Source organism: Podarcis melisellensis, assembly GCF_964234715.1.
Source record: "Podarcis melisellensis genome assembly, chromosome: 5".
Lineage (NCBI taxonomy): Eukaryota > Metazoa > Chordata > Lepidosauria > Squamata > Lacertidae > Podarcis > Podarcis melisellensis.
Genome location: NC_138537.1, coordinates 1,895,701 through 2,039,635, shown reverse-complemented (window position 1 = coordinate 2,039,635; position 143,935 = coordinate 1,895,701). Strand labels below are relative to the sequence as shown.

General features: G+C 47.6%; 1 protein-coding gene across 2 annotated transcripts; it reads right to left on the bottom strand.

Moving 5' to 3' along the window:
- Positions 1-25,051: 25,051 nt before the first annotated feature.
- On the bottom strand, positions 25,052-137,224 carry P3H2 (prolyl 3-hydroxylase 2). Of its 2 annotated transcripts, none has more exons than XM_081910878.1 (15): positions 136,058-137,224; positions 64,701-64,847; positions 62,427-62,616; positions 52,185-52,316; positions 51,244-51,386; positions 49,894-49,983; positions 46,902-46,942; positions 45,135-45,229; positions 40,274-40,401; positions 39,556-39,651; positions 36,508-36,658; positions 34,823-34,940; positions 33,608-33,683; positions 31,464-31,604; positions 25,052-28,081 (listed from the first exon to the last, which is right to left on the bottom strand). In XM_081910878.1, the coding sequence occupies exons 1-15, from the start codon at positions 137,210-137,212 to the stop codon at positions 27,989-27,991; spliced, it is 2,796 nt and encodes a 931-aa protein (XP_081767004.1). In that variant the 5' UTR covers positions 137,213-137,224; the 3' UTR covers positions 25,052-27,988. The 2 variants fall into 2 exon arrangements, with proteins under 2 accessions (XP_081767004.1, XP_081767005.1); XM_081910879.1 differs by lacking the exon at positions 136,058-137,224 and adding an exon at positions 98,467-98,887.
- Positions 137,225-143,935: the final 6,711 nt, after the last annotated feature.

Sequence of the window (143,935 nt, the reverse complement as noted above, 5' to 3'; positions counted from 1 at the left end):
GTAAGCAGTTTCTAGGTCAAGCTGACCTGGGCTTTCTGCCAAGAGTAAATTGACACTGCCTTGAGTTAATTGTTTGAAGCCAGAATCTGCAAGTTTCCCATGAGAATCAATTAACAGAAACTGAACACCCCCTCACAGATTCTGCTGGACAATTAACATCAAATACACCTATGTAGAAGATCATTTTTCCAGCAAACCTAAACCCTTGCACATTCGCTTGTTCTTTACCTTTGCCAATGGTTTAGTTAACACATCTGCTACATTTTCTTCACTTGATACATAAGTACAGGTGATTATATTGTCTTGTACACAGCAACGCACATTTTGGTATTTTACAGAGATATGTTTAGAACGTGATTTGAAACCCTCTGTTTTACTTAAAGTTATACAAGCTTGATTATCAATGTAAACTTGTACTGGTTCTCCACAATATACATTTAAATCTGCTAACAAATGCTTGAAATAAATCACCTCGTTGCACAATTCACTCAATGCGGCGTACTCTGATTCCGTTGATGACACACTTACAACGTCTTGCTTGCGTGACCGCCAGCTGATTAAAGCTCCACCGACCATTATGACCAGTCCTGTGACAGATTTTCTATCCGGCAAATTTCCCCAGTCACTATCACAGAAGCAACTCAACATTTCATCCTCTGAAGAATTTAATTGTAACATATAGCCAATTGTCTGTTTGAGATACCTCAGAACTTGTTTTACCCCTTTCCAGGCATTTAGTGTGGGTTTTGAGACCAATCTACTTAATATGCCTACTGCATAACTAATATCAGGTCTGGACCACTGTGCTAGATACAATAAACTTCCAATTACAGAGTGATATACATCAGGATGTTCAAATTCAGGACTCTCATCTGTATGAAGTGTTTTTATGAAACCTGGATCCATAGGCACCACTGCCCCTTTGCAATCCTGCATTCTGTATGTAGTCAGTAGTTGTTTAATTTTGTTCTGCTGACTAATTAGGCAGCTGCCATCTTGGGCCCAGCACACTTCCAACCCTAGATATGTCCTAACCGGGCCTAAGTCTTTCACTTTGAACTTACTGGACAATTGTTTGGCAAACCTCTTAGTTTGTTTATCTGTTTTGCAGGCATACAATACATCATCTACATAGATCAGACAAAACTCTTGATCACTGCCTGTACCACGTACATAAACACAATTGTCAGCTGTACTCTGCTTGAAACCAAATGACACTAAGGCCTCATGGAAACATTTGTTCCAAGATCTTGCAGCCTGTTTGAGACCATATAGAGCTTTGTTTAATTTTAACACTCTATTGGAACCTGTCTCATAACCAGGCGGTTCGGCTAGATACAGGTCTTCTGATATTGATGCATGTAAATATGCAGTCTGGATATCAAAATGGTTTAACAGGAGTTTTCTCTTTGCTCCAAGCGTTAGAATCAGCCTTACACTGTCCCCCTTAGCAGTAGGGGAAAAAGTCTCGTCATAATCTTTTCCAGGCCTCTGAGAGTATCCTTGTGCCACTAAACGAGCTTTGTATTTGTACTCTCCTGTCACCAGAGGTTTAAGTTTGTACACCCACCTGCAGCCTACAATCTTTGCCCCCTCAGGCGCTGCTACTGGTGTAAAAACCTTGTGCTCATTCAGAGAGGACATCTCTTCCTCCATTGCCTGTTTCCAGCGCTCTGCCTCCTCTTTTGGTAACTTTAACACCTCCTGAAAACTCTTGGGCTCTGCAATTACACTAAACACATTTGCAGTATCTGGAGAAAAATGCACCGGAGGCACTCCTTTGTTTTGTCTTTTAGATCTTCTGGGAGAAAATTTTTCTTCTGACCCACTTTCCTCTTCAGAACTACGACCTCTCTTCTGTTGCTTAGCAACTGGTCTCTGGCTAATTCCACTTTCTTGAGAGCTCTTATCTGAACTTTCCTCCCCCTCAGACTCTGATTCTCTATGTTTACCTTCAGAGTCATGAAGCTCCTGGGAAGGTTCAAACCAAACCTCAGTATTGGCATGTAGTCTCTCCCAGCCACTATGTTCACAAAAACTGGCATTCCTGGAGATCACAATGCCATTTGTCCCTTCAGCAAAGCGGAAACCTTTTCCCAGCTCCTGGTAACCCACAAACACTAACTGTTTGGTCTTAGGATCTCCCTTCTTTCTCATTTGTTTTGGAATTAATACCCAGGCTTTTGATCCAAACACATGCAAATGGTCAATTTTGGGTTTTTTCTGAAACAATTTAAAGTACGGGGTTGTACCTATTGTTTGATGAAAGAGCCTGTTTTGGAGATAACACGCGGTGAGCATGCTCTCCCCCCAATAAGACATGGGCAAATCAGCATCATCAAGCATGGCAAACATCATATCTTGCAAAGATCTGTTTTTTTGCTCTGCAACGCCATTCTCCTCTGGGGAAAAAGCGTTTGTTTTTCTATGCCCAATGCCACGCTTCTGTAACCAATCTCTAAAGGCATTTGACATAAATTCGCCACCTCTGTCCGTCTGAATCCTTTTAAGTTTAGTGGACAGAAATCTTTCCACAGATGCCACCCAGCCTTTAAACTTAGTGAACACGTCACCCTTGTTCTTCATGGGAAAAACCCAAGAATAATGTGTGGCGTCATCCACAATTGTTAGTGAAAAACGCGATCCACCCCTGCTTACAGCAAATGGACCAATTACGTCCATGTGAACCAGCTGTAGCGGTGACTCACTAACTCTGTCACTTCTGGGGTAAGAGACTCTGTGGGTTTTAACCTTTTTACACACATTACAATCAAGGTACTTGTTACAACTCTTTAAATTACCCCCATCAGCCAATTCAGACATTTTTAGTACACTTTTCCAGCAAGCATGCCCCATTTTCCTATGCAATAAGTGCACACAGTTGTCATGTATAGCTTTGTTATTTACTGCAGGCTGAGATTTACTGACTACTGCTACAACTTGAGATCCTGCTTTAAGCCAAAACAAGCCTCCCTCTGACTTAGCAGTGCCTAAAATCTCACCAGCCTTCTTAATAATGCAACTGTCTCCTTCAAAATACACTTTAAACCCAGCTTTTAGCAAACAATCTACAGACATCAGATTGCTCCTTAATGAAGGCACACAAAGTACATTTTGCAGGCATTCACGAAGACAAGGAACAAAAACTGCACCCCCCGAAATCACTTCGGAAGTACTTCCGTCTGCCAGGGCCACCTGGCTACGCTGTGCTGAGTTCTTGGAAACAAACAATTCATCTGAATTTACGATGTGCCGAGAAGCTCCCGAATCGACCACCCAGACAGCTTGTTTCTCATCAGCAATCTTGACCTCGCCGGTCACCAGCTGAGCCGACTGTTTTCGTTTGAAGAATTTCTTTTTCCGCTGCTGCTGCTGCTGATCACGTCTCTGCTCCTGCACCGGCCACTGAGACTTGACCAACTCCGGACATTGTCGTTTTAGATGCGCTGAAGACCCACATCGGAAACAACGCCTAACAGCAAACGCTGACTCCTCACCGGTACGCTGCTTTTGCTTCACCTCTGGCACGGCATGAGAACTCCTTCCAAACCGCCCGCCTGTAGAAGCCTCTGCAGTCAACGACCTTTCTTGCCTCTTCTGCCATTCTTCAATCAAACGCCCAGTAACGTAACTGACGGATAAATCACGCTCCTGCATGCCTTCTAGAGACAAAACTAAATTTTCCCAGCTTTCCGGGAGAGAACTCAAAATAATAGCCACCTTCTCCTGCTGGTCTAATGCACAGTCTCTTTCCTGTAGCGCTGCAAACTTTAACTGTAAACAGTGTAGGTGTTCCTGCATTGTAACCCCAGGCTGTAACATTGCCTTGTACAATGCCTTGCGAATGAACAGCTTAGAGACCGCTGTCTCACGCACATGGAGTTCTTTAAGTGCTTGCCACACACCTCTAGCTGTCTTGATTCCCCTCACATACGGCAACTGGGAATCTTCCAGCCCCAAGACAATTGTGGCCCTTGCTCTTTGGTCTTTATCAAGGTCTTCATCATCAGGCTTCGCAGGAAACTTACTCACCACTTGCCAGAGACGATCCCTCTGCAGCACTGCCTGCATGCGTTCCGACCACAGCAAGTAATTGGAGTCATTCAGACGCTCAAAAGCCATCTGAACTGGTTGTGAGGCCATCTTGAGAGCGATGTCCCTGGAACCCGAAACCAGCTACTCACGACCACCGAGAGAGAGAACAGGAACCACAGCACCCAGCACTCACACGCTGCAGCTGTTGTCCTTCTGTCCGCTGCGTCACCAGCTCACCACGGTCAGGAACCAGCCAGGAACAACTACTTCTGGAACTACTGGAACCAACGCCGTTGATGCTGACACCACCACAACTCAGGCTGGCAGAACAATGCCCATAACCTCTTGGAACTTTGAAGTGTCAGGCATAGCCCTATTGGCTTTAGCCCAAACGTAGCAGAGTTTTCCTGCACAGCGAAGAAGCTAGTTGCGGCAGTAATGACTAGTCAGCTAGACTCAGAATAACTATTTACAGGATTGATTAAAAAGGAGAAAATAAAACCAGCAGAGTTTCTGCATACAAATAAAAGCAAAGTAAATCCTCTCTTTCTCTCTCTCTCAAAACCATACACAGCACTTCTACTCCTAACACACCTCACTCAAACTGAGCTAGCAATCCCTAGTTAAGAGTTGAATGCTGGTCGTTAACCAATCAGAGTAAGCAGTTTCTAGGTCAAGCTGACCTGGGCTTTCTGCCAAGAGTAAATTGACACTGCCTTGAGTTAATTGTTTGAAGCCAGAATCTGCAAGTTTCCCATGAGAATCAATTAACAGAAACTGAACAGCAACTTGACTAGACAGGACTCTAGCACTCTCCCGCCCTGGCCCTGCTCCCACGGTGGAGTCTACTTCTTCCCAAATCTGAGCGATTTTATCTGCAAAAAACTTTGCATAATCATAGCAGGAGATCATGTGGCCCGTACTGGGTGGTTCCACTAAATTGTGAACCACCTGAAAAAGTCTCCTGCTGCTGTTTTCTGCAGATGCAATAGTGGTGAAGAAAGTCTTCTTCGCCGTCGCTATCGCCACTTGGTAGGCTCGACATTGAGCTCTAACCTGTGTCCGGTCAGATTCGGAATGAGTTATCTGCCACCGGCGCTCTAGCCGTCTCAACGATTGTTTCATTGCCCTCAGATCCGTGGAAAACAACGGGGCTGCCCGGGCTCCATGCAATCAGAGAGGGCGCTTCGGAGCCAAACAGTCAATAGCCCTGGTTAACTCCACATTCCAGCGGGCCACCAAGGAATCAGCTGAAAGGCCATCAACATGGGATAAAGCATCCCCTACCACTCTCTGGAAACCATTTGGATCCATTAAGTGGCGGGGGCGGACCATCCTAATCGGTCCCACCTCCCTGCAGAGGGGATGGGTCACAGAGAAGTCCAGTTGCACCAGGAAGTGATCTGACCATGGCACTTCTTTCGTTTCGCTTTTACTTAGTGTCAGATCACCAACATCCATAGAGGTAAACACCAGGCCAAGGCATGTCCGCGGCTATGGGTTGGGCCAGACTTATTCTGGGACAGCCCCATGGAGGCCATGCTTTCCACGAAGTCCCGAGCGCCCCCTTGTAAGATCGTGTCAGCATGGATGTTAAAATCCCCTAGGACAACCAAGCTAGGTGTCTCCAGGAGAACATCCGCCACAACCTGAAGCAGCTCGGGCAGGGAATCCTTGGTGCAGCGGGGAGGTCAGTACACCAAAAGGAATCCTGTACTGCCCCTATTGCCCAACTTCCAGAACATGCACTCGGAAAATTGGGTCTTCCCAATAGGACGCCTGGTGCAAACTAATGACTTCCTAAAAATCACTGCGACCCCCCTCCCTGCCCACATGACCTGGGTTGCTGTGCATAAGAGAAACCTGGTGGACAAGCAGCGGCAAGGACAGGCCCATCTGCTTCATCCAACCAGGTCTCTGTTACACATGCCAGGTCAAGTCCTCCATCCATGATCAAGTCATGGATGGCAGTGGTCTTATGAATCATTGACCTGGAATTGCACAGCAACACTTTCAGGTCATGTGGGTATCCCTTGCTGATTCTAGTATCCATCCGGTCAGGACCAGACCCGGAGGCAGGGATAGTCCTCAGACAACGACTAAACCTGCCTCCTCTGTAATGACATGGTCTGGTCTTAGCGTAACTCCTCCTCCTACCCGTGATCACTGAGATCGGTTGTCCCAGTGCATCCCCCCTGTGGAACATGCCCCAACCATTTTGTTGGCTGGGACCCACTCCCCGGCAGCCTTAAGAACAAAATAACACCTTAAAAAATAAAACAATACAAACAAAAAACAGTAAAAATTACAAAAACATAAAATCAAACAAATTCCCAGGCCCAATAAACATCCATCCCACCCCCACCCCCCCACTTACAAAAAATTCAAAAGATTTTTTTAAAAAAAACATTTTAAAAGCACTCTGCACCCCTCCAGCAGTAACAGCAACTGTCCTAGTGAGGCCCGTCAGGCCCTGCCCTGGGCCAGGTGGTAAGTGGCAGGAAGGAGCAGGGCCCTCAGACACTCACACAGGAGAGTGTCACAAACATGTGGCTTATAACAACTTCACATGCCTATTCTTAAGGTGGAATGGAACATCAATATCCTAACAGGATCTCCCGACATTCTGCTTCAATGGATAGCCCCAAATTCTAGTGTTAGGAAAGAGAAAGACAAACTTTTCTCTATCCGCTATCCACTGAGATGGACTTCAATGCATGACTTTAGCTACCATGTCTCCCCTTGCTCTGCTTTTTTCTAAACTAAAAAAAAACAAAACTCAAATGTTGTAACCATTCCTCGTAGGGGAATTGCTCCACCACCTGATTCATTTTAGTTGCCTTTTTCTGAATCTTTCCCAACTCTGCAATATCCTTTTTGGGATGAGGCAACCAGAACTGCACACAAAACTCCAAGTTCAGTTGCATCATAGATTTGCATAACGGCATTATGATATCAGCTCTTTTATTTTCAATTCCTTTCCTGCTGATCCCTACCACGAAATCCACCTTTTTCACAGCTGCCACTCAATGAGTCAAGAAGAAGAAGAAGAAGAAGAAGAGTTTGGATTTGATATCCCGCCTTTCACTCCCTTTAAGAAGTCTCAAAGCGGCTAACATTCTCTTTTCCCTTCCTCCCCCACAACAAACACTCTGTGAGGTGAGTGGGGCTGAGAGACTTCAGAGAAGTGTGACTGGCCCAAGGTCACCCAGCAGCTGCAGGTGGAGGAGCGGGGAAGCGAACCCTGTTACCCAGATTACGAGACTACCGCTCTTAACCACTACACCACACTGGCTCTCTCTCTTTCCATATGGGCTCTTGGATACCCCATAAGGGGAAAAGGGCAGATTTTGGTTTACAACACTGGTAGTGGGGAAAGAGAAGAAGAAGAGTTTGGATTTGATATCCCGCTTTATCACTACCCGAAAGAGTCTCAAAGCGGCTCACATTCTCCTTTCCCTTCCTCCCCCAGAACAAACACTCTTTGAGGTGAGTGGGGCTGAGAGACTTCAGAGAAGTGTGACTGGCCCAAGGTCACCCAGCAGCTGCAGGTGGAGGAGAGGAGACACGAACCCTTTTGCCGTTTTATGGTTGGGAAACTCAGATTCAGTTTCAGATGCTTTTGGAGCTCTTCACAATCCCGTTTTTGCTTTGATGACCCTGAAGGATTTAGTATCACCCAATAAACTTGACCCCCCCCCACTGCTTTTTCTTCACTTTAGATCATTTATGCACAAGTTTAAAAGCTCAGGTCCCAGTACTGATCCTTGTAGGGCTACGGTTTCTCATCGGTGTCCCAGGAACAATCCATTTATTCCAACTCTGCTCCCTGCAACTTCGCCAGTTCCTGATCTACCAGAGGACCTCTCCTCTAGCGTGCCAAGGTCCCTTGCCCTGCGGTTCCCTATTGACCAATAAATGCACAGACACAAGTATATAGCTTAATGGACTAAAACAGGCCATAACTTTACTGGTTACAGATGTGAGCGGTTTGGCTTAGGCATTGGGTGAAGCCAGACTATATCTTGACTCCCGTCCATCTGCAGGGAGTCAAACTAAGGGGGAAACCACCAAAAGGGGGAGTCCTTTGACTTACATCAAGCAGGGGTATCCCAAGGGGTGCCCGTTGGGTCATGGCATGGCCCTAGCCCACGTCCAGGCTTCGGACAGGATCCACACCCCTGGACTCCTTTAACAGGATGCCCTTATTGAGAACGGGCAGGCAGAGGCTACAGCCTCCCCTCCATTAAATAAAAGATTACCCAATGCCTTGTCCCATGACTGCTAATCTGATTCAGGAGGATTACTTATATTGCTGTTAATCCAAAAATGTGTGTGTGTGTCCAACTCTCAAAAGCTTGAGGAACACCATGGGTGCTCCTGCAGAACAGTTCCTAATCTTCTGAAGACTTGCTTTGTTGAAATACCTTTCCCGCTCGCCTCTCCTTATCAGCAGGCAACATCTTCTGTTGGACCGTCTTTCGTTTCCCATCATGCTTTGCCCTTCCATGACCAACCTGCCAAGCTGGCACTCCTTTCTCCCACAAGCAGTGCCCATGCTGGCTTCCCTGAGAGGAAGAACAGGTACATCAGAACTTTCTTGTCCCAGAGCCAAATCCCACACCAAGTTCCTGCTTAAGTTCCTCGGGCCTGAACTTCTTGGGAACCAACCAACACTTCCATGAAGTAAGAGATGCTCTTGAGAAACGGGGGTAAGTGGTGGAAATGCAGCAAAGCTTTAGGGAGTCGTTCATGCCCCGGGTGTGATGTTCTTGTAGCCAACGCTCCAGGAAAGGCTATGTTGGGAGAGCAACTCCCTGGGTGTGGCTGCCAAACTTACCTCCATCACCAGCTTCAGCTTTCAGCACATCTTCCAGAAGAGCTGAAAGGATCCAACTGCCCAAAGTTTGTAACTCACCAACCCTTAGCATATTTTTATGTATGGTAAATATTTGATTCTTCAACATCAACTTTGTCTCCCTGGTCATGTTGCGCGGATGCCTAATGATCGTCTTCCAAAGCAACTCCTCTATTCCAAACTTAAAAATGGAAAGCGTAATGCTGGTGGTCAACAAAAGAGGTTTCATGACTGTCTCAAGGCAAATCTTAAAAAAATGTAGTATAAACACCAACAATTGGGAGTTCAAAATGAATCCCAGTCTGCACACCAGCTCCTTCTGGTGCATAGTTACTCCTTCCAGGACCAGGGAGTTCCCTGCACCTGCCTGCCCTTTGTCTCACCAAAACAGTACTTCTGTCTTGTCAGGATTCAACCTTAATCCGTTAGCCTCCATCCATCCTCCAACCGCCTCCAGACACTCACACAGGACCTTCACCGCCGTCACTGGTTCTGATTTAAAAGAGAGGTAGAGCTGGGTATCATCCACATACTGATGAACACCCAGCCCAAACCCCCTGATGATCTCTCCCAGTGGCTTCATATAGATAATAAAAAGCATGGGGGAGAGGATGGAGCCCTGAGGTAGATCACCCTTGTGGACCCTTCCCAATTTGTGATTCTATGAATCTATGATTCTTATGTCTATGCAATCAAACTGTCTGGGTTGTGGTGTCTGTGGGTCACTGACTCTGACTGTGGAAGCACAGCGTAGCCTCTTCCATCCTGGCTAGTGACCACTGGCAAATGTCTCTTCACAAAGCTGGAGTCCAGCAATATCTGGCAGGTCAGAAGTCCCTTGTTCCTGATCTTTGGTTTACTTTTGGGAGAAACTTATGGACAGGAGTATGGTCAAATCAACAGCTCTGCAACAATATTATCTATCCCTCAGTAAAAACGTAAAGGGACCCCAGACCATTAGGTCCAGTTGCGGACAACTATGGGGTTCATAGCTGTCAACTTTTCCCTTTTCTTGTGAGGAATCCTATTTGGAATAAGGGAATTTCCCTTTAAAAAAGGGAAATGTTGACAGCTATGCTGGGGTTGCGGCACTCATCTCGCTTTATTGGCCGAGGGAGCCAGAGTACAGCTTCCCGCTGGAGTGGTACCTATTTATCTACTTGCACTTTAATGTGCTTTCGAACTGCTAGTTTGGCAGGAGCAGGGTAAAAGGTAAAGGTAAAGGGACCCCTGACCATTAGGTCCAGTCATGGCCGACTCTGGGGTTGCAGCGCTCATCTTGCTTTACTGGCCAAGGGAGCCGACCTACAGCTTCCGGGTCATGTGGCCAGCATGACTAAGCTGCTTCTGGAGAACCAGAGCAGCGCACGGAAACACCGTTTACCTTCCCGCCGGAGCAGTACCTATTTATCTACTTGCACTTTGACATACTTTCAAACTGCTAGGTTGGCAGGAGCTGGGACAGAGCAATGGGAGCTCACCCTGTCGCGGGATTTGAACCGCCAACCTTCTGACTGGCAAGTCCTAGGCTCTGTGGTTTAACCCACAGCACCACCCGCGTCCCACAAGGAGTAGGGTAGCGAAAAGCAAAAACAGGACACCATCAAAATACATATTTTATTTGGAAATGACTAAATGCATGAGCAAAAACAGTGCCTTTCCAGTGCTCTTCGAAAATTGGGGTAGACTTTCCCTCAGGGAGGGAGAAAAATAAGTTAATTAAAATAGGCACTCAAAGAGTGAAGGATGTAAAGCACACACACACACGTGTGTGAGCATGCCTGGGAGTGCATCTAATGGATCTATTTTTATAAATACATTGGAGATATTTGCCAGCTCTCCTGCACTTACCTGGGCACAAGTGCCTTGGGATGGAAGTGCTGGGGGCACCAGGTTGGCAACGTTTGCTGAGTAGGATGGCGCATTGTGTTTGGTCTCAAGTGACCTCAGCATTCATTCATAATTTTATCTGCAAGCCGCTTTTCAACGCACACAAAATGCTCCAAATGACTAGCAACAAAGTAAACAGGAAACAAAATAAAACTTTTGCAAGACAACAAGGCGATAGCAAACATAACAACGCACAAAAAAGAAACAATTCAGTTCCATGAATATAACAAGATTGCATTCATAATATCCAACACCCAACAGCAAAAATAACAAGGGAACTTGACGGTTTCTGCTTGGTCCTAGAAACCCCCACTTCCACGATGTTGATCAGAGTCCCTCTCCTGCTGCAACTTCCAAGCCTTCCAAAGGCAAAGGGTGGAGGGAAGATAGAAACACCTCTCTCATATTGTGCAGCTTAGCCTTGGGAGGTGGGTGCTTAGGTAGACCAGTGGTCATGATCCCTGGGTGATTTGTCAGTGCCTGGCTCCTATTTCTTTTAAAGGGGCTTTTGTTGCAAAACATCCCATTGCACTGGTACTGGGCCATCATCTTTGGCATCCGAGAAGTATCCAAATAGCCCCAAAGCAAATTTGTGGTTCTTCTGGCCATGTCTTCCCAACCCAATCAATGAGTGGTCTTTTCTAGAACCAAAACTGTAGAGTTGAAAAGGATCCCCCAAGGGTAATCTACTCCAACACCCTACAATGAAGGAATTTTGGCCAAAGTGTGTCTGACAGATGACCATCCAGCCTCTGTTGGAAAAGCTCTGATGAAGGAGCGTTCACCACCTTCTGAAGGCGTCCGTTCCACTGTTGATCAGCTCTTACTGTCAGAAACTTCTTCCTGATGTTTAGTCAGACTCTCTTTTCTCATAACTTGAAGCCATTGGTTCAAGTCCTACCCTCTGGAGCAGGAGAAAACAAGCTGGTTCCCTCTTCCATGTGACAGCCCTTGGGATATTTGAAGATGGCCTCTTTTCCAGGCTAAACATGCCCAGCTCCTTCAAGTGCTCCTCGTAAGGCTTAATTTCCAGACCCTTGACCATCTTGGTTGCCCTTTGCACAAGTTCCAACACTCTTCTTAAATGGGGCACCCAGAACTGGACACAGGACTTCAGGTGTGGTCTCACCAGGGCAGAATAGAGCGGGACTGTTACTTCCCTTGATCTGGACCCTAGACTTCCATTGATGCAGCCTAGAAGACCATGAGTTGTCGTGTTGTTGTTGTTTTTGCTGATGTGTCACCCCATTCAGCTGCTTTGACTCTGAATCTCCTGCATCACACTATTGGCTCATGCTAAGGTTGTACTAAGACTCTTGGCCCCTTTCAACACATACCTCTGTCAAGCCAGGTGTCTCTCACCCTATATCTGTGCATCTGGTTATTCTATCCACCATCTGAAGAAACTCTGTGTTCCTGTGTTCCTGACACTATGCCTGCACAGAAGTCAAAATGGCAGCCAGCAATGGTGCCAAGAACTACCATTCCCTTTGGCAACTGTGACTCATAACCAAAAGATTGTGCTGAACTACAGAGCGTTGGGGAGGGGGGCAGAAAAGACACCCTTCCCCCAAAGGGGGTAATATTGCTTCATAAGGTCTTGCACCACAAACCGATTTGACCCCACCACGCTCAGCTGCTGGAGGATGCTGATTAAGCCGAAACAGTTTTGCCAGAGGGGAAAGCTGGCTAATTAAAAACTAAACTAAACACATTGACATCCCCTTTGATTCTTTGGCATCTGCCAGTAAAGCAATTTGGATCTTGCGGACTCAAATAACCTTTCCCGCAAGAACCTTTCTCCAAGAACAGGGAGTCGCCGTGACGCACGAGGTCCCAGGGGCGTGAAGTCAAAGGTTGTGGGTGACTTGAAAATAATAAAAACCCTTCTCAGACAAAGGAGCTTGAACTCAACGCTCCCTAAATTTCCAGGTGGACCTAAGCATTTCTCTCCTCGTAGTGATTTTGCAAGCTTCCAGGTCTCACAGAGCGTCTTCCCTACTCTGAGAAGATCTGCCATGTTTGGCTGTTGGCTTGCTCTCCAAAGCTGGAGGTGGTTTGGGAAAGTTCTCACCTTGCTTAGTTATACCCATGGATAAAAATGCCATTATATAGATTATGCCACCTAGTCTTGTCCCGGATACGCTGAATTAATTTTGCTGGGTGTAAGATCTTAGGTGGGAGAAGCTGCAACCAGACACCAGGGTAAAAAGAAGGACTTGGCTTTCCTAACCACCCCTTTGCAGTCCTGGGGAGTTAGTTCACCAACCAAAGGACCTCATGAGCTGTGATGCCTGGTTCCCTTACTTCCTGAGGGAGAGGAGCCCCACACAGCACCAATGACCGGGATCAATGTGCTTCTGAATAATGCCCTTTGCTGGAAACCACGGGAGGGGAGAGTGTTCTTGCACCAGGTCCTGCTTGCAGACTTCCCACTGGGACAACCAGTTGACCGTGGTGCATCTGCAGCAGCAGAACCGGACGCCTTCAGCTGTCCCAGTTGCAACAAAACATGTCTCTCCTGTATCGGTCTCTATAGTCACAGCAGGTGCTGTTTAACTTCACCCCCAGTGGCGCATTCCTCCATTGTCTCCTGAGAAAGACAGATGCCAACTAATCATCCAGGATGCTGAAATTTTATTTCAAGATGTTGTTGTTGTTATACTGCCCTATACCCGGAGGTCTATACCCAGGCATACTGCTGACAACATACTCTGAACCTCCAGATAACCCCATCTAGCGGTTTCATGTGGATGTTAAACAACATGGGGGATAGGATTGAGCCCTGTGGAACCCCACATTGATGGTTCCACAGGGCTCAAAGGCATTCCCTAATCCACACCCTCTGGGAACGACCATCCAAGTAGGACTGGAACCACCACAAAGTGGTGTCTCCCAGCCCTAGTTCAGAGAGTCGATCCAGAAGGAAACCCTGGCCAATGGTATTGAAAGCCGCTGAGAGGTTGAGAAGAATTAACAGGGACACATTTCCCTCCCCCTCTCTTGACAGAGGTCGTCATGCAGGGTGACCAAAGCAGTTTCTGCGCCAAAACCAGGCCTAAACCCCAATTGAAATGGATCCAGGAAATCAGTTTCTTCCAAAAGCACCTGGATCTGGTCTGAGACACTCGCTCCAGGACCTTGCCCAGGGAAGGGAGATTAGCAACTGGCTGGTAGTTTGCTAGGTTTTCTGAATCCAGATATGTGGATCTCCATATTTTTGACACTGCTTTAGGTAAGGAGTTTGGGTGACTTATTTTATTTGGGGCAGTGGCTTCACCTGTGTTATGTACTGAGTTGAATAGGATCTAAAAGGCAGCAGTCTGATTGGTCCTAGAACAATAGGATCCAGAATGCAGCAGTCTGATTGGTCCTAGAACAATAGGTTCCAGAATGCAGCAGTCTGACTGGTCCACAGGAGCCACCCAATCCAGCTCCAGGTGGAAGTGAATCCGCGACCTGATTGGCCTACAGGAGAATCCCGGAATTAGCCAATCATGTGGGGCCCATTGTGTAAATAGTGTATATAAAGCAGACATTCTGGGGGAACTTCCATTCCTCCTCGCCACTATGAGCTGAATAAAGAGCATAAAATCCACTCTTGACTCCAAGTATATTTCAACCTGGAAGGAGAATTCAAACCAGCACAGGAGGGAAGGCCTATAGGTTAGAGGTAGAGCACATTCTTTGTAGGCAGACAGTTCCATCTTCAGTTCCTGACAGCATCTCCAGGCAGCACTTGGGGAAAAACACACACACACACAAAAACAACCCTCCATGAAGCCCTGGCGAAGGTTGGCAATGCCAAGCAGGCTGGACCAACGACGATCCAACTCGGTGCAAGGCAGCTTCTTGCTCTCCTTCCCACCAAACCAGTCCCAGCCATCTTGTTCCATCCCTCTTCTGCCTTCGGCATGGGGCAAGAGGGATGGGAGTGGAGACCTGGCAAACGTCTGCCTAGCGCATGCCAACTCCTGGGTTTGTTTGGCTTGATTCATAGCTTGAACTGGGTGGAGGCTGATCTTTCCCATTCTGTTCTCGGTGTCCTGGCCTTTGTTTATGTTCTTAGGGGAAAAGAAAAAGAAAGGAAGAAAACCTGGGCGTGAAGAAGGGACGGGACCTGCCAGTTGCTTCATCCAGGTCTCCTGTGACAGCTCATGCATCTAGAAGGGGTGCCAATCATCATCGAAGACTCGTAGGTGGAGCATTTGGGAACCCCACTCACAAAAGCCTTTTAAACACATAAGCACACGTATACACACACACATACAAACACAGGCAGCCAACAATGATAGCTACGAAAACATGCTCCCTCTGCCTGCAAATGCTCACTGCTTTTCAGAACATAAGAACAGCCTACAGGATCAGGCCAAAGTCCCATCTTGTCCAGCATCCTCTTCTCACAGGGACTGACCAGACGCCCCCAGGGGAAAGCTCACAAGCAGGATCCAAGCAGGGGTCCCCAAACTAAGAACCGTGGGCCAGATAAGGCCCAAGGGACTCGTTTATCCAGCCCGTGGTGACCCCCGCCGCCTGCTGCCACCACCCGCTCTTACCGGCGCTGCGCTGCGCAGCACAGCTGCACACTTCCAAGTCAGAGGAGCACCAGAAATAGCTTGTGCGCATGCACAAGCATTATTTGCGCATGTGCAAGAGTTATTTCCGGTGCACATCCAGGTCGGAGGAGGCCCGTGCACATGTGAACAAGCTATTTCCGGTGCTCCTCCGACCCAGAAGTGCATCGGAAATAGCGTGTGAGCACGTGTATGGCCATGCACTCCCCCACCCTCCGGTCCGCCACACGATTGGCACTGGAGACACCGGCCCGAGGCGCAGTAGGTTTGCTGACCCCTGCACAAAAGCAACACTCTCGCTTCCTGTGGCTTCTAGCCATTGGCACTCAGAAGCCTAAAGCCCCTTAACGATGGAATACCAGTGAAAATCCACATAAACCCTAATTTTCCCCTCAACGAACTTCTAATTCCTTGGGATGAAAACAGCAACAACTTTTTTCCGGCGGATTCCAGCTTGGGTAGTTTCCCATGGTGGCTGTTTCCCAAGGGTGAAATGTAGATTCTGATCCTCTGAGATGCTCCAGTACAGAAAACACTGGGATATTCAATAGGGCATGGAATTAGAACTGAGTTCACCTCTTTTGCACCCCATTTTGCACTGCTTTGAAACAATGGCGTTAAGTAAAATATTGATTGTTGAAATAAGAAGCATAAATAGGATAGTAGATTGAGACCATCCAATGTGAAGCTGGGATGGGTTTCATAATTCTGAGACTGTCCCTGGAAAACTGGGACAATTGGGGAAGTTGGGACACTTGGAGGGTACTGTATAGAATCTTGCACTCTTGCCCATTTGAAGATTCAACCCCCCCCACACACACACCTGCTGCCTGCAGCCCTTCAGGTAAAACTGGAGTCCTCAGGTCAGTCCTGGAGACCTGACAACCCTCCTTCACAGCCTCACCAATGGAAGTGACCTACTGCTGAGCAAAAGCAGAGCTGCAGGTGTCCCCACATTGCAGGGCGTTTGACTGGATGTCCCTTTGGAAACCCCCCCCCAAAAAAACTCTACAATTCTATGAGTCCCTAAGCCTTATACCATCTCACCTAGGTGGGCACACACACAGGATTTGGGTAAGCAGGCAGTTGGCTGCAACCTTCCGTGTCGGGAATGCCATCACCTTTCCCACAGCTGTGCCAGGCCTAAACAGCAGCTGATCTCCTCCTCTGAGGAGGTAAAAAGACCTCTTCAAAGACAGGCAAAGGTTTTCTGTCAGCTGTGGGAGGTGAGAAAGACCACCGGGGATAGGTGCTTAGAAAAAAATGTAGTTGTTTGCCTCCAAATTAGCACATATATTTTTGGCACAGCCAGAGAACTTACTGAAAACTTACTGAACCTGTTTGCAGAGTGTGAAAGACCTCTTGGCATCCTTTGGTTCCTGGGGCTGAGTTCTCAGTTGCTCAATTCCTCCACCCATTTTCACCATGCAAGAAGAGCCTTTGGATAAGGCCAAAGAAGGGCTCTTCTGGACCATCATCCTGTTCCTGCAGCAGCCAATCGGATTCCTGTTACATAAGGAGCCCACAAGTAGGACCAGGGAACAACAACAACAGCCCCACAGCTTTTCTTCTTTGCCTTTGCTCTCATTTGTCCTCAAGCTTCCATGGGACAGCCCTTCAGATATTTGAAGATGGCTCTCAGTCTCCTCTTTTCCAGCGTAAACATACCTAACTCCCTCAGCCATTCATTATAAGGCTTAGGTTCCAGACCCTTGATCATCTTGGTTGCCCTCCTTTGCACACATTCCAGCTTGTCAACACCCTTCTTAAATGGGGCACCCAGAACTGGACACAGGACTTCAGGTGTGGTCTGACCAAGGCAGAATAGAGCGGGACTGTTACTTCCCTTGATTGGAATGCTAGACTTCCATTGATGAAGCCTAGAAGACCATGAGTTGTTGTGTTTGTTTGTTTGTTTTTGCTGATGTGTCACACCATTCAGCTGCTTTGACTCTGAATCTCCTGCAACACACTATTGGCTCATGCTCAGGTTGTGTTCTACCAAGACCCTTGGCCCCTTTCAGCACATACTTCTGTCAAGCCAGGTGTCTTCCATCCTATATTTGTGCATCTGTTAATTCTATCCACCATCTGAAGAAACTCTGTGTTCCTGTGTTCCTGACACCACTAACTATGCCTGCACAGGAGTCAAAATGGCAGCCAGCAATGGTGCCAAGAACTACCTTAAATTGTGGTGCCCAGAACTGGACCAAGCCAGAATGGAATCCTACTATTTCTTCCCTTGATCTGGACACAAGACTTCTGTTGATGCAGCCTAGAACAGCATTACTGGTTTTTGCTGCTGCATCACACTGTTGACTGGGGTTAAACTTATGGTGTTGTGTCTTATGTGTCTTGTTCGTTATTAGGCAATTTTTGCTAACTTGAAAAATCTCAAAAAAGAAATAAAAAAGAAAGACTATGCGTTGTATGAAGGACTTTCTTTTTTCTGCCCTGAACCTTCCAGTGTTGAGCTTCATAGGAAGCCCATGAATTGTAGTGCTATGAGAAAGGGGGAAAGCTTTCTCTATCAACTTTCTCCAGGCCATGCATGTAGTTCCTCACTTCCTGAGAAGCGCGTGTGGCTTGAGGGACCCAGGCTAAAAATTAATGGTGTCCACTGAGAAACTGAATGGGTGCGGTGGGAGAAAATCTCACCCATCCTTGGAGAGAAAGGGAGAGTCTGAGGGTGATTGGCTTCAGCAGACTTGGAGTGGGCATTCAGAAGGCAATTTTGGAAGCTGCATCCTGATGGTTGGTCGCTGATAAGATGGCCAAGAGCACCTCAGATGGGACACTTTAGGTAAATCCTCAGGCATTGATCCATCTGCCTCTTTCCCTGCCCTGCTCCTCACCCCTAAACTATGAAGTGAGCGAGTGAGAGAGCAATCTGTTTCTCAACCACCCACATCCATCTCATCAGCAGATTTTTCCCTCTGTTCCTTCTCTGGTGTGCTAATCTGAAAAAGATGGGATTTCTGCAATGCGTCACCCATTGTTAGGCTCCTTTGCTTTGCCCCTGGGGACCTTACAGGTTACCAAATCTTGTGCTTCTTGGCAAAACCCTCCAGGGATATCGTACGTCTCTGTCAAAGCAGCGGAACATCTTTATGCTAAATGTGGGTGTTGCAAGAGGAGACAGAGATGGAGAGAGATGCTGGAGGGGTAAATGGCTACCAGGAAGATTTGGGGCGTCACGTGGCAGAGCAGAGTCTCAAACGAAGTTGTGCTCTCCCACTCCTGTTTCAGCGATGTCGACACTGGTTTGGTCACGTCCACAGAATGGAAGAGGGCAGGATCCCCAAGGATGTGCTTTACGGGAAACAGGTTTCTGGCACCAGGCCTGTTGGCAGACCAAATCTGTGTAACAAAGATGTCTGCAAACCTGACATAAAGGAATACCTGCCAATTGTCCCAGAAGAAAGGGTGCCATGATCTCTTGAACTGTGCTCTTGCCCCCCCGAAAAAAAGGCGTGTTTTCCCCCAGGGTGAGATCATGGCACAGGTCACATGACTCACCCAGGAGCACATCCCAGAAGATGCATGTCCCAGTTTTCTATCTGAAAAAGTTGGACGGTATGGGAATGCCGGCAACATCCATCCTGCTGCCGTATGAGAATTCCCTTGCAGTGCCAGTCAGGTTGTGCATCCATGGCAGTGCCCAGAGAAGGGATGACCGCTGGGAGGAACAAGCATGGTTCATCTGCTGCAGCCCAACCAGACGCCTGCCTCTGCCCCAGCTGCAACAAAGCATGTCTCTCCTGTATCAATCTCTACAGCCAGAGCAATCACTGTAACTTCTCCAACGGTTTGACTTAACCCCCAAAGGTGCGCTGCTCCATTGTCTCCTGAGACTGATGGATGCCAACATTTAAATGGGTACCAGACTTTGGAAAGAGCCACTTCCGCCCATTGGAGGAGGTGGAGTTGCGGGCTTCAAAGCCCCAGCCCCCGCACAATTGGGGGGATTCCTGGCCACGTCACCCCCTGGCCAGCCAATCAGCTGGCTCAGGGGGTATGGCCTGCCCTATTTAAAGCAGGACGCGGCCGGGGATCTCCCTCTTTTCCGCCTGCCAGCTGTTCCTGTTTTTCCCACCCTCCCACCCTATAAGGTTTCCGTTCCTTGACCTTGCTATGGACCTTGGTTGGTCGCCGTTGAGGGGTCTGGTAGGAATTGTTCCACTTGGCAAATTGGCACCAGCCACTTGGTTTTCTCCTACCTTGTAGCAAATCATCACAACTTTCTGGGTATTGGCAGTTAGGCATTGGTATTGCTCTGTAGATAGAAGAGGGGAGGTAACGCCATCACCTGCCCCATATATTGAAGGGTAGTCCAATAAAGGATTCCGGGGGGCGTGGCCCTGTCTGAAGCCAAGGGGGTGAGGGCCTAAGGTAGGCCCCTGAGCGGTGACCCCAGGGAAGTTCCTAGTTGATGTGCATCAGCAGGACTTTCCCTACTGGTGGTTAACCCTTCCCAGACTTCAAGCGGACTGACTGAAGTTGGATATAGTCGGTTAGGACCAATGCCTAAGCCAATACCGCTCATCACATGTAACCAATAAAGTTGTGGCCTTATTTAGCCCATTAACCTTAATATTTGTGTCATGTGTCTTTATTTCCACTGGGACTTGCCACACAACTAGCATCGCTGGTTCAAGCTAATCACCTTTCTTGACTTAAATAGTTTTAACTGGCTTTTGAATAAACGTGCGATTAACTGATCTGAAGTTTATTGCATTATCACTTAGTGGGTCGTGCAGACCACTCTTCCGACGCTTTTTAGGACATGGGGAACAGGAGATGAGTTTATGGAACCAAGGGCTGGTGGTGGTCCAAAAGATTTGAGAACCACTGACCTATACTGATCCAGTATAGGTGGGAGTTGGAGCCCAATAACGCACCATTTTGACTCTTCCTAAGATCACACACTTTGAAGCTTCATCATGCTTTAGCAGATTACTCCCTGAATCTCTTCCAGCTCCTTTATCTGGCAGGAGCATGAGAGCTTTGCTCAGTCCTGTAACTAAGGGCAGCTGCTGGTTCTCAGCTCTTTGATGCTGGCACCACATAAGTCCCGAGTCGTCAGGTGTTCAGCTGGTTTTTCCCTGATTCCAAGGCTTCCTGCTTCCCCCTCTCCTCCCCTGTTCCTTCCTCCACTTTTACTCAGGAGCGCAGGAGTGGAGAATGTCAGAGGGCCTGCAGAGTTGGGCGGACATAAGAATGCCAGCGAGGCAGAACTCCTCAGTCACGACAGGATCTCACATCATGGATCTCCCAGTTGGCCACTACCCCTCTGAAGAGACAGCAGCCAGGGGGCTGCCTGCACCACACCGCCAGTGTGGTGTAGTGGTTAGGCATGGTAGACTTGTAATCTGGAGAACCGGGTTCGCTTCCCCGCTCCTCCACCTGCAGCTGCTAGGTGACCTTGGGCTAGTCACACTTCTTTGAAGTCTCTCAGCCCCACTCACCTCACAGAGTGTTTGTTGTGTGGGAGGAAGGGAAAGGAGATTGTTAGCCGCTTTGAGACTCCTTCGGGCAATAGTAATAATAATAATAATAATAATAATAATAATAATAATAATAATAAAAAATTATATCCCGTCCTCCCCAGCCGAAGCCGGGCTCAGAGCGGCTAACAACAGTAAAATGATACAACATTCTAAAATCAGTTCATTATAAAATCAGTTCAAATCAGATTGATGGCAACCATTGGGCTAGAGTTCTGTGAAGATTTGCCAAAGGGGGGGGGGGGGTCAGGCTGTGTCCTGGCCAAAGGCCTGGTGGAACAGCTCCGTCTTGCAGGTCCTGCAGAAAGATGTCAAGTCCCGCAGGGCCCTAGTCTCTTGTGACAGAGAGCTCCACCAGATCGGGGCCACGGCTGAAAAAGCCCTGGCTCTGGTTGAGGCCAGCCTAACCTCCCTGTGGCCCGGGATCTCCAAGATGTTTTTGTTTGAAGATTGTAAGGTCCTTCATAGGACATACCAGGAGAGGTGGTCCCGTAGGTACGACGGTAGTGATAAAGCGAGATATCAAATCCAAACTACTACTACTACTACTACTCTTCTTCTTCTTCTTCTTCTTCTTCTTCTTCTTCTTCTTCTTCTTCTTCTTCTTCTTCTTCTTCTTCTTCTTCTTCTTCTTCAATGTAGACCCCTTGCTATGAGGCATCGCTGCATTGCCCTTTTCAGCAGATACAATCCCCAATCATTTGTAAGGAGCTCCCTTGCCTCTGCAAAGTGCAATGGAAGGTGGGAGGGTCTTAGGTCACATGCCCTGCATTGTCTTTCTTTTAATTTATTATTTAGTTATTGCACTTAAATCCTGTTGTTTTTCTCCAAGGAGCTCAAGGGAGGTGTACATGGTTCTCCCCCTTCTCAGTTAACCCCCACAGCAACCCTGTGAGGTGGGCTAGGCTGAGAGGCTGTGACCGGTCCAGGGTCACACCCAGTGAGCTTCATGGCTGAGCAGGGACTTGAACACTGTTCTTCCGGGTCCTGGTCCAACACTCTGACCACTACACAAACCTCTGGGTCTCTTCCTCTTCTTTTAACCTGGGTACCGCCATGCACACGCCCCTCCCGCAGGATCCTGATTTGCAAAGCCCATTCTGCAGAGTGAAGAACAGCGATGAGGAAAACCACAGTGCAAGAAAAGCAATGAGGGAGACGGCATTTGTCCACAGACAGTTTTCTGGGTCATGTGGCCAGCAGGATAAACCGCTTCTGGAGCAACGGGACACTGTGACGGAAGCCAGAGCACACAGAAACACAGTTTACCTTCCCGCCGGAGTGGTACCTATTTATCTACTTGTGCTGGTGTGCTTTCGAACTGCTAGGTTGGCAGGAGCTGGGGCAGAGCAAGGGGAGCTCACCCCATGGTAGGGATTTGAACCACCAACCTTCTGATCAGCAAGCCCAAAGGGCTCAGTGGTTTAGACCACAGCACCACCATTCCCTATAGAACAGCAATAAGAGCTAGTGGTCACAGTGCAAGAAAAGCAAACTTAGTAAAAGAAGAAGTCATCATGAAAGTAGCCTGAAAATCACAAGATAAAGGGGCAGAAGCAGAGGTATTACTACATCATGCAAAGTAGCAATACTGGGGGGGGGGGGGACAAGGTTTGAGCATCTGCCCTGCATGCAGAAGGTCCCAATTTCATTTCCCAGAGGCACCTCCAGGTCTGGTGACCCATTGCTGCCAGTCAGTGTAAGCATCTCTGAGCTTGCTGAACCAATGGTTGATTCCGTATGACACATTTTATACTTAAGGCGGTGTACTCTTCTTCAATGGAGGCTTTTAAGCAGAGGTCGGGTAGCCAACTGTCAGGGATGCTTGAGTTGAGATTCCTGCACTGCGGGGGGCTGGACTAGATGACCCTTGGGGTCCCTCCCTGTTATGTACTGAGTTGAATCAGGTCCAAAAGGCAGCAGTCTGATTGGTCCTAGAATAATAGGATCCAGAATGCAGCAGTCTGATTGGTCCTAGAACAATAGGATTCAGAATGCAGCAGTCTGATTGGTCCTAGAACAATAGGATTCAGAATACAGCAGTCTGATTGGTCCTAGAACAATAGGGTCCAGAATGCAGCAGTCTGATTGGTCCACAGGAGCCACCCAGTCCAGCTCCAGGTGGAAGTTAATCTGCAACCTGATTGGCCTACAGGAGAATCCCAGAATTAGCCAATCACGTGGGGCCCATTGCGTAAATAATGTATATAAAGCAGATATTTTGGGGGAACTTTCATTCCTCACTACTATGAAGCTGAATAAAGAGCATGAAATCCACTCTTGACTCCGAGTATATTTCACTGCCCATTCTACAAATCTATTATTCTGTGATTCTTCAATTGTCCCCTGTCCTTAGAACTGAGATACACCCCCCCTTGTTTGCCCCCATGTCACCCAGCCACAGAATCCCTTGGAGCAGGGCAGAGGAGCAATGGATCGCTCTGCGCTTCAAGATGGCAGGACCGGTGGAATCCAGCCTGGTGCCACCACCGAGGAGGCTCCATTTCCCACCCAAGGGATTGGACAGGAGAGGCCAAGGAGCGGCCGGGTTTCAGATGTGAGCTTTGGAATAGCTTGGTGGTTCTGGCATTTCACATTGCGTGAGGATTTGGCCCACCTCTCGAGGCTACCGGGGGCGAGCAAGCTGGAGATGGTGGAGGGAGATTTCACAGGAGAAATAGTTCCTGGTTAGGCTGGAAATGCAAGCAGGCAGATGCTCATCTCTTGAGGAAGTGAGCAAACTCGTTTCCCTTGGCTGTGTCTCCTGCTCATCTCCTCCCACCTCCATATATATATAGGGTCACCTCATCATTCATGGTCCCACCACAGAAACAGCTTCTGTTTGGGTTAAGCAAGACATCATGAATTTTCAAGCAAAGGCCTAGGTCTGCTAACATTTTTTGGAAGAGCCCAGAACGTGTCCTTTGAGATGCGAAGCTGCAACAGGCAGCTGGTTGCAAACCAAGATGTGAGCCGTTTGGTAGCTCAGGTTTGGCAAAGCCAATCGTAATTTGTAGCAAAGCTACAGTTTTGTGTTCTCGGGTCCTGCCAGATTTAGCTTAATTGGCTGGCGGAAGAGCAAAGCTATCTTGCAAAACGTTTCACTGGTCATAAGAAAATTATTATGATCAGTGTTTTGCTAATGTAGGTTTTAGAAGGTGCAACTGAAGGAAAACCAGGAGATAAGTTGGCAAAGCAGGAGGGAGGGCAAAGATCTTGAAAAAGCATTAGACAAGCCCTGCTGGATCAGGCCCAAGGCCTATGTAGTCCAGTCTCCTATTCTCACAGTGGCCGACAAATAGAAAACCACAAGTTGAACTGGAGCTCAAGAGCCCTCTCCCTTCTTGTGGCTTCCAGAATCTGGTATTAGGAAGCTCTGAAAGCAACATCCTGGTCAAAATGGGGCAGGGAATGGGGCCCCCAGCCTCACAAAATGGCAGAATCTTCTGTCTTGGTTGCATCAGTGATTTCCCCAGATCCGAATTCAATAGCCAAGCGGCAACGTGTTGCCCTCTCACCTGTAAACTCAGCCATTTTGTTCCCAGACTCCTAAAAATATTGTGGTGTGTTTTCCCCCCTCCATCATCCACACAGTAGCTGTGCAACGAAGTTACCAAACCAGTCCGGGTCCCTCCCTGCCCCGCTCAGCCCAGGGTGGAGCTGCATTTGGGATCAGCTAGATTCCTGCAGCGCTCCGTGGCTTACCTCCCAGGGACAGATTTAATAATCCGTTGACTTCAGACTCAATGCGCTGTGTTGTAAATAAATCTTTCATCCTCTCGAGGTGTGGCAGACGGTTCGGCAGAGTTCCCAACCTCACAGCGAAGGCTCCTTTCCTCACCCCGGAGCTCTGTGGGCCGAGAGGGCGTTTTCCATCCTTGGGGCTCGATTAAGCAGAGCGCGTACCTGCACAACTGCTCATGGTCCTCCGAGGCACACACACACACCCCGCCGCCACAACACAATCCTTCTATCTGCAGTATTCCTTACAGGTGCACTGTGTGCAGTAATAGCGCCACCTGCTGACTGTGGACGGAATAGCGACACAACGCCCTTCAATACAGTTCACCGTTACTCACTTCACTCAAGGCTAGGAAAGGTGGTCGTGCCCCCACGACGGGCTCACCTGCCTCTCTCTCTCTGCCAAGAACTAAGAAGAGACAATAAAAACAGAAGGGACACGTAGGTCTGTTTTCTGAATTTTGTTTATTCCTCCTGGGCTTAGACACAGCTCTGGGGATGGACATCAAACGCTCCTCAGCATCTCTGCAGGACTCTGGCTACCTCTGCGGCATGGAGGAGCCGGAGGGCTGGGTGGGTGCAAATGGGTTGCCAGGTTGTGTGTCTGTTTTAAGGCAAGGGGAATGGGGAAGGGCCTGTGGGCTGTTTATACCAAGACCCTCCAGCTGAGAAAATGACAAGGAACTGAAGGTTTGAAAGATGATTGCAGCCACATGATGAGGAAGCTACCTGAGCTGTTGGATGCAAATATGGCCAGCAGAGGGGGACACAAAGAGACAGCTTGAGAAGCACAATTCTACTCCATCCTGCCCTCTTGTAGAAGCTTCCCATCGGAAGCTGCCTTCTACTGAGTCAGGTCGTTCATCCAGCTAGCTCAGTACTGGCTACCCGGACTGGGAAAGACTCTTCTGTGTTTCAGGAAGGACTCGTTCCTAGCCCAGCCTGGACATCACCAGGAACGGACCTTCTGCATGCAAGGCAGAGGCTCTCACAACTGAACTGTGGGCTTTCTGGAGAACAGTAGAAGCAACCTGCTGGATCAGGCCCATGGCCCACCTACTGTGGCATCCTGTTCTCACAGTGGCAGACCAGATGCCCAATGGGAAACCCTAAAACAGGACTCAGCCTCCTCCTCCCTGAATTTGTCCAATCCTCTTCTAAAGCCATCCACGTTGATGGCCATCTCTGCCTCTTCATGGAGGTGAGGGCCATCAGTAGCTACTAACATCTGAATCCCAGTTGCAGGAAACCACAGGAGGGCTGTTCTTTTTCTGGAGTCATGTTTGCAGATTTCTGGTCAGCCGCAGTGAGAACAGGAAGCTGGACTAGAAGGGCCCCTGGCAGGCAGTTCTTAGTGAGTTCCATAGTTTAACTCTGGGCTGCAGGGAGAAGCGCTTTCTTCTGTCTGCCCCGAATCTTCCGACGGTTCAGCTTTATGGGGTGTGCAAGAGCTCTCATTCATTTCATTCAGCTCACCTTAAAAAAGAACTTGTTGGAGCTGGGAAACGTTCAGTCAGAAAAGTGTCAGCGAAACGATCAAGGGCGTGGAGTGACTAATTCATTTGGGACTAATTCGTTTAGAGAAAAGGTGGGTAAGGGGTGAAATGATAGAGGTTTATGAAATGAGGGAGAAAGTGGATTAAGAAAAGTATCTCTCCTTCTCTATTACGTTCAGTGGAGCTTGTGCAGAAGTGGAGCTTATGCAGAAGAATTTGGGTGTGTGTTTGTGACTCCAGATCGAAGGACCGTGTGTGTGCTAACACAAATCCACAGGTAGGAGGTTTCACGTTGAAAAGTCTTGTGAACAGCAATGCCATCTAATGGCTTTCCTTCACAGGCTCAGTGCATTTTACGTAAGGATTCCAGTGTTATGTTTCCTCCCACCTGCGTAAGGAAAAGCTTCAGCCACGTGACAGCATCTGATGCTCCCCAACTGTTGGTTGGGATTAATTCCTCATCCACTAAGAGAGGTAAGGCAGAGGTGGTCCCCGCCTCAAACTCTTCCCTTTTACAAACTGGAGAGAGTTCATATTAATTTGCAGATTATCCATCCCATGAGATTCTGGCATAACGATCAGAAGAAACGCAAGAGGGAGAGTCTTCATTCAGCTCACGGTTAACATATGGAACTCACTGCTGCAGGATGCCATGGGCTTTACCAAAGGATCGGATGATTCCAAGGGCTCTGTAGATCTCACAGTACATGACTGTGTACAAAGAGGCAGTCTGTCAAAGTGCCAGAATTGGAAGAACAAAAACAAAAGGGAAGATTCTCTCTAAATTCGTTGGCAGTTGCCTTAAACCAAGTCAGACTATTGAGCCCCCTTTCAAAGTGCCAGCTGGTCCCATAAGGACTTAAGAAAAGCCTGCTGGATCCGATCACTGGCCCATCTAGTCCAGCATCCTGTTCTCACAGCGGCCAACCAGATGCCTCAATGCATTGCCCCTGCAGCTATTAGCCCTTGCCAAGCCCTCTCTTCCTCCATGAATTTGTCCAGTCCTCTAGTACAGGCACGTCCAACTTCCAATAGACTGTGATCTACTCACACTATTAAAAAAATTGGCAGAGATCTACCTATTGGATTGACCAAAGTTCTTGAGCTTTTTTTGAAGAGCCTTCACCAAAGCTCTTAAGCTTTCTTTAGGGGAGGGTTGACCACAGCTGTTGAACTTCTTTCCCTTTTTCTTTTGGGTCAGTCGATCTGGATCATGCAATCAACCAGGATCAACCATGGGTGTCCCAGGATTGACTGGTAGATCGCAATTGACCTGTTGGACATGCCTGCTCTTGTATAGCCACACGGGCTGCCTCCTGGTTTAACTCTGCGCTGTGTGAAGAAGTCCTTTCTGGCCTCTGGCCTGAATCTCCCAAGCTCCATCTTCATGGGACGTCCAGTGGGCCAGAGCAGAGAGTGCATTTGGGCTTTTGGGAAAGGAGCTGTTCCTTGCCAGTGGAGACACTCATAACTGAGCCCTGCCGAAATCTGGGATTAGGAGGAAGGCGTCCAAGAGAAAGGAGGCAGCTTGGAGGTCTAGAGCCTCTTTCTTCCTGATGCCACTCAAAGGCGAGAGCCGGTGCTGGTCTGGGATGCCGACGGTGGTCCACGGCTGAGAGTGTGGGGTGCCGAAAATTGCAGGGGGTCCCAAGCAGAGACTTCCAGGGATCGCCAGGAGAAGCGTGTCTCCGGGAGCTGAGGGCTGAGCCCAGCACAGGAGGACAAGGAGGGGGAGAGGGCCTGGGAACCCCTCCAATATTCCCTGTGAAACCTGTCCGTTAATTTATTCCGAGGATTTGTACAAAAATAAAGGGTTTTGCTGATAAGATTTAGAACAAATATTAAATAAATATTCTTTCTTTTTTAATGGCATGTCCGTGGCCTAGTTCATAGCTCGTCTCTGGGGTTGATGCCGGATTCACTGGGTCCGAGGAGCTCCTGGTTCAAGGCCGCAATGACTTCGTCGGCTTTGATTCGCTCCTGGAGGGAAGGAGGGAGAGAAGAGGGAGTCAGGAGGTCCAGGGAGCATGGAGGCTGGGTTATGAAGGAGGGTCTACCACGTCCCAAGGGATTCTGTGGCTGGGGGATGTGGTGGCGAACAAGGGGGTCTCTCGGCCCTAAGGACGGGGGGCAATCATAGAATCACAGAGTCACTCCAAAATTGAGGATTGGGCCTGTTACATCTACCTCCCTGAAGCTCAGCACTGGCACCCCACGGGGATGCGTGCTGAGTCCCTACCTGTACTCATTGTACACATATGACTGTATGTCATCTGATCCATCCACTATAATTATTAAGTTTGCAGATGATACTACCATAATGAGTCTAATTACATGTGGAGATGAATCAGCGTACAGGGGGGAGGTTCAAAAAGTATCTGCATGGTGCCTAGAGAATAACTTGCACCTAAATATTAGCAAGACAAAGGAGATGGTGTTGGACTTTCGGAGGAAGAGAGGGGAACTAGCCCCGTTGTATATTGGGGTGTGTGTGTGTGGAGAGAGAGTCTCTTCCTTTAAATTCATGGGAGTTTACCTTAGTGAAGACCTCACTTGGAAAAACAATATACCGTATTTTTCGCTATATAGGACGCACCCAACCATAGGAGGGGGAGAACAGGGAAATTTTTTTTTCTTGTTCTCTCCCTCAAAAACAAGGTGCGTTCAACAGCAGGTTGGGGAACAGCGCAAAGGCTGCTTTCTCCCACTGCCAACCTCAAAGATCCCTGAAGCCTTTGGAGCGCAGCTTCGGGGACAGCCTTTCAAGCCTCCGCAGAGGCTTTGTGCAGCCATCCCGAAGGTAGAACAGTGAGACGGAGAGCTGCACAGCGCCCCTTCTCGCTGTTTTGGCTTCGGGGACAGCGTTTCAAGCCTCCACAGGGCAGTGGGGTGCCTTCACCCCGCTGCCCTGCAGAGGCTTTGTGTAGCCATCCCGAAGCTAGAACAGCTTCGGGCTGCAAGCTGCTATCCGCAAGCCTTCGGAGCCCAGTGGAAGTTCCCGCCGGGCTCCCAAGGCTTGCAGATAGTTGCTGAAGCCTGGAGAGTGAGAGGGGTCAGTGCGCACCGACCCCTCTTGCTCTCCAGGCTTCAGCGAAAGCCTGCATTTGCTCCATAGGACACACACACTTTCCCCCTTCATTTTTGGAGGGGGAAAAGTGCTTCCTATAGAGCGAAAAATACGGTAACTCAGGTGGTCACAAAGGCCCAAGAGAGACTCCATTTCCTCATTTGCGAAAGAATAATGTTAAATAACAATTGTTGACTTCCTTCTACTAGTCCACACCAGAAAGTGTCCTCTCATATTGTATCACAGTGTGGTATGTTGGCTTGACAGCCACGGACAGAAAGTCTTTGCAGAGGGAGGTGAACACAGAACATGCTATCATGGGCTGTCCCCTGAGCCCACTAGATGACATCACAAGGGATCGTTGCTTTGGAGAGTGAGAAAAATTATCAGGGACGATTCACACCCTGGCCAGCACCTCTTAAATTTCCTACCCTTGGGCAGGAGACATAGAAGTATAATCAGTGGTAACAACAGGCTAAAAAACAGTTTCTATCCATGGGCTGTTAGGCTGCTGAACAGAAAATAATATAGTGCAACTGACTTTTAGGGTTGGTGTGTTGTGCAACAAACACAGAGTGCAATTAGACTGAGTGTATGGGGAGGGAGACTCAGTTAATTTCATTGTACACAGGTTGTACATTGGCAATAAAGGTATCATCATCATCATCATCATCATCATCATCATCATCATCATAGAATTGCAGTGTAGGAAGAGACCCTGAGGCTCATCTAGTCCAACCTTCTGCAGTGCAGGAATTGCATGATAATAACAATAATGCTACAGTAGGGATAGTGAATAGTTTGGGGAGGTCTCCTTAAATTAAAAGTGCTTAAATTTGGCTGCATTGTAGCTTTTGCAATAAGGCTGCTGTTCACGTAGTGTTGCCATTTTCAGCCACAGACTAAGCTCAGAACTCTTCTTCTCTGCTTGCTGAAGAGCTCTGTGTGACTCAAATGTGCTCTCATCAAGTTGTGTGTTGGTCCACAATTCCCTATTGCACTCTCTTTCAAAAGAAAGCTATATAGTGATGTACATTTCGGGAGATGTGTCCCTGGTTAATTCTACAAACAGACCACCAGGTGTCAGCAGTACCCTAATCTAAGTGAACTTCGTTGGACTGGTCATGTTGTGCAGATGCCTGATGGTCGTCTTCCAAAGCAACTACTCTATTCCAAACTTAAAAATGGAAAGTGTAGTGCTGGTGGTCAACAAAAGAGGTTCAAAGACGGTCTCAAGGCAAATCTAAAAAAATGTAGTATGAACACCAACAACTGGGAAACACTGGCCTGTAAGCCCTCCAATTGGAGAACAGCCTTGACCAAAGGTGTCATGGGCTTTGAAGACACTCGATGCAAAGGAGAAATATGCTAAGAGGAAGGCACGCTTGGCAAATCTACACCGTGATCAACTCCCACCTGGAAACCAATGTCCGCACTGTGGAAGGACGTGTGGATCCAGAATTGGCCTCCACAGTCACTTATGGACTCATTGTTTAAGGAAGTTATGAATGGGTGACATTTTAATGTATTTTTAATCTTTGTTGGAAGCCGCCCAGATGGATGGGGTACAAATAAATAAATTATTATTATTATTATTATTATTATTATTATTATTATTATTATTAAAACAGTGTTTATGGAAGACAATCTTACTCAGCTATGAGGGATCACCAAAGAAGAAGAATCTAAGTGATGCCCTATCAAATACTAGCTGGAATTGACAGTACTGTACAGTGGACACTCGGGTTGCGAACGTGATCTGTGCGGGAGGCACGTGTGCAACCCACAGCATTCGCAACCCACAGCGCCACATCTGCGCATGCAGCCTGAAGCGCCTTAACCCAAGGTATAACTGTAGTAATAAACTTGGCTTCCATTATGTCATGGATCAGTTTTGAAAAGAAGGTTTGCAGATCAAAACCAGCAGCTGAATATTGTTTGTGCAACATTTATTCATTTATTTCATAAAATGGACACGCATCTTGATTGTAAGGAAAAAAGGGAAAAAATTGGCTTGGGATGTGAACGAGTCGAAGATCTTTCTGCTAATTCCCTTTGGCTATAATAGGAGAGACATTGTACCTAAGCGAGGGCAGTATCTTTGCAACAGATTTGTGCCTATTTAAAAAAAGAGGAGAATGAAGATAGTGAAATAAATTGCTGGCATACTAGCATCAGCGTGGGTCTGACAGCTCTCTCCTTTCAATCCGGATTCATTGGACGGCCTTTCTCATCGAGTGAGAGTGCTCCTGCAGTCTCTCTTCTCCCATGTAAACGAGATAATGAAAAACTCACCAGTTCCCGGTAGAGAGGGTTGAGGGTGAACCACAAGGCAACCGCACACCGCTGGCCTTTGGTCACAGCCTTCACGCCATGAGGATTCTCCCCACCAGATGAAAAGCTGATCATGCGCCCACATTTGGGTTTGATGGAGGCCTGGGAAGCAGAGAAAGGGCAGGAAATGTTAGCGGACATTCCTCTTTCTCTTCCCAAGGGTTTGGAATCAGGAGCCTCTGATCCTGGAGTCAGCATAAGACTGTCCTGACTAGTAGTCACTGAGACCACAGAACACCGGTCTTGAAAGACCTACACTGGCTCCCAGTACGTTTCCAAGCACAATTCAAAGTGCTGGTGCTGAGCTTTAAAGCCCTAAATGACCTCGGTCCAGTAGACCTGAAGGAGCGTCTCCACCCCCATCGCTCTGCCCGGACACTGAAGTCCAGTGCCAAAGGCCTTCTGGCGGTTCCCTCACTGTGAGAAGCCAGGCAGAGGGCCTTCTCGGTAGTGGCGCCCGTCCTGTGGAACGCCCTCCCACCAGATGTCAAAGCGATAAACAACTATGTGACTTTTAGAAGATACCTGAAGGCAGCCCTGTTTAGGGAAGCTTTTAATGTTTAATAGGTTATTGTATTTTAGTGTTTTGTTGGAAGCTGCCCAGAGTGGCTGGGGAAACCCAGCCAGATGGGCGGGGTATAAATAATAAATTATTATTATAGTCACCATGGGCCTTAAAGTCATGCAAATAGTGAAAGAAGAATGGCAGACAAAACTAATGGACTACACAGATTTAGATGAAATGGCAGGAAGGATTTGAAATCTGCAGGACCAGAGATTTACAGAAGATTGGAAGAAATATACAAACTATTTGAAGAGCAACTGTAATCAACAAATTACACAAGTAGGACTACAAGAAGTTTTGTAAGGAGAAATACATGAAACATTGCAAAGTAGAGAAAGAATAGAGATATTAGTTATGAGACTTAAATGTAATAGTGAAGTAAGAAATGTATATTAAGTGAATAGACTGGAAAATTTTCAGATGTGATTGATGGAAGTCAAAAAATTGTATAAGATGTAAAAGTATGTCTAATTACTGTTGGAAATAATATGTTAAAAAAACTAATAAAAATTATATATATATATATATAGTCATTCAAATAGGTGGAAGACCGCCTCTCTCTGTAATCCCTCTACACCAGAGCTTGCCAAACTGTGTGTCGAGACACATCAGTGTGTCAGCTGCGGGTTTGTCATGTGAACGTTCCCTGCGCTCCTCCCTGGAAAGGGGTTAGTTCAGCCTCGGGTTTGCTAGCAAAACAGAATTACTGTGTCGTGAAATGATGCATGTCTAAAAAGCGTGTTTGGAAAGCTCTTATCTGCTCCATGCATAATCTTATGTGCCTCTGTCCCCTTGCACCGTATTCCCTAAAACCCCAAAGACCCAAATGTTGTTGCCTTTCATGGTAGGGGAGTAACCTATGGTTAGCATCTGGCACAGAGTGTTAAGTTGTGGGTGAACATATCAGACGACACAGCGATTCTTCAAACAGCTCTTGTTTATTCACAGGCCAGAACAGAACTGAACTGAAGGGTTCAGCCAACCTGCTTATATAGAGCTCCACTAGGACGCAACAGTAACCATTTTCTGTAACTATCCAATCACTGAACGTCACTTTCAATCCCTTATTTGCATATGTGGACCTGAGGGAAAACTATCTACAGTATCCCCCTGCTGGCCCAGGGTGAGAACTTCAGTACATAACACAGAGCTCTTCCACAATGCTCCCTTGGCAATCTCCCCCTGAGCTCGTTCGGAGGCCTCTGCCTTGCTGGCCCTTTCCCATCTGGCCTGGGAGAGTGGAATGCGGACTGACTCCAGCTACAAAAACTGAGGCTGTTGGACAGATTCTCAGGCTGGAGGGTTGAGGGAGCTGTTGCTGTTATTGATATTATCGTTGTTTCTTTAGTTTTAGATCTTATGATTTACATGGAAGTTGTTTCCATTTGGTTGTGTACTTTTTGATGTGTTTTTTATTGTTTATGACTTCTGTTATGTTTGTAATTATGTAAATCTTGCCATGTTGCAAGCCACCTTGAGCATAGTTTCAAACTATGGCAAGGCGGCATGCAAATAAAGTATTGATCGTGGTGATGCTCACCGTCACAGTCTTGGCATCCATCTCGGTGAAGATAAATTCACCCCCTTCGAAATCACTGTTCATGTACAGGAGGGCACTAGCAGGAGAGAAAGCGGGAAGGTTAGCGGAGGGAGACTGGTCCCGACCTGCTCTGAAGAAAGTCCCTCTCATAGCGCCGGAAGTGGAATTTCTGTTTGTCTCATTATCAGGGTCGCCTCTGTTGTGTCTGGAAAAGTGCCGTCTAACCACAAAACTGGTAAGAAACAGTTTAGGAGGAACACTGACTGATAAAGTAAAAAAACATCTCCAGAGAAGGCACAAGGAGGGTTCTGCATGTACAGTAAAAATTTGCTGACTAAAGCAACATTTCAATGTTCTAGCGTTTGTCCGCTCTTTCAGGTTCCTATTGGAAGACCGGACAAACGCTAGAACATTAGCAGTGGCAAAGTTTTTATCGGTGGTTGCAAGAACCAATGATCCCTATATTCTGAACAAAATGCTTGTTTAACCTGGAGGTAGGCTGCATGAATTGTGTATTGCTTTGTAAAGATTTGGTGGGTCTCTCGACCGTAATAAAGATTGGTGACGATGATGATCAGGAGTGCTCTGATGGCGTTTCCTGCTTGGCAGGGGGTTGGACTCAATGGCCCTTGTGGTCTCTTCCAACTCTATGATTCTATGATGACATTTCAAGGACTTGGTTGGATTAAGATATAGGTGTTGGTGCTGACCTTGAAAGCCCTAAATGGCCTCAAAGGCCCAGTATACCTGAAGGAGTGTCTCCACCCCCATCGTTCATCCCGGACACTGAGGTCCAGCTCCGAGGGCCTTCTGGCGGTTCCCTCCCTGCGAGAAGTGAGGTTACAGGGAATCAGGCAGAGGGCCTTCTCGGTGGTGGCGCCTGCCCTGTGGAACGCCTTCCCAACAGATGTCAAGGAAATAAACAACTATCTGAAGTTTAGAAGACATCTGAAGGCAACCCTGTTTAGGGAAGTTTTTAATGTTTGATGTTTTAATGTATTTTTAATCTTTTGTTGGAAGCCACCCAGAGTGGCTGGGGAAACCCAGCCAGATGGGCGGGGTATAAATAATAAATTATTATTATTATTATTATTATTATTATTAGGCAATGGGGTGGCAGAAAGTGGCTGGGAAGCGCATGAACGGCTTAGACGGTGTATATATTTTTTCCTATGCAGAGAATTTCCAATGGAAATTACGGGTTGCCAACCCTACCTGTAATCTCGGAAGGTGTAGGCGGGGGGCTCTTTCCAACACTCATTGGTTTCCGGGTCCAGGAGGCAATTGTCAGCATGGATAGGGTGGCTGAGGTCATTCCTCCGCTCCTGGTGGCCTGCAGAGGGCAAAGATAAGGGAGGTTCAGCCTTGCTTACAACCTCTCATTTCATCCCGGGTCTCACTAAATAAACAGCAACAGATTACTGTATTTTTTGCTCAAAAATGAAGGGGAAATGTGTGTGCATCATATGGAGCAAATGCAGGGGGGAGGCAGGCAGGAAAAGCCCCCCAAAGTCTCACACAAGCGCCACACGGCTCTTGCGGGCTTTTCCTCAGGAGGGAGAAGGGACTGACTTGGCCAGTCAGTCCCTTCTCCCTCCTCGTAGAAAAGCCCACAGGAGCCACGCACTCCTTAAAGGGTGAGCGGCACCTCTCGGTTTTTGCGAGAGGTGGGGGTATTGCCATAGCCGCGTGCAGCCTCTCCCGGCTGGAGAGGTTGCGCGCAGCTATGGCAGAAGCCAAGACAGTGAGGGATGCATCCCGCTCGCTGTCTCGGCTTCTTTGCTCTTTGGGGCTGGGGGTGGGGGACCCAGGCTTCCCCGGCAGCCCTGAGAAGCTCGCAGAGTAGCGGGAAGGCTGCACGCCTTTCTGCTGCTCCCCGACCTGCTCTTTGGGGCTGGTGGTGGGCTTCCCCCCGCCAGCCCCAAAGAGCAGGTTGAAAGGAACCCTTCACTGAAGCCTGGAGAGCGAGAGGGGTTAGTGCGCACTGACGGCTCTTGCTCTCCAGCAGTGGCGTAGCGTGGGGGTGCAGGGGGGGCCGGCCGCACCGGGCGCAAAATCTGGGGGTTAGGGGGTGCAAATGCACGGGTTAGGGGGTGCAAATGCACGGCTTAGGGGGTGCAAATCCATGGGTTAGGGGGCACAAATTACTTGCCTTGCCCCTGGTGCTGACAACCCACGCTACGCCACTGCTCTCCAGGCTTCCAAGGTAGCCGCCTAAAGGTGACTGAAGGCACCTTGAATGGCACCTTGTTTTAGAGGGGGAGAACAAGAAAAAAAATTCTCCCCCTCTCTGCGCAGCGCCTCCTGCCGCTTCACTGAAGAGGCACTGGGCAGAGAGGGGGAGATTATTTTTTTCTTGTTCTCCCCCTCTAAAACAAGGTGCGTCCTGTGGTTGGGTGGGTGAGTCCTATAGAGCGAAAAATATGGTATTTCTTTGTTGCTGTGCAAACTACTGAGTCATGACTGGCCATATTTTCAGTAATGTATGCATTGTTATGCAAGCTTTCCCTTAATACACACAATTCTGTTCGCCTTATTTACCGAGAGAATTGCATCACATTCTTCTGGATGTGTGTTTTGCTTTACATGTTGTTTCACAAAGCACAGATTTCCTCCAAGTTCATTTATTTCATTTGCTTGGTGAATGCTCACAGCGCTTCATATCTCCACAGAAATCTCCAAATGGCTTACAAATCCAGCAAACAAGAACCAACAAATTATTGGGGGGAAGCCACATAAACGTGTAGTGAGGAGGCGACCGCATTCGAGTCTGAACAATGCCTCTACCATGGATAATTCTGCAATTCTGCATTCTAAGTAACGTAATTCAATCGACATCTCTGAATAGCATGCAGGAGTGAGGTTCGGCAGACTGGAAAGTTTTTTGAGGCAGGCCTTACCTGACAGAGCTGTCCGACACACCAGGTGTGTGTAGGAGAAATAGAGGGTGGAATTGAGCCTGAAGTATGACTCCACGATCCTGCGGGCTTTCTCGCTGACATCGTAGAAGAGGCGGGCACTCCCCAGGGGAACTCTCCCCTCATAGCCAAACTGCGGGAAAACCAGAGTGCAATTGTTCTCTCAGTTCCATATCCAGCCCACCTTCAACCAAGAATGTGGAGAGCTTCTCCTCAGGGCTGTTTTAAGCATATTTGGCGCCGTGATGCAAAGCTCCCTTCGGCGCATGCACACACACACCGGATTTCCAGAGTTGTCGACCTTTTTCCTTTTTTTAGGGAGGATGGCGCTGCCAGCGGGGCTGGAGGAGGCGGGCAGCAGCTGGAGGGCGGCTCCTCTGGCGGAGAAGAGGCGGAGGCTGGATGCGGTGCCTCCCGGCTCAGCTGGATGCTTTGTGCCGCGGTGGCCACAGCAGACGGCGGCTCCGGGTGAGGCGCTGCTTCGGTGCGGCATGGCAGAGGCGGGCAAGGGCGGTGAGCTGATGCCAGGAGGCGCCGCGTCCAGCCTCCAGCTCTTCTCTGGTGCCCCCCAGAACCTGGCACCCTGGCACCCCGCGCCACTAGCCTCTATGGGTAAGATGGCCCTGAGAGAGAGACACAACTCGGGAAGAAGTAGCTGGTGGGTGTTTGGGGGAAACAAAGCCATGTTGCTCATGATTAACCCCCTCTTGCCTCTATGGAGCTTCTCCTACATCAGAACACAAGAAGAGCCTTGCGGGATCAGGCCAAGGGCCTATCTCTCCCAACATCCAGTTCCCAACCAGTTCCCCGCAAGAAACCCAAGGGAAGTTTTGAACACAAAAGCACTCTCCCCCCTCCTTGTGGTTGCCAATAACTGGGGTTCAGAAGCATCGCTGCCTCCATCCTGGCTAGGAGCCACTGACAGCCCCTTGTAGGGCATGGAGAATCCTCCTCTCCCTTTGGTAACTTCACAGGTAAGAACTAAGAAGCAGTTGATATGTTTATAGTCCTTTTATTGCAGCATCATGTTGAAAGCACAAATATACAGCTCTCTGCAAGGAGGGCATTTGCCTACTCTAAACCCTCCTTCCGACTTCTGCAACATTTTAGGCACCAATGGGGAGTTCCTTCCTCCCTCTGCCTCCTTTGCTCTCTGATACATCCGGACCTCCGAGTCCGTTGTGATGGGGGAGGTCCCCCACACTCTCGATTGATGTCTCTTCTAGCTGTCCCCTCCCTTCTGGCTCCCTTGTCATTATCTCGCAACTAGGTAATTCCTCCCTAACCTGTTCAGCTTCTGTTTCTGAACACACTATGGACGGGGGAGGGGGTGACTCTTCCCCCTCCAGCTCTTCATCAGAGAGAAGCTGGTCTGCCATAGAATGCCTTCTGTGCAACTGCCATAAAACTTAGGGAACAAGCTGTACTACCAAATGATTAAGGTTTTAAATGACAATTTTAGGTTATATTTTAGTGATCAAGATTCCATAAATTGTTAACTGCCGCTCTATCTGAATTGTCTCTATTATACCTAATTGCAATTCAATGTATTCCTGTTGTGTTTTATGATTTTCCTGATATTGCAAGTGAGCCGGAACTGGTCTGTGACCGTAATAATAAAATTCATTCATTCCTCAGTCCTTGTCATCAGACCATTCCCTGACACCTCTCCTCCACGGATCCGTCCGATCCTCAATTTAAGCCATCACAAAGGTTGGTGGCCATCACTGTGGCAGGGAGTTCCATTGTTTAACTCTGTGCTGCTTGAAGAAGGACTTTCCTTTTATCGACCTCAAGTTTTCCAACGGTCAGTTTCATTCGATGTGCACGAGTTCTAGTGTTAGGAGAGAGGGAGGAAAACTTCTCCCTATCCCCTCTCTCTGTGCCATGCACAGTTTCTTAAAGTGCTAAAGCAGGTGTCAACAAGGTTTATCTTGCCTGGGCCAGATCAGTCCCACAGAGATCCCGCCGTGGGCTGGATTGCACCTGTGCGTGAGCCCGCGATTTTCGGCATTTGCACAGATGCGATTTTTGGCACCACGGAAGCGAGTCCCTGCGCCGTGCTGCTTTAGCACAGTGCGCGAGTGGGCAGCTTGGTTCGGGGGTGACTCGTGGGCCGGTCAAACGACCTCCATGGGCCGCTTCTGGCCCATGGGCCTTAGGTTGCTGACCCCTGTGCTATAGTGTCACCTCAAAGGACTCATTCACACCGCTATTTGCCCCACCAACTCGTTGTTTACCGCTGAATCGGACCTCGTGGTTTACCGCTGAATCAGACCAAATGGAAATTGGGTTTTATGCGGATTGCTGTTTGTTCTGATTCAGTGCTAGAGAATGGGTTTCCCCAGGGAAAGCTGCAGGGCAAATGCAAAGCCTCTCGGACCCACTCATTCTAGGCATAGGACAGTTGGAAGTGTGCCCTTATTCACCTTTCCTCTAAACCGAAAAGTCCCAAACACTGCAACATTTCTTCATGCCAGTGCTGAGGTCCAGCTCTGAGGGCCTTCTAGGGTTCACTTCCCTGAGAGAAGTGAGGTTACAGGGAACCAGGCAGAGGGCCTTCTCGGTGGAACGCCTTCCTACCAGATGTCAAGGAAATAAACAACTACCTGATTTTTAGAAGGCATCTAAACGCAGCCCTGTACAGGTAAGCTTTTAATGTTTAATGTTTTATAGTGTTTTTAATATTCTGTTGGGAGCCGCCCAGAGTGGCTGGGAAGTCCCGGCCAGATGGGCGGGGTATAAGTAATAAATTATTGTTATTATATTATTATTTCTTCACTCCATTCCCTCGGCCATTTTGGCTGCCCTTCTCCGAACCTTTTCCATGTCTATCATATCCCTTTCGAGGTGAGGCAACCAGAACTGCGCACAACACTCTGAATGGGGTTGCGCCATAGACCTCTGCTTCTCTGCTCCTGCCCTAAACCATATGCCACTGAGCTTGGATCAGGGGCTAAAAGAGGAGTCCTGATATCCCAGGGAAAAAGAGAGTCTAGTCGACTGCAAGTTGAGCAGCAACCCTCGTACCTTGAGAGCTTTGAGGACGGTGGCCCCTTCGAACTTCTCGTTGGGTGTGTGGGGTGACGTCTTCCCCCGGTATCCATCTCCAGCCAGCAGAATTCCCTGAAGCAGAAAAAGGATATCAGGATTATTCCAATATGTTGACGCAACATTGGACTTTCCAGCTTCCAAGCTTCAAGGATGACACCAAGGGATTCCATCCACTTGGAAGGTCATTGCAAACCCCCAAGAGATTAATGGGAGATTCTGCAGGGAGCAACCAGCCTTTCCCATGGGGCGCAAACTGCAGAATGTCTAGGGCAGGTATTACTGTGAATTGTATTGCATTTATACAACTGGTGTGTGTGTTTTTAAAGGATATTGTGTTAATGTATGGATGTTCCATTATTTTATTCCTTTGTTCTACACAGTCCTGTGGTATTTTGACACTGGGCAGTACGTCAATTTCTTCAGCAAATATTCAGAAAGCTGCTGCCACACCATTTGGCAAAGGTAGGTGGACGTTGGGTGCCAAAACACCTACAGACCATTAGGTCAGGGAAGGCTGGCTCTGCTGCAATAATCTGCAAGCCTTAAAGCCCCATGAGACTTTTAGTCATCAGTCGCAGCCAAGGCAACAAACATCCTCACTCCATGCCCCAGTTATGGACAGAATAACAGAAATAATTTGCATTCCTGTGCATGCCCCCAACTTCTCTTGCACCCTGAGTCACCAGTTACTCACATTGGCGACCCGGTGCAACTCCCGACACTCATCCTCTGTGATCACGTTGTCCAGCAGCACCCTCTGGGTCCCGTTCAGCTGCTCTGAGTTGTACACAAATTTTACATCGCTGAAGAGAAGGGGACCACCTGGGAAGAGACAGAGCGAGAGAGATGGAAAATCACTTTGCAAGAGGAGTTCGCTTTTGCTTCTCTCTACCCTCAGATACTTAGCTGGGAGCGGCTTACGCAGAGGAGCAAGACAAAGGCCATGAGCCATTCAACTGACTCGGATGCCTTTTTTGGGATTCCTGCATGGCAGGGGGTTGGACTAGATGACCCCAGGGGTCCCTTCCAACTCTAACATTCTACGATTCATACAGGGCTCTCAGCCATCACTGAGCTGAGCAATTTTCCTCCTCTGCAAACAATGCCAGAACACCTGTAGTTTTAAGTAACAGACCAAGATCTGAATCACACACTTCAGAATTTGATGATGATGGTGGTGGTGACGATAGGCGTTCACATGGTGAGGATCAGGCCACGAAAGCATCAGTGAAAGTCAACAGGAGGCTCAAGCACAGCTGTGGCTGGACCAGAGTTGCATTGTTGCTGGATGACGCTCTCACTGTAGCTTAAATCGAATGATAGAGTTGTAGGCTTGGAAGGGGCTCCAAGAGTCCTCTAGGTTAGGCCCCTTGACAGACGGCCGTCCAACCTCTGCTTAAAAATCTCCAAGGAAGGAGAGTCCACAACCTCCTGAGGGAGACTGTTCCACTGTCAAACAGCTCCTATGGTCAAAAAGTTTTTCCTGATGTTTAGTTGAAATCTCCTTTCTTGTAAGTTAAATCTGTTGGTTCAAATCCTCTCCTCCAGAACAGGCGAAAAGAAGCTTTTTATGTATATATAATTTTTTATTAGTTTTTTAACATATCATTTTCAACAATAATTAAACATACTTTTATATCTTATACACTGGGAGCCAGTGTAGGTCTTTCAAGACCGGTGTTATGTGGTCTCGGCAGCCGCTCCCAGTCACCAGTCTAGCTGCCGCATTCTGGATTAGTTGTAGTTTCCGGGTCACCTTCAAAGGTAGCCCCACGTAGAGCGCATTGCAGTAATCCAAGCAGGAGATAACCAAAGCAGGCACCACTCTGCGGGCACAGAGGGTCTCATCCTGCGTACCAGATGGAGCTGGTAGACAGCTGCCCTGGACGCAGAATTGACCTGCGCCTCCATGGACAGCTATGAATCCAGAATGACTCCCAGGCTGCGCACCTGGTCCTTCAGGGGCACAGTTACCCCATTCAGGACCAGGGAGTCCTCCACACCTGCCTGCAGACTGTCCACCAAAACAGTACTTCTGTCTTGTCAGGATTCACCCTCAATCTGTTAGCCGCCATCCATCCTCCAACCGTCTCCAGACACTCACACAGGACCTTCACTGCCTTCACTCTGGAGGATTACATCCCACACAAATCACAGAGCAAGCTTGTTTTCCAGAGGGTAGGACCTCCGAACCAATGGATTCAAATGACAAGAATGGAGATTTCGACTACACCTTAGGAAGAACTTTCTGGCAGTAAGAGCTGTTTGACAGTGGAATAGACTCCCTCGGGCGGTGGTGGAGTCTCCTTCCTTGGAGGTCTGTAAACAGAGGTTGTATAACTTTCTGCCATGGATGCTTTAGCTGAGATTCCTGCATTGCAGGGGGTTGGGATGGGTGACCCCAAGGGGTCCCTCCCAGCTCTACAGTCCTATGATTCTATGATTCTACTGTGCAACTCTATTATTCTATGTGCAGAATATGGGGCAGAGAGGAAGGATACTTACAAAACAGAGCCTTCCCAAAAGAATTAAAAAAGAAAACAATGGCAATTAGAACAGCAGCCAGCTGGCTTTTGTGCATTTATTTACAAGGCTGCTAAATTGGAGGAGAGGCTTTTCCCGGGGAAAAAATATCACATTATGCCAAAATTGTTGAGTAGAGGACCTGGAACTGCAGCCAGGATCAGAGGCAGCAACAGCAGGATGGGAATCTGGGGGAAGAGGTTTGGGGGCTTTCTGTTTTCCCCTCTGAGTTTTCAGAAAACAGATGGGACCACATTGCCTGAAATGCTCAGCCTGGAATCTTTCAGGAGGGAGAGAACATGCACAGGCAGACACACAGAGATGAACACACACACACACAAAGCTAATGGACTTTTTGTACCCTGGCCAGTATAAACCATCTTCCGTTTTAGCTGAACCGCGTGGCCTTTTGCGCAGGGGTTGCAGATTTGGACAAAGAGCCCAGCGTGGCCTGAAATACTGATCAGTGAGGTCATGTGGGGTATTGGGCAAAACTCTCACATAGGTGGGTGGGAAGAGGGCTGGCTTTCCTCCCCAGCAGTGTTGTGGGGTATTGCTATGGTTCAGGCTATCAACAGAGCGGGATGCAATCTGCAAAATGCACAGAAGCAACACACACAAGGGATTCTTGACAATGCACTTTTCCACATTCCAGAGATTCCCCGTCCTTGTAGCGCCCACAGATGCAAGAGGAAGAGGACAGAGGCCTTTGTATGGAGGGGTGGGGGCCCTGAGGCAGTGGGCACTTCTCAGCGGCCAGCTCCCATGAACCTGAGAGAGGCCTCCTCACACGTAAAGCCCTGCTTATGCACGCAGTGTGTTGCTTCTCAAATCAGTGGTTTGCAAATTGGACTGCAGCGCCCCTGGGGTGCAGTGGGGTTCCCTAGCGTGCTGCAAGGAGACAGCAGGGGGCGCTGGTGGCACAAATGATGATCAGACTTTGAAATGCTGATGGTCCTTAGGGGTGGGGAAGGTTTCTCAGGTATTGGGTGCCTAATCCTAACCCTAGCCCGTATATTTAAAGCTATGGTTTTCCCAGTAGTGATGTATGGAAGTGAGAGCTGGACCATAAAGAAGGCTGATCGCCGAAGAATGGATGCTTTTGAATTATGGTGCTGGAGGAGACTCTTGAGAGTCCCATGGACTGCAAGAAGATCCAGCCTATCCATTCTGAAGGAAATCAGCCCTGAGTGCTCACTGGAAGGACAGATCCTGAAGCTGAGTCTCCAAGACTTTGGCCACCTCAGGAGAAGAGAAGACTCCCTGGAAAAGACCCTGATCCTGGGAAAGATGGAGGGCACAAGGAGAAGGGGACAACAGAGGACGAGGTGGTGGGACAGTGTTCTCGAAGCTACCAGCACATGAGTTTGACTAAACTGTGGGAGGCAGTGGAAGACAGGACTGCCTGACGTGCTCTGGTTCAGGGGGTCACAAAGAGGCGGACACGACTAAACGACTCAACAACAACATGATTCCATGATTCTATGGTTCTTCCTTAAGCAGGTCAGCTCCACTTGGCCAGTTTTGCCATGGCTTTCAGGGCTCCTGAAAATCTATTCAAGCTGAGCAAAACCTCCTCATCCATACAACACAGTATTTCAATGTAAAGGAAAGGCATTCCGTTAGACTCAAAGCCACTGGACGGAAAGCAGGCAGCTCTGCTAGTAGTAGAAAGAACCCGTAAGGGAGGTCAGCCGTGAGCCAAGATGGGCTTCAGCACAGCTGGTTAACCTCCAGTCATTGTCCATAATAACAGGTCTGTGTCTGGAAAGGAACCAGCCCTGTGTTTTTCTGACCGCATGCGGAATCCATGGCTGGTTATTGGGTGTTTTCCGTAGCTTGGGTGGGGTCTCTGAGTGCAATCTAGCGAATCAGCCACGCGCCACGGGAAACTCTGTGGGAGGGAAATGCGCGATTGTCAGAGAGAAAGAGGCCTTTGCCCTTTTCTCAGGCGCACAAAGGGGAGCGGCTGCCTCGTCCCACCAGTCGGTTTGATAGCAACCAAATAAAACAGAGTAAAATAAATCTGCGAGAGGAGAAGACGAAAGCCAGGCATTTGGAGACGCTCAGCCTCTTTGCATGCCGGAACGAAAAAGCAAACCAGATGGGAGGAAGGTGGGACAGCCCTAAATCATGCTCAATTTGTCTAGGCTTGCAAAATTGCAAGGGGGGGGGATATAGGAAGCAGGGGGAGGAATAAAGAGGATGACGCTGCGGAACGTTTCTATCAAAACTGGCTTTGCTGTCACAGCAGAATTGCTCCAGAAGATGGCAAGATAAGAGCAATCTTTGGGCTTCCTGCTCCTCTGGACTTCATCTACATTACAAAGTAGCAGACGGGCTCTATCCAGGCACCATGATAAAGGGAGATCACAAACATTCAGAAGTCTTATTCACACATTACACTATATAATATAATAATAATATTATATTACACTACATTACACTAATCCAAACCTGTAAGAAACTGATCTTTTAATGTGGTAGCCAGTGTGCTAACTTGAATAAAATATTGGGGAGGGGGGTAGGTAAGCCCCACCCCACACAACTGATCACATGACACATCACACACATCCTATTTCAATGACAACACCCATCAACTTGGGGGGGCAGCCCCCTCAAATATTTTAAACCCCTCTGCCCCTAGGAGTTGGCTCCTATGGTGAAAGCACCTTTGGAACTCCCTGCCTATTGACGTCAGGCAGGAGCACTTTTCCAAGCCTGCAAAAAACATTTTGGTTTTGGACAAGCTGACCCAGATATCTGTAAAGCTGGTGTGTTTTTAGTCTGTTGCAGGTTTTAAGTTGTTTGGAGCATTTTAGCTGTTTCTACCAACAATTTTGCAGCTGCATTCCTTTCATAACCTGCTTTGAGGTTCTTCAACGATTGAGTGGCATATAAATTTAATGAAACAATAAAAGAAACCATAGCATAGCACGAGCGGTGTGAGTTCCCAGGGAGCCAATTGCGGCTGCTTTGCTCTAGCCAAAGTTTCTCCTGTGATCGGCAGCTGGGGGTGGACCGAATCTTACCTTCCCTGAGCTCACGGTCCAGTTTGGGCGCAGTCTTCTTCCCTACTGCCTTCCCAGAGCCATCTGCGTTGTCGCTCAGGACCCCTGAAGGAATCCTGCGGAGCAGAAGTCACAAGGAATTATGGGTGCGTAGTAACAGTGGGAGACAATTCCCCATGGCGCATTTGTTGAACACTGACATGCGGGGGGGGGGCCACATCCTGGTGGTGAAATGAGAAGGAGCTGCCCCCCAGCACAGCACCCCCCCTCCTAAAGGCTCCTCTCCCCATAGTGTTGATAATGGCAGGTTCCAGCAAGATCTCATGGAGCCTACAAGATTTTGCAAGATCCTGCTGGAAGCCGCCCCTGCGGCTTCTGCACCAGCGGCGGAGGCGAGGAAGGGTGCCCGCAGCTGCACCCCCCCTTTGTGTTTTGCCACCTGAGCTGCCTGCCTGAGCCCACCCTCATGGATGAACCGGTCAGTTTGCATTTCTCAGTGCAGAAAGTATTGAACTGATGTGTAGGGATCTTTCCTATTCTACTTAATACAAGAGGATTCTAGAAGCTACCAGGAGCTTCTCTGTGTGAGAGAAGCAGGCAGAAGGGTCATGGTTGTTTGGGTAATACCTTCTGGGAAGCTGGTTTGAATTGATTCTCTTATCTCTTCCAATTAAGGTCATGCTGACTATAAATGTAGATCAAAGAAAACTCCATGTTGCAAAACAGAACACTCTGAATGTCGCAATAGAGTGCACTGTGGAAAGGACTTCTGCTTCCATTTCAGTGATCTTTGACAGTGACATCCCACTCCTACCATTCCTGTTCATGGAACATTTATTTGACTATAAATATAGGCCAGAAGGAGCCTGGGTTTTGCTTTCCTCTCTATGTCTCTCTTCCTTCTGCTATTGTGATAGGAATTTTGAGGTCTTAGATATATGGTAATGTTCATAACCGCACGTAGATAGATCAGCACAGGAAGACCAACCTGGAACCATTTTGATTCCTAAACTGAGCAAATGGTTTCTCTGCAAGGTCAAAGTGGAAAAGCCTCCCCATTGTCTTTTCCTTCACAAATCCTGTCTTAAGGGTATGTCTCTGTTTCAATAGGGTGTGAGCCTGTGACCTGGCCCAGGAACTAAGTATTTATCACTACAAAAGAATGGCCAGGATCCCCAGGAAATCCAATCAAGTAACCTGCCAGACAGGAGGAAAAACAGTATTAAAATTTCTGTTTTAGACCGCCTTTTCTGTGATGTATGTATGATGTTTCTGGGGGTGGTCTTGATCTACAGGAGGGCAATTTCAAAAGTCTTTATAAGGCCTTGTGCGCCACTGTTCTAGGTTCCTCCTCCTTTCCTGCGGGTGGGGGGAGCACCCTGTTGCAACAGATCAAGAAATATCAGTCTTACTAGCTGCTTTGCTTCTCAATATTCTCTGGTTGGCCTCTGTTATTCTCTGCTACCAATAGGGAACCTATGTAAGGACTCTATATGGGCTGTTGGATACCCCATAAGGGAAAAGGGCAATTTTTGTTTACAACACTATGGTGTTCTGTTTAATACTAAACCTTAGCACAACAAAAGGAAGAGAGATAGAAAGAGGAGAGCAAAACCCAGGCAAAGCAAGCCCATAGGGAAATTCGTCTTGCGAAGCAACTCCCAAACGGAAAACCCTTTCGTCTTGCGGGTTTTCCGTCTTGCGAGGCATTCATCTTGTGGGGCACCACTGTAGCCCATTTGTAAGGAGTATTCCCCATGGATCCATATCTCGAATGTGGCCGCCTACCTGTGCTCATCTTGCCGAGCCCCAGAGATGCTCCAGTACGTCTGAAACGAGACAAAGATTTGATATATTAAGGGGGGGGGAGAGATTCTCTCATTTGACAAGCTGGTTTATATTAAGGATACCAGATGTCCCCGTTTCCCAGGGACAAGTCCCCAGATTTACAAATCAGTCCCGTGACAAAATCCTATCATTCCTAAAGGTAAAGGGACCCCTGACCATTAGGTCCAGTCATGGATGACTCTGGGGTTGTGGCGCTCATCTCGCTTTACTGGCCAAGGGAGCCAGCGTACAGCTTCCGGGTCACGTGGCCAGCAGGACTAAGCCACTTCTGGCAAACCAGAACAGTGCATGGAAACGCCATTTACCTTCCCACCGGAACGGTACCTATTTATCTACTTGCACTTTGACGTGCTTTCGAACTGCTAAGTGGGCAGGAGCAGGGACTGAACAACGGGAGCTCACCCCGTCACAGGGATTCGAACCACCGACCTTCTGATCGGCAAGCCCTAGGCTCTGTGGTTTCACCCACAGCGCCACCCGCGTCCCTCCTATCATTCCTACTGAAGTTGAAAAATGTCCCAATTCATTGGAAAAAAATCTGGTTACCTTAATTTATATCCATTCTGAACATATTGCCAGACAACTCACAGATTGCCTCTAGACTATCAGGTTAGCCTGCAATCCCCTTCCTTCATTTACCTGTTTAGCCAGAACCGAAGTGATGCTGTTGTCAAATTGATGCTTTCCAGCATATTCTGTGTTGCCCTCCAATATCTTCCTGGCCAGATTTTTGTCATTTGGTGTTTTTTTTTTTTCTTTTCTGAAAGCTACAACTGCAGTGCAAGCCTCCTTTGCACGACCAGCTGACATGCTATTGAGTCCTTTAAGTGTTATGTCTAATGTTTTACAATTTTTTATGTGCTGTAAGCTGCCCAAAGTGGCTGAGGAAATAATAATAATAATAATAATAATAATAATAATAATAATAATAATAATAATTTAGACGCTTCCTCTGTGCAGCTTATGCCTGACAATACTGATAGATATTAAGTACTCCTTAGCTCCTGTCCTCGTCATACTTTTCGTTTGAAATAACAAAATAAACAAATGAGACTGTACCCTCCATCCCAGAAAGCAGCACTCTCAGGAAATAGGAACTGAGTAATTTAATAATAATAATAATTTTATTTATACCCCGCCCTCTTCGGCTAGAGCCGGGCTCAGGGTGGCTAACACCAATAAAATCACAGTAAAAACATAATAGAGGGGAAAGAGAGGGGGGAACCAATTTAAAATACAGGTTAAAATGCAATTTAAAATGCAGCCTCATTTTAAAAGTAGCCCATAGATCAAAACCGTAAGGTGAGGGAAACATCAGGGTCAGACTTAGTCCAAACCAAAGGCCAGGCGGAACAGCTCTGTCTTGCAGGCCCTGCGGAAAGATGTCAACTCCCGCAGGGCCCTAGTCTCTTGTGACAGAGTGTTTCACCAAGTCGGGGCCAGTACTGAAAAGGCCCTGGCCCTAGTTGAGACCAATCTAACCACCTTGCGACGTGGGACCTCCAAAGTGTTGTCATTTGTGGACCTTAAGGTCCTCCGCGGGGCGAGCCAGGAGAGGCGGTCCCGTAGGTACATGGGTCCTAGGCTGAATAGGGCTTTAAAGGTCAAAATTTAGGAGTAATTATGAAGCTATGCCTCAGTAACGCCTTAGTAAGGCACATCCTGTCTGGACTACTGCAATGCACTCTACGTGGGGCTGCCTTTGAAAAGGGCATAGAAACTTCAACCAGCTCAAAGGGCTGCAGCCAGACTGCTGAACGCTTGCGAGAACTGCTGCTCAGGTCCAGGCTGTTGGAAAGGATGTATTCCCTTATATGAACCTGCCCAGGGGGAGGCCCTTCTCTTGGTACTACCCCCCCCCCCCAGGGATGCTTGGTGGAGATACAGGAAAGGGCTTTCTTGGTGGTGGCTGCTTCCAGGCAACTTTGGAACTTGCTTCTTCCTGGAGATGCTAGGCTGGTACCCCCCCCCTTGTTGTCCTTCTTCTGGCAGCCAAAGACCTTCTTGTTCCAACAGGCTTTTGGGAATCGGCTGCTTTTAATGAAAGGGCTGGGGCTGTGCTGTTTTTATTGCAATTATTTGTAGGTTTGAAACAGATTTTACATATGTATGTAGTTTTAATTGCATTTTAGCAATTTATTTGTCTTTTTTTTTTAGTGGTTTTATGTGTCCCCCCCCCATTAGGGGATGCCTTGAGTCCCCCATTAGGGAAAAGGAATGGGTATAAACAAATATTTTGTGTGTGTTTGTGTGTGTGTGTGTTGATACCGGGAAGAAGTAATATGGGCAGACTCCAGAAAAAGGGAAGCATCTAATCAAAGTTGCAGGGGACCCTTTTCTGGCTGAAACTTGTGAGTTAAACTTACAGAAGGGCCTTGGAATATCGCTGCTAGATATTATAGCACTGTGTTAAATCCTGGGTGGACTCTTAATTCTGCTTCTCAGGAAAGCATTACTCCAATGGTGGTAAATCGATCCAGTTTGAGAGCAACCATAGTAAAGAGGTTTCCGAAGAGGGATTATGCAAATTCCTGGAGCCCCAGTGAACCGCCAGCTCTTCCTGTTAAATGAAACCTACATGTTCACAGGCAATATCAACTTTGAGCGTGAGATGATGGGGGAATTTATGAAGGGAGTGGCTGTTTCCAGAATGTCAAGCTTATGAGTTTGGGGAGGTGTTTGGCTGGGCATTCTCTGAAAGCAAATACTTTACCTGAAGGGCCCTGGGACTGATCCAGCAATGTACTTTGCGTAGGTGACCTGGCAAACATTCCTTTCAGTGTGCAAAATGCCTCTGCAAGTCTAGATTGATCTCCTCCACAACCTGGCATGGCACGCAAAGGGCATTTCAGGAAGCACCATGGCTTGGTACGAATCTAAATCTCAACCTCTTGGGTCTGAAAGTTCCTGCCTCACACTCGCTTGCACTTACCGGCTCCGTGTACAAGAAACCCAGGCCAGCTGCTCCTGTCTGCAGCAGGTACGATTCCAGCTTATGCCGCCTCAAGAATGTCACAGCTTCCTGAAATAATCAGGAGAAGGACTTAAAACCAGGCTGGTTGTGGAAAGAGCTCTCATAATTGACAATTAATAAGAGCATTGTTTTCAAATAAATCCACAAAGTAGCTCTTTTTTTGCTTCCAAGGTGAAAGGAAGAACTTCCTTTGAAAACAAATTCAGCAACTGCACTGATCTCAGGCACTCAGTAGACAGTCTCTCTTCCTGTTATTCTAATAATAATAATAATAATAATAATAATAATAATAATAATAATAATAATAATTTTTATTTATACCCCGCCCTCCCCAGCCAAGACCGGGATCAGGGCGGCTAATACCAGATATAAAAGCAATTGATTAAAATACAACTTAAAAACAAGAATAAAATACAGCATTAAGATGCAGCTTCATTTCAGTAGAAACTCAAATCAAAAACTTTTTGGGGATGAAAACGTCAAATCTTCACCAAGCCCAGGGGAAGATGAGTTGAGGGCAACTGCTCTCACTGGGCTTTTTCTGATCTGTAGGCATAGGGGTTCAAGCCTCTGAAGAAACAGATCACCCTTCAAAATGACTCAATAGCCTTTACAGAGAACAAAAGAACAGGAAGGGGCGTAGGAAGGGGGGAGGCAGTGGGGGTGGGCCACCATGGGTGCCCTCACTGAGGGGGGTGACATTTGGCATGCCACCCGCCCGCCACTCCCAAGCCTCCCCTGAGCCGTCAGGTGAGGGGGCGGAGCTGCACTGCCTTGCTGACGGCCTTCCCCCCTTCCCCCTTCATTTTGACAGCTCTGGGGAGGCTTGTGAGTCACGGGGGGGGGCAGCGTGCCATTGCCCCCCACTCCCAGGCTGCTTCCTGGAGGGGAGAGCCTCCCCTGAGCTGTCAAAAGGAAGAGGGAAGGGAGGAAGGCTGCTGGCAAAGTGGCGTGGCTCCCCCACCGCCGCTGTCCAGGAAGCAGCTCACCATGGGCAGCTCGCTCCACCCCCCATGGGTGTCTCGCCCCCTGGGATGCTCGTCATGTGCACAGCATGTGCACCGCTCTGGGTGACGGAGCAGCTATCTCCGCCTCTGAGAACAGGTCCTTGCCCCCAAGGAGTTTGCAATATTCAGTTCAAGATGCGGGAAAAGGTGGAATTGAGGCAGCAGGGCTAGGAAGAATATGCATAGCCAGTTACATAAGGAGAGCTGATGCGCTGAAGAAGCATCAGTGTTGGCTTGGTTTGTATACCTGCAAAGGAGATTTCTGACAGCCAGCAGCCGATTCCCCGTATCGGCATCTTACCTCTCTAGGCTTGATGCTCGCCAAGTCCACAAACCCTTCCAAGTTGACTTCATAGTAGCTTTCGTTGTCCAAGACGTCTTCGTCGTCCGGATGGAACAGGAGGTAAGACCTGGTGCACTCCAGAGCTTTGACGTAATCGCCCACTGAAAGAGTGGAGGAGAACCCTTTAGACTGGAAATTTCACTTCAACTTTGCTGCCTCCTCCGCTGAGGAGAGCTTTGGACAGGGAAATTTGTTGCTGCAACCGCAGAAGATTTTGTTTAAGCAAAAACAAAAAAACCATCAACCCCACTCGCTATTATTTTTCCTGCATGTCTGGAACTGCAAAAATGGCCGTGATGGGAGGAACCACCTAGCAGGCCAGAATTTGTGACAACCGAGTCTGCCACATTCTCATGAATTGTACAGGTCTGAGCTACAGGATGGAAGTTCAGGAGTCCAAGAAGCCCCTACGCCAAATTAAGGCAATGGCATGTTCCTCCCCATCCTATTCCAGTAGTGGTACAGTGGTTAGAGAGCTGGACTAGGACCTCAAAGTCTTCTGGTTTCACTTTAGAACAAGCCACGGTTTAGTGTTGGATACAAACTCCGTGAACCGTGGTTTGTTCTAAATAAAATTAGTTAAGGCAAGCCAGAATAAAACAATCGTTTCTAACTAGAGTGAAAAACAAACACAGTTCTCCCCTAAGTTTGTACGTAACAAGGAACTGTGGTTTGTTCTAAAGTGAAAGCTCTCCTCTCGTGTACAACTTGTCAAAATCCATTGTCAAATAAGTACATCTATATTGTTGTTTTTTGAATGAGGATTTAGGTGGAGGTCTTTCTAATTTCCATGTGGGAGAAAAGTGGGGGGAAAATGGCCAGTTGTTGGAAATTTCTATGGGTTTTGTTTTGTTTTTGCAAAGTTTTTTCATAATGCATATAAAAAAGCCAAGCTGTACCTCTGTAATAGGCGAATTGCAAGAAGTCATAATGGAGGGGAAGGAAGTTGTCGATGGGCGAAAGTCTCCCGGGCCGCGTCGCCAGCTCCCTCACACACTCGTGTTGACACACCAGGACTTGCATGTAGTGATCTGTGAAGAAAGAGCAAGGGACAAATCTCAAACGGGAGGAAGGAAGCAAAAAACCTGTTATGTACTGAAGTTCTCACCCGGGGCCAGCAGGGGGATACTGTAGATAGTTTAGTTTTCACTCAGGTCCACATATGCAAGTAAGGAATTGAAAGTGACATTCAGTGATTGGATAGCTTTAGAAAGTTGTAACTAACATTGTACTGGAGCTCTATATATGCAGGCTGGCTGAACCCTTCAGTTTAGTTCTGTTCTGGGCCTGTGAATAAACAAGAGCTGTTTGAAGAATCACTGTGTCGTCTGGTATGTTCACCCACAACCTAACAAAAACCTCAGCTTCCTGCAATTTAATGAGGAATAAGCAGCAACACAAAAAAGCAACATGTTGTTTAATAAGCATTGGTTCATTACTCAAGTTCAAAACCTTCTACACTGAAGGAAAAGGATTTAGGAGAAAGTACAGGGGGCAAACTATATATTACAGTACAGGCTATAGCTAAATGCTTCCTTTCAGTCTATTTCAGCTGCCCGGGTGCATGAAAATACACTAAAATCTGGCACAGAAAGTTGGAAGGGACCCCAAAGGTCATCTAGGCCAGCCCTCCTAATGCAGGAATCACAGCTGAAGAATGCCTGAGCAATGGCCATCCAGTCTCTCGCTACAAACCTCCCATGAAAGAGAGTCCAACACCTTCTCGGGGAGTCCAGTCCACTGTCCAACATCTCTAGATGACCCCCAGTGTACCTTCCAACATCCTATGATTCTCTTCTTCATTGGAGGGTTGGACTAGATGACCCTCAGGAGCCCCCTCCAGCTCTGTAATTCTATGCTTCTATGTAATATGGGTTTCTAGTGCAGCCTCCCCAACATGGTGCAGGTTAGGGTGGCTCTGCTCAGTCTCCTCAGTAAGTGACAGCTGTCATGGCCTGGGACTTGGGCTCGGACTCGGAACCAGAGGAGTCTCGGTCTGCACCGGATCCTTTGCCTCAGGCATCATCTGAACCAAGTCTGGGGCCTGATCCTGAAGAGTCCCAGTCTGCACAGACTGTTCCCCAGGAACAAGCACCAGCTGAGCCGAGTCCGGGGGCCTGAGCCTGCCCTGGCTCCAGATGTGGGGATGACCTCGTTGCCTCCAGCTGGGCCATCACTTACAGTTGCTCCACTACCGGTTGGGTCAGGGGAGGCTGAGGCGGCCTCTGGGTCTAGTAACCCACCGACGTCTCCCGAGCTGCAGAGACGAAGGTCTGAGAGAAGGAGAGACCTGAGTACTCGCAGGAGGAGTGCTCACCTTCGGGCGAAGCAGGGAGGTGAGTCACCAGCGGATCAGGACCGCCCGCTACCCTGACAAAGATAAAAGGCTGTCGGACCCCGCTCCAGGTTGCAGGAGCAACATTGCTGTATGCCAGATCCTGCCTGAGATCCTGTTCCTGTCCTTGCCTGGTTTCCTGCCTCGTGTCCTGCCTTGGCCCCGTCGGACTGACTCCTAGCAGAACCTCCGGATTCTGGACTGCGTTTCACAGGTTACCCCCAGCAATGCTCCTGAATGCCTGTTGCAGGAGGGGAGTAGCTCTCGCACTCAGGTCCTGCTTGTGGGTTTGCCTTTGTGGCTTCTGGCTGGCCCCAGAGAGAACAGGAGGGACCACTGGTCTGATCCTGCAGGTTCCGCTTATGTTCTCATATTTTGGCTGTCCACTCACATTTCATTCAATTGATGAAATGAAAACAAGGTTAAATATAAGTGTTAAAACCTGGGAAGACCATATGCAGACCGACTTTGTATTTGTGGTCAACCTCAGCAGGAAGGCATCGCTCATCATCTGCTAGCCTGCCCCCTAAATAGAGACCCAAGAGATCGCTGTCTGAAACCTTTGTTCACACAAGCAAACAGCAGAAAGAGTCCGGTTTCTTTTAAGGGACAATGATATTTCCGTAACACAGAGAGAGGCCCCTCTATGCACTCTCTGCAAAAGAAATCAGGAAAAACAAGTTAGATAAAATCGCTATAAATTGTTGTGGTGATTCGGAGGTTTAATGTGAAATCAAGCTGGATTTCAGCTTGTTTGTGTCTCTCTTGCATCGCAGATGTTGGCAAATTGGATTTTCAGAAAGCAAAATAACTTTAGGATTGGAACTTCCAGAGGTGCAGAAGGGAAACTGCATTTTAATGCTCAGGAACTTGTCAAAGTATTAGCCCGTTCGGCTTCCGAAATGTTTGACAACCGAGGCACAGCTTCTGATTGGTTGCAGGAGTTTCCTGCACTCAAGCGGAAGCAGTGTCAGACATTCGGCTTCCAAAAAAACGTTCAAAAACCAGAGCATTTACTTCCGGCTTTTCGGTTTTCGGGAGCGGGAACGTTCCAAAATGGAGGTGTTTGGGAGCCGAATTTGACTGTATGTTCTGAATTATTTTATTAATACTATTGCCTAACAGACAGACAGATGGGGCTCATCAGTCTGGGAAGGCAGCCCATCTAGGACAAGGAAACCTCCACCACCTTGTGGGATATCCTTGGAAGAATAAAAGTCTCAGGAGTAAACTCTACACAAATCCTGAGCGTAGTCCCTAAAGTGGTTGGGTGGCGTCTTGTATGTCTCCTTCGGGTAACTCCTGCGGCCAAGATGGTGCCAAACGTCTTGCTCTGCTTTCTTCTGGAGCCCATCAGTGAGACCAAGAGGGGGGTCTTCTCATCTGGGACACACTGCCTGGGCTGGAATCTCAGGGAGGTCACTTTGTCTGTTTTGTATACAGTGGTACCTCGGGTTAAGAACTTAATTCGTTCTGAAGGTCTGTTCTTAACCTGAAACTGTTCTTAACCTGAAGCACCACTTTAGCTAATGGGACTCCCACTGACACTGCACGATTTCTGTTCTCATCCTGAAGCAAAGTTCTTAACCCATGGTAATATTTCTGGGTTAGCAGAGTCTGTAACCTGAAGAATATGTAACCTGAAGCGTATGTAACCCGAGGTACCACTGTGTGTGTGTGTGTGTGTGTGTGTGTGTGTGTGTGTGTATATATATATATATATATACATACACACATATATATATTCTTTTTTATTGGTTTACACATATTGCATTGCAATAAAGATGTACCAAAGCCAACACCATTTCCCCCCATCCCCCTATACATTTACATTTACATTTCCTCAATCCATCATATTATTCTTTTCTCCCTCATCCCACTTCCCTCCGCCCCCACTCGATTTCCTCCACATTATACAATTTACAAGGATCTTTGCATCCTACAATCTTCTCAAAGCATCTATATATTCTTATTATCTTTCCTTACTAATTTTTCTTCCATCCAGTACTTCACATTTTAATCTAGGTATATTAGCGTATCTTTTTTTTTGAGCAATATTTTGCCAAATACTCATCAAAACATTTCTAACAGGGAGGTCACTTTGGTTCTGCTAACACAGCAGTATGTCTTCGCCCCAAAACTTGCCAAAAACAAAATTGCCTAATACAAGTTTCTTGTGGACTTTGGTTAGAAAAAAAATAAACTTATGACCTTATGAGTAGGGAGGGATGATAATGCTCATGATGATCTATAAGTGTTTTGTTTCCTTAAATTAAGTCCCTTCCCGTGGGCGGGGGAAAGCAACTAATGATTTTTGTCAAAGTGGCATTTTCTTCCAGCTGCAAAATGTTACGCAGAAGAGGTTGTGAGCCACCCGCCATCTGCAGACCGTTGGTGATGGGAATCAGATGAAGTGTCGCAATCCCCCGAGCCGAAGGTCAACAACCAGCCATAATTCAAAAGGAGCTAGATAAACAGAAGGCAATGTGTAGGCTTAAGTCACGCTCATCAAATCTCATTGATTTGCACTCAAGTAAACATGCATGGGACTCGGGTGGTGCTGTGGGTTAAACCACAGAGCCTAGGACTTGCTGATCAGAAGGTCGGCAGTTTGAATCCCCGTGATGGGGTGAGCTCCCGTTGCTCGGTCCCTGCTCCTGCCAACCTAGCAGTTCAAAAGCACGTCAAAGTGCAAGTAGATAAATAGGTAAGTACAGAGGTACCACTGTATATAAAGCAGTCATTCTGGGGGAACTTCCATTACTCCTCACCACTATGAGCTGAATAAAGAGCATGGAATCCACTCTCGACTCTGAGTATATTTCAACAACCCCCTGTCTCTAAGCTCTTCGCCCCCCACCCGTTGGGAGTGATGTGGAGGCAACAAGAAGAAAGGGCAAAATGCAAAGTGAAACAGGGAGATTAAACCCTGCCTTTCCATCTTTCCCTTGCCATCTTTCACTACCCTAGAGCCATACCACCCTCGCGACCCCTCACCGCACCCTGTCTGAACTGCCCCTGCCTTCTCCTGAGTGATTGTGCCCTTGTCTCCCTCCACCCACTTCGGAAACCCTTTTTAACCAGCTGGCACCCACAAATCGTGTTGGTCCTGCCTGCCTGCCTGCCTTCTCAATGGATCGTGACCAGCAGCCCAGCATGTCATCGCCAATTTCTACCTGAGCACACAACCACGACTAGTGCACATTAGCAGACTTGATACGGTTATACATGCAGTTTTATTATGTTTTGTGGCATCCCTGCAATGCACAGCGGGGGGGGGGGGGACATGGAGATGATCTAGTGAAAGTGGAATTAGGGGGAGTGGGATGAGGAGCGGGGGAGTGATCCAGAGGGACAATAAAGGAGCTGAGTGGAGGCAGATTCTCTCTTTCCTGATTCTCGGTAATGCACCAATCCCTCTGTACTTTGCAATGTTTGGGGGAGCATGTGGAAAATCAGGCTTTGCACGCCCACGGACAGCTCTCCAAATCTCCCCTTGAAGAAACAGGGGAGTGGGTTGAATTTCTGCTTGAGCTGATGGCAAGGAACAGGCTGGAATGTCCTGCAATAGCCAAGCAGATGTGTTTGGCTTTTGCTTCAAGCCTGTGTTTGTACCTTAAATGTTTAGGCAGATACAGGGAGGCAGCGAGGGAGATCGAGTCGCAAGTCCATGAATCGGGAGGGCCACAAACCGGGATTGCTGAACTTGGCTCAAGGATAGGCAGGCTGACACGCTCTGTCTGTTAGCCTTCCTGTCCCTTCAAAGCAGGAAGCAAGGGAAGAGAGCACAGCCACAGCTCTTCTACCTTCACCCTTTCACACTACCCTTGCAGGAATTCAGCTAACAACAGCAGCAACCATGAAGCTTTCAGTTTAGCAAGCTGCGTGAAGCTCTTGCTCTTAGTTCTAGAGCTCTTACAAAGGCTGCAGTTCAAGGAGAAGAAGAGCTGGAAGCTGGACTCTCCCTGCAGCCTGATGGATTAGCCATCACTGGATGAAGAACGGGAAAAGGCTGGTGGAAAAGCTGGCTTCTGTTTGCTTTTGGTTACCATTTGGACACAAGACCAGGACAGCTGAAACTCCAAAAGTCTCCAAGAGAAGGAAAAGCAAAGATTGCAGTCCCCCTACAATTCCTTCTCTGCATGTTTTCAGTTAGTATCTCTTAAAGGGTAAGAGTAAGCCATTTCCACCTGCAGAGGAGGTGGGATTTCTGGCTTCACGACCCCACAATGCGAGCGGTGGCTGGAGCCCAGCCCTCGCGTGATTGGGGGAATACCTGGCCTCGTCACCCCCTGGCCAGCCAATCGGCTGGCTCAGGGGACATGGTCTGCCCTATTTAAAGCAGAACGCGCCCGGGGATCTCCCTCTTTGCCACCTGCCAGCTGTTCCTGCTTTTCCCACCCTATAAAGTTTTCATTCCTTGACCTTGCTATGGACCTTGGTTGGTCGCCGTTGAGAGCCCTGGTAGGAATTTTTCCACTTGGCAAATTGGCACCAGCCTACCTCGTAGCAAAGCACCACAACTTTCTGGGTATTGGCGGTTAGGTATTGGTATTGTTTTGTAGCTGGAAGAGGGGAGGTAGCGCCATCACCTGCCCCACATATTGAAGGGTAGTCCGGTAAAGGATTCCGGGGGGCGTGGCCCTGTCCAAAGCCGAGGGAGGTGAGGGCCTAAGGCACGCCCCCTATTGGTGATCCTGTGGGAGTTCCTAGTTGATGTGCATCAGCAGGACTCCCCCTACTGGTGGTTAACCCTTCCCGGACTTCAAGCGGACGGGCTGAAGTTGGATATAGTCGGTTAGGACCAATGCCTAAGCCAATACCGCTCATTGCCTGTAATCAATAAAGTTGTGGCCTTTTTAAGCACCTTTTCCTTAATAAATGTGTCATGTGTCTTTATTTCCACTGGGGGGGGGGACTTGCCACGCAAAGAGGCTTAAACCAAACTAATGCAAATCTTCTACCTTCAGGACACTTCCTTGTGTAGCCACCACAGGACCCACATGAGCAACTCTCTCCATCTGAGGTTTCCAGCAACGGCCATTCAGAAGCATCCCTCCCTCCAACTGCGGTGGCAGAGCAGAGCCGGTAAGGCTCGTAGCCACCGATAGCCCTCTCCTCTTCCACGCTTTTGTCTATTTTAAAGCCATCTAGGCTGGTGGCTGTCCCTGCCTCCTGTTCCAAAATTCAGGACCACTGGACATCCACGAGTGAAATCCTGACATTACTGAACATGTGGACTGACAACATGAGAGCTTGCCGCCGTAAAGAACTTTGGGCATGGATGTCTGCTGATGCTAGGATTTCCACAGCTCAGCAATGGAAAACCCTTTTAAAAACCACCTCCATTTGTCTTTGTCGTATAAGAACTTATGGACTTTGGCTATTGCAGGGGAAATAACACATAAACTGTCTGTTTCCAGGGCGACGAAGGATCTAGAATGCTTTTATGTCATCGGGCGAGATTTTATTTCCGATTCTTCAGACATTCGCCATCCACACCAGCTCAGGAAATGTGGAATATTATTTTTTTAGTATGCTGTCTGCTATTATTGTCTGTATTATGTGCAAGGAAGTTATCTCAGTTGTGGTGCTGATCATGTCAAGGTTGTGGATTCAACCCCCACAGGGAAATGTTCCTGCACTGCAGGGAGTTTGACTAGGGAGTTCTATGATTTTGATGATGATGATGATGATCCATAAATTTATGTTCTTCATGTGGTACACTGCCCTGGGATCTTTGGATGAAAGGGAAGTATATAAATCAAATATCTCAAGGGCTGTCACAGGGAAGAGGGAGCATGCTTGTATTTTCCTGCTCTGGAAGGGGGGGACTCGAACCCATGGCTTCAGGTTACAATAAAGGAGATTCCAATTCAACATTCAGAAGAACTTTCTGACAATAAGAACTGTCGGACAGTGGAATGGACTCCCTTGGAAGGTGGTGGACTCTCCTTCACCAGAGGTTTTTAAGCAGAGGTTGGACGGCCGTCTGCCAGGGGTTCTCTGGCTGCAGTTCCGGGATTGCAAGGGGCCGAACCAGATGGCCCTTGGGGGAGGGTCCCTTCCAGTTCTACTATAGCCTGTGACTAAGAATAGAGAAAAGCAATGACAAACCTCGACAGCATCTTAAAAAGCAGAGACATCACCTTGCCAACAAAGGTCCGTATAGTTAAAGCCATGGTTTTCCCAGTACTGATGTATGGGAGTAAGAACTGGACCATAAAGAAGGCTGAATGGATGCTTTTGAAATATGGTGCTGGAGGAGACTCTTGAGAATTGAAATGGGAAGTAAGTTATAAGAAAATAAGGGAATGAAATTTTACTTGTTTTTAAATTGTTTTTAGTTTTGTATTTCTCTATATTTGTTATTTTCTGTGTTTGTGTTTTGTTTTTATTATTGTTTTTTTTGTATAACCTTTGAAATTTTAATAAATATCTTTTTTTAAAAAAAAGAGAGAGTTGAAATGGACTGCATGAAGATCAAACCTCTCCATTCTGAAGGAGATCAGCCTTGAGTGCTCACTGGAAGGGCAGATCCTGAAGCTGAGGCTCCAAGACTTTGGCCCCCTCATGAGAAGAGAAGCCTCCCTGGGAAAGACCCTGATGCTGGGAAAGATGGAGGGCACAAGGAGAAGGGGACGACAAAGGATGAGATGGTGGGACAGTGTTCTGGAAGCTACCAGCATGAGTTTGACCAAACTGCGGGAGGCAGTGGAAGACAGGAGTGCCTGGCGTGCTCTGGTCCAGGGGGCGACGAAGAGGTGGACACAACTAAACGACTAAACAACAACAACAAGAATGGCGAGGGCAGCCAAACCCCTTTGTCCAAGCTCTGAGCCCCCCTCCTCCCACGACATCTTAAAAGAACAGGGGGTGGCACAGAGAGGTCAAGGAGGGCATCTGCAGCTGAGCTGCAAAACCAACCCAAGTGGAGATGAAGAGGATGGAGGGGGGCAAGCTGGCCCCCACCTGGGAGGAAGAGGGAGAGCCCCCAGCCCTGTTATCCTCAGTCAGCAGGCTCAGCCTCCTAGGAGCCCACGACTTGCAGGAACCTGGACTGCTTCACGCTTGTGGTTTGCTCTTTTGAACGGCAGCTTTCATTTTCCATAGTAGCAGCAGCCGGAGGAGAGATAAATAAACCCCAGCCCTTCTCCTGGCCCAGCTAAATAAGCCTCATCCAGCCAAGCAGGCCTTGAACCCTCGCCAGTGTTTTCCCCCAACGGCCAATCAAGCCATTTATGATGCTCTCCATCCTTAACCCTGCTGGGCTGGTGGCCAAGGAAGAAACTGTTTCGCTCGGCAGATTTTGGATCTATGCATACTGGTGGTGTCCTCGCACAGGACCCCGGAGCGCTTGCCAGTGGCTACCTAGGGAAGGAGAGGGCTAAAGAGGCGACCTTTGCAAACAAGGCCAGTCCTTGTGACTAGCAGGCAGCACGAGGCAGCACGATGGGCTGAGGCTCTAGCGTGGAACCAGACCCACCACGGAAACCATGCAAGATTGGATCAAGGAAGAGATAGCAGAGGAAGATGAGATGGCGTTAGGGGAAGCTGCAGTTAGAGCAGAATGCTGCAGCACGATTGCTGACAGGAGTGAAACCTTGCCTCCTCCATATAACCCCTGTGCTCAGAGAGCTCCACTGCTTCTTGATTTGCCACAGGGTCAAGTTCAAGGTGTTATTATTAGTATATAAAGCCCTTAAGCAGATAGAGGATGGATGGCGGCTAACAGATTAAGGTTGAATCCTGACAAGACAGAAGTACTGTTTTGGGGAGACAGGAGGCTGGTGGGTGTGGAGTCATCTCTGTTCCTGAATGGGGTAACTGTGCCCCTGAAGGACCAGGTGTGCAGCCTGGGAGTCATTTTGGACTCACAGCTGTTCATGGAGGTGCAGGTCAGTTCTGTCACCAGGGCAGCTGTTTACCAGCTCCATCTGGTACGCAGGATGAGACCCTTCCTGCCCTCAGACTGTCTCACCAGAGTGGTGCATACTCTAGTTATCTCTCGCTTGGACTACTGCAATGCGCTCTATGTGGGGCTACCTTTGAAGGTGACCTGGAAACTACAACTAATCCAGAATGCGGCAACCCAAACTGGTGACTGGGAGCAGCAGCCAAGATCACATAATACTGGTCCTGAAAGACCTACATTGGCTCCCAGTACGTTTCCGAGCACAATTCAGAGGGTTGGTGCTGAGCTTTAAAGCCCTAAATGGCCTCAGCCCAATAGACCTGAAGGAGCATCTCCACCCCCATCGTTCTGCAAAGATGCTGAGGTCCAGCTCCGAGGGCCTTCTGGTGGTTCCCTCACTGCAAGAAGCGAGGTTACAGGGAACCAGGCAGAGGGCCTTCTCGGTAGTGGCACCTGCCCTGTGGAATGCCCTCCCACCAGATGTCAAAGAGAAAAACAACTACCAGATTTTTAGAAAACATCTGAAGGCAGCCCTGTTTAGGGAAGCTTTTAATGTTTAACATACTACTGTATTTTAATACTTTGTTGGAAGCCGCCCAGAGTGGCTGGGGAAACCCAGACAGATAGGCGGGGTATAAATAATAAATTCTATTCTATTCTATTCTATTCTATTCTATTCTATTCTATTCTATTCTATTCTATTCTATTCTATTCTATTCTATTCTATTCTATTCTTAAACCCTTCAGACCAGTTAGTTCATAGCTGCCCCTCAATCACTTGAATCAGCCCACCTGGCCCTGTCACAGGGGTTGTGAAATATCCCCTGTATTCTGCATTTGGAATAAATCAATACTCTAGCGTGGCCGCACCTGCACTCTGCAACTCCCTACCTGCGATCCCTTCGTAGAGGGTGGCCTTATAGTCCAGGTATTCATAGTCCTCAAATTTCTGCGATCCTTCGCACAAGACCCGGCACTCTGTATCAGCCACGTGGTAGCCCCTCAGTGCCCTCTCCAGGAACTCAATGGCCGCGTGATACTCTTCTTTGTCATAATGCTTCACTCCCAAAAGATAGTCCTCCTGTAATACCAAAAGAACATTAAGGACATGGAAAATACTTTAACGGTGTGCTGTGTGAAGAAGGACTCCATTTGATCTGTCCTGAATCTTCCAATACTCAGCTTCTTCAACTAGGGCCAGGGCCTTTTCAGTACTGGCCCCGACTTGGTGGAACGCTCTGTCCCAAGAGACCAGGGCCTTGCGGGACTTGACATCTTTCTGTAGGGTCTGCAAGATGGAGCTGTTCCGCCTGGCCTTTGGTTTGGACTCGGTCTGACCCTTATGTTTTCCCTCCCTTTATGGTTTTGATCCATGGGCTACTTTTAAAATGAGGCTGTATTTTAAATTGCATTTTAACCTGTATTTTAAATTGGTCCCCCCCATTATGTTTTTATTGTAATTTTACTGGTGTTAGCTGCCCTGAGCCTGGCTCTGGATGGGGAGGGCAGGGTATAAATAAAATTTATTATTATTATTATTATTACTATTATTATTATTAATGCTCATTGGAGTTCTAGTGTTGGAAGAGAGGGAGCAAAACTCTATCCATTTCCCCCATGTCATGCATGGTTTCATAAACCTCTATCCTCTACTTTAAACCAGTGGTTTTCAACCCGTGTGCCATGGCACCCTGGGGCGCCTTGAATGATGGTCAGGGATGCTGCGGACAACACTGGCCTGTGTCCCTCCTTCCTTCCTTCCCTCCTTCCTCTGATGCCCTCTTGTGTCTCTGCCTCCCAAAGGCTTGTGCGTCTGTCTGTTTGTTGCAGCAGCCCTGGCTGCAAGTGTTGGCTATCTGCAGTTTAGTAGCACTGCAGAGCGCCTGCTGGGGAAACCATGCATTCAAAAGGGACTCAAAAATAACTTAAACAAGGTTTTAATAACAATAACAAAAACTCCTTATACACTAAATACATCAACAACATACCAGACCCAACCACCAACCCATCTCCCAGGGTAATGGGAGAGCTAGGTGCTGCTCCTTATATACTACACCCAATTGCTGACGCAGCTTGATTAACACAACTCAGCAGCTGTAAGAAGGGAGTTGGACAAGGGAGTCGTGGAGCCCAAAAGGTTGCAAACCTCTGGCCTGAACTAAATAGTCCCCAGTACTGAAGCCTTTCTGCACAGGGAAGTCACTTCGTCCCCCTGATCAGTTGGGTTGCCTTTTCCTGAACCTTTTCCAACTCTACAGTATCCTTATTGAGGTGAGGCAACCAGAACCGTATGCAGTACAGTCATACCTTGGGTTACAGACACTTCAGGTTGTGTTTTTTCAGGTTGTGGGCTGCCAAAACCCAGAAGTACTGGAACGGGTTACTTCCGGGTTTCAGCGGTCGCACATGCGCAGAAGCACCAAATCACAACTCGTGCATGCACAGACACACCGCTGCGGGTTGCAAACACTGCGGGTTGCAAACGTGCATCCCACATGGATCACGTTCACAACCCAAGCATCCACTGTATTTCAAATGTGGTCGCACCATAATTTTGTATAAAGGCGTTATGATACCGGCAGCTTCATTTTCAGTCTCTTTCCTGAAGATCCATGCCATGAAAGGATAAGCCTTAGGAGCAAGATGTCACTGACGGAGACCACCAAAGAGGGGGACCCCCAAAATGCAAGTGCCAGAAGTCCAGAGAACCCATGGCTCAGTGGCAGATGACCTATTTTCTGAGCCAAAGACCCCACTCTGCATCCTCAGAGAGGCAAGGTAGAATCTCCTTGAGATCCTTGAGGCCTGCTACTGGTCAGTATTGGTCACCAGCCTCTTAGATGCAGGGCAGATTCAGAAAAAGAAACCCATCCATTTCTCTTCACTCCCTAGACCAAGAGGATGTCCTCCACATATTTTGGACCACAGAAAGCATCCACCTTGGCCAACACAGCTGATGGGGACACCTCAGGATGTGCTGGAGCCTCCAGAGAGCATTTGGTTCACCTTACTGAAACTCTTTGAGCCTCCCATGTCAACCCACCAAGATTTTGCCCAAGCAGGATCCCACCAGATTTCCTCCACATGTTATTTCTGGTGGCATTTTAGTGGTGGTTCTGTTTCAAATCCATAAAGCGGCACATTTTCACTCTTTGGCAACGTTACCATGTGCGGTCGGGCCTCTCGGTCGATCAGGTCCACCTTCCCTGCCGAGGTCCTGTAATTCTCCAGGTCTTGCTGAACCTCCATGTGCTCTGGGTTCGCCAGGAAGAAGGTGTGGGCTGCATCAGCCGCCTTGTCCAACTGGTTCAGCTGCAAAGGAAAGGAAAAGAAAGAGGCTCTGAGGCTGCGTGCAAAGTGCTCTGAGGTTTTCTACAAACAAGTAGTGCATAAGTTTTATGACATAAAGAAGAAAGAAGAAAGAAAGAAAGAAAGAAAGAAAGAAAGAAAGAAAGAAAGAAAGAAAGAAAGAAAGAAAGAAAGAAAGAAAGAGTGTGTCTGTTCCACAGCAGATCCCAGAGGGTTGGTTTATTTATTTACACAAGGCCAAAATGAAGTACAATGAAAACACCATGGGTGGGATTCAAGCAAGTTTTACTCAAAGTAGACCCAACAGAGTGAATGAACATGACTAAAGACCCTTATGCACAGTACGTTTATAGCAGTATTATACCATTTTAACCAGTCATCATTTATTATTACAGTTGTTGTTGTTGTTGTTGTTGTTGTTACATTTATATATTGTCCTTTCTCTGTGAGCCACATGAGCCTCAAGTGACAACAGTGGAACTAGAATTACCCGCAAGCAGACTTGAAATTTACGGCATGTTGTACACTGATAGATAATTATATGAAAATGAAATACCGGTGGGATTTGACTCCTAGTAAGTTGGCAAAAATGTATAGGACAAGTCCAAATACCTGCTGGAAATGTAAAGAAAAAGAAAGGACCTTTTATCATATGTGGTGGACTTGTCTGGTAATAAAATCTTTCTGGGAGATGGTATATATATATATATATAATGAAATGGGGGGGGGATGTTTAAAATAACTTTTGTTAAGAAACCAGAAACGTTTTTTATTAGGAATTACAGGTACCGACATTCCAAAGGAGCAGAAAAGACTTTTCATGTATGGAACAATAGCCGCCTGGATGTTACTAGCCCAGAGGTGGAAAGAAAACAGAGTCCCTACCAGAGAGGAATGGCAAATGAAGCTGTTAAACTACACCGAAATGGCAAAACTGAATGGAAAACTCAGAAATCAAGAGGACAAAAACTTTATAAAATAACAGGGAAAATTTATAAGTTATTTAGAAGACCACTGTAAGCAGATGGAAACATTGGCAGAATTTTGATTTCACTTGTAGTGTAAAAATTACCATGGAAGTTTATGGAAGAATATACATTTCTAAATGTTCAAAACGGGAACCCATGGAGGGGGTGGGGGGAAGTCCTGAGATTCGGAGGAATCTCTGTATATGGATAATATATATTTGGACTTTTTTATAACTTTGTATTTGTAAAACCAAATGAAAATTATTTCAAAAAGAAAACAGAATTACCCCCAAGCTGGGTGTCCCAGGGCCTCCAGACACACTGCCCTGGGAGGTCACGTTGGTGCTACTAACACACCGGTTTGAATTCACCCCTGGAGGTGTACTCCATTGTCTTGTGAGACAGACAGATGCCAACAACTCTGTGTTGTGGTAATTTCCAGACTGGATTTTTTTTAAAAAAATTATTAAGAATTCCAACATAACAATTTATCAAAAACATATCATCCTCATCCCCCCCTATTTTTTCCTCCCCCCTGCCCAAACCAGAAACTCAACCTCCCACCCACCCATCTCAGACTTCCCTCAGCTCCTCTCTCTGGTTTTTCAGCACACATTAATCTCTGCATATTATAAAATTGTAAAGATCCTTAATTTATCTATCTATATGTTTAAAATAATAAATTTGTGTATGTTTATTCAAAACCTGCCAAGGAGTCCAGTTCATTTTGTTGTTTCTTTAAGTACTTTGTAAAAGGTTCCCATTCTTCTTTAAAGTCACAGTTGTCCTTGCCATGCAGTTTGTATTCAGCTTCACCAATTCCACATAATCCATCAGTTTCTTTTGCCACAGTTCTTTGGTCAGGATTTCTTCGTTCTTCCATCCTTGTGCTATTAAGACTCTCACCGCCGTTGTCACATACATGAAAATGTTCTTCAATTTCCTTGGCAGGTCCTTTCCTACAATCCCTAACAAAAATGCTTCAGTCGGTAACTTCCAGACTGGATTACTGCAATGCGCTCTATGTGGTTCTGCCCTTGAAGACGACTCAGAAAGGTCAATTGGTCCAAAATGCAACAGCTGGATCCCTGGTTGGGGTTCCATTGAGATCTCATATAACCCCCTTTTGAAAAACAACGCCTTGGTGCCCAAAGCCCTTATCCTCTCAGTCTTCTTTACCTTGGCCTTCTGACACCTGAGGTGGAAGTTTTCAGAGCCCACCTTGTTTTTATGATTGTAAGTCTTTTAAAAACACACACAACCGAAATGGTTTTTCATATTGTGTTTTAATGTTATAACCCACCCAGGACCTCACAGCAGAGGGTGGGAAATAAACAAATAAATAGCATAATAAGGATGTCCCGATGGGAAGGGGCAATGCCAGAGCGAATGTGGCAAGCGGCACAGATTCGCTCACAACCTCTGGGCCACGGAGGTGTCCCTGAAAATGTGTTGCTTTTCGGAAACGGGAAGCAACTGCCAGAACTCATAAAACGGGCTGTTTGCTTAACTGGCAGCGAGAGGCGTCTCGCCTTGTACTGTACATGCAGTTCAGCAGAGCTCTGGGAAAACAGGGGATTAAAAAAACAGGCTCCCAACGTTAGGCTCAAACCCACAACCTGAGATGAAGGGCCATGATTCTGCACCAAATCATCTGCTTTGCATGCAAATGGCATAGCTGTCAAGCGTCCCTTATTTGGAGAGACAGTCCCTCATTCCAGCGCCATATCCCACTGTCCCTTATTGATGGGTGTCCCTTAAATTTCCTGGGTTTCAAAGGAAGCAGCTCCTCTCCCTCCCTCCCTGCCGGCCAGGGAGGAGGGAGGCTCCAACTGTGTTGCTTGGCTGTCCGGCCTGCCCCCCCTCCAGCCTCCTCTCACCAGCCTCAGCCTCTGGGAGCCCCTCCCCGTCGGGACTGGCGGGAGCCTCGGGCCCTTCCACCACCATCCTCCTTGTGGCCGCCAAACTGAGCGTCTCTGCCTGGGGCCTCCCCTCTACCCATCACCGCTGCTCCCGCTAGGCTGTACTGCGGCTGTGCCGCCGAAGGACCCGGATGAGATGGGCAGCCTGGCATGGCCTATGAATTGCTGAGGAGCCTTGAGAGGAGAGCGAGGACAACCATAGAGAAAGCAGTTCAGAGAGAGGAGGGAGAGGAGGAGGAGGAGGTGCGGGCAGGTGTTCCAAGGGCTACAAGGGAAGGACCGCAAGCATAGATTTGTAGTGGTAGACTAGCATAGATGGTCTGATCTGCGGGTTTACTTCAGGCGCTATTCCCCCCCCTCCCACCCCACCTGATGGAATTGGGAGCTGCAGATGGAGCATGAGAGAAAAGATAAGGAACTGCAGCAGCATCTTCATAGCTTGGACTTCATTTTGCACGAAAAGTGGTTGCTGCTTGTCGTTATTTAAATTGCAGTGTTTCATCAGCTGGTGTCTTGAGCATCAACCTCTGGAACGAAGGGCTAAAAACCGGCGCTGCTCTCCAAAATTATCTGATCCCTTTTAACTTCGTATTTCAGCTGGTTTACTAAAATCCCTTATTTTGGCTGCTGATCCCTTAGTTTCAAGGCTGCTGGTCCCTTATTTTCAAATCTGTAAGCTGACAGCTATGGCAAAAGGTCCTTCTGATTTCAGTCCCAGGCATTTCCAGAGCCCTTGTCCCAAACCCTGGAAGGCTGCTGCCAGTCAGAGGGGACAGAACTGTGTTAGATGGGCCAAGGTGTCCAACTCCGTACAAGGCAGCTTCCTGTGTTCCGCAACCTCTTGAAACTTGGAGAAAGCCAGAGGTTTTTCTGCAGCAGCACTTAAGAAGGAATGTGGCAGACAGATCTGCTAAGAGCACCCTGGTGGTTATCAATTACGCACTTGCTTCCCTTCCTCTCTTGCAGTGCGAACTTCGTGTTCTGCGCTGAGCACGTCCAGGCAGGGCTCTGCGAGGCCAGGAAAGAACCCACCCAGAGTTGAGCACGGCTGCCACACCTTGTACCTCCAGGGCGCAAACGTGCCATTGCTCCCTCCCGCTCGAAAACCTCAGCCCGTTTCCTTGACTCGCCTGAGCGCTTGGCATTTTTGGAGACCGCTTCAAACAACGATTTAAGACTTCTCATCCTGGAAAGCGTCCAAGGGGGAAGTACCCAGAAGTAGGGAGGGGGAGATGTGGGGAGGGGGCTTCGGGCCAGAGGTCATTGATTCCGAACAGCATCCTGCAGCACATTTCTGCAAAGGGCCCTGCAGGGTGGGATCTCTCTGCTCAGAATGCATCAATTGCTCCTTGCAGCAGGCTCTGTCTGGTACCCTTACTCTAACATTTACATTTTGCACACACTCACACTCACACACAAACACACCCTTCGCCCAGGTGTGTAAGCCCACCAAGGGCAGACTGCATCCAAATAAGTGGCTTGCCTACAACAGCTGAAGTCATAACAGCTTTGTCTGCTTTTCAAAAGCCAAACGATCCTTCCCTGGGTTTGTAGCTGCAGCCCAGCCGGGCTCCCCCTCTGGAAATCACATTCTCCCGTTTGTTTTATTACATTTGCTTTCGGTGCGTAATTGCTCGCTGCTCTGGGAGTCCTCTTGGAAGCAGAACGGAAACACGGAGAACATGAAAATGAAATTATCTCATCAGCCAGCTCCAACGTACACACAGCTGACAGCTCCCAAACTCAAGGCTCCATTCGGCTCTTTGGAGAGCCTTGGGGGGAGAAGATGCTCAGCAGGTATGCAGGCACCTTAGAGACCTAGGTGTGGGCCACACCCTGCAACATTTCGAGTGCTATTTACTGCTTCCACTGGGGCATCCTGCTGGTCCCTAAGAGAACAGGATGTCAGGGGCCATTGGCCTGATTCTGCAGCCTAGGAGCAGGAGGGGCCGAGGGGTCTTTGCTTCCCCAATAACATATTTGAGGGGGCCGAGGACCCCAAAAGTTGATGGGCATTGCCAGGTTTGATGAGCCCCTCAGCTCCTGAAGGTAATGGGGCCTTTTCTATGTCCAGCTGTCCTTTGTCAACAACAAATTGTCGCTGTTTTTTGTGCTGAATATATGCTATATAGTAATTTATAGACCTAATAGGTATCTAAAGCCATTTGCACATAACAAAACATGTATTTTATCAAAGTATTTGTCGAACAGAAATACAATCAAGAAGAAGGATATTAATAGTGAAATACAATTAAGAAGAAGTATATTAATAGTAAAATAATTATTAAGCTCTAACTTAAAATGATTTTTCATTCATAACAAACTTAATAATGCAAACACATTGGCATTTGGCAACAACAAAAGTTCCTTTAGAAACAGACTCGTAATCTAGTTTCTAGAAACTTGCTATAACAAAGACTGATAATCTAGTTTCTAGAAACTTGCTATAACAAGAAATAATAATAGTTGATATTTTCAAATGGTGTCTGTGCACCATTGTGATTGATTATTTAGGGCAGGGCTTATTGGGGCCCCTCCAATATTTTATTCAAGTTGGGCCCCCTGTCCTGCAGAGGACTTCTCGTGTTCTTATGTACATAGGCAAATAACTACCTGGCGAAAGGTTAGCATGAAGTTTGCAGTTTTCCCTTGGGAATGAATTTTCCTTGGAGGAGGCACAGATACTGGTTGACGTAACAGGTCTCACAAACAAGGGCAAGGGGTTGGATTTGCTTTGAGTTTGCTTTGCGTTAGACAGCAGGCAGGTTTGATTCCCTCAACAGTTTGGGCCTCTCCAGGGAGGTCCTTTTGAGCAGTGACATTAATGGCCAGAAACCACAGGCTTTGCCACTTCCACCAATCATCCCATCGGCAGCAATGACGGGCAGAGGTTTAATCAATGTGAGCTCATCATATAGAACATGGGTCAGCAAACTAAGGACCACAGGCCAGATCAGGCCCAATTGCCTTCTAGATCCAGCCCATGGATGGCCAGGGAATTCAGGCAGCCAGCATAGCACATGTGCGCAATGGTTTTTGTGACTCAGCCAGGCTTGGGGGCCAAAAGTGAGGCGGGCGGCTATTCAAGACAAGCCCCTTCTCTGTCCATTGTACGTGCAGCAATCTTTTATTCTGGGGTGCGGAAGAAGGAAAAGCAACCACAGTTCGAATTTCCACCATGGAGCTGCTGGCAACTGACCTTAAGAAGGGCAGTTGTGGTGGCAGGGGCTCGGAGGCGCCTTGGGAGCAACGCCTGCCGGTATCTGTGGTGGCAGTGCTCCCTGCCAGAGGAAGTGGGGAGTGCCTGGGTGGCTGCACTCTGAACCAGTTTTGCACTCTGCTGGGGAGGCTGCTCATTAGCTACACGGTGCGAGCCATGGAAAGATGAAGGAATGATCGCCGGGTGTGGAGCACACTTCCACCTGCAGCCAGGCCTCAGCTGTCTGAACATCATGCGCTCTATCTAACCTTTGCTCTCTTAGTGGTCTGCCGTGCCCTGTCTGTGACCTTTGTCTCCTTCGTCATACATTGTGCAAGGGGAAAGTGACGCGGTGGAAACAGGTGCCAAAATAACTTTGTACCACCCGACAATCTCAGGATTGGAAGATGTGTAAAGGTCCCAGCCCAAAATGTATCTGACTGGTTTTGCATATTGTGCTAATAAAAGGAGCCTCGACAGAGTTAGCCGGCAGCTTGTCCTGGAGCATACATGCCAGCTCACTTCTGCACAGCTCACCTGCATCCAACCTCCTGTTGTCCTCCATTTTTCCTACACAAAGGTAAATAGCCGCCACCACCTCGTCTTCCCTCACGTGGGGAAAAGAACGCTTTTGCTTGAGCGGCACCGGCCTGACTTAGCTTAGCCAATGGCTTTTCCCTTCACCCACGCATGCGCACCTGCTCTCCAGGGCTGACAGGAATGGCATGCTTACCTCAGCCCCCCACCCCGCCTTACAAGAGAAAGAAGAAATGTCAATGCGTAAAATGCAAAGGAAGCAGCGTGGGTGTTTGAGGGAACACCCCCCCCCCAAAAAAATCACATTTCGGAAACGTTGGGGTTGGTCCCAATAAGGGTCTTTGCCAAAATTGCGGGTCATAATCATGGCAACATATAGTCCGGCCCCCCACAAGGTCTGAGGGACAGGGGACTGGCCCCCTGCTGAAAAGGTTTGCTGACCCCTGATATAGAACAACAGAACTGCAACAGAATTGGGACCCCGAGGGTCAGCCAGTCCAACCCACTGCAATGCAGGAATCTTAGCTAAAGAATCCCTGACCTCCAGTGGAGGAGAGTTCCACAAACTCCCAAGGAAGCCCATTCCACTGCTGAACAGCTCTTACCACCAGAAATTCTTCCTGATTTTCCGTTGGAATTTCCTTTCCTGTCATTTGGCTCCATTGGTTCAGGTCCTCCCCTCTGGAGTAGCAGAAAACAAACCTGCCCACCACCCCCGCTTTACTAGGAATTTTAAGTTTGAGTAACTGTGCTGGAGGTTTTTTTACTTGAAAAGTTTGAGGGCAGGTACAGAATGTGACAGTTCCATCTGGAAAATGGAATTAATCTTGGGTCGGGGTAGAATTAATGAAACCCATAAATGCCAAGGAAGGAAGGACACATTTTTCTCCAGCGCTCCCCAAAGAACCTCGAAATGTTGTCGGAATGTGGTCCCAGTGCCTGGGCTTTTATATCTTCAGAATTGTTTTAGCAGAAGCTGGATCCTGTCTTAGAGCAGCCACAGCTGCAGCGTGCCAGACATTTCAGAGGCCATCACAACAAGGAGCAGACCTCAAAGATGCTTTGCTGTTTAATTGAATCACCACCCCGTTATTTTGTTTTGGAAGAAATAAGCAGGGTTTTAGGGCCTTTGAGGGAGGACAAGGAAAGAGAGAGAGAGAGATCTTCTCACTGTGAGTGCAGGAACAACTCTCCCCTCCTGCAGTTTCCAGTAACTGAAACTGGAGCACATTGCTGCCTCCAATTGTGGAGGCAGAGGAATAATAATAATAATAATAATAATAATAATAACAACAACAACAACAACAACAACAACAACCTAGACAGCATCTTAAAAAGCAGAGACATCACCTTGCCAACAAAGGTCCGTATAAAGCTATGGTTTTCCCAGTAGTGATGTACGGAAGTGAGAGCTGAACCATAAAGAAGGCTGATCGCCAAAGAATTGATGCTTTTGAATTCTGGTGCTGGAGGAGACTCTTGAGAGTCCCATGGACTGCAAGAAGATCCAACCTCTCCATTCTTAAGGAAATCAGCCCTGAGTGCTCACTAGAAGGACAGATCATGAAGCTGAGGCTCCAGTACTTTGGCCACCTCATGAGAAGAGAATACTCCCTGGAAAAGACCGTGGTGTTGGGAAAGATGGAGGGCACAAGGAGAAGGGGACGACGGAGGACGAGATGGTGGGACAGTGTTCTCGAAGCTACCAACATGAGTCTCACCAAACTGTGGGAGGCAGTGGAAGACAAGAGTGCCTGGCGTGCTCTGGTCCAGGGGGTCACAAAGAGTCGGACACGACTAAACGACTAAACAACAACAGACAATGCTGAGCAAGTCGGACCAACGGGCCTGAGTCAGTAGAAGACGCCTTCCTTTGTTTCTAGGGAGGCTCTCAAAACCGCTGCAAGCTGTGCCTGCGCAGGGATTTTTCAGACCATTGAGAAGAGAGAAATTCCTAACGCATCAGCTCTCCCTGGGACAGAAGGCCGAGGCATTTAGAATCCCAGCATCCAGGGAGGAATTTGGACAGGGAGATAATTTTGGAAGCATCCCTTCCAAGTCACAGGATAACTTGAGGCACAAACCCACTTCCCTGGAAGCCCACCTTGCCACCTGGGGCTGCTAATCCATCGCAGGCAGGGGTCCCACCCCACCTCCAAGGGATGGCGTTGGACCTGGCAATTTGCCAGAGGCATCAGCAAGGATTCTGGCCAGGACTCAAACCGCAAAGGCTGCTCCTGGAACCAAAACACTCCTTCTCCTCCCCGCAGCCGTCGCTCGGTAATGATGACCAAATAGACTGCTTTCATTTCCTGAGAGCCTGGATTCAATTATGCCACTCAGCTTGCTGCGATAAATCAGAATCTGTTTGAGTGGGTGGGTGGGATGGAGACGGGAGATTTGGAGAAAACTCGAAGGAAAGGACTTTACTATTTCTGGACGGATGCGCAATCCGTGAGCCCAAAGCAGAATGCCGCTGCCATCTGGACATTGCAAGCCCACTACAATAAAACAATGAAATCTCAGGCGTCGTAAAACAATCAAGTAACACTATTTGCAATAAAACAAATCTTTGAAACAAACAAAACAAAGGTTCTCCTCCCAGAGAAGAGCCGGCTGATTAAAGGCCAGTTGATCAGTAATGCTATGACCACATGAAACATAAAGCAAATAGAAAAAGACCTGAGGCGGAAGCTGGACTTAAAGTTTCAGGGGACCTTTCCTTGGCAGGGCTTAAGGTCTGAGTAATGTTATAAGAATTCTAAGGTCTCAAATATAGAATAAATATTCATAAATGCACACATATCTAAATATATAAACCAAGTGTCTGAAATAGTACAGGAGACCAATCCTGAAGCCATTTTGACTCTCCCATTGACCCAATGATTATATCAAGTGGCAGTGAGTTCCAGAGTTCCACTAAATGACTGAGTTCTTACAAATGCGGAACGGGTATTTTGTGACACCTGTAGTTGTGCCAATTTCACCAATCGAAGCCAAGAGGGCACATTTGGGGTAAGGCAATCTCATTGGTAAACTGGTCCCAAGTTGTCAAGAGCTTTCTATACTAGTAAAAGGTAAAAAGGTAAAGGACCCCTGGGCAGTTAAGTCCAGTCAAAGGAGACTATGGGGTTGTGGTGCTTATCTTGCTTTCAGGCCGAGGGAGCCGGCATTTGTCCACAGACAGCTTTCCGGGTCATGTGGCCAGCATGACTAAACCGCTTCTGGTGCAACAGGACAACATAATGGAAACAAGAGTGCACAGAAATGGCATCTACCTTCCCGCCATAGTGGTACCTATTTCTCTACTTGCGCTGGTATGCTTTTGAACTGCTAGGTTGGCAGGATCTGGGAGCTCACCTCGTCATGGGGATTCGAACCGTCAACCTTCCGATCTGCAAGCCCAAGAGGCTCAGTGGTTCAGACCACAGCACCACCCATGTAATCTTGTATACTAGTAGTAACACCTTGAGCCTCCAAGGGGAAATTCTCCCACAGAATCTGCAGACAATTAATTTCATAGGGTGGCCCACACTTCTAGTAGCAGAAGAAATTATCTCTGCCCATTTTCTCCACACCTTGGGGAGTTTTATAAACCTCTCTCATGCTTCTCCCTTTAAATATTTTTTTCCCAAATGAAAAAGTTCTCATTCTTCGTTGTTTTCCTTGCAGAGAAAATTCTCCAGCTAATCTGGCTGTGCTTTCTTCTGCCCTTCCAGTTTCATGGGCATTCTTTGTGAGGCAGGGGCGATGGTTTTTGAGGTTTTCAATATTCTTCTGAAAGGCACCAAACTACGACAGCCCTCACCCTACCCCTGCCAAAATTGTGCCATGACATTTTGAGAAATGGCCTGCAACAAACCTCTAGGGGAAAATGTGTCTCCAATTACCCCCATGCTACAAATCTGAAAAAAAATAGGAACAGCCTAGGAAAAAGATGTTATTTTGGAAATCAGGGATCTGTCAGAATCCAGAAGTCTGTAGATGACATGGTGCAATGGAAACATCTCTCCCCATTTAGTGAATTATTCTACCAAGTAGTGTGGTCTCTTCTCAGAAGGCTCACATCCGGCCATGTGCAATCATGCGTTTTCTGCTAGCCCACACTGCAAAGCCACAGTGCGGAAGGCAAGTGTGGGCATGGGATGTTGCCGGGTGCCCACGCTGCTATAAACTCAGAATGCCGAGGTGCATTCAGGTGGGCAACTCGACCGGGGAATATGGCCGAATCCCGGCTGCAAAATTCAGAGCAGGCGAATTCTTGCCCTGGAGAGGGAAACTTTGCCAAAGAAAGCAAAGGTGGTGAGTAGCTGACCCCTTTGGTTTGGTTGAAAAGAATGAAAGTTTTGTGGGACCGTCCAAAAGGCCCACCCTGTCCTGTTTCCAAGAGCAGCTATTAGCTATGCTTCTTGCATTGCAGGGGGGGCTGGACTAAATGGCCTTAAGGGTCCCTTCCCACTCTACAATTAATTGATTCTACATTTCTATGATTCTACAATCCAGACCCCAAAAGCAGATCAACCCACTCCACCTGTTCTTTGTTCCCAGCACCTGATGCTCTGAAGGACACTGTCTCTGAAGATGATGGGATAGGAAGAGCCCTGCCTGGGGAATTAAGGCAAGGTTTTTGTTTCACTGGAAATGGGTTAAACCACAGAGCCTAGGGCTTGCCGATCAACTCTCCTCCTCTGGTTTCCAGCAACTGGGATTCAGAAGCATTGCTGCCTCTGACTCTGAAGGCAGAGCAGAGCCATCCTGGTTTGTAGCAATCTATATCCCTCCTCAGACTTGCCGATCAGAAGGTCAGCGGTTCGAATCCCCACGATGGGGTGAGCTCCCGTTGCTCAGTCCCTGCCAACCTAGCAGTTTGAAAGCACGTCAAAGTGCAAGTAGATAAATAGGTACCGCTCTTGCGGGAAGGTAAACGCCGTTTCCGTGCGCTGCTCTGGTTCGCCAGAAGCGGCTTAGTCATGCTGGCCACATGACCCGGAAGCTGTACACCGGCTCCCTCGGCCAGTAAAGCAAGATGAGCGCCGCAACCCCAGAGTCAGCCACAACTGGACCTAAAGGTCAGGGGTCTTTACCTTTACCTTTATTCAAGGGTTTGGCGAATGGCCCATCTTGTCAAAAAAACATCTCATAAGCTAAAAGGATCCGCAGTATCTAACCTGTGGACAGCCAATGAATAGCATTTTCCGCAACTGGACCTATTGGCCAAAGGTCCCTTTACCTTTACTACTCTGTTATTATCCTTTCTATATCCCATTGTTGCAACCCACCCTTCTAGTGGCCGAGCAATCTCATACAGAAATAAATGATTAATCCTCCTTCCTGCGTGGAAAGCAAAGCAGCCAGAATCTGCACTCGCCCCACCTGGGATTCTCAGCAGCCGCCATTCAGAGGCATTTATTGCCTCTGACATGGGAGGCAGAACGTAAAAACATCGGGGTCTGCAGCCACGGACAGCATTTTCTTCCACAAATTTGTTCAGTCCCCAATTCAATGGATTGTAACCAGGGGAGAGTTGTAAATGCATCTTGGTCTGATCCTGGAAAGCAAATTATTTTTTTGGCATGGCCTTCTAAACCATCTGCTTGATGTTCCTCCAAGGGGCAGCTGTCCTCCCTCCCACTTCCCACAAAGCAGCCCAGAAAGGGGCCCAAAATTAGCTCTGCAAACAGCTGGCTGGAGCCAGTCGGAGAAGATGGAGCTTGCTTAAGGTGCCTCGAAATGCCAGCACCACCACCAGGTGGAATCTTCTTGTGCCCAGAACTGGAAGGGTGCCCAGTATCCTACGAATGCATTTATTCCTTCTCTCCAGCAGAACCAGCCTTTGCCTGCAATGCCATCTCATAGATTCTCTATTATGTACTGAGTTGAATAGGATCCAAAATGCAGCAGTCTGATTGGTCCTAGAATGATGCGGCAGTATGATTGGTCCGCAGGAGCCAACCAATCCAGCTCCAGTGAATCCGCAACCTGATTGGCCTACAGGAGAATCTCAGAATTAACCAATCACGTGCAGCCCATTGTGTAAACAATGTATATAAAGCAGACATTCTGGGGGATATTGTGGAGGAACATTCATTCCTCGCTACTATGAGCTGAATAAAGAGCATGAAATCCACTCTCAACTCTGAGTATGTTTTACTGGCGACGAAGGTGGGATCCCGCTGAGCTGACCGCCACACACAGCACTGACACCTGCCGCACCGCTGCCTCGCACCGTGTATCCAGGCTTCAGCTCCGGGACCCAAGGAACTCAGAATGGCAACCGACAGCAGCTTCTTGTCATTCAACCCAGCATCCGGAGACCAGGAAGCATACGCCTCCCATTTCACCTTCCTCCTAGAAGCCAAAGGGGTCACCAACGAAGAAAATGCCACAAAGAGGGCGATATTCTTCAGTGTCTGCAGAGAGGAGATGTTTGAAATCACCCAGGCTCTCCTTGCGCCTGAATACATCGCTACTGTTCCATACAAAACAATAATGGAACAGCTGAAGGGGCACTTTTCGCCACAGCCCTCAGTGGTGGCTCGTCGGAATGCCTTCTACGCAAAGCGGCAAGCCCCTGGGGAAACCATAACTGGGTTTGTGACCTCTCTCCGCCAAGCCGCCCGGTTCTGCAACTTCTCAGAGCTGGAGAACATGCTTCGTGACCGCCTCGTCGGTGGCCTGAAGGATGAGAAGCTGAAACGACGCCTCTACGCTAAGAAGGACCTAACGTTCCAGGTCGCTCTGGAGGAGTCCCTGGCAACGGAAGCTGCCAAGAGGTGTATATAAAGCAGATATTGTGGGGGAACATTCATTCCTCGCTACTATGAGCTGAATAAAGAGCATGAAATCTACACTTGACTCCGAGTATATTTCATTCTCCTTCCCCCTCCACCAGCCCCATGTCTCCTACAGCCCGAAGGATGCTCAATAGGAGTTCTAGCCCTGGGGGGCTCAGCAGGTTCTGAATTAGGATTTCGGTTTCTTGTTCCTGGCTCTCCGAGCGGATGCTGAAAGCTCACAGAAGATTACAAACTATGTACGGCCTGGAGAAAGCAGACAGAGAATATTTTATTCTCCCTCTTTCACAACACTAGAACCCATTGGCAGCCAATAAAGCTGAATGCTAGAAGATTCTGAGCATATTTTAAAAAGGAATTCTTATTGTGGATCATAGGCAAATGATGAAACTTGCTCCCAGAAAATAATAATAATAATAATAATAAATTTAATTTATACCCTGTCCTCCCCAACCAGAGTGGGGCTCAGGGTGGCTAACACCAGTAAAATTACAATAAAAACATAATGGGGGGACCAATTTAAAATACAGGTTAAAATGCAATTTAAATTGCAGCCTCATTTTAAAAGTAACCTATAAATCAAGACCATAAGGGGAGGGCAGCATAAGGGTCAGACTGAGTCCAAACCAAAGGCCAGGTGGAACAGCTCTGTCTTGCAGGCCCTGCAGAAAGATGTCAAGTCCCGCAGGGCCTTAGTCTCTTGTGACAGAGCGTTCCACCAAGTCGGGGCCAGTACTGAAAAGGTTGAGATTGGTTGAGACCGATCTAACCACCTTGCAACTTGGAACCTCAAAAGTGTTGTCATTTGTGGACCTTAAGGTCCTCCGTGGGGCATACCAGGAGAGGTGGTCCTGTAGGTATGTGGGTCCTAGTGTTCTTGTGTTTGGATGCTGTGTACGGGTTTCCAACCAGAGCATCTGGGTGGCCACTGAAAGAATGGGATGCTGGACTAGATTGGACATTGGTCTGATTAATAATAATAATAATAATAATAATAATAATAATAATAATAATATTTTTATTATTTGTACCCAGCCCATCTGGACTGTGTTGTCCAGAAACTCTGGGTGGCTTCCAGCATATATGGAAACATAATACAATATTGAACATTAACAACTTCCCTATCCAGGACTGCCTCCTAAAGATTGTAACTCATCTCATTGACATCTGATGGAAGGGTGTTCTTATGTTCTTATGATCATAAAGGTAAAGGTAAACAGACCCCTGACCATTAGGTCCAGTCGTGACCGACTCTGGGGTTGCGCGTTCATCTCGCCCTATAGGCCGAGGGAGCGGGCGTTTGTCCGCAGACAGCTTCCGGGTCATGTGGCCAGCATGACTACGCTGCTTCTGGTGAACCAGAGCAGCGCATGGAAACGCCGTTTACCTTCCCGCCGGAGTGGTACCTATTTATCTACTTGCACTTTGACGGGCTTTCAAACTGCTAGGTTGGCAGGGGCAGGGACCGAGCAACGGGAGCTCACCCCGTCGCGGGGATTCGAACCGCCGACCTTCTGATCGGCAAGCCCTAGGCTCTGTGGTTTAACCGACAGCACCACCCGAGTCCCTTCTTATGATCATAGGAGTTTATAAAATTAAACATGGCATTGGGAAAAGTGGATAGTGAAGTTTTCCTCCCTCTCTCACAACCTGAGAACTTGTGGACGCCCAATGAAGCCGAAGATTCAGGACAGAAAACATTTCTTCACGCAGCACAGAGTTGAACGATGGAACTCTCTCCATCGATGAACGATGGAAGCAGTGGTGCCCGCCCAGGATTAAGGCTAATTCATGGTGGCTTTGGCATTGCAGTTTCCAGGGCCTCCCCCCTCTCTGCTGACCTCGCCAGAATTCCTCCTCCATCCATCTCCTTTCCAAGGGCTCCAGCATGGCTCAAATAAATGGTCCTTTGTTGCCTTGCCTGTCCACGCCCGAGGGCTCCTTTGACAGGCAAGCCTTCCTCCTCCGGCAAAGAGCTGTTTGTGGAGATGCGGAAATGCTCCATAAAGGGAGAAGTCGTGTCGGGTCATGTCTGGTGATGTCGTTGCCTCCCTTTGAATGCCGGCCAGCAGCCCTGGTTTCCGACATCTGCACTTCCTGCCTGACAAGGGCCTGACTTTGTTCGGGGCCCCAAGGGGGCCAGGAGGGCTGGCTTTTTCCCTGGCCCTAAACAGAGCTTCCTATAGAGAGAAAAAGCTGTCATGGAAACTGAAATATACTGTATTTTTCACTCTATAAGATGCACCAGACCACAAGACGCACCTAGTTTTTGGAGGAGGAAAACAAGAAAAAAAAAATATTCTGAATCTCAGAAGCCAGAAGAGCAAGAAGGAACGCTGCGCAGTGAAAGCAGCAATCCCTCTTGCTGTTCTGGCTTCTGGGATAGCTGCGCAGCCTGCATTTGCCCCATAAGTCACACACACATTTCCGCTTACTTTTTAGGAGGGAAAAAGTGAGTCTTATAGACCAAAAAATATGGTACTCGGAGTGTGAATTTCATGCTCTTTATTCAGCTCATAGTGGTGAGGAGGAATGGAAGTTCCCCCGAAATGTCTGCTTTATATACATTATTTACACAATGGGCCCCACATGATTGGCTAATTTCAGGATTCTCCTGTAGACCAATCAGGTTGCTGATTCACCTCCACCTGGAGTTGAATTGGGTGGCTCTTGCAGACCAATCAGACTGCTGCATTCTGAATCCTATTGTTCTGGGACCAATCAGATGGCTGCATTCTGGATCCTATTGTTCTAGGACCAATCAAACTGCTGCATTCTGAATCCTATTGTTCTGGGACCAATCAGATGGCTGCATTCTGGATCCTATTGTTCTAGGACCAATCAGACTGCTGCATTCTGGATCCTATTGTTCTAGGACCAATCAGATGGCTGCATTCTGGATCCTATTGTTCTAGGACCAATCAGATGGCTGCATACTGGATCCTATTGTTCTAGGACCAATCAGATGGCTGCATTCTGGATCCTATTGTTCTAGGACCAATCAGACGGCTGCATTTTGGATCCTATTCAACTCAGTACATAACAGAAACGACGAAGATTGGGATGGAAGAACTTTCCGACAGTGAGAACTGTTCAGAAGGTGGCGGATTCTCCTTCGTTGGAGGCTTCAAAGCAGAGGTTGTCTCTGTCAAGGATTTTTCAGGGATTCCTGCAAGGCTGGGTGCTGGACTAGAAGACCTTTGGGATCCCTTCCAACTATGATTCCATGAGAGCCACTAGATTCCTCCATGAGTGAACGGCCTTCTTGCTCTGATGGGCAAGAGTTGCTTCTCTCAGCAAGGTACCGTTTTCATGCCTTTGGCCCTTTCTGGGCTCATTCAGGGCTGTTTTTGCCATTTTTAAAGTCACTTCTGGGTTGGTAAACTTTCCCCTAATATATGCATTTCTGCATACACATTTTGGCTGGAGAATGGCACCTGCAGAAGTGCAGATTTTGAAATACAGATACATTTCGGTTTGTGCATTGTTTTAGGAAATGAGATCAGGGGTACATTCCCATGAAGATATTATTATTATTATTATTATTATTATTATTAACCACTGCTCTTCATCCATAGATCTCAGGCGGTTCACAACATAAAAGTACAAGATAAAAGACACAAAATACATAATAAAAACAAAAACAAGAACAAACAAAAAGAATAACCCCCTCCCCAACCCCTTACCACATACACATTTTAAAGGGTATAGGATGTTAATCGTCTCAAGACCTGGCTGAATAGGAATGTTTTTTTCTGGCATCTAAAGGTGCATAATGTAAACTGAACCAGATTTCTCCTCTCCTCACCAGCAACAAAGTGGCCATTGCTCAAGATTATTTCTTTTCCCCGCTAAAAACGATGACGTCCCCTGCTGAACTTTCCAAAAAGAGCACCAAATGCCCAGAGTCGACTCCTTTGCAGTCTGTTAAAGAGCCCCTTAAATCCAGATACACAGTCAAAAAACATGTTATGCTCATTCTTGGGCGTAATGCAAAACACATATTCAGAGCGCCTTCCAGGAAGAAAAGTCATTTATCTTTCTCAGGATGCCTATGCCCAACAGTTCGCTGTAAACAAGTGCAAAGTGATGCAGAAATTAAAGAAATCTAAATTTCACATGTACACTCACGCGGTCTGAAATGGCAGCGACTGCCCAGAAATGAGACCTGGGGGGTCATAAAAGGCTAGCTCAATGAAGACTTTGATCCAGTCTGCAGCAGTGGGGAGGAAAGGCAAACTCCATGGTAAGGATTATTAGGAAAGGAATTGAAAGTAACCCTGCTGGTATCATAATGCCTTTACACAGACCTATTGTGTGAGTGCATTTGGAATCCTGTGTACAGTTCTGGTCGCCTTGCCTCAAACAGTGTGGGATGTGATACATAAGTAGCAGTCAAGTACAACATTCCTTGTTTTCCTAGAGTGGACATGCAGGTGGATGTTTGGTCCAGCCAGTCGACAACTTCCTGTTTCCTCCTGGCTGGGACATACTTCCTTTGCATGTGACTAGAGGTGGGCGTGACCTTACCTGTCCAGGTAACAAAAGGACAAAACAGGCTGCCACACTCTCTCTCTCTTTGGTTTCCTCTGTCATTGGAACAGCTTTTTTAGCTAGAAATGCTGTTAGCTTTCAGCCAACAGAGGACACTGGGATTATTCCCCCATATGGGATTGATCAGGGGTCAGAAAACTTTCTCAGCAGGGGGCCGGTCCACTGTCCCTCAGACCTTGTGGGGGGCTGGACTATATTTTGAAAAAAGAAAATGAACAAATTCCTATGCTCCATAAATAACCCAGAGATGCATTTTAAATAAAAGCACACATTCTGCTCATGCAAAAAGACCAGGCAGCCCCCCCAAAAAAACCCCAGAAATGCATTTTAAATAAAAGGACACATTCTACACATGTAAAAACACGCTGATTCCTGGACCGTCTGCAGGCCAGATTTAGAAGGTGATTGGGCTGGATCCGGCCCCTGGGCCTTAGTTTGCCTACCCATAGGATAGATCCGCATGTATATACTTTGTAACTAAGTCTGCCTTCAGGGATCCAACTGTGAACTGATGAAGTGAGTAAACTTTTTTATACACTTTACACAAGATTGTGGCATGTTTGTTCTTTTAAGAGGGATCTAAGGGAACTTACCAGGAACCTAATAGTGAGAGACTTACACAAGCCTGCAACCAGCTACCCAGTGTGCGATTAAAAGGGGAATGTAAAACTCTGCTAAGTTATAGAACTTGCTAGCGCAAGTTAGGAAGGATATTATTAAATAATATATCCTCTCCTGCCTCCCGGAACATTCCCACAAAAAGGACATTGTTGGGTTGGAAAGGTTCAGAAAAAGGCAAAAAAGTGATGGAGGGCGTAGAGCGACTTCCTTGGAAAGAAAGGCGGCAACATTTGAGTCTTTTCAGTTGAGAGAAAAGAAGGGGAAGCGGTGACAAGATAGACATTTATAAAATTATGCTTGGCGTTGAGAAAGTGGACAGAGGAAAGTTTTTCTTCTTATCACTAGAACTGGGGAACATCTAATGAAGCTGAATACTGGAAGATTTAGGACCAAAGAACATGATCCCAGCCTCTCAGTGGATGTGGATCCATTGCCCAACTGAATTGCTTTGGTTTGCATCCAAGATTTAGCTCTTTCGCCAACTAGTCTTGACTGCGCCTGATGCCCAGGCCCTCAAATGTGTGTCTCATGTCCCGAAGCCAGGAATGACGACACCAGGAAACCTTCCTTGGCTTGTCCCAGCTGTTCTGGTGGCTCAGGACAAAGAAGGGGCTAGCCAGCTTGGCTCGAGAGGGGCTAATGAGAGAAAGCTGCTCCTATAAATGTCCATGACCTCATCCCACCAGAAGAAAAAGCAGGAGGGAACGCAGAGCTAGTAATTCTGAGCAGAGGGGAAAACAAATACTGTCACAGCAACGTTGGCCCAAGGCAAATCTAAAAGAAATGTAGTATAAACACCGACAACTGGGAAACACTGGCCTGCGAGAATAGTCATAGACAGTGCTGGATTTACGTATAAGCTAAATGAGCTACAGTTTAGGGTCCCACTCTCTGCCCCCCCCAAAAAAATCACTATTCATATACTTCTTGATTGTATTTCAGTTCAACAATTACTTTGATAAAATACATCTTTTGTTATGTGCAAATGGCTTTAGATACCTATGAGGTCCATAAATGACCATAGAGCATATATTCAACACAAAAAAACAGTGACAATTTGTTGTTGACAAAGGGCAGCTGGACCTAATGGGCACCATTACCTTCAGTAGCTTAAGGCCTCATCAAACCTAAATCCGGCCCTGGTCATGGATTCTGAAGACGCTCAAACTCAGGATGAAAGGGAGAAACGTGCTAAGAGGAAGGCACACTTGGCAAACCCTAACCATGATCAACTCCCGCCTGGAAACCTATGTCTCCACTGTGGAAGGACGTGTGGAGAATTGGCCTTCACAGTCACTTATGGACTCACTGTTCAGATTGTGTTCATGGAAGCAGCAGTGCCTTTGAATCCCAATTGCTGGAAACCACTGGAGGGGAGAGTTACTCTTGCGCTCAGGTCTTGCTTGTGGGTTTCCCTTTGGGTATCTGGGTGTCCACTGAGAGAACAGGATGCTGGGCTAGAGAGAACATTGGTCAGATCCAGTAGGCTCTCCTGATGTTCTTAACATAGCCATCATGGCTATTAGCTCTTGCCAGTCATATCCCCCAGGAATTTGCCCAATCCTCTCTTAAAACCATACAAGTTGGGGGCCTTGTGGGGAAGGCAAGCAGCCCTGCTCTCCCAGGCAGACATCTCCCTTATCTCCCTTGGTGCACTTGAGCCTAGAAGGTCCCAGGAGTTCTCATTCCACTTTGGCGAGGGCCACCCTGGGTAGTCTGAGGCAGACTGACGTCTGTCATCCTCCCCTTTTTCTGCAACATGTGGGGTGGAAATTTCCAAATATTAAGTTTTCCCACAATTTTTTCTTTCCATTTCTAAAAAAATAAAAAAAAATGAAATGTTTCATAACATTCATTAGCAACAGGACGAGGACTCTGGGTTTTGAACGGGATGCATCTGTGTGAGGAAATTAATTTGGGGGCAAATTAACTCCAGATTCCTTTGGGATGACCTGCGTCTGAAAGAGACGGACTGAAGAATGTATTTGGAGCATTTTGGACGTGGAACAAATTGCCTTGCCTGAGAAACTGAAATCCAGGCAATTTCTAAATTTGCAATATGACGGTATGAGCACATGCCGTTTCCATGCAAATGTCTGTCCTCATTTTGGCTGTTGCATCTCCTGTTTCAAGGAGATGCCTTAGGGTCACCCTGAGATGCACTACAAAAGGTGGAGCACAATTGTTCCAATACATGCGCAGACCAATAGCCTGAATGCTACTGGCTAGTGTCTTCATCAGTGTGGCAGTTTGCTCCACAAAGACCTATCAATTTCCACACTGGATTGGGCCCAGGTACCATTTGCACACGACTGGCCCCAAGTTTTTGAAGACCAAAGTTGGAATCTTCAACCAAAACACGCTCAATCAAACCTGACGCAACGCCTTGATGAATTGCAGAAGAGGCAACTGTGAGATCATCTCTCTAACCTGCTATCAATTATCTGACTTGGAGAGCATCCTGGCTTCCCTATCAGTTTATTACGGTCCAAATATTGACACCATTGGGGTCAAGAGTCGATTCCTCCTAGACGCCCGGCATTACATTTCCAGGATTGTTCTGTGAAACAGACAAGGAACCAGCTGCTCAAAAGCAAACTGAAAGCGCCTCCGGTGGTCTCTGGTCCCTGCTTGGCAACTGTGGTGCTTCACCTGCTGTTTTGGTGATGCCTTACAGACATCTTTATGGCTCTCCAGGGAGAGCAGTTTCCACGGCAGAGGGCCAAGGCCATACATGACATCCACAGGGTCTTGGCAAAAGGGGAAATCCACAAATCCTAGCGAAACGCTGTGGGAGGATGAAGAGAAGAAGAGAATATTGCAACGAGGCTGCTGTGCCTTGAGCAACGCTGACCTTTTCCAAGACTTTGAAATTTGAGCCCATCCCTGGGACAATGGGATGCCTGTAAGGCAAAAGGCAGGCATGCTTTATGCTGCCCCCCCCAGGGAGTCCCCCCCACACTCAGCCAACTCATTGGCACCTGTCATGACAGCCGATCCCTGCAGCCAGAAGGAAGTGCTATCATGTCTCCTTTTCAGAGCCCCTGTTGCTCCGTGTCTGTAGAATTTTTCAAAACACAGCTCCCAGCGACGCTCAGCATTTATAGCAGGGCTTTGCCTCGGCTCCGACTGAATCCTGGATTCTAAACCAAACTGGGACAATTTGGGTTGGTTGGGGATTTGGCTAGAGCAGGTGGGGGCAGTCCTGGATTGCCCCAAGTCAGATCAGATCCACCGGAACAATCCAGGACTTTTGAAAGAGGGGAGCAGTCTGGTGGTCAGGAGAAGCGGAGGAAGAGATTCAGCCCATTATCCTGTATGGGTTTATTTATTCCCTACCCTTCTGACCTCAAATTGGTCAAGGACTGAGGTCCTGGTTGAGTCTGCCTTGAGTCAACCCAGGTCAGAGTGGGGCCACTCCAAAGTGCCGTATCAGGCCCTGAATTGGATGGGGGGGCAGGAACTGCCCTTTTTTAGACAGTAGTTTGAATACTCTATAGTCAACTGTGCCCCTTCCTCGTAATTCTCATAGGGCTCCAGTAAGAGGCTGGGATGGTCTCTGTCTTCATCTCCAGAGGCGGCAGGGGGCAGTAGCAGGATTCCTGCTGGCTGGGAGGTGGACACTAGACCACTTTCCATGATCCTTTTCTGCTGCACCTGGAGAACAACAGCCTGTCGAAGGAGCCAGCAGGTTTGGTCCTCTAGGCCTGCCTGTAGTTAGCAAGAACTTTGCCATAGCAATCGCTGTTTTCCAGAGGAAGCCTATATCTTTTGTGGCCATGTGATCCCCAGACTATCTTCTCTACCGGTTTGCATTTCACCCACTCCCTAATAATGACCTTGGCTCCACTCAGCTGGTTCCCCCTTGTACACATTACGTGATATTGGACTGTATTCAGGGCTCCTGACCTCAGTTGTCTTCCATTTCCTGCCCTGTCTCCTTCCACTTTGCAATTGCATTGGAGCAGTGAGCCTACAAAGACTCTCTGGGGATTCTGCAAAACACACACACACAAAATGCCTCAATCTTCAGGCATAGTGAAAGAGGAGAGTGCAAAAAAAATGGCCTGAAGCTCAGCATCAAAAAAAACAAAGATCACGGCCACTGGTCCCATCACCTCCTGGCAAATGGAAGGGGGGGAAATGGAGGCAATATTTTACTTTTTTGGGCTCCATCATCACTGCAGATGGTGACAGCAGCCACAAAATTAAAAGACGCCTGTTTCTTGGGAGAAAAGCGACAACAAACCTAGACAGCATCTTAAAAAGCAGAGACATCACCTTGCTGACAAAGGTCCATATAGTTAAAGTCTGTATACTGGTTTTCCCAGTAGTGATGTATGAAAGTGAGAGCTGGACCATAATTATTTGGCTGATAGCCAAATAATTGATTCTTTTGAATTCTGGTGCTGGAGGAGACTCTTGAGAGTCCCATGGACTGCAAAAGATCAAACCTCTCCATTCTGAAGGAAATCAGCCCTGAGTGCTCACTGGAAGGACAGATCCTGAAGCTGAGGCTCCAAGACTTTGGCCACCTCATGAGAAGAGAAGACTCCCTGGAAAAGACCCTGATGTTGGGAAAGATGGAGGGCACAAGGAGAAGGGGACGACAGAGGACGAGATGGTTGGACAGTGTTCTGGAAGCTACCAGCATGAGTTTGACCAAACTGCGGGAGGCAGTGGAAGACAGGAGTGCCTGGCGTGCTCTGGTCCAGGGGGTCACGAAGAGGCAGACACGACTAAACAACTAAACAACAATAACAACAAGATAAACTTTGTAAGAGTTGAAATCCTATATTAAAGACCAACAAACCCTGGAGTTCTTGTATGAAAGTTTGACTCTTCCTCGTGTTGATGGTGAGCTTGGCAAGAGCTGAGAAGGCCTGGCAAAAACTTTTGAGTGAATTACGGTAATCACTTGCCTGTGCTGCTACCACCCATGCATTCCCTTTGATGCACCAGAGTCCTCAACATACTCTTCAAATAAATATCTGAAGATGGAGGAATCTTGCTTTCTGCTACCCTGGAGGGAAGGATCCAAATCAAAGGATTCAAACGACAAGTACGTCAACTCCAACTCAATATAGAGCCATTCAACAGTGCAAAAGACTCTCTGGGACTCTCCTCCATTGGAGATTTTAAAGGAGAGCTTGGACGGCCATCTGTCAGAGATTCTTCAGCTGAGATTGCTGCTTTGCAGGGGGTTAGACTAGATGATCCTTGGGGTCCCTTCCAACTCTACAGTTCTATGACCTCGGAAGGTGGTGGACTGTCTTCACTGGAGGTTCTTAAACAGAGTTTGGGTGGCCACCTGTTGGGGATGCTTTAGTTGAGATTCCTGCATTGCAGGGGGTTGGAATAGATTACCCTTGGAGGTCCTTTCTGTGATGGCCTACGACTCAGGCTCAGATTCGGAACTAGAGGAGACTCGGTCTACACCGGATCCTTTGCCTCAGGCACCATCTGAACCAAGTCTGGGGCCTGATCCAGAAGAGTCCCAGTCTGCACAGGTTCCCCTGCAACAAGCACCAGCTGAGCCGAGTCAGGGGCCTGAGCCTGCCCTGGCTCCAGATGCGGGGATGACCTCGTTGCCTCCAGCTGGGCCATCACTCACAGCTGCTCCACTACCGGTTGGGTCAGGGGAGGCTGAGGCGGCCTCTGGGTCTAGTCACCCACCAACGTCTCCTGAGCTGCAGAGATTCAGGTCTGAGAGAAGGAGAGACCTGAGAACTCGCAGGAAGAGTGCTCACCTTCGGGCGAAACAGGGAGGCTAGTCGCTGGGGGATCAGGACCGGACGCTACCCTGACAAAGATAAAAGGCTGTCGGACCCTGCCCCAGGTTGCGGGAGCAACATTGCTGTATGCCCGATCCTGCCTGAGATCCTGCGCCTGTTCTTGCCTGGTTTCCTGCCTCGTGTCCTGCCTTGGCCCTGTCAGACTGACTCCAGTGGAACCTTTGGATTCTGGACTGATCCTGGACCATGTTTCACAGGTTACCCCTGGGCCCAGCACACTTTCCACCTCTACCACACTATATGCTTATGAACCTTCCCCCCAGCTGCATCCACAAAGGGCAGCGATACCACGTCCTGCACCCTCGCAGATGTTGGGCTTCTCCTTGCTTGAGAGCAGAAGTTCCCAACAGCTCAAGTGAGAGGAGGAGGCCCAGTTTCTCCACCCTCCACCACGCTCCCCCCATTTCTAATTTAAGCCTTCCTTTCCCTTCCTTGATCCAGCACTACTACTTTGGCAGAGACTGGGAATGAGTCATGCGGCTCAGGCTTGTGAACTCAACCTCCCCCCCCCCTCGCCGCCCCCGCTCTGCACTCCCTGTTCCCAGGAGCCTGGGCGAACCAGAGTCCTTTTTCAGAGGCACAAAGAGCTCTTAACAAGGCAGTCCCTTTGTCCGCCAGGCCTGGCTCTATCAGCTGTTTGCCAGGGCCAATTAAAAGGAGTCAGCCTGATGGACACAGATAATTTGCAGACTAATTAGATGCAAACTGCACAGGGGCACAGGAGCTGACTGGCTTTGAGCAGGATCCAGAGATCCCTGGACCTTTCCCTTTCTGCGCCCCAGAGAGGCAGTTTTGCACGTCCGTTTCTGCACCGTGGGAGGTGTGGGAGAGAGAGGGGGGTTATTTTGTAGGAAGCAGGGCAGGGTTTGGAAAAAGATTCGGTCTCCTGACTTGCTACCCATCAGAGTAAGGGGGACTGTGCTGGATAGGGCCCATGGCCTGACTCAGAATAAGCTGTCTCCAATCAGAGGAGAGGTCTATCGATGTCTACTAGTATTGCCAAAGAAAATGCCCATTGCGTACCCTCCTTCCCCCTTCTCTATACAGTGGTACCTCGGGTTACATACGCTTCAGGTTACACACGCTTCAGGTTAAAGACTCCACTAACCCAGAAATAGTGCTTCAGGTTAAGAACTTTGCTTCAGGTTGAGAACAGAAATCATGCTCCGACGGCGCGGCGGCTGCGGGAGGCCCCATTAGCTAAAGTGGTGCTTCAGGTTAAGAACAGTTTCAGGTTAAGAACAGACCTCTGGAACGAATTAAGTACTTAACCTGAGGTACCATTGTATATTTGCTGTGTGCTCTGCCACATGTCTCCAGGATGCACATGAAACAAGTGTCTCCTTATGTCATCTCAAAGCACCCCCATGCTGTGACCTTTCTTCAACATTTAAGACAGCTACTTTCACTCTGTTAAAACAAGGAAAACCTGGCTTTCTCTGTGGAACTATGTATAAGGTTGCTTGTAAAAGTATGATTCTTGAGCCTGTAGTGTGTGTCATGCTATCTTGCATTGTGGGTGTTATGGAAATTACGGGGGGGGGGGCTACATCTTTAAAGTTGTTAAATGTTACACATGTTATGCATAAATGTCTCCTTTTGACTTGACAGCTCAGGGAAGTTACCTAGCTTTAAAAATCATATAAAATCAACTCCTTTGCCAGTTTCCTTCATTCCAACGCCAATTTGCTTCATTGGCCAAGGACTTGGAAACCACTCGGTCCCCGCCATAATCCCTCAAGCGGGAGGTCACATGCTCACAGGAAGGTACTTGAAATATACTCAGAGTCGCAAAGTGAAGTCATGCTCTTTATTCAGCTCATAGTGGTGAGGAGGAATGAATGAAAGTCCCCTCAAAGTATCTGCTTTATATACATTATTTACACAATGGGCTGCACATGATTGGATAATTTCGGAATTCTACTGTAAGCCAATCAGGTTGTGGATTCACTTCTATCAGGAGCTTGATTGGGTAGTTCCTGCCAACCAATCACACTGCTGCATTGTTCTAGGACCAATCAGACTGCTGCATTCTGAATCCTATTGTTCTAGGACCAATCAGACTGCTGCAGTTTGGATCCTATTTAACTCAGTACATAACAGTACTCATAGGTGACAAAGGCAAAGGCACTCCTCCAGACTTGCCCAGGTGTCAGACTATGCAAACCAAAGTTCTATTGTCCCTTTGTAGTAGGTGCAGAAACATCACCTTGCCAACAAAGGTCCGTATAGTAAAAGCTCTGGTTTTCCCAGTAGTGATGTATGGAAGTGAGAGCTGGACCATAAAGAAGGCTGATTGCCAAAGAATTGATGCTTTTGAATTCTGGTGCTGGAGGAGACTCTTGAGAGTCCCATGGACTGCAAGAAGATCTAACCTCTCCATTCTGAAGGAAATCAGCCCTGAGTGCTCACTGGAAGGACAGATCCTGAAGCTGAGGCTCCAAGACTTTGGCCACCTCCTGAGAAGAGAAGACTCCCTGGAAAAGACCCTGATGTTGGGAAAGATGGAGGGCACAAGGAGAAGGGGATGACGGAGGACGAGATGGTGGGACAGTGTTCTCGAAGCTATGAACATGAGTTTGACCCAACTGTGGAAGACAGGAGTGCCTGGAGTGGTCTGGTCCAGGGGGTCACGAAGAGGCGGACACGACTAAACGACTAAACAACAACAAAGTAGGTGCTTAGAATGTACTTTCCAATCCATATCCTGTATCCACCTGTTTCCCCAAAACATTCCTCCTATGTTAATCATGTATAACCTTCCCCTTTTCTGATGTAGCAATGATGTAGTGATGTTGCTCCACGAACTGTATGCTGGGATAAGATAGAAACTTTTAAAAGTCCTTGTCACCCCATCCTTGGGGTTCAAAATTCCTCTTTGAACCTGTTGTGCAATAAACTTTGATCTTCAGCTATTTGCTCCGGTTGGTGGATTGACTCCTTCCTTTATTCTGCAGGGACCCGCGGGCTCTGCCTGACGATCTGGGTGACTGAGCAGCCTTGCACCTAGATTTTTCCATAACTTGGGAAGCTTGGGGTCTTCCATAATCCCTGAAGCCCAGGGTCACGTGGGCAGGGTGCCCATCAGGGAAGCGCCTGAAGAAGTTCCTCTCCCAGAATCTGCACTATTAACACTATTGTCTTAATCACCCTAGAAGTTTGCCCTGTTTGCTTGGGTACATAAAAGAAATCTCCGGATCCTGCTGAGCATCTCTGTGAACCTGCTGACTACCCCACAAAACCCTATTTCCAGTGTCCATGCTTCGTGTAAACTCTGTCTGGAACTGTGTGAAAACATGCTCATATTCAGGAATGGGACACCTCAGTCTGCCTGACCCCACCTAGTATTTGATGTAACCCTGACACTTATCCCAGGTGACCTGGCAGAAAGGAATGCCCTCGCCCATGCCAAAATGCAACCTTTTAAGAGAAGTTGTGTTCCTTTGTTTTGGGTCCTTCACCTCCTGACAAAGGGGCGGGACTGTGTTACAACAGATAATAAAAATCAGCCTTGCTTTCCCTGGATTTCTGCCTCAGCTCATTAATCTCTGACCGGAAACGAACTTGGGGAATTGGGCCATCAAAAGTGATGCCCCTATTTTCTGCTAACAGTTACCAGTTCTGCCTCCGCAGTTTCTTCTATCTGTCCTTCAGCTTCCTGGGATGTCCACAAGTTCTAACGTTAGGGGAGAAGGAGAAAACCTTCTCTCTATCCACTTGGGCCAGGCATAATTTTTATAAACTCCCATCATGTTGCCCCTCAGTCTCCTTTTCTCTAAACTGAAAAGTCTTCCTGTGCTTCTGTTGGGGGGCATTGTTGAATGTTGACTATTTCTACATGCATGATTACGTGAAAACAATAAAAATAAAAATGGGGGGGATTCTTTTCCCTCCTCCGAAAGTACGCACTTCCTTGCCAGAAAGAAGCTGAAGAGAGGCGTCATCTACAGGGCCATGAATCTGACCCAGGAATTGGCTGCCCTGCAGCTGTGAGAGGAGGAGACAACATTAATTGCATTTTTCCAGCTGGAAAAATAGGCACAATTCTTGATCCCGAACCCCCGCGGTCAGCCACCCCTGCCTGGCCTCCAATCACTCTTCTCCTTGAAGAAAGCAGGGGCCTGAGAAGACTAGCTGCCCTTTTCCCAATCTAAACCAGATTACTCTGACCTCAGCTATACTTCCAAGGAACCCAGACACACATTCCACAACTCATTGCCCTGCACTGACGGTTTTTCGACACAAGCTCAACAGAGGCATTGTGTGAGTGGGCAATGTCCTGGAATAATTTGCGGGCAATGCCTCCCGCCAGGATTAACCAGGCACTGTCAAGCCAGTTTACCTACAAGATCTCCCTCCCCTACACAAATAAAATGATGGATTGATTGATTGGTGCCCAAAAGTCCATCTTTCACCCAAAGTCCAAGCCTGGGCAAAGGTCAAAAACCTCCCTTCTCTATGGCCTGAGTCCAAGACTTGCCACCCTGCCGAGGTCAGCCCTGAACAATTATTAATATTTATTTATTATGCGGGTGGTGCTGTGGGTTAAACCACAGGGCCTCGGACTTGCCAATCAGAAGGTCGGCGGTTCAAATCCCCATGACGGGGTGAGCTCCCATTGTTCGACCCCTGCTCCTGCCCACCCAGTAGTTCGAAAGCATGTCAAAGTGCAAGTAGATAAATAGGTACTGCTCCAGCAGGAAGGTAAACGGTGTTTCTGTGCGCTGCTCTGGTTCACCAGAAGCGGCTTAGTCATGCTGGCCACATGATCCGGAAGCTGTACGCCGGCTCCCTCGGCCAATAAAGCGAGATGAGTGCCACAACCCCAGAGTCGGCCATGACTGGACCTAATGGTCAGGGCCCCCTTTACCTTTACCTATTATGGGCTCATTAGCAAAGCTCTTTAATGAGAAGTGGATTGAGGGCCAAGCTGGATAGAAGATTCCAACATGTTGCAGAATCCAAGATTATGCGTGGTTAGCATACAAAATTATAGAGGCAGAGGGGACTCTTCTGCAAGAGGGCTTTTAAAGACCCCAAAGGGATCTGCATTCCAGGGACCCAGGAGGCCAGAAATATTGGAATTCCAAACCTGAGCAGCTGAAATTACTGGAAGGGTTTGGGCCACTCCCATTCTGATAAAAGACTCTCCTTGCAGACATTTAAAGCATTGATGTGCCAAGAGACTTGAGGGGGGGGGGGCTTCTGCATTTTGTTTGATCTTTGCTATTGTCAATCAGTTATTGTCAATGTACTTTTAAAAGCAGAATGGGGAGATAAAAATTCATGAAATTTTCAGAGGTGGGGTGAGGATTTACTCTTATTGCTTTTAAAGAAATTCCATGTGGAAATATGTATATTTTTCAAGGTAAAAGGAATGATTTCCCCCAAAATCCATGAGAATCCCAGTCTTGGTGGCTTCATAAGAACCCTACAAGAGCCTGCAGGATGAGGCCAGTGCTCCATCCATTCCACCATCCTGTTCTCACAGTGGCCAACCAGATGCTATTCATTGGCTGTCCACAAGTTAGATACTGTGGATCCTTTTAGCTTATGAGATATTTTTTTCAAGATGGGCCATTTGCCAAACCCTTGAATAAAGGTAAAGGGACCCCTGACCATTAGGTCCAGTCGTGGCCGACTCTGGGGTTGCGGCGCTCATCTCGCTTTATTGGCTAAGGGAGCCGGCGTACAGCTTCTGGGTCATGTGGCCAGCATGACTGAGCCGCTTCTGGCGAAACCAGAGCAGCGCACAGAAATGCCATTTGCCTTCCCGCCGGAGTGGTACCTATCTATCTACTTGCACTGGTGTACTTTCAAACTGCTAGGTTGGCAGGAGCAGGGACTGAGCAACGGGAGCTCACCCCGTCACGGGGATTCGAACCGCCGACCTTCTGATCGGCAAGCCCTAGGCTCAGTGGTTTAGACCACAGCGCCACCCTTGAATATTAGCCACCAAATAATTAAGACTAAAGGTCTTCCAGAGTTTGGCAATACAGTGCTCTTCTCCACTGCACGTGGTGGGGCTTACTTTTGAGTAAATATGCACAGGGTCCTTTGAATTCCAGCCATGTCCCTTGAATTCCAGTCATTCCACACCATGCAAAACAGCCCCTCTGTCCACATCTAGGGGAATCCCAAAATCTTGAGTACTGAGCTGACCATGCAGCTCTTCAGAAATGGGAAAAGGTGGGGGGAGAAAAGGGGACTGGCCCCCAAAGTCCATTCAATAGGCAAAACAAACTATGTAATGAATTTTGTTTAAAATGTCCCCTCACATCTGCTCAGTGTCACAAGACGAACGGTCTTGGCTGAGGTTTTGCGACTTGGCAGGGCCGCTCACATCGAAGAACCCAGGGATATAAACAAGGCATCCTGACATATAAACAGCCTTGTAATTAATTACCACACGGCTTGAAATTAATTGCGGCGACCACGCCCCACTGGGGGGTCTCCCCCTTCCACCTCTTGGGGCTGAAGGGAGAGAAAGACCAACAACAGGGGTCACCCAGCTCAGAGCCAAAAGGGAGACACAGAGTGTTCCAGAGTGTTCCAGCTCAAATATTCAAAGGAACCCATATTTCCCAGGACATCTACCCCAATCCAGATGTATGGACTGCGACAGCTTCGGGTCTGTTTTTCATCAACCTAGGGCCTTGGAAGATTTACATGATGCAAATGATTTAGGTGAGGTATTAACAGGAAAGTGGCTAAAGTCCAGGAGAGAGACAATTCCCCTTTCCAAGTTCCAGTAGAGACTAAAAGCAATTATCAAGCAGCAAAGATTTTCTTTGTGTCTACTGCAGGGAGCGACATATGGAATTCATGGCTAAAGATAAGAGAATAAGAAATAGCCTACTGGATCAGGCCAATGGCCCATCTAGTCAAGATCCTGTTCTCCCAGGGGTCAAGCAGATGCTTGTGGGGAACTTGCCCAATCCGCTCTTAAAGCCATCTAAGTTGCTGGACATCATTGCTTCCTGTGAGACTGAGTTCATGTGGGGCTGCCTTTATGCAACTGGCGGAGATGACTGGCAGAATCCGAGACCTGGGAGAAGAAAGGACCGAAGAAGATTGGAAGAAATTCAAGATTTATCTACAGAAACATTGTGACTTAGTGGAATGTTAAGAAGGATGCTTGGCCATCACTAAAATGGATCAGAATTTGATGATAAGAGAGATTAAGAGAAACAAAATTTGTAGGAGAATTATTTTATTGTATTTAAACAAGTGGTTATAAATTTGAAAATAAGATGATAATTTGCTTGACAAAAACTTATTAATGATGTAAGTGGGAGCGGGGGATGTGAGGAAGTCTAAAGATGTTACGAAATTTTGCAAAAACAAAGTAACGCTGTTTATTATTATTGTATTTCTTTTATTAAAAACTCCAATAAATATCTACATGTGGGGCTGCCTTTGAAGGTGACATGGAAACTGCAACTAATCCAGGAATGCAGCAGCCAGACTGGTGACTGGGGGCGGCCGCCAGGACCACATAACACTGGTCTTGAAAGACCTACATTGGCTCCCAGTAAATTTACAAGCACAATTCAAAGTGTTGAGGCTGATCTTGAAAGCCCTAAACGGCCTCAGTCCTGTATCCCTGAGGTAGCGTCTCCACCCCCATCATTAGGCCCGGACACTGAGGTCCAGCACCAAGTGCCTTCTGGCGGTTCCCTCCCTGTGAGAAGTGAGGTTACAGGGAACCAGGCAGAGGGCCTTCTCGGTAGTGGCACCCACCCTGTGGAACACTCTCCCGTCAGATGTCAAGGAAATAAACAACTATTTTACTTTGAAAAGACAACTGTAGGTGGCCCTGTTTAGGGATGTTTTTAATGTCTGATGCTGTATTGTTTTTAATATTTGATTGGAGTAGCCCAGAGTGGCTGGGGAAACCCAGTCAGATGGGTGGAGTATAAATAATAAATTATTATTATTATTATCATCATCATCATCATCATCATCATCATCATCATCATTATCATTTTTATATATATAAACCCATAAACTCATAGAATCGTAGAGCTGGAAGAGATCACGAGGGTCACCTAGTCCCAGCCCCTTCAATGCAGGAATCACAGCTAAAAGTTCCCTGCCAGGTTGGCTACCCTACATCTGTTGACAGACCTCCCACAAAGGAGAGTCCAATACCTTCCTGCCTTTCATTCTGGCCAGTCTTCCAACATTCAGCTACAATGGATGTCCTTGAGTCCAGTGTGATAGAAGCTGGAGGAAAATATCGCCTCCATCTTTTAATTTTGTGACTGCTGTCACTACTGCAGATGGTGACAGAAGTCATGAAATTAAAAGACGCCTGCTTCTTGGGAGAAAAGCAATGACAAACCTAGACAGCATTTTAAAAAGCAGAGACGTCACCTTGCCAACAAAGGTCCGTATAGTCAAAGCCATGGTTTTCCCAGTAGTGATGTATGGAAGTGAGAGCTGGACTATAAAGAAGGCTGATCGCTGAAACATTGATGCTTTTGAATTCTGGTGCTGGAGGAGACTCTTGAGAGTCCCATAGACTGCAAGAAGATCAAACCTCTCCATTCTGAAGGAAATCAGCCCTGAGTGCTCACTGGAAGGACAGATCCTGAAGCTGAGGCTCCAAGACTTTGGCCACCTCATGAGAAGAGAAGACTCCCTGGAAAAGACCCTGATGTTGGGAAAGATGGAGGGCCCAAGGAGAAGGGGACGACAGAGGACGAGATGGTTGGACAGTGTTCTCGAAGCTACCAGCATGATTTTGACCAAATTGCGGGAGGCAGTGGAAGACAGGAGTGCCTGGCGTGCTCTGGTCCAGGGGGTCACGAAGAGGCGGACACAACTAAACGACTCAACAACAACAACATCACCTCCATCACTAACATATAACATAGCCATTGTAGCTATTAGCCATCAAGAGTGCAAGTCTCCTGCATTTTCTCTTCCAAAAAGAAACCAGACCCCAACTTGGGGGGAGGCCAGCAGGCCACAACAACTGCGGCCCACCAGGCATTTAAAGAGCAAAAAAACTCCCAGTGCAGGGAAAATTGCTGCTATCAGCAAAAGCTCTCCCAGGTACATGGGAAGGGGGAATGGTGTCGTGCGGCTGCCCAGCGAAGCTGTGTTTATGTTTGGAAGCGAAGAGTGAAAGTATGGAGACAGAAGGACCAATTACCCCATCTGGAAGCTGGCAAGCGAGGAAACCAGGCTGTAGGGGGAACAGATCAAGTTCTAAAACACTCACACTTTTTTCCACTGACTTCATTGGGCTTTGGCAAAGGCCCAGCCATTCAAGAGCAGCCTCCGTGGCCGTCCTGGGATTTTCATTGAGTAAATAAAAGAAGTCGCATTTCCAAAGGATGGGAGCTCCCTCAAAAGAACAAGAGTTTCCCCAGGAACGATCTTTCCTCTTGTATTAGACACCGCAGCGAACTTGGCGAGACCTGACACAATCTCCCGTTTTCCACCGCAGCTACCGTCAGTCTTTGGAAATGCTGGCCCCCCTGCCATCTAGCCAGCCCAGGCTCGGTGATGTCACGATGTCTAGATTAATCCACGGTCGGAAACTTTCTTTCTGCCTCCCTGTCCTCCATGCTGTGGCTTCCATCTCGCGCCATCTGTGGGCCTGGGGATCTGGCAGAAGGCATCCACATTCTGGAATCTCCTTTCTCTCCATCTCTGTTTTACAGCCGCTGGAACCTGCCTTTGCCATTGCAGAGTCTGCTACCAACTCTGTGGCGACATGATCTGACTCTCAGGCTGAGTCCTTGCATTTGGCGGATTTCCAGTGGAATCCAAAGAACGGGGAACGCTTCATCATCGATGTTGTAATAAAGCGATTCCATCTCTGAATCAGGAAACATGACAAGTTACTGATGTTTATAGACTTTTGGGGAGCATTCTGAGGTTGTCAAACTTTGAGATGGTGTCTTGCTGTATGAAATCTCGTATCTTCAAACATGGTTTTTGTACTGATCACACTTCTGCCTGCCTGTCCAAATGCAGCTCTCCTGTCTTCCACTGCCTCCCGCAGTTTGGTGAAACTCATGCTGGTAGCTTTGACAACACTGTCCAACCATCTCATCCTCTGTCGTCCCCTTCTCCTTGCGCCCTCCATCTTTCCCAACATCAGGGTCTTTTCCAGGGAGTCTTCTCTTCTCATGAGGTGGCCAAAGTCTTGGAGCCTCAGCTTCAGGATCTGTCCTTCCAGTGAGCACTCAGGGCTGATTTCCTTCAGAATGGAGAGGTTTGATCTTCTTGCAGTCCATGGGACTCTCAGGACTCTCCTCCAGCACCAGAATTCAAAAGCACCAATTCTTTGGTGATCAGCCTTCTTGATGGTCCAGCTCTCTCTCCCATACATCACTACTGGGAAAACCATAGATTTAACTATACAGACCTTTATTGGCAAGGTGATATCTCTGCTTTTTAAGATGCTGTCCAGGTTTGTCATTGCTTTTCTCCCAAGAAGCAGGCATCTTTTAATTTCACGGCTGCTGTCACCATCTGCAGTGATCATGGAGCCCAGGAAAGTAAAATCTCTCACTGCCTCCATTTCTTCCCCTTCTATTTGCCAGGAGGTGATGGGACCAGTAACCAGCATGACAAATGTTCAGTGGGGAAAAGTGTCTCCAGCTCTGCGAATCCAGACTATGCACTCTGCTATAGTTGAAGGTCGCAATGCCAGATTCTGCCCAGAGAGAGACTCTGTCAGGGTCTGTTTTCATGCACCTGAATATTTGCCCTACTACTGACTTTTGTTTGTGCTGTTTATGAGGACTTAAGAGCAGCCTCGCTCAAAGATTTAAATCTCTCACCTTATTATTATTATTATTATTATTACTACTACTACTACTACTACTACTACCAGGGAACAGGCCCCATGCCATTTCTGCAAAAGTGGCCTGTTTTGCCTTTCAAGCAGCAGTTTTAAGGAGAAACGTTTGTGGGGAAGCGAAGTTAAATTCTTCAGTGCAGTAAATTCCTATTTGACAGCATGCCTCACTTTATCAATTCTTTCAGCTGTGCAACGTGTTTTATTTTGGTTGCATGTATATTGCTTTGTAACGGCTTCGGGTATCTAAATAAATAAATCACACCAGCAGTGCCTCTGAATTGAGACTGGCTTCCTCTGTGGCTTGGCAACAAAGCGAGCTCCTCCAAGCTCCTCCACAAGTGATCCTTCCTTGGCCAATCTCCCTGCTCCTTAAAGGACCCAGTGAAGATCCGTGGGGTGAAGTGCAGGAGCCTTCGAAGCCTCTTGTCTGCCATTTGCAGGGCAGGTGCAAAGAGGCATTTCAGACTGAAAGAAGCAGGTTTCACATTCTCACTTCCTAAAACAATGTGCTGGGAGAGTCACAAAAGATTAAAGAAAGTCCTTCTTAACACAGAACACAGTTAAACTATGGAATGCTCTGCCACAGGAGGCAGTGACAGCCACCAACCTGGATGGCTTTAAAAGAGGACAGGACAAATTCATGGAGGAGGAGAGGGCTTTCGATGGCTCCAAGCCAGGATAGCTCTGCTCTGCTTCCATAGTGGGAGACAGCAATGCTTCTGAATACTACATGCTGAAAACCAAATAATAATAATAATAATAATAATAATAATAATAATAATAATAATTTATTTATACCCCGCCCATCTGACTGGGTCTCCCCAGCCACTCTGAGCGGCTTCCAACCAAATACAATACAGCATCAGACATTAAAAACTTCCCTAAACAGGGCCGCCTTCAGGTGTCTTTTAAAAGTAAAATAGTTGTTTATTGCCTTGACATCTGCTGGGAGGGCATTCCACAGGGCAGGCGCCACCACCGAGAAGACCTTCTGCCTGGTTCCCTGCAACCTCATTTCTCGCAATGAGGGAACCACCAGAAGGCCCTCGGAACTAATCCAGAATGCGGCAGCTAGACTGGTGGCCGCTCCCAGTCACCAGTCTAGCTGCCGCATTCTGGATTAGTTGTAGTTTCCAGGTCACCTTCAAAGGTAGCCTCACTTAGAGCGCATTGCAGTAGTCCAAGCGGGAGATAACCAGAGCATGCACCACTCTGGCGAGACAGTCCGCGGGCAGGTAGGGTCTCAGCCTGCGTACCAGATGAAGCTGGTAAACAGCCGCCCTGGACACAGAATTGACCGGCACCTCCATGGACAGCTGTGAGTCCAGAATGACATGAAGGGAGTGTGGGCTCTTGTGCTTGAATCCTTCTTGCTGGTTTTGCTTTGGGGTATCATCTTGGCCACTGTGAGAATAGGATGCTGGACCTGATGGGTCATTGGCCTGATCCAGCAGGCTCTCCTTATACAAACTGAAGCTCAGCTAGCTTTTGAAATTCAGACCGTTGTGAATTTTGCTATGCAGTCCTGCAGATAATCAGTGTGAAAATGCATACATTAGGTTACAGTGTGCATAAACAAAGCCATATATCAGTGCAAATAATGTACCAGAAGTGTTGCGTTAAGAGAACATGCATGGAGAAATGTGCATTTTGCACTAAAAGGCTGATGAATTTTCACGAGGCCATTAAAAAATAAATCGCAAACCCATGTAACTCTCTTGAGAACAGGAGATTGGGAAAATGAGCAGAGGTGAGAGAGATGTCAGGGTAAGAACAGAGTCCCAAACTACTTGATTTTGAATCACACAGGTAAAAGCTGGTTCCCTAGATAAATGACTTGGGAGCCATTTCTACTGAAATCGCTGAGACTCACATCCAAGCAAGCAGGCTTTTCGGAGAGCATTGCCCGCCGACACCAGTCTCCTGGCAGCCTCTGTACCTGAGGGGTCCAAGTGTGATGCTCAAGTGCAGCCCAGTTTCCAAAAGCGGCAGCTCAGCAATTTGTGAAAACCAAGTCCCCTTTCCGACACATCTGGACTGCATTTGTGCAACGGCAGTTTAAAAGTGCATTAAAGAGATTCATCTGCTCTCTTACCACCAGGTTTTTTCCACTCGTGGGTTTTAAAGTTTTCCAACACTATACTGAAAGTGCTTTTACAAAACCCCCCAAAACAGTGACCTTGGGAGAAGAGTTCAACTCCCCCATTCAAAAAAACATAAAAAGGAAATCCAGTTTAAGATCTACTTAGACAAGCACTGGTTTTGGACAGAGAGAAGTAATTTTAGTACATTTGCACTCTTCCTCCAATGAGCTCAGAGTTATCACCCCAGTTTTATTTTACAACAACCCTTTGAGGTTGGCAAGGCACCTGAAGTTGAAAATTGCCAGTTAGTTCCAAGCAGGGTTATTTTTCTAGAAAAAGAGGTGTCAAAACTCAGCATAAACATGTCACTTGTTCTTTTACAATAGCCCACCTGAGAGAGGCTAGTATCCCCATATGGGATAGACCCACACCTATCTACTTTGTAACTTAAGTCTGCCTACAGGGATCCAACTGTGAACTGATGATGTGAGTAAACTTTTATATACTGTATTTTTCGCTCTATAGGACACACTTTTTCCCCTCCAAAAATTAAGGGGAAATGTGTGTGCGTCCTATGGAGTGAATGTAGGCTCCTTGGCTTTGGCAATAGCAACGCGAAGCCTCCGAAGCACAGAGGGAGAGCTCCCCCCGCGCTCTGGAGGCTTCGCGTTGCTTTCACTGAAGCCTCCTGAAGCCCCGTGGGTTTCAGGCAGCTATCCGCAAGCCTTCGGAGCGCAGCAGGAGTTCCCGCTGCACTCCAAAGGCTTGCGGATAGCTGCCTGAAGCCTGGAGAGCGAGAGGGGTCAGTGCACACTGATCCCTCTTGCTCTCCAGGCTTCGCTTCGCTGGAGAGGCGCTGCACAATTTTCCCTCTCCATTTCTCCTGCTCCGTTTCTCCTGCTGCTTCGCTGAAGGGGCACTGAGCAGAGAGGGGGAGAATTTTTTTCCCCTGTTCTCCCCCTCCTATGGTCTGGTGCGTCCTACAGAGCGAAAAATACGGTACTTTACACAAGATTGCCATATGTTTATTCTTTTAAGAGGGATATAAGGGAACTTTCCAGGAACCTAACAGTAAGAGGCTTAAACAAGCCTGCAACCAGCTACCTGCTGTGCATTTAAAAGGAGAATGTAAATCCCTGCTAAGTAAAGAAATGTGCTAGTGCAAGTTAGGAAGGATATTAATAAACAATATATCCTCTCCTGCCTCCCTGAACATTCACACAAAGGTGGACGGGAACCCTTTGGAGTGATCCTGATATAGAGCTTTCCTTTCCTCAATCGGTATAAGAAGAAACAGAGGAAGAGAAGCAGACTGGCCTAGGGGCAGAACCCTGCTCTGGAGGACAGGATACATGCCTGGCCCTCTGCTAAAGTGGCAAACAAAACGTGGGGTGCAAAGCTCAAGTTACAGGACCTCAGTGACTCAGAATGGGAAGCCAGATCGTTCCTCTGCCTTTTCCAGAGGCCAGTAACTGGATGAGGGCTCCAAGCGTCATGAGGAACAACATTATAGTCTGTGCTCCTGCAAAGATTGTGAAACATGGCAATGGCTTCCTGCTGAACAAAAAAAAACTCTCTCCTGGGTCCTGGTTGAAATTTGAGGGCATTCCCTCCCCAGCTGCAGCAGGACCACCTGTTCATATGACACCTCACACCTGACCAGCTCCCAGTGACCCATGCTTCTCCCGCTGCCCAAGAAAGTCCCAATTTGCAAGCCTTGCTGGTTGGACAGCAAGCTTTATGGTCCCAGGAACATCGGTGTGTGTGTCTCTAAGATGGAGTTTTAAGAGTCGACTGGTGAGGTCAATGGGAACGGTGCCCAGTGTCTGTCAAAGCCAGGACACTTCATCAAAGGGCTTTTAAATGTGAGTGCAGGAGATTTCTGGCCAAGCAATGTGAACATTTTTTAAATGGCAAATAGGTGGTGATATCAGCGGAGGGGGTCGGTGGAGGGAGAGGGTTGGATTTGGCCAGGTCAGCAAGCTGACGCATACCCAGATTGTATCTCAGCACATGGTGTCGCAAGTGAAATGAAGCAGGAGGCCCTGGACAAATTCTGCGGGATCCAGAGATCCTGCTGGCTGCTTCTTCATGCAGCACCTGGTTAAGGCAAGAGCGTTTGCTCCCACTAATTTGCATGGCTACTAACCACAATGGCTTTGCTCTACCTCCCCTGTCCAGGAAATTAGGTTTCTGGATGCCAATTGCTTTGAATCACAATTGGGGAGAGTGAAGTTGCTCTCAGGTCCCGCTTACGGGCTTCCCAAAAATGAAAATCTGCTTGGCCACAGAGAGAACAGGGTGCATTTAAAAATGTGCGTTTGGAGAGAAAACGTGCTAGAAAATGAGATCTGTATCTGAGTGTAACTTCGCAGTTTAATCACGACAATTTACTAAGTTCTGATCCACTTAATAGGCTGGGAGGTGTGGAACAGGTGAGCTTGTGCTGGAATTTGCAAAGGTCAAATTCCTCAAGCCCAGCCACCTTCAGGGACCCTCAAGACTTGTGTTCCTGTTTTCTTTTTGCAGGTGTGTTGTGCAATGTTTCATTGGCACATTAATAATGGATTTATTCCACTTTATTGGTTGCTCTCTGGCACATCCTCAGCCTTATTATATTGCTGCGTTATTGCTGTCAGGAGGGGCACTTTTGCAAGAAAGAATTACAGAATCGCAGAGTTGAAATGATCCTCTGCCCCAACTCCCTACATCACAGAAGACACAGCTAAGTCACATATGGCAACAAAAGCAAGTCAAACCCTGTCCCCAGCAAAAATAAAATAAAAAATCAAGGTATGAAAAGTTGCAGGATTTCAGCAGGGAGTTACAGTGCATGCACTAATAGGGAATGAGGCAGCATGTCTACCCTAAAACATTTCCAGGTGCAAACAGCATGAAAAGCATGACATATAACTTTCCCAATACCACCACGAGCAAAATAAAACGAACATCTGGAGGGGCTTTCTGGCACCCTGACAGACAGCATCCTACGCCGAAGGAAAGAGGCTACGTGCAGATACAACGCTTGCTAGGGCCACCGGGGGTTGCTGGCAGGTCTGCTTTGCAGGGAAGGTTGGACTCCATCAGCAACAAAGCTTCATCAACTCCTCAAGTTGTCCTTTAGGAAATTTGGTGCTGGCCAAGGTATGAATCTCCTTTCCGGGCTGGTTTCCAGGATGTCAGTAACTGGAGAGAAGGGTGAACATTACATATGTTTGTCAAGGCGCAGCAAGTTAAAATGGGCAGGCCACATTTTCTTCTTTGCAACTCTGCAGATAATCACGTGTGGGTGATCCTTTATGCCTCCTCTGCTTTCGTCTTGGTCCCTGTCGCCAGAGGCTTTGAGGACAGGCAGTTGCAGCTGTTCCTCAACACAGAGGAGATGGTTAAACTCTGTCCTTTTCCTGCTCCAACAGGATGCAGCTGTTGGGCAATGTTGTTCAGGAAGGGGTTCCACTTGAACACAGCCGATCGCGGCTCTTTCACTTTCCCGAAGTCTGCAAGTGAGCTTCTGAGATCCCATGAAATGATATCTTCTCAGGGACAGGATCCTCCTAATTCTGTATTTTCAAAACTGGCCTCCGGGGCAAGGGGGAACTTCCACATTTGCAAATCAAGCAAGCAGACGGCCTCCCCCTGCCCAGGGCACCTGCTTTCTTTCCTTTCTTCTGCCCTGCACTTGGCCATGAGGTTCATAGAATTGTGGAGTTGGAAGGGACCCTCCTGGGTCATCTAGTCGAGCCCCTCGTTCACGGTACTTGCGAATCCTGCCTGCTGCTCATCACCCAGGAACTGAGGCGGCTTGCGTGGCACACCAAACGGCGAGTTCTGCTCCTGGCAAACCAGTCATGCTGACCACTGGGCTGAAACAGCTTAAACCTGGCCACATTGCACTTTCCTATGTTGTTGTTGTTGTTGTTGTTGTGTGTGTTTTATTAGTTTTTTTTTTTAACATATCATTTCCAACAGTCATTTAACATAACTTCTTAACTTATACAATGTTTTAGACTTCCGTCAACACCTCTGATGATTTTTCGTTCTTTATCACTTATTCTGCATTTCTAAATTTCTCTATTACTCTTAATTATCATTAACTAATAACTCTCCTCATAGTCTTTCTTGCAATATTTCAGATAGTCCTCCTTACGGAACTTCTTGCAGTCCTACTAGCACAATCTGCTTATTACAATTGCTTTTCAAATAGTTCAAATATTTACTCCAGTCTTCTAAGAATCTCTGGTCCTGCACGTTTTGAATCCTTCCTGTTAATTTATCCAATTCTGCATAGTCCATCAGTTTCATCTGCCATTCTTCTTTCGTTGGTAATTCTTCTTGCTTCCATTTTTGTGCCAATAATATTCTTGCTGCCGCTACTGCATATAAAAACAACTTACAATCCTGTATATTAATATAATCTTCTACAATGTTTTGCATACATCTTTTGATGCTATCACTTCTATTCCTATTTTTCAGGTTATCACATCCACTATGATTTCCGGTGAAGGCATGGAATGGGAGAATTAGGGTCTCTCCCCTCAACCCACCCCTAAACAAAAACTGCTCTGGTTCATATTTGAATCAGGGCCAAGAAAGAATTCGGTTTGATATACCTCTCTCATAAGAAAAGCTCTGCAGGATCAGGCCAGGGGTCATCTAGTCCAGCATCCCGTTTTCCAAGTGACCAGCCAGATGCTCCCAAGGGAAACCAGCAAGCAGGATTCGAATACAAGAGCGACGCTCTTCCCTCCTGTGGTTTCCAGCAACTCAGAATCCTTTCTGCTTCCAGCTGTGGATGCAGAGGATAGCCGTCCTGGCTAGTAGCCATTGATAGCCCCCTCCTCCTCTTCCATGAATTTGTCTCACCCTCTTTCAAAGCCATCCAAGTTGGCGGCCATCACAACCTCCTCTAGAAGCACAAATCCATCATTTAACTACGCCCTGTGCAAAGAAGCATTTTCTTTTGTCTGTCCCAAATCTTCCAACATTCAGTTTCTTTGGATGCTTACCACTTCTAGTGCAATGAGCAGTTGGGGGAATGGTGCAGGAAAAACAATTTACTCCTTAACTTAAAGAAAACAAAAGAGATTATTGTGGGAATATTCAGCCATTTATTATTGAGGGGAAGTGCATGGACAGGTCTCGGTGTTTCGATTTCTGGGAATGGAGTTGAGAGATAACCTAACCTGGGGAGAAAACACTAAAGACCTGATGAAGAGAGCACAGTAGAGGTTATATTTTCTGAGAATCCTCCGGAAAAATAATCTCTCAAGGGACCTGTTGATGGCATTTTACCATTGGACTGTGGAGAGTGTATTAACTTATGGTCTGTGCATGTGGTTTGGGAGCCGCATAGTCAGGGGAAAAACAATGCTGTCCAGGCTTGTCAAGACTGCAGAGAGAATAATTGGGTGCACTCTTCCCACCTTAGATCAAATCTGTGCTTCCAGATGCCATAAGAAAGCTACAGAAGGATAGTGCACACCCCGGAAATGATCTCTTTCAGCTTCTGCCTTCTGGAAGAAGGTACAGGGTTATAAAGACTAGGACCAGCCACCCGAGAAACAGTTTCTACCCAAATGCGATTTTGATTTTAAACACTGTGTAAGGTAGTCTCTATGGGAGTATATTGTATTTAAAAACGGGGTATCAGAGTTTTTAGGGGGCTAACCAGGCTGGGATAGCTGGGATAGCAGGCTTGCTGGTTTTGAATGTCTGATGTAGATTTTTTCAGATTTGTCGTTCTGTATGGGACAATGACAATAAAGATTATTGTATCGTATGGGAGAGGGAGGGAGGAAGATTTTTCTGTCTGCAGCGGCTCCCATTCCTGGAATGCTCTCCCCAGGAAAGTTTGCCTGGCACCTTCATTATACACATTCCTCTTTAACCAGGCCATTGGTTGATTTGATTGACATCCTATGCCCTTTTAACATGTGCTTTTTTGGGAGACGGGGGTTATTGGGCTGTTGTTTTTATTTTGATTATATATTTTGTGGTTTTATATTTTGATTTTGTTCTGTGAACTGCCCTGAGACCTCTGGGTATAGGGCAATATATAAATTCAATAAAATTAAATATAATAATAATAATAATAATAATAATAATAATAATACACTTTCTCCAGTTCATGTATAGTTTTCTGTTCCTCTTTGCTCAAAACTGCCGGGTCCCAAAAGTGGTGCTGCTGCCCCCTGGGTGGGGGATTCCCTAAGGGGGATGCTAGAGGTATAAATAACAGAACCATCAAACCGTAGAGCTGTAAGGGACCCCAAGGGTCATCTAATCCAACCCCCTGCGATGCAGGCATCACAGCATCTGAATCTGACGCAAGAGCGCTGAGCAGGGTTGGGGAGCTCAGAACTGGCCAGAAAGAGACCTACAGGAAGACCCAGAGTCCCTGTGCACTTGAGACCTCTTTGCACCCCACAAACTTCGGAGCACGCTTAAGGCATCCCTCTGTACTCCGAAGCAAATTCATGAATGCTTTAAAAAGGCATAAGGCAAAACAGTGATTTCATAAGATATCTATACAGTGGTGGAATAATAATAATAATAATAATAATAATAATAATAATAATAATAACAATAATAATAATAATAATAATTTATACCATGTCCATCTGGCTGAGTTTCCCCAGCCACTCTGGGCGGCTCCCAATCAAGTGTTAAAAACAATACAGCATTAAACACTAAAAACTTCCCTAAACAGGGTTGCCTTCAGATCTTCTAAAAGTCAGATAGTTGTTTATTTCCTGGACATCTGAGGGCGTTCCACAGGGCAGGCACCACCACCAAGAAGGCCCTCTGCCTGGTTCCCTGTAATCTCACTTCTCGCAATGAGGGAACCGCCAGAAGACTCTCGGAGCTGGACCTCAGTGTCCGGGCAGAACGACAGGGGTGGAGACGCTCCTTCAGATATACTGGACCAAGGCCGTTTAGGGCTTTAAATGTCAGCACCAACACTTTGAATTGTGCTCAGAAACGTACTGGGAGCCAATGAAGATCTTTCAGGACTGGTGTTATGTGGTCCTGGCAGCCACTCCCAGTTACCAGTCTAGCTGCCGCATTCTGGATTAATTGCAGTTTCCAAGTCACCTTCAAAGGTAGCCCCACGTAGAGCGCGTTGCAGTAGTCCAAGCGGGAGATAACCAGAGCATGCACCACTCTGGCGAAACAGTCTGCAGGCAGGTAGGGTCTCAGTCTGCGTACCAGATGGAGCTGGTAGACAGCTGCCCTGGACACAATGGAAGTCACCATTGCTCTGAAGTGTGACTATCATAGAGCTTTTGTTGCTAGGTCAAGTTCATCCCTTTTGTTGCATGAATTGAACCGGTTTTAATTGGAGTTTGAATAAATGTGCAATGAATTGTGCTAATCTCTTTCTTAGTGGGTCTTGCAAATTATTCTGAATTATGCTTTTTTGTAGGGCAAGGGGCACTGGGAGTGAGTTGATGGAACCAAGGGGGGGCAGTGGACCAAAAAAGGTTTGGCAACCGCTGCCCTGAAGTAAAAAGCCCCAAATGTTGTAAGCTCTCCACATAGGGGGGCTGTTCCCTCCCTTGATGTTTGGAGACCAAAATTCATCATCTGGGGTGGGGTCTGTTTCTGGGATGTCCCAACCTGGGCTCAGGACTCTGCAAGAGACTTGCCTTTGGATGCAAGCAGTAATTCTCAGGAGCTGCGGCGCTTTTGCAAAACGCAGTACAAGCAGCAGCCCCTTCCACCAACTTCTTTGCTTTTATTGTAAAAGAAAACAAAGCCTTTAGACTTCAAGTAATTGTGATTATCCTAGTTCTAAGTTGGATTCCGACCTCAGGCAGGCTACTGCTTATGCTCCACGGGTAATCTTGGATTCCGGTCCTGTGTTTAGACTACATCCATTTGGGCTCTGCATCCAGAGGCAGAGAAAGGAAGGCCAGGAACCTTTGTGGGAAAAGTTCCTGTTCGCTCCCAAGCTGCCTCTCTGCGGCTAATGAGGTAAGGAGAGAGAGAGGGAGAGAGAGCGCTCACAATGCCATAAATCGGAAGGAATGCAAAGCATCTCCTGAAGGCGACTCATTAAGGCATCAGCTACAAGCAATTCAAGGGCCTGTGGAATTGGCTAGCCCAGACCTGGCACAGCCAACATTACGTGAGCAAACACAAAACTCCAAAGCCGCAATCCTGACGGTTCAGTGGAATCGACCATTCATAAGTTCCTGGTACGATGAGCCAGGGGGGAAAGGGATAGTTTGGTTGGCAACGATGAATACAGATCCGGGCTTTTCTCTGCCCAAGGAGTCAGGCTGGATGCAAAACAGGAGCCCCAACATCCTCACTACAATAGAATCACATAACTGGAGAGTATGGGAGGGGCACCCAAAGGCCATCCAGTCCAACCCCCTGCAACAAAGCAATCGTGGCTGAAGAATCACTGACAGATGACCATCCAACCTCTGCTTAAAAACCTCTGATGAAGGAGAGTCCAACACCTTCTGAGGTCATGGAAACATGAAACTGTAGAGCTGTAAGGGACCCCAAGGGGTCATCTAGTCTAACCCCCCTGCGGTGCAGGAGTTGCAGCCAAGTGCGGCTGCGCAAGAGCCCGGCACATCTGTGTTACTGGCCTCCCAAGCCCTTCCCTGCAGCTTTCAGAAGCAGCCGCCTTCCCTTTTATGAGCAAAGCCGATAACAGCGTCCAGGACCTCCGTGCGGCAACCGAGGGCAAATGAAACACAAACACAAGCCTTAATAGAGCTTTGCTGATGAGAAAAACTGATTTCTCGCTAATGCACAACAGGCTGGCTGTAAGCGCTCTGGAAAGCCTGCCAGGAGGAAATTTCCCTGCACGAAAATAATATCTCGCAGGCTGCAAGCAATTAAGAGCCCGGCGTGCAGTTGGAGATCTTGAAGGCACGTTTTGGAGGGCAGGAGATCCCATTTCACCTAAGCGAAGAAAGCGGACAAGTGTCTGGGACACCTTTACCTGCCACATACTTCTTTTGACACCAACATGTGTCATGCAAAAGCTGCCACCAGCCAGCTCTTGAAGCAGGTGGGATTCCTCCTCCTCCTCCTCCTCCTCCTCCTCCTCCTCCTCCTCCTCCTCCTTCTTCTTCGGCCATCACACGCTTTTAACAATGAGTCCGTAAGTGACTGCAGAGGCCAATTCTGGATCCACACGTCCTTCCACAGTGGGGACATTGGTTTCCAGGTAGGAGTAGATCACAGGTAGGAGTGGATTTGCCAAGTGTGCCTTCCTCTTAGCACTTTCCTCCCTTGCGTCCTGAGTTCGAGTGTCTTCAAAGCCCAGGACACGATCCTGCTGGATCAGGTCAATGCCCCATCTAGTCCAGCACCTGTTCTCACAGTGGCTGGGGCATAGCAAGGGAGGTGCGTTGGGTGTGGTCCGCCCCAGGTGTCACCACTGAGGGGGTGACAAAATGGTGGGTGGCACTCACCAGGGAGCCTGCAGTGCGCCTGAGCCTCGCATCTCTCGCTGCCCCAAACAGTCCGCCCATTGCCTCCCCCTCAACTGGCCCCGCTCCCCAAGAGCCAGTGTGGTGCAGTGGTTCAGAGCGATAGTCTCGTAATCTGGGGAACCGGGTTCGCGTCTCCGCTCCTCCACATGCAGCTGCTGGGTGACCTTGGGCCAGTCACACTTCTCTGAAGTCTCTCAGCCCCACTCACCTCACAGAGTGTTTGTTGTGGGGGAGGAAGGGAAAGGAGATTGTGAGCCGCTTTGAGACTCCTGAAGGGGAGTGAAAGGCAGGATATCAAATCCAAACTCTTCTTCTCTTCTGGGTGGCCCTGCCCTGTGGGCAGACAGCCCCGCTCCTGGGCACAGGGCACATGCGCCACCCAAGGTGCCTGATCAGCTTATGTTAACATATGAGAGTGCTGGAGGTGAAATAGTTAAACAGGTTACCCAATCAGAACCCAGGCGGTGGAGTCAGAGGGACTATAAAACCAGCTCGGGGAGGGGCGAAGGGAGGAGTTTGTTGGGAGTTGAGTGGTTGGTTGGAGTGGGAGTGAATTGGGATAGAGTGGGGAGGTTGAGTTAAAGGTAAAGGTAAAGGTAAAGGGACCCCTGACCATTAGGTCCAGTCGTGGCCGACTCTGGGGTTGCGGCACTCATCTCACTTTATTGGTCGAGGGAGCCGGCATACAGATTCCGGGTCATGTGGCCAGCATGACTAAGCCGCTTCTGGTGAACCAGAGCAGCACACGGAAACGCCGTTTACCTTCCCGCCAGAGTGGTACCTATTTATCTACTTGCACTTTGACGTGCTTTCAAACTGCTAGGTTGGCAGGAGCAGGGACCGAGCAATGGGAGCTCACCCCATCGCGGGGATTCAAACCGCCAACCTTCTGATCGGCAAGTCCTAGGCTCTGTGGTTAAACCCACAGCGCCACCTGCGTCCCAAGGTTGAGTTAGTGTAGCGAAATAAGCTGAGCCAGGAACAGTTAGGAACTAGGAAGACAAGTCAATATCTGAGAGGTGGTTTAGTGAGTGAGAGCCGGAAGTTATAGGCCTGGATAGGCAACCCATGATTGTAATGGACCGATACCGTTTATGAAACCACACGCTTGTTAAACTGCAATAAATAAACAGAAGTTTATGTTCCAATTTAACCCTGACTGGACTCAGTATTGTACCAGGTGGGGCCTGGGTGGTGGCAGCGAGAAATAAAGTGGTGGCACAGGGATCAATAGATGGTGAAACGTCCAGGGACTGTGCTGGTCCTGAGGGTTAACCGCGCGACGAGGTCTGAGTCCAGTCCGAGGTCAAGGGTGCAGTATGGAGGCTGTCCGTCAAAGCTCAAGCGGGGTCCAAGACTGGGAGTCGGGTGAGGTCAGGAACTCTGGGAGAAGAGCAGGACAGGGTGCAGGCAGGAACAGGCTATCAACAATGTTGCTCCCGCAACCTGGGACTGGGGCTGGCTGGCTTTTATCTGCCCTGAGGCATAGGGCACCCCCCGCAATCCTCTGGTGACTCGCCTCTCCTGGCCTGGAGGCGAGCACTCCTCCTGCAGGAACTTATTTCCCTCCGCCTCTCTGCCCTGAGCCTCTGCAGCTCAGGAGAGGCTGGAGGGTTACTGGACCCAGAGGCAACCTCAGCTTCCTCTGACGGGGCTGAGAGTGGAGCACCTGCAGGCAATGGGTCCTCCATGGAGTCAGAGCAGACTCAGCTGGTGCCTGCACCTGAGGATCCAGCACAGGTGAGGACCCTTCAGGCTCAAGCCCCAGCCCCGACTCAGCTGGTTCTGGAGGCTGGGAATCCTGTGCAGGCTGGGATCCCTCAGGTTCGGCCTCCGAGTCCGAATCCCAGGCCATCAGAGGGACCCTGTGTGATCGCCACAGCTTGCTCCTTAGCCCTCTCATCCTCCATGAATCTGTCCAATCCTCTTTTAAGGCAATCTTGGTTCGTGGCCATCGCTGCTTCCTGTGGGAACACGCTCCACAGTTTTACTATGTGTTGCATGAAGAATTCATTTACTTTATCTGTCCCGAATCTTCCAGCCTTTAGCTTCATTGGATGTCCTTGAGTTACTGAGTTATGAGGGAGAGCAAATATTTCTCTGCCCATTTTCACCATGTCATGCATCATTTTATAAATGCCAATCATGTCACCCCTTGCTTGTGTTTTCTCAAAACTAAAAAGTCCCAAACACTGCAAACTTTTCCTATAGGAGCGTCGCTCCACCCCCTTAACTGTTTTGGTTCCCCTTACAGTATTCAAACTTTTCCCAACTCTACAATATCCTTTTTGACTTGAGGCGACCAGAAACTATACACCGTATTCCAAATGCGCTTCCACCATAAATTTGTGTAACAAATATGAGCAGCTTTATTTTCAATTCCTTTCCTAATGATCCTTTCTCATGGCCGCTGCACACTTGGTCACTATAGCAATTATCTTACTATATCGCCAGAGCCTTGGAAAGGTTAGCAAAGCACAGTTTCGTGGTTTTTAAAAAATGAAAGAAAGAGGAAGCAACACATCTCTTTGATGGCTTTGAAAAGAGGATTGGACAAATAGATTAATAGAGTATAGCCACTGAGAGACCTAATGCCTTCCTTGAACCTTTATGTTCAGAATCAGTCTCTCCTTCCTTGGAGATTTTAAAGCAGAGTTGGAATGGCCATCTGCCATGGATGCTTTAATTGAGATTCCTGGACTAGATGGCTCTTGGGTCCCTCCCAACTCTACAATTCCACTATTCTCACTGCTCTGAGACTGGGGCGGCCAGTAATGCATTTTTGGAGAGCTAATTCATTGCAGCTTCTCCTCTCTGTTTTTTTAAAGAACCATCTCCCAGACTGATGTCCTCTAAACACGAACCCTGCAGACATGCCCAGGATTGTGCTGTTAGTCATTTAGGAAACACAGTGAAGATGTGCCTGGAGATCAGATTTCAAAGTGGGAGAGACATGGGGCTTTACAACTGGGTGTTCCCCTCTCAGAGTGTGAGAGTTGGCTGCTCTACAGCGGAGGAGCGGAGCTTGGAACTCGCAAAGGTCCAGGACTCTTAAACCAGATCAATCCTGCGCTGGTTCTTGTCCCAGAGCAGAGATCTCCTTCTGCTCCATCCAAGCTCCCAAAACCCCGTGAGGAAGGTCTGCCTTTAGACCTCATAGCCTACACTCTCTTTGCTGCCTGGTTTGGTCTTGCGTCCCTCCCCAGGTGCAGGATGGGTAGCGAAGAGGACTATGGTGGGCAGCAGTGGTGGCTGGTAAACCCTGGACCTGGTGGTCTATGGCCAAGGAGGTCGTGTAGGTGGGGCCAAGGAATCCCCATGGATGGGGCCAAGTTGTTGTGGTTTGCTTCCCGCCAACTGGGATGGCTTCAAAAAAAACCCACACCATTAGGCAAATTCATGGAAGATGGGGTACACTCAACCACTTTGATTGGCAGAATTGGCACTACTTACAGGTGCCACGTAACACCCGTTCCACATTGGTAAGAATTCAATCTTCAGTTCCTTTGGAACTCCCTGCCTATTGAGATCTGGCGGTAGTCTTCACTGTACTGTTTTCGGCGCCTGCTAAAAACATTCCTGTTCAGACAAGCCTACCCAGAAAGTTGAGATACTTTAATCTGTTTTAGTATCGTGATTTTTGTATTCTTTAAAGTATGGTTTGCATTTTTCTTGATTTTACTTGTTTTAGCAAACCGCCTTGAGGTTTTTTAACCAGCAAGCGGTGTATGAATTTTAGGAAATAAGATATAAACCAACCAATGGCTTTCAAACATGATGGCTATGTTCTGCTGTCCTGGAGATTGCTGTTAGTTTGCATTTGACCTCATAAATTTGACCTCTTTGTATGCAGTTTTGGCAAACAGGCTTGTCCTTGCAAGCCATTTCTCTCTAGTATAATGCTTTCTGAAGCTTGCAAGCACCACACACAGTCTTTATTATTGTTGTTGTTGTTGTTGTTGTTGTTGTTATCTCTCACCCCCCTGGAGATTCAAGCCCCCAAGCCTGGTGAGATCCAGGAAAACCTTGAGACTTCAGACCTCCGACCTGGAAGTCTGGCAACCCTACTGGGGGTGGAGGTTGTGGGGAGCACAGATCACTGCCCCCCTTTCCTCTAGCGAGGGCAGTTTAATCTCCAGGCCAAGCGGAGAGTCTCTTACATAGGCTAGTACAACTCCCTGTTTTTTTATAGGGTTGTTTACTCCTGTCCCGCAGGGCTGAAGGCCAGCTGAGTCACGCCAGGCTGCGTCACGATGCTTCTGCTCCGACGGCCGTGGGATTCCTAAAAGTGTTTTCCACTTGGGAAGGCAGAAGCCGCTGCTTATCTCGCCTCTGCAATTCAAGTTCCAATTCCTGAACCTTGGGAGGCCGAGAGTAACTCCGCAGAAGTTCCTGGGGGAGAAGTGTTTCCTCCTTCCAAACTCTGACAACTCAGCTGTAGTGGAAGATCACAATGGTGTGCAATTACTCAGGAATGAGCATCATTTAAAAATGTGCGCAGAGATACATTCCACTATCCAGCTAAGGGCTTATGCAACCTTCCCAAATCTGATATTCTCCAGATGTCCTGGACTGCAATTTCTATCAGCCGTGCTGACTGGGACTAACAAATTGTGGTCCAAAAGCTCTGTTGATGGATTTGTTCAATTTCATCAAATTTAGACACCGCTCAATTGCAAGAAAAACAACACTCAACAACCTCAAAGCTGTTTACAAAGAGAACAAAACAATAAAAATATAAATAAAAGCAACATTGAAATCAGCAGAAAACTAGGATTAAAACATACAGTACATGCACATTCAACAGGTCTGGGCAGGCTTGTCTAAACCAGAATGTTTTTAGCAGGAGCAGAAAAGGGGACAGTGAAGATGCCTGCCTGAGATCAATAGGCAGGGAGTTCCAAAGTGTTCATGCTGCCATGCTGAAAGGCGGATGTCTTCCAAAGCAGATAAAAGATAAAAGAAAGGGGTGAAATATAGATCCCCATTCCAGCCACATATTTCATTTGCACGTAGAAAAACTACAGCTCACCATCCAACTTTTGAAATTGCTACCTTGAGATTAATATTTGATTTCCAGTCAAAAAGGGAGGAATGGAAAACCCTTCTCTTCCCTTTGAGCAGAGATGTCTTAAGGAGCTGCAATGCTGTTGGCTAGAATCTAGCTGCTAGATGAAACAAACCGGAGCCAATTCTTATCCACATTCCAATTACAAGCACACATGTCGATGAGCATGTCTCAAAGCCAGTCGTCATAGAATGAAAACCCATTGTTTAAATGCATTCCCAAGTCCCGTAGAATCTGCATGAATCCAGGGTTTGGCGTGGGATTGCTTGGAGTGAGGCCTTGGCCCTGCCGTTTCTCTTGAGTCTCAGGGCTGTCCCACGAATACGTGGTATCATAAGAAACAATGCCCCTGAGCATGTGAAGACTGCATTTGCCTTCCACCACCCCAGACTCCTGGCCATATAATCTTTGGGGATCCATCACCCATGGAATTGTCTTTTTGAACGGTTCTAAGCCAGAGGATGCCACCCCCTCATGGGGCAGTGAGTTCCAAAAGTTGACAAAGTCCTAGTGCTATGTGAGGAAGAGGAAGCAGCCTTTGTTTAGCAGCAGGGCAGGATTTTCAGGTTGAGTATTCTGGGATGCCAAATGAGACCTCCGAGTACCATAAGCACAACACCAGATTTCCTGCAGTTGAAAGAGGTGAAGACTCCCCAAGGCAGAAAACTGAGAAGGCAGCACAGGAACTGGAGAAAACAGACACTCTCTGCCACCCCCACCCTTTGTCTGCATTTTGTGGGTGCCTTCTGTGGGAATGGTCAGGGTGGCAGGAGAGGATATATTGTTCATTAATATCCTTCATAACTTGCGCTAGCAAGTTCTTTTATTTTGCAGAGTTACATTCCCCTTTTTACATGCACAGCAGATCTTCCCTCTTTCTCTTTGGTGATTCCTCGTAGCCGAATAAGATTGTCTTCCATAAACATGGTTTTAACAATGAGTCCCTAAGTGACTGTGGAGGCCAATTCTGGATCCACACATCCTTCCACAGTGGGGACATTGGTTTCCAGGCAGGAGTTGATCACAGTGTGGATTTGCCAAGTGTGCCTTCCTCTTAGCACATTTTCCCCTTGCGTCCTGAGTTTTAGTGTCTTCAAAGCCCACTTCTCAATTGTCGATGTTTATACTACATTTTTTTTTAGATTTGCCTTGAGACAGTCTTTAAACCTCTTTTGTTCACCACCAGCATTACGCTTTCCACTCGGAATAGAGTAGTTGCTTTGGAAGACAATAATCAGGCATCCACACAACATGACCAGTCCAACGAAGTTGATGGTGTGAGCCTCTCACTACTATACAATGCAGTCTGTGTCAGATTGAATTGTACGCTCCTGGTAAGTTCCCTTGAATCCCTCTTAAAAGAATAAAGACGCCACAATCTTATTCAAAGTCAATAAAAGAGGTTTACTCACATCAGTTCACAGTTGGATCCCTGAAGGCAGACTTAGTTACAAATATGTACATGTGGATCTACTCCATAGGGAGGAAATAATCCCAGTGCTTCTGCTAGCTGAGAGCTAGCAGAGCAGTCCTAGCTAAAAGCTGGTCAAACAAAGAAGGAAACCAAAAAGAGAGAGGTGTGCTATGTGACTCGTCCTTTTGTTACCTGGACAGGTAAGGTCATACCCACTTTCTATCACATGCAAAAGGAGCGTCTCCACCCCCATCGTTCTGTCAGTACGCCTTTCAACCGATGTCAGCCACTGGGCTTAATAACTGGTTCTGCCCCGACTGGGCTAGGCAACTGGAGCACTTTCAGAGATCTTCCAATCCTGGAAAACAGGTCTCAGTGCAACAGACCCACAACTGTGCATTGTGAGCACCAGACTCATGCAGAGTAGAACTAATGCGGAAGTTAGCTGTGAAGCATAACTCCTTTTATTTCTAATAGCTACTACAAACTAATGAACTACTGGCTTGCATGAGTGTTACAGCTCCCACTCTGCCATCTAGTCACTACATATATAAGACTCTCTCCACACACAGAGTCAGGCAGTCAGGCAGGAGCAGAAGAGGAGAAGAGCAATTTCCACCCCCTCCTTTCTCAAAACATCAGATCAGGAGATTCTTGCAATGGGAGGAGTGAAAATATCAACACGTTCTGCCCAGACACTGAGGTCCAGCTCCGAGGGCCTTCTGGCGGCTCACTACTCCTACTCACTGTGAGAAGCGAGGTTATCACTGTGAGTATTGAGCCGCCCTGAGCCCAGTTCTGGCCGGGGAGGGCGGGATATAAATAAAAAGTTGTTGTTGTTGTTGTTGTGAAACACAAAGAGATTAAAAAGCATCTGGATGCGCATTTGGAAAGGTGACTCTGATTCTAAATTTTCTCTCCTGATGTAAACTTGCTGAGCTGACCTTGCAATGCTGTTACTAAAAATCAGCATCCTTCTATATTTGCATCTGGGTCAGTATTCCCCAGATGTGCAACGATGGGCGATTCTATTTCAACCCCGAGGTTACCAATTTGTATAATGATATGTTCTTAAGAGTGACGAAATTCTAGTCCTCATCGTTTCACCTTGCAGCGTCATCCGTTACTCAACCAAGGCAAGGTTGCTGCTAGCAGCCAGCCATTCCCCAAGGACCACCTCAGTTGTAACCGCCAAACTTTCCCTTTATAGAGACGTGCTTTTTATAGATACTACTTAAAGGATCAGAAACCTACTGGGTTAAGAGGGAGCTGCTAACAGTCTCCTAAGTTTATGCAGGATAGGAGATGATTGGTAGCTCTTGAAGGCATGCAAGCCAAAAAGGGTTTGGGAACCATTAATTCCTTATCTGAAAGCTCTCATTTCATTCTCTGCATACAGCTGCCATGTGTACAGTCTGCATTTCTTAGGAATGGACTAGGAGGAACAAATCTCCTAGATTGCAAGGCTAGAAATTAGCCAAAGCCGTCTCTCGGGGCTGAGCTCTAATGCATGTTTTTTCCCAGGGCCATGAAAACTTCAAAGGCGCTTTATGAAGCACATTTGTAAACTAGAAGAGTTCTGGAAATAACCCTGGAAAAGAGATGATGGCTTATTAAAATAACAGGGATGCAACGTTTTCAAAACAAGCCCACGGATAACCCTGTGCTACAGGGCGAAGTTATTTTCCAGTGAATGTTTTGCAGAGCAACCGGAGCCTGTGAAGAAATGGGTCCTGAGAGTCAGGTCACTCATCGTCCAACTCCAGGGAAATTTGCGCCACAAAGATCTCATTCCCAGGCCCTGGACCAACATGGACCAGATCGATCTTTATCTACTTCTCTGTAAGCCTTTTGGCAAGCAAGCTCCTGTGTGGCTTGCAGGGGGAAATAGGGTCATCTCTCATAATCCGAAGGAAAAGATATTAGCCTGAGAACAAAACCAGTATTCTAGCAATATAAACCCAGAGGGTGCGACTGCCTTCGGAATAATGTATCCCGTTCTGGTCACCTCTCCTAAAAATGGATATTGTAGAGTTGGAAAAGGTTCAGAAAAGGGCAACACAAGAGATCAAGGGGAGGGAGCGAGCCCCCTATGAGGAAAGGGTGCAGCCTTTGGGACTTTTTAGTTCAGAGAAAAGGTGTGTAAGAGGCAGTGGTTCCCTCGCTTTGAGAAGCCAAGTTACAGGGAACCAAGCAGAAGGCCTTCTCGGTAGTGGCACCTGCCCTGTGGAACGCCCTCCCACCAGATGTTAAGGGAAGCTTTTAATGTTTAATAGGTTACTGTATTTTAGTCTTTTGTTGGAAGCCGCCCAGAGTGGCTGGGGAAACCCAGCCAGATGGGTGGGGTATAAATAATGAATTATTATTATTATTATTATTATTATTATTATTATTATTATTATATGATAGAAGTTTATAAAGTGAATGTGAAATATTATAATATAATATATAGGAGGGTAAGGGACAGTAGAGGGAAGTCACAAGAGTGTTTAAATGTTTGTAATCTAGGTTGGTAGTGTAATATGAATTTTGTTTCGTGTCTATGTGTTTGTTTGTAAAAATTTTCTTTAAAAAGAAAAGAAAGAAGAAGTTTATAAAGTGATGCCTGGCATGGAGAAAACAGATAGAGAAAAATTATTCTCATTCACTCATAACTTGTGGATTCAGGTCATGTAAACGAAATGACTTATTCATGCAGCACATTGTTAACCTTTGGAACTTGCTTCCACAGGAGGCAGTTATGGCCACAAACCTGTATGGTTTTAAGGAAGGATAATGGCTCTGTTCTGCCTCCATAGTTGGAAGCAGCAAATACTTCTGAATCCCAGTTGCTGGAAATCACAGGAGGGAAAAGGGTTCCTGTGGTCAAATTCTGCTTGCAGGGCATCCATCTGGTTGGCTACTGCGAGAACAGGATGCTGGACTAGACAGTGCATTGGCCTGATTCTGCAGGCTCTCTCTTCTTTCTTATGTTCTTAACTCCCTTGGCCCAGCAGCTCTATGTCTCTGCTTTTTTAAAAAAATGCCTGACAAAATTGCAGGATTTTCCAAAGCAACATTATTTTAAAATATAAGAAAAGGCCCATTGAAGCCATCGTCCTGTTCTCACAGTGGCCAACCAAACGCCTGTCCAGCAAACAGGATTTGAGCACAAGAGCAATTCTCCCCTCTTGTGGTTTCCAGCAAAGCCTCTCCTCCCCCCCAGAGGGGAGGTGTTGTGAGCGGGAGCTGTTCCCGTGTCAGCAGGGGGCCGTATCATGCAAAAGGCTGGGCTGGATGAATCCCTAGCTGGAGGAATTAAAGAAACTTTTAATGAGGGTAAAAGAGGAGAGCACAAAATATGGTCTGAAGCTCAACATCAAAGAAACATCAACTTTCCCAACATCAGGGTCTTTTCCAGGGAGTCTTCTCTTCTCAATCCCATGGACTGCAAGAAGATCAAACCTCGCCATTCTGAAGGAAATCAGCCCTGAGTGCTCAAGGAAGAACAGATCCTGAAGCTGAGGCTCCAAGACTTTGGCCACCTCATTAGAAGAGAAGACTCCCTGGAAAAGACCCTGATGTTGGGAAAGATGGAGGGCACAAGGAGAAGGGGACGACAGAGGACGAGATGGTTGGATAGTGTTCTTGAAGCTGCCAGCATGAGTTTGACCAAAATGCGGGAGGCAATGGAAGACAGGAGTGCCTGGAGTGCTCTGGTCCAGGGGGGTCACGAGGAGTCAGACACGACTAAATGACTAAACAACAACAACAACAATGTGATCAAGCATGCTGACATCAGGTTCAGCGAGGCGGCCCTGTTTAGAGACCATGGAGTTCATTTGTCTGATCAAGGAAATGATGTGTGGTTGGCTGATATCATCAGTAGCATTAGGGATAGTTTGCAGCTGTGACGGTATTTGGCAGCAAGCCTCTTCGGCTCAGGTGGCGGTTAGGCATTGGAATACGTGTGCTGTGTTGGAGGATTGGGTATGCGCCATCATCTACCCCTCCTCTTTTGGTTATTCCGTGAAAGGAAACCAGAGGTCATGGATCCTGTCCGATGCCCTGCTGGTGGCTAGGGCCATGGCACGACCCCCGGTGATGTCATGGGGGAGCTTCCAGTTGTATTTGCAGCAACAAGTTCCTCCCACTGGTTGTTAACCCCTGAAATGACTCCCCACTGAGTGGGGTGGAGTCATGTATTGCTGTTTCATCCAATGCCTAAGCCAATACCACTCACATGCTGTAACCAATAAAGTTGTGGCCTTCTTTAGCCTATTAACCTAAAACACGTGTCCTTGTGTCGTATTTACCCCTACGCGGGTTGCGGGTTCTCGACTCACAAGTTGCTTTCAGAGGCATTGCTAACTCCAACTGCACAGGAAGAACACAACCACCGGGGCCAATACAATGGTACCTTGGGTTACATACGCTTCAGGTTACATATGCTTCAGGTTACAGACTCCCCTAATCCAGAAATAGTACCTCGGGTTAAGAACTTTGCTTCAGGATGAGAACAGAAATCGTGCGGCGGCAGCAGGAGGCCCCATTAGCTAAACTGGTGCTTCAGGTTAAGAACAGTTTCAGGTTAAGAACGGACCTCCGGAATGAATTAAGTACTTAACCCGAGGTACCACTGTAGTTGGCAACTCACAGGAGTGAAAATCAACAGAGAGAGCAGACAATGCACTTTTATAAATATGTGTGTGCACTGCAAAACTCTCATTGTCCCTAAGCCGGTGGTTTGGTTAGCAATGGTTTTGTTTTTGCTCTTCAAAACCTCAGATTTATTCATCCCCTGCCAGGTCCTGGCTTGACCCCGTCTCCTCTAGCCAGCATCCCCCTCGCCTGTTTTGTTTTGCCCAGAGATGCTTTGGCTCCTCCGCTGTGGCTCCAATGTTTCCACCACACTCAGTCATGCGCAGCACCTAACAGCTGACATGTGCATTTCGCTCTGCCTGTTTCTGCTCGGCCCCCATGCTCGGAGCTCAGCGCCTCACCCGAGACCCTCCAGACAAAGGAGGCGAGAGCCCTGTGCCAACACCCCAATGACTCTCCCTTCCTCCCTCCCTGTGGAGGGTTTTCACCTCATTAAAGATTAGAAACCCAAACACACCAAACAGAATCAGGATAAGAACAAGCTTGCTTACCCTAAAATGCTTGGCTGTGTTTGCACATTCCTCATGCCGAATTCCTACGATGAAGAGGTGCAGAAGGGCTTTCTGAAGGAGGCACCTGCAAGAATCTCCAGACCTGGACCCCAAGATCTCTTGCCACTTCCCTCTTTACCATTTGTTGTTGTTGTTTAGTCGTTTAGTCGTCTCCGCCTCTTCGTGACCGCCTGGACCAGAGCATGCCAGGCACTCCTGTCTTCCACTGGCTCCCACACTTTTGTCAAACTCATGTTCGCAGCTTCGAGAAAAATGTCCAACCATCTTGTCCTCCGTCGTCCCCTTCTCCTTGTGCCCTCCATCTTTCCCAACATCAGGGTCTTTTCCAGGGAGTCTTCTCTTCTCAAGAGGTGGCCAAAGTCTTGGAGCCTCAGCTTCAGGATCTGTCCTTCCAGTGAGCACTCAGGGCTGATTTCCTTCAGAATGGAGAGGTTGGATCTTCTTGCAGTCCATGGGACTCTCAAGAGTCTCCTCCAGCACCAGAATTCAAAAGCATCAATTCTACTGCGATCAGCCTTCTTTATGGTCCAGCTCTCACTTCCATATATCACTACAGTGGTACCTCGGGTTAAGTACTTAATTCGTTCTGGAGGTCCGTTCTTAAGCTGAAACTGTTCTTAACCCTAGGTACCACTTTAGCTAATGGGGCCTCCCGCTGCTGCCGTGCCGCCGGAGCACGATTTCTGTTCTCATCCTGAAGCAAAGTTCTTAACCTGAAGCACTATTTTTGGGTTAGTGGAGTCTGTAACCTGAAGCGTATGTAACCTGAAGCGTATGTAACCTGAAGCGTATGTAACCCGAGGTACCACTGCACTGGGAAAACCGTAGCTTTAACTATACGGACCTTTGTTGGCAAGGTGATGTCTCTGTTTTTAATGTCTCTGCTTTGCCGTTTAACCATTTCAAAAACAACACCTTGCTCACAGGTAGGGAATGGACCAATGGGCTGAGATCAGAAGAGGGGGGGCCTTGATAGTTCCTCTGCCCTCAGAGGCCTGGGGGTGGTGTGCCAGGAAAAGGCCTTCTCTGTGGCAGCCCCTAAGTGTGGGATTCCCTCTCCTGAGCAGTGCACCTGCCACCTTCGCTGTACAGCTTCCAGAGGATTTTGAAGATGCACCTGTTCACCCTGGCATTTGAAACTTCAGGTGTAGCATTTTAGGACCTGCCTTATTTTTACAGTTGCAAGTTTGTTTGTTTGTTTGTTTGTTTGTTCAAAAAACATTTTCTATTGTGCTTTAATGCTCTAATGCGCCCAGAGACTTAGGGTGAAGGGTGGATAATTAATTAACGTTTGGTTTCTCATTTTTCCAGTTTTCCACATTTTCATATCAGCTTACAAAACACCAAAAGACCTCGTGGAAATCCGTCAGCCCATCAGGGGGAAAGGTGATGTATAAACATTATTATTATTATTATTATTATTATTATTATTATTATTATTATTATTATTATTATTGTTGTTGTTGTTTGGTATCATTCGTAGCCAAGTAAGATTGTCTTCCATAAACACGGTTTTAAAAATGAGTCCGTAAGTGACTGTGGAGGCCAATTCTGGATCCACACGTCCTTCCACAGTGGGGACATGGGTTTCCGGGTGGGAGCTGATCACGGTGTTTCCCAGTTGTCAGTGACAACAATAATTTCAACTAGTTTACATGTTTTTTCCAGGCAATCCTTGCCTAATAGTAACATTTTTGCAAAGCCATTTCCCAACATTATTATTTTAATTATTATAAAATTACCTTTTGCTAATATGTACCCTGACATGAACACTTTAGTTGTGAGCACATTTCCTGTTTGGAGTAGTGTATTGCAAAATTCAGAAAAATGCAAAACCAAAGGACACCTGTGTTCCGGTTCATGTATAGTTTCAGGAACAAAATCAAATTCTGCCCCACCCTTCCTTATAGGGTGCCTGGCCCCCCTGCAAAGTCCTATGGCAAGGAGGCCTCAGACACCCACCCTTTGAACCTTCTGAGAGGCAAATCTGTGTCCTGGGCCTGAATCCGAGGTCTTTTTAGCATCTTCCGCTGCCCCTACAATGTACCCCATCTCTATCACACACAGAGAGAGAATCGTGGCTTTTAAATTAAAATAAATTGAAATAAATAAAGGTCTTATGTATATAATAAAGGTTCATAAATGTACCAAGCAAAAGGGTATATAGATATATAGGCCACATGTCTGAAGCTGCACAGGAGAGCAGCCAGGAAGCCATTTTGACTCCCAGGCTGACCAGGTGTTTTCTCTGCAAGGTCAAATGGAGGAGCCTCCCCGTTGTCTTGTCCTTCACAAATCTTGTCTTGAGGGTATGTCTGTGTATGAACAAGGTGAGCCTGTGACCTGGCTCAGGAACTAAGTAGTTATCATTACAAAAGACTGGCCAGGCTCCCCAGGGTATCCAATCAAGTGAGCATTAACAGGTAACTTGCCAGACAGGAGTTAAACAACACGCTCAGATTTCTGTTGTAGACCACCCCTTTCTGCGATGTAGGTATGATGTATCTGGGGGTGGTCTTGGACTCCAGGGCAGGCAATTTAAAATGTCTTTATATGGGCAGACACAGCTTGGTTCTGGGTCCTCCTCCTTTCCTGCGTGTGAAGGGGACACCCTGTTGCAACAGATCAATAAAGATCAGGCTTACTAGCTGCTTTGCTTCTCAATATTCTCTGGCTGGCCTCTGCTTTTTTCCTCCGACTGATGGAGAACCTACAAAGGACTCTATAAGGGCTCTTGTGTCCCTCATAAGGGAAAAAAGGCAGATTTTCGTTTGTTACAAAATTAAAGCGAGGAGAAGCTGGAGGGGGACATTTCTTCGCCCTCCCACAGGCTGAGGCCACATTCAGCCACATTTGCCAGTCAAAGACGCTGGTTTTGCCTCCTGCCCAAAGCAGAAAATAAAAGGCCATTTCATGTGCTGGGCAGCCCAGGGAGGCCCTGCGGGGAGAGGCAGGCAGCCAGGCTATTTCAACCACTGTGATCATTTAGTGGCTGACCCCAAATCCTTTGATGCCAGCCTGACGCACAGCTTGTTAATGATTTCCTTGACATGGGGGGGGGGGAGGAAAGTGAGGGGTGTTGGTTCAGATCAGTGGCATGCCTAAGAAACGCTTCTCAGGTGCCTTGACCCTGCCAGTGCTGGATTTACGTACAAGCTAAACAAGCTATAGCTTAGGTCCCCACTCTCTTGGGGGCCCCCAAATAAATTAAAGAAAAAAAACCTGGATGTACATTTCCAAAATATAAGCTAAAAACAAAGAAAACCTACAAACAGCAAACGTGTTTTGTGTTGTGTAGGTTCCTATGATGTAAGTAATGGGCCCCACCTGCTGGCCTGCTCCCTAGTAATAATAATAATAATAATAATAATAATAATAATAATAATAATAATAATAATAATAATAAAATAATAATAATAATAATAATAATAATAATAATAATAATAATAATAATTTATTTATACCCCTCCCACCTGGCTGGGCTTCCCTGGTTTGCTCATTTCTATATACAGTGGTACCTTGGTTCTCAAACAATTGCATTGTACACGTTAGAACACTTAATTTCATATTAATTAAGCTTTATATAATTATTAGTAGTTTGCATCATATATTTAAGTTTATTATTAATTTTGTTGTGAATAAAAAATCATTTTAAGTTAGAGCTTAATAATTATTTCACTATTAATATACTTCTTAATTGTATTTCAGTTCAACAATTACTTTGATAAAATACATATTTTGTTATGTGCAAATGGCTTTCGATACCTATTGGGTCCAACAATTACTATACAGCATATATTCAACACACACACAAAATAACCAGTGACAGTGTGTGGTTGACAAAGGACAGCTGGACATAGAAAGGGCCCCAGTACCTTCAGGAGCTGAGGGCCTCATCAAACCTAAATCCGGCCCTGGCTCCTGCTCACAACAACCCACCCCCCTGCAAAACTGCAGTGTGGATGGCATTTTGCAAGTGCATTCAAGTTACAAATAGAGAAAACATTGGGAAGAGTGTTTTCTGGCGGTAAGAGCTGTTGGACAGTGGGACAGCCTTCCTTGGAAGGTGGTGAACTTTCCTTCATTGGAGGTCTTTAAAGAAAAGCTGGATGGCCATCTGCCAGGCATTCTTTAGCTGCAATATCTGTGTTGCAGGGGGTGGACTAGATGGCAACTGGAATCCCTTCCAACTCAACAATTCTGTGATTCTATTGTTACTTTTTGCAATCTCTCTCTCTCTCTCTGGGAATCATAGATCTGTAGAGTGGGAAGAGAGCACAAGGTCCAACCTGCTGCAATGCAGGAATCGTTTGCATTGACCAGCCAGTCAGATCTATCACCCCCTAGGCTGTTAGCATTTATTCAGCAACAATCTGTGGTTGAATGCTTGCTAATTTCACTCATCTTTCCAGGTGGTTTGGGAGCAGAATGTGTCAAGAGATACAGGGAGGAATGGGTCAGGGGAAGGCTTTCACAATCCCTGCGGAGCACTATGCAATATTCAGGAATTGGGCTACAAACATAAGGAGAGCCTGCAGGATCAGGCCCATGGGGACCACCTAGCCCAGCATCCTGTTCTCACAGTGGCAAACTGGATGCCCCAAAGGGGAACCCCCAAGCAGGATTTGAACTCAAGAGCAACACTCCCCTCCTGCGGTTTCCAGCAACTGATATTCAGAAGCATGGCTGCCTCCAACTGTGAAGGACCATCAATAGCCCTCTCTTCCTCCTCTGTGAACTTTTGCCTGATCTTCTTTCGAAGCTATCCAGGTTGGTGGCCCTTCCTGCCTCCAGTGGAAGTGAGTTCCGTAGTTTAACTACACCCCACAGTTTAAATATGATCAAGCATTTTCAAGAAGCAAGCCCCAGCGCATGTAGCAATTTGCAAATGAAAGTTCCTTTGGATGTCTGGCATGTTTGCATGCTAGATGGCAGCTGTCTGGCTGATTCAGAGTTTCTGATCTTTTTCCATATGGTTGGCCAATGTTCTCTGATGCATCTAGCCAGACTGAAGCATCTTTAGTCCCTCGTGGGTTATTTTTGTCCCATACTAATTTTAACCATCCTGCACAGGGTGATATTTATCCAGGGCCGAGTCCTCTGACTGACAGCTTTGCTCAGAGAGTTTCCAGCAGGAACCAAGGCCAGCCAGAACTTCTCTCTGGCTGAACAGGATTACTCCAGAACTGAATGCCAGCAAATAGCACAGATTCCTTATTACGAAAGGAATTATGTCTTGGTTTGCTGCAACATTGTTGTCTGAGACTTGGAACAATAGGCAACACAAAGAATGGAAAGCTCTGAAATTAGTCTAGCAATTACACAGAATTTTTAAAAAGCAGAGCAAAGTTTTCCAAAGGATGGTTGTTGCACTTCAGTCTGGCTTGACATCTAGTTGGGAGCACCCCAAAAAATGTTGCCAGACAAGTGAATTGAGGGACAGTGGCTACTGCCAGGCTGCACTCAATGGGAGGAACTGTTGATGGAGACCATATGGATGCCTAGTTGAAACATGTCAAAGCACCTTTCCTGTCACATGTGGCGCTCCCTGCCTCAAGAAAGATTTGTTCGGTCACCTCCGAGAGAGTGTTGCATCGCCACCACTTAAAATATGTTTTTGATTCTGCAACATTTTGACCTAATTTCACTTGCCCTCTCCTTTTTAAACCCTTCATTACTTCACTCTTTCCCCAAAGAGATTTGAATGCCGTTGTTGTTGTTTAGTCGTTTAAAGGTCAGCCCCAACACTTAGAATTGTGCTCAGAAACGTACTGGGAGCTAATGTAGGTCTTTCAAGACCAGTGTTATGTGGTCCCAGCGGCCGCCCCCAGTCACCAGTCTAGCTGCCGCATTCTGGATTAGATGCAGTTTCCAAGTCACCTTCAAAGGTAGCCCCACGTAGAGCATGTTGCAGTAGTCCAAGCAGGAGATAACTAGAGCATGCACCACTCTGATGAGACAGACAGCGGGCAGATAGGGTCTTAGCCTGCGTACCAGATGGAGAGAGTAGACAGCCGCCCTGGACAAAGAATTAACCTGCACCTCCATAGACAGCTGTGAGTCCAAAATGACTCTCAGGCTGCGCACCTGGTCCTTCTGGGGCACAGTTGCCCCATTCAGGACCAGGGAGTCCTCCATACCCATCCGCCCCCTGACCCCCAAAACAGTACTTCTGTCTTGTCAGGATTCAACCTCAATCTGTTAGCCGCCATCCATCCTCCAACTGCCTCCAGGCACTCACACAGGACCTTCACCGCCTTCACTGGTTCTGATTTAAAGGAGAGGTAGAGCTGGGTGTCATCTGCATACTGATGAACACCCAGCCCACTGGGTGTGCTTTCGAACTGCTAGGTTGGCAGGAGCCAGGACAGAGCAATGGGAGCTCACCCCGTCGCAGGGATTCGAACCGCCAACCTTCTGATCAGCAAGCCCAAGAGGCTCAGTGGTTTAGACCACAGCACCACCCGCATCCTAACTAGCAACTAATATCCATGATGCCTTCCCCATAATTTGCCAGCTAATTCTTTTTTTAAGTGAAGATGCCTGGGATTGAACCAGGACAGTCAGCATTTGGAATATGTGCTTTTATCTATGAGTCATTGTCAATAGTTCAAATAAATGCATTTCCAAGGACTGCCCTAACCCTTTCCTTTTCAGTCCCCCCCCCCCAATGCTTTGGCTGAGATTCCTGCATTGCAGGGGGTCAGACTACATGACTCTTGAGGTCCCTTTCAACTCTACCGTTCTTTGATTCTAAGAAAAAGAATAGAAACACATTTCTTATTTCCTCTAAGGAGCTCAAGGCACCCTATATGGTTCTCCCTCTCTCCATGCTGTCCTCAAGGCAACCCTGCGAGGGAGGTTAGGCTGAGAGACTGTGGCCGGCCCACAGTTGCAAAACACAGTTTGTGGCTGAGTGGGGATTTGAACCCTGGTCTCCCACTCTGACCACGGCGCCAGGTCTACCTGCATGCAGACTGGCAAGCTTAAACAGAAACAGCAAAATGAAACGGGGCCTGATGGTAATCCGGTGAGGAATGTAAGCAGTGTGTGATTTTTAAAAGCGTACGATCCGCAGATCTCTCCTGGAGAAGCAAAATGTCAAAAGGGTGTAACTGAGGTGTGCCGGCATGTATTTCTTTGGGGAAAAGTTTGAGCAAGTTTCCAAAGGAATAGAAGAAACATTTAACTGATAGACCTTTAAACACTCGCACAAAACTTGATCGTTCTGCTGAGTCACAGGAGGCTGCCCAAGGGAGAAGGAAAAACCTGTGAGGGACCTTCTCTAAAAATTACCCCTAACCATTAGGTCCAGTCTTGGCTGACTCTGGGGTTGCGGCGCTCATCTCGCTTTATTGGCCGAGGAAGCTGGCATACAGCTTCCGGGTCATGTGGCCAGCATGACTAAGCCACTTCTGGTGAACCAGAGCAGCGCACAGAAACGCCGTTTACCTTCCCGCCGGAGTGGTACCTATTTATCTACTTGCACTGGCGTGCTTTCGAACTGCTAGGTTGGCAGGAGCTGGGACCAAACAACGGGAGCTCACCCCGTCGCGGGGATCCGAACCACCAACCTTCTGATTGGAAAGCCCTAGGCTCTGTAGTTTAACCCACAGTGCCACCTGCGCCCCTCAAAATGAGGAGGGGGAGAACCGTTTTCTAGAATCATGGGGGAAAGTGGGATGTGATTGCAATAAAGAACAAGTTCTTATGTTGTCAACTGCCCTGGGATCGTTGGACGAAGTGTGGTATATACATTTAATAAATGACGGTGGTGATAATATTGTCCAGGCAGGGACCACCAGGCCACACATTGTGGCAGAATCAGGGGTCTGTTTTGGGTGTTCCCAGAGATGTATGTTTCAGATCTCTGCATTTCTCATTCATTCATTCTTCCCAGCTGTCAATCATTCTGACTCCCCTCACTCCTCCGCTATCCTCCCTTCATTCTTTCTGCCCTCCAAAGTGGTGGCAGGAACATGGTGAGTATTGGGGCGGGGGCAAATGTGAGGGCTTTGCGGGCAAGCTATAGGGGAGGGGAGATTTGGGGAGCTGTGAGGGGAGGGGTGGGTGAGGTCTAAAGGGGGCGTGTTGGCAATGGGGCAGGGTTGGCGGAGGTTTTTGAGCCAGGAGAGCAGAGGCGGCAGCCTCTAGTACACAGCATATACAGTGGTACCTCGGGTTAAGTACTTAATTCATTCCAGAGGTCCGTACTTAACCTGAAACTGTTCTTAACCTGAAGCACCACTTTAGCTAATGGGGTCTCTTGCTGCTGCAGCGCCGCTGGATTTCTCTTCTCTTCCTGAAGCAAAGTTCTTAACCTGAGGTAGAATTTCTGGGTTACCGGAGTCTGTAACCTGAAGCATATGTAACCTGAAGCGTATGTAACCCGAGGTACCACTGTATCTCAGAAAGTCATGGCACATAAGGAGAAAGAGACAGGGAGGGAAAAGGAAAAATGCAAGCTTAGGCACCAGTTCTTAAAAGTTCACAGTTCTTATTGGAACCACCTGGAAATGGTTCGTGTAGCCTAATGTTTTAGCTATTTTTAATTCTGAATTGTGAATGGTTGCAACCTGCTCTGGGACCTGATGATGAAAGGTATGTTAATAATAATAATAATAATAATAATAATAATAATAATGCACATTGCCCCTTCCCCCCAGAGATCCTCGTCACTTTAGTTTATCGCCTACCTAGACCTAGAGCCCCCAGCAGCCTTAACAAACTACAGTTCCCATGATCCTTTGGGCAGGGTGCTTTAAATGTATAGCATGCACACAGCCTGCCTGTAAGATCTGTTGAACAGTGAAACGTACTTGCTCAGGAGGTGGTGGATGAGATCACTGGATGAGACTGTTGCCCTGCAGGGGGTTGGACTAGATGACCCTTGGGGGTCCTTTCCCATCGTACAATTCTGTGGTTCCACCTAAGAAACTATGCACAGAATCGCAGCCTAAGCCTACTGTGGCTTCTGGACCAGGTAAGTGCTTCAGAAATGCACAATATCTTAAACTGGGAGTGGGGAGCCTGATTTATTATGAACTGTTCCTTTCCCAAACAACCATTGGGAGCCAGCAAAGAAATGAAGGGTAATCCAGGGTTTTGTGGAGCACAAAGCACCCGCTCCCCTCTTTGAAACCCACCCCTCTCCTCCGCCAAACAAAGGAAAGCGAAAGGGCACAGATAACCAGCAGCCGGCCAGCCAGCCAGAACCCCTCCAGGGAACAATTGTTCAGGATTCACCGCAGGAAGTCCAGCCTAACCTCATTTCCTCTACGGCTTTCGGGAACTTAACCCTCAGGTCGAGATGCAGTCCAAACCCACAGCAGGATGGCCGCAGGTCACTTATAGAGAAAATAACGGCCTAATCCCTTTCCCTGCCAAGGGATCATCTGTGAAAGGAGGAGGGAGAGAGATGTCAGAAACACTACTAAAGGAAATAAGATGATCCCAGGGCAAATGCACCGTGTGGATTTTGTGAGGGGTCCAGGCTGTGGATTTTATTATTTATACCCTACCCATCTGGCTGGGTTTCCCCAGCAACTCTGGGCAGCTCCCAACAGATTAAAAACAGAATAAAACATCAAGCATTAAAAACTTCCCTAAACAGGCTGCCTGCAGATGTCTTCAAAAAGTCAGGCACAGTACCGGTAGTTGTTTATTTTCTTGATATCTGCTGGGAGGGCGTTCCACAGGGCGGGTGCCACCACCGAGAAGGCCCTCTGCCTGGTTTCCTGTAACCTCACTTCTTGCAGTGAGGGAACCGCTAGAAGGCCCTCGGAGCTGGACCTTCATGTCCGGGCTGAATGATGGGGGTGGGGACGCTCCTTTAGGTCTACTGGGCCAAAGCCGTTTAGGGCTTTCAAGGTCAGCACCAACACTTTGAATTGTGCTTGGAAACGTCCTGGGAGCCAATGTTTGGCTCCTGCATCCGACAGTGCTTTAAAAGTAAGGATTAGGCCAACCTGGTGCCGTTCCTGAGTTCTGGACTGCAACCCCAGCCAAACCAGCAAGAGCCCCTCTCAAGGTGTCAGAATGATAAAATTGAAGAGTTGGAAGGGATCACAATGGCCATCTAGTCCAACCCCTTGGGATGCAGAATCACAGCTAAGGATTCCTTGATGGATGGCTTTCCAAACTCTGCTTACAAACCTCCATTGATGGAGGGCCCACAACCTTCCCAGGCAGTCCACATTCCACTGTCCAACAGCTCTTTGCTCTTTCCATCATTGCCTTGCAACCTGCTCTGGAGAAAGGATGGCAAGAAAGCAGGGGATCCTTTCACCTGACACAAAAAGAGGGAGACAGTGTCCTCAGAATGACTGAGGATATGAAAAGGGCTTTTTTTTTCAGGGAGGTGTTCAGGGTGAGTTCCAGCACCTCTTTTTCTAGAAAAATAGCACTGGGTACCAGTATTAATGTGGTCACCTGATTTGGTGTTAGGGGTAGAAAAGGTGGAAATGTTCTCCAGGATACAGGTGAGAAGTCTCACCTGCAAGGAAGCCCACTGCAGGGAGTTCCTGGGGTTCAAGCAGCTGATGAAGACACAGTTTTCAGCATCCGGTTTTGGATGGTGCCAAATAGCCAGGCGGTGTAGGGAAAAAATGGCTCATCTGTGGGTGTGGTGTAGTGCAGTGGTTAGAGTATTGGACTAGGAGCTAGGAGACCAGGTTTCAAATCCCTGCTTGGCCATGAAGATGACTGGCAGTAGCTCTTTGGGACTTCAGACAATTGTTTCTCAGAGCTTGTAGAGCAGATGTTCTACCATTGAGCCTTCCCTTCCCTGTCTCTCTCAGCCTGTTCTGCAGGGTTGTTGTGAGGATAGGTCACTTTGAGCACCTTGGACAAAAAGGTGGGATATATAAATATCCCCGTGGAGCAGATAGGGAAGAGCACAGCTGGATGGGACAAATGTTGGAGGATAAACCAATCAATGTCCAGTGCCCGAGGGCCTTCTGGTGGTTCCCTCATTGCGTGAAGCAAAGCTACAGGGAACCAGGCAGAGGACCTTCTCGGTGGTGGCGCCCGCCCTGTGGAACGCCCTCCCATCAGATGTCAAAGCAATAAACAACTACCTGACATTCAGAAGACATCTTAAGGCAGCCCTGTTCAGGGAAGTTTTTAACGTGTGATATTTTACTGTATTTTTGGTTTCTACGGAAGCCGCCCAGAGTGGCTGGGGAGGCCCAGCCAGATGGGCAGGGTATAAATAATAAAGTATTATTATTATTATTATTATTATTATTATTATTATTATGTGGAGGACAGTTGTCAGCTGTAGTGGAAGAGTCTTCTTCCCTCCTAAGCAAGACTTGGTGGGGAAACGCAAAGGACAGCCAGGATGGGAGGTCTTCTCCAAGCAGATGATGAGAACCTCAGCATGAGAGGCAGGAGGGAGAGATCTGAAGTCTCAGGGCATGAGGGCATCTCCCTTGGCTGGATATGAGTTCTCCTAGTAAGCTGCCTTATACAGAGTCAGACCATCTAGTTCCATATTGTCTACACTGACTGCCAGCAGCTCTCCAGTAAGAGACATTCTTATATAAGTAATAGACATTCCTGGGGATTGAACAAGGGACATTCTGCATGCCAAGGCGATGTTCAGCAAAGAGGTATGACCTTTTCTAGGCAGGAACATAGGACCAGGACCAGGAACATAGGACCAGGAACTTGATGTGTCCATCAAGTTCAGCATTGTCAACACTGACTGGCAACAGCTCTCCAGGGATGCACGCAGGAGTGTCTCCCAAGGAAGATGCTCTACCCACTGAACAATGGCACTTCCCTCTCTGCAGGGAAAGTGTCTTTCACATGCCCCGGTGGTTCACTTACAGCAATTTGAAGGAAAAAGCACACCTCATGTTGGTTGGAGACCCTCCCTGGAAGCAGAACTACAACAAAATCAAAGTAAATAACCATTTACGGCCCTTTCCCGATGCCTCAAAGACAGAACCAGTTTGTATGTGTGGAAGGGTGGCAGCCAAGGGAGGGGGTTCCAACAAGAGGGTTACTGATCCCTATAACCCAGACAGGCTCCTCAACCCTCATACCTGGATAGGTCAAAAGGTGTCACCTGCTTTGACTGTTTTAAACATTTTATTTTAAAACACTGGAACTCCCTGCCTATTAATCTCAGGCAGGCCGCTTCACTGTATGCTTTCGGACACCTGCTTCAAGACATTAATGCACAAAGGAGCCTACTCAGATGTTTAGAAAGCTGATGTTATTCTTCAGCCTGTTGTTAAATTAACTTTTTGAAAGTTTTAGATTATCGTTGTTCACTTTTCTTAGCGATCATTTCATTGTTTTATCTTTTTCATAAACCACTTTGAGGTGGCTGTTATACAGTCAAGCAGCCTACAAATTTTATGAAATAAAAAAGTAACAAATTTATTTGTAACTCTTCCTGGGATACATGGATTCAAATTACACACTCGGCAAGGTACAACCTTGAGGGCCAGTCACTGCGTCTCAGCTTAACCTGCCTTGCAGGGCTGTTGTTGTGGGGAACAAAATGAAGAGTAGGCCCTAGAAGACCTGGGTTCAAATCCCCCCACTCTGCCATGAAGCTTGCTAGGTGTCCCTGGGGGCCAGTCTCTGCCTCTCAAGCTATCCTACCTCACAGGGTTGTTGTGGGGGTTAAAGGAGGACGGGGAAAGCCATGTATCCTTATGCTCTTTGGAGAAAAAGGTAGAATATAAATGCAATACATTAACAACAGACGACGACGACGACGACAACAACGCAATGATTATCCTCCATGCGCAAAGGTGCGCAGGTGAGGCATAGACAGGCGTGGGCACCGCCTCCCTTACCTGGATGTAGGCTCTCTGGAGGAAGCTGTAAGGCACCCTGCGCTGGAAATCCGCGCGCACCTCGTCGCTGGCGACGTGTCTGGAGTCCGCCCCGGGCAGCGCTTCCCGGCGGCAGGAGCGCAGGCAGCGCGCCCGGCGGAGCAGCGCGCCGAAGAAGCGCAGGTCCCGCCGGGCAGCATCCTCGCGCGGCTCAGCGTCTTCGAGCGGCGCCTCCCGACGGCAGCGCAGCGCGCAGCCCAGGCGCGCCTCCCGCAGGCGGCGTTCGGCGCTCAGCGCTGCCTCCAAGTAGCGCACGGCGCCGGCGAAGTCCCCCTGCGAGTGCGCCTCCACGCCGGCTGCGTAGAGCGCGTCGTAGGGCGGCCCGGGCTCCGGCTCCCCGGCCCCCGACGCCCCCAGCTGCAGCAGCAACAGCAGAGGCTGGAGCAGAAGGAGCAGCAGCCCGGGGGCCATCCCCGCCGCCCCGCTTTCCGGGCTGGGGCGCGCCGTCGAGGCTGGGCAGGTGGCGACGGGCGCGCCGGACGGGGCGCACGGAGGATGCTTTGCGGAGGAAGGCTGCGGAAGCTGGCTGTCGAGCGACGGGCGCTCCTGGGAAGGCAGGAGGGAGGGAGGCGACGAAGGTGGAGCCCTCCCCCTCGGGGTTTCCCCTCCGCCCGGGCCAGAGGGCCGGGAATGCCCGGGGGGAGGAGAGGCTAGCCGTCGGCGCTTCCCTCGGCTGCGAGCGGAGCAGGAGAGCGAGCGAGAAGCCGCTGGGGGGAGCGCTCCGTCTGCAGCCCGGCCAAGCTCGCTCTCTCTCCTCCCCGGCTGGCTGCTGCGCCGGAACCGGCAGCGCTTCCAGGGCCGGGCGCGCCTCTCGCCCGGCGGGCGGCTTGCCTGCTTCGCCCTCCTCTGCTCGCCAGAGGGACTGCTTGCCTGCCTGCCCTGCTCGGCGGGGCGGAGAGAAAGAGCAGGCGGAGGAGGCTGTCCCTCGAAGGCTACCGGCGAGGAGAGAGAGGAGCCGGCCGCGCGGCTTGACCTGCGGGGGAAAGGGGCTTCCCCCCTTCGCAGTTTCTTCCCACTTTCCTCCCCAGCCCTCCCTCCGTCGGAACAGCGGGTGCTGGAGAGAGAAGGCGTCGGGAGGGCACGGCAAAGTATCATTCGTATTAATATCGTTATCATATTTCTATCGTGCCTTTTGCCGGGCCGGGACGCGAGGCGGCTCGCGCAGAGAAATCAGAACAAGCTGAAAACAGAGAAAGAACAATCGTCAAAATGTACTTAGAAATAAAATAATATCAATTGCTGGTGGTTTTTGGATTTCCTGCTCATCCGCAACCGAAAGGTCCTAGGGCGCGTTTGGCAACGTAAAAAGGCCAAGTTAAAATGAGGGCCACCAACTTAGCTCAGGTAGAGGCTCATCTCTGGGTCCGAGCGCCTTGTCTCAAGTATTTATGGTAGGAACATGTCGACACACCTTTTTCTGTTGCAGCTACCAGCCTGTGGAACTCCCTGACTCAAGAGAGATTTGTTTGGCCAGCTTCTGGGCTTGCCAAAAGCACCTCATTGACTTCTGTGAGAGGCAGTGGCTGGGGCAGTTGGCCCTTTGACTGGGTCCAGAAGCCCAGGACTTTTCTCACCCTGATTCATTCCACCAGGACCCCATACTCTGGCCTCTGACTTTCCTGCCACTTGAGTGGCCTTATCTTTGCACATTGCCTCAGGGGAGTGAAGAAAATTCTTGGAGATGATTCACACCCTGCCCGGCATTTTCTTGATCTCCTGCCCTGGGGCAGAAGATATAGAAGCATGATTAGTCGCACCAACAGGGTAAAGAACGGCTTCTATCCGTGGGCTGTTAGGCTGCTGGATGAAAAGATGACAACAGGGCAACAGACTTTCGGGTTTGGTGGGTGTGCGTCAGTAAACGAGGGGAATTAAGACTAAGAGAGCTGAGTGGGGGGTGCTCATGTAATCTCACTGTATAAAAGTTGTGCAAGTGACAATAAAGTATTTCAATTTCAATTGCAGTGCTATTATTTTCATGCTGTTTAGTCATGTCCAGTATTCTTTATGCTGAACAGAAGCTGCAATCCTTTGCATGCTTTCCTGGGAGTAAAGCCCCCTTGAAGACAAGGAGATTGAATCCTGAATACACAATTACGCCCATAACTGAGCACAGGTGGTTAGAGCATGGTGCTGATAATGCCAGGGTTGCAGGTTCGGTCCCTGTATGGGACAGCTGCATATTCCTGCATTGCAGGGGGTTGGACTAGATGATCCTCAGGGACCCTCCCAACTATGTGAATTCTATGATTCTAAGGTCTAAGAGCAGTGGAATCCAACAGAAGCAGTTTCCTTGTGAAATTTGCTTAGGGGCAGATTTCCAAAAACAAGCTGTCTAGTCTGAGCTTCATTTATCCACATTCAAAAATGTCTCTATAAAATTTTTATTAAATTTTCTGTTTTACAATTTAAAATACTCATTTTTACAACCTTAAAATATCAATGACTTCCCTTCCTCTCTTTCCATGGTTCATTTTACATATCAGAAATCCCTGCATATCTTACAAAAACTATACCATTCAGTATTCCATCATTACATCCATCAAGACTTATTTACACTGTTGAATTTATCTTAGTGCTGCCAGCATTTTCAGATGTACACAATTATTTCCCATATATTCAATAAACGTTTTCCAGTCTTCTCTAAATGTGTGTTCTTCTTGTTCTCTTATTCTATACGTTAAATCAGAGGAGTGCTCTGATGGTGTTTCCTGCTTGGCAGGGGGTTGGACTCGATGGCCCTTGTGGTCTCTTCCAACTCTATGATTCTATGATTCTATGAAATCTGCAAGCTGAGCATATTCTGTCAGCTTAAATTGCCATTCGTCTTTAGTTGGGACCTTGCTCGTTTTCCATTTTGGGCTAACAAAACATGGGCCGCAGTAGTGGCATACATAAATAACATTTTTTAGCACCTGGGAATTTCAATCTGAATTATCCCCAACAAAAAGAACTCTGGTTGTTGTTGTTTTGGAAAGTACTTTTAAACATTTTTTTATTTCCCAATACTCTTTTACACGTCCACCACACGTGAAAGAAGGTTCCATCCACCCCTTTGCATCTCCACATTCAAAAATGTTTGCAGCATCAGAACATAAGAAAAGCCCTGCTGTTCATTTGTGGTGGTCTTTGTTTTCTTGTGTGAATGAACAACCACACCCTAGGCCAACCCCAACCTCTCTCACCACCAAAGGAACACAAGTGAACAGCAGAGAACCTTCACAAGCAATGCTGACACAAAACCCCACATATATTAAGTAAAATAGAAACATTGCCACCCGACCCCACTCATCTTCCCCCCTCCACCTTCTTCCCCCTTTTCTTCCTAATGTCTCAACAAATGAAACTGATTTGTAAAAAAAAAAGGTTATATGGAAAAAAAATATGAGAGAGAGACGTTGCACACACCTTTGTAAATCAATACAATCTTTAATAAAAATACATTAAAAAACAAAACAAAAGCCCTGCTGAGTCAGGGCAATGGCCCATCGAATCCAGGATCCTGTTCTCATAGTGGCCAAACAGATTTCTCTTCTGGGAAGCCTGTAAGCAGGATTTGAGCACCAGAGCCCTCTGCCCTCCTCTGGTTTCCAGCATAGCTGCCTCTGACTGTGGAGGGCAAAGCATAGCTATTCTGGCTAGCAACCATCAATCACCATTGATACATCAAGGCTTTCCATGAACAGGGACACTGAGTCACTGACCACCAGCAACCCTTCAGGGGGAGGGGGCTTTCCCAACTCTACTGGGAGTTGCTGCAAATTCAGCCTGTGGAGTTCTCCAGCCAATAGCCCCTGCAACTGCCAGCATGCTCATCTGTCTTTTTGCAAAAATAAATAGTTCCGCTATGGTGCCAAGTCCTTCTCAACTCCCACCCCCTGCAGAGAGAATGATTTATGGCATGGAGGTGCCTCATACCACCTGGGTGGGTTTAATTAGGGAAAGCCTGTCCTTACAAGTTAACAGGGTTATGCAACAAATGTTTTTTTTAAAAAAAACACAACACAGCTGTAGAGTATGCATTTCTTGGGGGGGGGGGTTTAGTATGCAGCAGGAGGAGAACATGAGCTGTCTGCGAACAGCTCTCCAATCTGACCGACTTAGTAGGGCAGGCTTGGGTGCAGTTGAGAAGCCAAGAAAAATCCCCCGGTGTCAGTCAAACAATCTGTTTCTTGGCAATTGCTCCCCTAAACCTTCCCAACTTAGAGAACATGGATCCCTGCTTCCAGGTGCCTCCCTTAGAATATGTTGAGCACATCTTGGATGGTTTTGCTTTTCTGACTGCCCTGACCTCTTTCATTTCAGTGCAGAATCTCACTCCTCTATCTAAAGGAGTTACTGCTTGGCCCCCTTCAGCTTCACCACCTGGGATTAGGGCCAGCCAAACGAAAGCCTCCATGAAGCATCCCATTCCAGCCTTCCTCAGCTGCCGGCACATTTTGTAGCCTCCCTTGATGTCTCCCTTTTCACCTCTGTGGAGTCTGACCTGCCAAGGAATTACTCATGGTGGAATCATCCTACAAGAAATGACCTTTTCAATTTTTCTTTTATAATTCCCCCTCCAAAAATCTCGCAACCCAGTGGAACATGCTCTGTGTGTAGAGGATCTCCCCTCATCCAGGAAGCAAACTATGAAAAATAGAGCCTTATAATGTTTTGTTCGTTCAAATAATCCTCTGGAGTTCCAGGTTCTGAGCTTCCTGGTTCTGTTGCAGAGAAGCAGTGATTCTATTTATTTGCTGCTTCTCCATTTTGATTTTTGGACTCAAATATACTATAAACCCTGCTGGATGAGGCCAGTGGCCCCTCTAGCCAAGCATGATGTTCTCCGAGTGGCCAAGAAGATGCCCCAGTCAGAAAGCAGCAAGCAGGATTTGAGCACAAGAGATCTCTGCTCTCCTGCAGTTTCCAGCAACTGATGTTTTTTGATGCTGCTTCCCACTGTAGAGTTGGAGAAAGTTCAGAACAGGGCAGCCAAAATGATCCAGGGGGTGTCAAAGTGACCCCCCCCCCTATGGAAGAAAGGAGGTTTTGGTTTAGAAAAAAGGTGGAAGTGGCATGGTGTAGGTTTCTAAAACTGTGCCTTCTTCTCTCATAACACAAGAACTCATGAACATCTTAGGAAGCTGCACGTTGGAAGATTCAGGACAGAGAAAATGAACGAATTCTCCATGTAATAATAATAATAATAATTTGTGGGGTCAGGGGTGGGGAAATGAATTAATTCCTATGCCCCACAAATAACCCAGAGATGCATTTTAAATAAAAGGGCACATTCTACTCATGTAAAAACACACTTATTCCCAGACCGTCCATGGGCCAGATTGAGAAGGCGATTGGGCCGGATCCAGCCCCTGGGCCTTAGGTTGCCTACCCATGGTCTACACTGAGTGGCTAAAGCTCTCCAGTCTCTTTTTTCTTTTTAATAAAATGTATTTATTTGCTTGTTCAAATTAAAATTTTACAGAGATATATCACACATAAGTCATAAAGACAAGATTCCAAAAAATCTCCTGGTCTTCCATCCTCACCTTTGTGGGTCCTGTTATTAATCCTATCCTCCCGCATCTTCTATGATAGTCCAAATCCTTTACCTCTTCCATTGCATCCAGAATTCAACCTTCAGCCACAAGTGATATTCCAATCCTGCCAATGATTTTAGCTGTTTACAATGGTCCTTAAGGTAAGTTATACATTTTCCCCATTCCTTGTTAAATTTTTGGTTTTCCTGATTTCTGATTTTCCAGTCATTTCAGCCATTTCAGCATAGTCCAATAACTTCATCTGCCATTTTTCTCTGATCAGGACTTTATCTTCTTTCCATCTCTGGGCCAGTAACATCCATGCGGCCATGGTCACATACATAAATAGTCTTTTCTGCTCCTTTGGGATTTTGGCACCTAGAATTTTAGAAGGCTTCGGGCTTTTTAACAAAGGTCATTTTAAACATTTCTCCCCCCCCCCAACTCATTATATATAATTTCCCAAAATCCTTTTACTACCTTACAATTCCACCACAAATGATAAAAGGTGCCTTCTTTTTCCTTACGTTTCCAGCATACATTTGAGCATGTTTTATACATTTTTGCTAATTTACTAGGGGTTTCTGACAAGGGTGTGTAACAGCCCTACCTGGGAATTCCAGTGATCAACCCATGAGCAAGACCTCCACCATGAGATTGGAGCTGTGATAACAGTTTTGCTTGCGCAGTAGCCAAAGGAGAGAGGTCGCTGCAACTATCAGGTGACAAATGAACCCCTGCAAATCAACATTTTTAAAACAGCCTTTTCAGCCCCCTGGTGTTTCCTCTCTCTGTCTCTTTTTTTAAAATAGTAGCTTGGCACCCAGGAGACCAGCAAGCGCAGGTTTGCCCTGCCCGGTGGCGAGGAAAATCTGTACCTGTTGAATTTCAGCCTTCGCACACATATTAACGCTGGAGAGCCTCTGTCGGTTTGCTGTTTGCTGATAGACATTCATGTGGATCTATTTGTGTCATTAGGAAAATAAATCTTCAAAGCAACATAGCAGGAGCTGGAACCAGCAGAGCTCTGCACACTGGGCGGGTTGTTTTTCATGCTTAGAATTATTCCTTTCATAGAGCCCTTGAAGGATGGAAGACGCACCGGGCAGCTGAGGACTCCACCAAGCTAATATTAGGATTGCTGATTTATAGCTGGAAGGAGCGAGCAATGCAGTGTGGCTCATATAGGGCACCGCTCCTGTTTTCCAGTCTCGAAATGTTGGTTGGTATGAGAAGGCAGAGAAAAGGGAATCTGGATTTGCAAGAACATAAGAAGAGCCTGCCGGATGAGGCCAATGGCACAGTTGGTTTAGCATCCTGTCCTCACAGTGGCCAAGAAGATGTCTCCATGGGAAACCTGGAAGCAGGATTCGAACACAAGAACAACTGTCCCCTCCTGCGGTTTCCAGCAGATGGTATTCAGAAGTGTTGCTGTCTTCAGTTTTGGAGGCGAAGAGGAGCCATCCTGTTTATGAGCCACTGATAGCCCTCTCCTCCACAAATTTGCCTAATAATAATGTTGTTGTTTAGTCATTTAGTCGTGTCCATGGACCACAGCACGCCAGGCACTTCTGTCTTCCACCGCCTCACACAGTTTGGTCAGACTCATGTTTGTAGCTTCAAGGACACTATCCAACCATCTCGTCCTCTGTCGTCCCCTTCTCCTTGTGCCCTCCATCTTTCCCAGCATCAGGGTCTTTTCCAGGGAGTCTTCTCTTCTCATGAGGTGGCCAAAGTCTTGGAGCCTCAGCTTCAGGATCTGTCCTTCCAGTGAGCACTCAGGGCTGATTTCCTTCCGAATGGAGAGGTTGGATCTTCTTGCAGTCCATGGGACTCTCAAGAGTCTCCTCCAGCACCAGAATTCAAAAGCATCTATGCTGTCTAGGTTTGCCATCACCTTTCTCCCAAGGAGCAGGCGTCTTTTAATTTCATGACTGCTGTCACCATCTGCAGTGATCATGGAGCCCAAGAAAGTAAAATCTCTCACTGCCTCCATTTCTTCTCCTTCTATTTGCCAGGAGGTGATGGGACCAGTGGCCATGATCTTCGTTTTTTTGATGTTGAGCTTCAGACCATATTTTTCGCTCTCTTCCTTCACCCTCAATAAAAGGTTCTTTAATTCCTCCTCACTTTCTGCCATCAAGGTTGTGTCATCTGCATATCTGAGGTTGTTGATATTTCTTCTAGCAATCTTAATTCCGGCTAGGGATTCATCCAGCCCAGCCTTTCGCATGATGAATTCTGCATATAAGTTAAATAACCAGGGAGCCTCGTCGTACTCCTTTCCCAATTTTGAACCAACCAGTTGTTCCATATC

What these genes read in the sequence shown, in the direction of transcription:
- P3H2 (XM_081910878.1), bottom strand. Translation starts at nt 137,212, where the DNA reads ATGATAACGATATTAATACGAATGATACTTTGCCGTGCCCTCCCGACG. An exon ending in TCCAGAGAGCCTACATCCAG is followed by an intron (nt 64,848 to 136,057) that starts GTAAGGGAGGCG and finishes TTTCCTTTGCAG; the next exon opens with CTGAACCAGTTGGACAAGGC. An exon ending in CGAGCATCAAGCCTAGAGAG is followed by an intron (nt 49,984 to 51,243) that starts GTAAGATGCCGA and finishes TGATTATTTCAG; the next exon opens with GAAGCTGTGACATTCTTGAG.